Genomic DNA, 123,687 nt, shown 5'->3' on the forward strand with positions numbered 1-123,687 from the left:
TGTCCTTCTCAGGCAACAGTCACAAGCAAAATATCACTGATGTAACATGCTTATGTGTCTGCTGTGTTCCGCTAGTCACCATGAAAAAACATACACACTGCCTAAGACCCAGTTCAGTTGTCATAACTTAAAGCAATCCTCCTGTCTCAAACTTTCAAGTCCTGGGATTAAAGATGTGAGCCACCTTGCCTGCCTGTGACTTTTTTTTTTTTTTTCATTTTATGAGGAACTGAACTCTGAACGATAGTCCTGGAATTGGTAGGAGTTGCCCAGTGAGTCTAACCTCGTTATAGATGGGAAAGTTGAAATAAGTATTTCTTTTAACTTGCTGACATTAATGTCAGGTCTCTTAACTTCCTTCCTGTCCTATCTTTATGATACAATCTGCAGACTAAGCTTAGTCTTAACACAGAAAGAGGGGCTGAAGCAGAGTGCTTGCCTAGCATGTCTGAAGCACTAGGCTTGATCCCCATACCAAAGACCAAACAACCAGAAAGAGGGTACATTTATTTACACATCATAGAAGGCCATAGGCATGTAATCAAGAATGTGGATGGCGTAGGTCCACACAAAGATTAGTACATGAATGTTCATGGAAGTATTACAATGAAAACGGGAAATGCAAATGCCCATCAACAGTTAAAGGGATAGAGTAGGATAGATTCATACAAGAAAATGCAACCCTGTGGCTATTGAAATAATTGTGTTGAGAGAAACCAGACAGGAAAACACTGCTTCTAAAATGCAAGAAAATTCAAATTATTTCAGAGGACAGAAAGTAGATCCATGGTTCCCAGGGGTCAGGGAGGAACCTCCAGTGGACAGGTAGATGAGAGCTGGGAGGGCAATAGATAGATATTCGCCATCAATTGTGCAGGGGGCTTCAAAGCTGCATGCACGCCACAGTGTGAGCCAGAGACGTGCTGTTTGCAGTGAGTCCATTCTACTGAATATACCGGGGGGCTTCAGAGCTGCATGTACACTACAGTGTGACCCAAAGACGTAGTGAGTCCATTCTACTGATTGTACAGGGGGCTTCAGAGCTGTGTGCTCGCCACAGTGTGAGCCAGAGACGTGCTGTTTGCAGCGAGTCCATTCTACTTCAATAAAGTTGTTCAGCTCTTAGGTTTCAAAAGCAGAATGCGATGAAAAATGGCAGAATCTGAAGCCCAGGAACAGTCCAATGACTTCTGGAGATAACTGACAAGCCCGGCTCTATTCTAGGATGATAGTTTATCAGAAGAGAACATTACTATGAGAAATGCAAAGTCATAAAAATAAAAAATAGAAATGACATTTTTGTCCCCCGGTAATCATGTCATTTCCTTATGCCCGCACAGTTGCTCTAGAGCGCAATCTTTTTAGTGTTCTATTCAGTCTGGTTGTTTAAAGAGAGCAATAACCTTGCTGTATTTTTCCTGGACTACTAGACTGTTCTTTTATGAACAAGATGGCCAATCGTGGGTGTGTAGAAAGCTACGCTCTATCTATAAATTTTAGCAAATGGTCTAATTTGTTCTGTGAATTTGTCGTCAATACTCAACGGCAGCAGTAGAAACTGGAAATTTCTAGAAACCATACCTTCTTCAAGATGAACAATTTAGTCCCCCCCCCGCCCCATGTGAATTCAGTAGTCAAAATTTCCTATTTAGATTTTCCACTTCTGTGAAAACAAAGAACAGCTTCCACCACTCACATGGGCTACCCCCACAGGGAGAATTTCTCAATTCCTTTGGTAGCTTGTTTTTAAGGAAAGTTTTATTTTCTGAGGTCTTTTATTCCGTAACGACCCGTTCTGCGGACGGGTAAGCTCACACTGATTTTTTTTTTTTCCTTTTTCTTTTTTTTCTCCTGAGGGGCAAGAGGCAACTCTCAACTTTTCAGTTCCATTTTGAGACTCCCTAGCCGGCGAGAGAGGAGAGAGCAAGAGAGAGCAGAGGCGTCTCGGGCAGGCTGGGTGTGGGGCGCGCGTCGGAGCAGGCGCGCCGCGGCGGGGGTGGGGGGGGTGAGGCAGGTGGCAGCGGGGGCGCGCCTCCCTCCGGCCGGCCCCGCGCACGCGACTCGCCACCCCGCGCCGCGGGCCCCCGCGCCTCCCTCTGCGCGCTCGCGCCCTCCCTCCCCGCCCTCGCCCCGCCCGGGCAGAGCCCCCCCCTTGCCGGCCCCGCGGCCGCCGCCGCCGCCGCCGCCGCGACCGGAGGCGCTGGAGCCTCGCGATAGTGTTTGCATTGGCGGCGCGTGACGCCGCCGCCGCCGCCGCCGCCCGTAACTGATGCAGAGGTTACCCCGTCGCCTGAGCCGCCACCCACCGCCCGCCGCTGCCCGGGCGACGCCGGGGCCCGACGCACTGCAGAGGTGCCGGCAGGTTCCGCCTGCGGAAGTGGCCTCGGCCGGCGCGGTCCGCGCTCCGCCCGCGCTCCGGCTCCGGCCCTGCGGCCCCGGCCCCGCGCCTCCCCTCAGCGCTGCCCTCCCCGCCTGCCCTCCGCCCGGCGCGCTCCCCCGGCGGCGCGGCGCTCCCCTCCCAGCCCTCGCGCCCGCGCTCGCCCTCAGCGCGGCCCCCGCCATGACGGAGGCGGGTGCCGGTGCCGCCGCCGTCGCAGGGGGGGAGTCGGGCTCCCAGAAAGTAGCTTGATGAGTGTCCAAAGTAGCAGTGGAAGTTTGGAGGGGCCGCCATCTTGGTCCCGGCTCTCCACGTCTCCAACCCCGGGCTCGGCGGCGGCGGCCAGGTCCCTGCTGAATCACACGCCGCCATCCGGGAGGCCCAGGGAAGGTAAGCGCCGCCGCGCCCTCCCGCGGGCTCCCTCGGCCCGCGCCGACCCCGGCCTGGGGTGGGGGGTGGCGGTTGGCGGGCGGGAGGCCTGACCTCACTCCCGGAGCCTCCCGGCCTCGGGGTTCGGGTGGGCTTGCCCTCGCGGTGCAGCCTTGGCGCGCGAGCCCCCTCCCCTAGCCCGCACTCCTCCCATAGAGGCGGTCCCCCGCGCGGCGAGCCGGGCTGCCCCGGGACCGGGAGGATGCCCCTCGCCCGCCGCCGGAACGCTCTGGGGCTGACTCGGATCCCCAGCACGGCCCCTAGAGCGATCCCCAACGGCAGGGCGACTCGTGGACAAGGCTGCCCGAGCCACCCTTCCAGATGGTGGCAACTTTCCTTCCTTCGCCATCGGCTCCTGCGCGTTTGTGCGTTATGGCTCGCGGGTGCAAAAAGGCTCGCGGTCTTCTCTGCCGGGGGTTGTGGGTTTGTTTGGGGGGGAATTCCTGCGTGAAGGTTTCTGCAGAACACGCACGGAGATCGGTTACAATTGTTTTCTAAGTTTTCTGGCTTCTTGCATGCAAGTGTTCTGCCACCAGATGTAGCAGTCACACAGCTAGTAAGGAACCTAGAGCTTTTGACTAAAATGTGAACTTGGCTGCATTTAACTCTAAATCTACTACATGAAATGGGATTTGGGAGAATACTCATTTACCAGAGAAGAATAAATGTGCATCGGATCTATTTTCACGCGCTTTTGTCTGGAAAATGCGTAGCCGTATGCGTTAGCTATTGGATAAATGGGTTGTTCGCTCCCAGTTGTCTTGCACAAGGAGGTTATCGGCACCTTTAAAAAAGAAAGAAGAAAACGTTTGGAAGTCCAGCAGCCCAGTGAATTTCGTAAAGAAATTCAGAGCCTCGATTTATGGAGGAGTCGACAGGATTCGTGTATTGTGAAAATATATCTATATTTTGTATCTAGTGCCTAGACAATTGCTAATCAAGTGTTTCATGCCCGGATCCAGTGGTTTAGGCATAGCATTCTTTGTCATTTTGTTCCCGTGAGCATGTGTGAAAGTGACAATAGGCTCAAAGATTGACATGAATATGCTCTGGAAAATTCATGGGAAGGTTTGATTTATGGCATCCATTAAACACGCCGACTACATTTACAGACATTTTCCCCTTTCGTCTCACCCCGACACTGATTTTTCATTAATAGAAGATAAAAGCTTATTTATTGAATGACTAAAATTTAATACATGAGTTTTTCTTTCTGCGCTTGAAAATTTGTACGATGTTTATGTACATGTATAAAGTTGAATATTTGTAAGTAGATGGTTTTAAGTGACATTTGGAAACAGGGCACGTAGTGCTTGTACCATACCTCCACTTTGTAGTTTCATTAATATGCCTATGCAGGAGCTTTGAAAGACCGTCTTGGTTTCTAAAGTACTGCTACATCACTGTAATAATTATTCATTTCCCACGTGTTTATTGAGCCATTACTATGAGCCAGGACCTGTATTGGTTAATCTGCTGAGGGCATGGTGTTGGTTTAACAGTTGACATCTGTTATCAGTACTAGGAATTTGGCAGCCACCAAATTCAGATGGCGTTTCAGAGGAAGTCAGATCTAGCCAGACTTCTCATCCATCCACGTGTGCTATTCTGCACCACTCCTGATGTTGAAAAATTCTGAGTGGTTGGACTTACGTAGCTCAAACTTCCAAATAACCAGCGCCCCCACCCCTAGCACAGCAGTTTAATTGAAATCATAGGCTATGGTTTTGTGAAAACACCACATTTTCCTTCCTTCTCTCCTTCCCTTTCTGTGGGACCTTCATAAAGTGGGCGAGTGCGCTGCCACAGGGTTACACCCCAGCCCTCAAAACTAGAAGGTCATTGTGGGACTTTTTTTTTTTTTAAACTAACCAACATATAAATTAAAACTGTGTTAATCCCCCCATCCATTTCGAGACTTGGCACCATATTCTTAGATTTTTACCAACTTCAGCAGGAATTGTCTCTAGGATGCCCCGGGAATCAAGATGGAGACCGTTGTTGTGATGTCCCCGGTTTTGTTATGAAGCATTGGTCCCTTTGCAGGTATATATGTTAACATTCTGCATAAACTGATTAAGTTTGAGAACTTTTGACTCCAAGTGAGGACTAGTAAGAAATGGTGATGGATCTTGATTCAGAATATTGAGCGAATGTATTAAATAGCACAAACTTTGTTTCTTGAAAATCTGAACCAAATTAACCTTCAGTCATGGAAAAGTGTGAAGTTCAAAAGATGTTAGGTACTGTATGTTTGTGAACTTTTTGTCAGTGATTTAATTTTTAAATTTCTATTTCGTGCGTATGACTTATGTCTGAGTTGTGTATAAACTATGCATGCCTAGTGCCAGAGGAGGTCAGCAGAGGGTGTGGGGTCCCCTGGAACTGGATGACCGATGGTTGCACGCTGCCCTGTGGCACTGCTCTACAAGAGCGCAAGTGCCCTTAGCCGCCAAGCTGCATCTTGAGCCCCTGGTGAGCTTCTTTTCAGCAAATTAAACTTTGAAAGTGGTTAAAGATATGTCATACGTGTCTGTAAAAGTTATTTTGAAGTTTTGACAGATTTGACTCCAAAAGGTAATCTGATTATCTTTAATGTTATATATTTGGCTCCCTTTCTACCTTTATTGCTGTAATTCCCATGGTTATATTTATATAGTATTATTTGATTTAAAGGCAATATGGATAAGTTTAGGAATCTGTTAGCTCTTGAGGAGTTTTGTGATAGATGTGGGATAGGCTGTTTTCTTTGCTCTGATTCCCAGAATTTTTTCTTTAGTAATTTGGAAGGCTGCTCATAGGTGCTTAGCAGGGTTCCTGTTGTATCTTTTGAACTTGTGCTCTCCAACCCATACTGTTTTTTATAATACTGATAGTAAGGGGTAGGGAGGTAAGAAATTAAGATTTCACTTGGGCATGGTGGCACACACCATGGCAGCAGAGGCAAGAGATCTTGGAGTCTACACAGTGGGTTCTAGAAGAGCTAACAACAAATGAAAAGGGGAAAAAAGAAGGGGGACTTCATTTCAAGTAAAGGTCAGTGTGTTGAAATCTAGTGTCTTACCAGCTAAATAAGCAGATTTTAATTTTATTCCTTGTCTTTTGCATGTTAACATATGCTAACTTTTTGAATTCATCATTGCTGAAAATCAAAAATTGGTTATTCAGAGTAACTTTTTTTTCCTCATCCATCTCGCTAGTTATGAGTAACTTTACCTTTTTGTGAATAGTGGGAGTATTAGTGACAGGCAGCATCACAGAGAAGCTAGGTTGCTGCTTTCGGACAAGCTTCTGTGTTTAAAGACTGCAGTCTGGGCGATGGTGGCCTTTAATCCCAGCACTTGAGAGGCAGAGGCAGGCGGATCTCTGGGAGTTCGAGACCAGCCTGGTCTACAGAGCTAGTTCCAGGACAGGCTCCAAAGCCACAGAGAAACCCTGTCTGGAAAAACCAAAAAATAAAAAAAAAAAAAAAATAAAGACTGCAGTCCAAAGAAGAATACAGTGTTTCACTTCAGGTGCTTGAATGCCGTAGGGAAATGTTAAAGATAGCGTGTGGACTTGGAACTCCTTGAGATCACTAGCTAGAGGACAGGTTTGTTGATGTTTTAGGGTCCAGCTCAGGAATCAGTATATGTGCCATTTTTACACATTAGCAGAGCAAGAGAAAAGACAACACAGGATAGAGGGCTGGAAAGCTGAGAGATGCTACACTTTTACAGACTTTGGTCTAACCACCTCTTTATTCTGTTAAATATTACTAAGGATCCCAAAGATTCTTTTTATGTTAATTAATGTTTGTTGTATTAAAACCGATAATTTTGAAACTATTCATTAATTTTAAATGTAATTAGCCAGTTACATGTTAAGTGAAATTTTTGTGAAAAAATAGTTATAAAATGAAAAAATTAGTATAGCTAGTGGTATTATTTTATATGTTTTCATAGGATTTTTTTGGCTCCCTGGAAGAACAGCTGGATTCTCTGCTTCTGCTTTGTGTCTGTTGGATATGTTCTGATTGAGGTGTATAAAGTCTTTGTCTTTCCAGAGTGACTGACCATTCTCTGATGCTACACCAAAATCTGCAACAGACAGACTACTGGCACGGTGGACGTGCTCTGTACTCTAAAAGTGTCTGTGAGGATCCACAGAAAGTCAGTGGACCATATATTCAGGCTCGTGAAGACTAGAGTGGGTTACACATGGGAGGCATATATTTCGAAAACGTTAATGGAAAATAGATTCATTCTCCTGGTTTAGAGAGCAGAGCTAATTCAGCAGGTGAATGAGTTTAGTGTAAATTTTGGAGAAGAACCTTAGACCGTGTAGCTGCTCTGCTGCCAAGTTTGTCTAACAGTGGGAAGAAGTATTTAACTCTGAGGAATTTAATGAAGACTGCAGAGACATTTTGTGTGTGCAGGGGAGGGTGGTAAGGGAGATGCGAGATAAATTCAGTAGATTCTTAGATTGGGTGCTCTTGGATGTTACAACTTAGGATTCCATCTAGTTTAAAAATAGGAACATTCTGATGTTCTCTTTTTCTTTAAGAATTCCTAAATATAGTTTAATTGTACTTATATCTATGAATGTTTTGGATGTTCTCAAGTCAGTAATATTAAACTGTTGTTGGTTTTTATTCTTCTACATTTTGCTCTGATTTTCCTCTGAGGGCTTTTCTGGAGTTGATAGGATCAGTCTTGTTGAAATGTTGCTAAGTTCCCTGTAAATATAATGAGTTTTGACGACATTTAGAGAGCTGAGTACTGTTAATGGTACAGCTTGGTTGAGTGTAATCACTGAGCACAGGATTTTAGAGTACTTTGGGGGGCCCGTTTCCAATTTTGAAAGAGAAATTATCAATATAGTCTAGTCTTTTGTTTGTAATTGCTTATATGATTTTAGAAGTAATATGCTTCAGGTTTTTAATGTTTTTGAATGTATAGCCAGAAATGAGGAAAATGTTTAAATTGATCTCTCCTGAATTTAAACAATGCACATTAAATATAACGTGGATATAAAATAAAATCAAGAATTTTAGTTTTATATTCTGAGGGTTGTACTTGTAATAGTATTGCTTACAGCAATTCATTTTTCAACCTTATATGGAACATAATCTCTTCTGTATCTTGAATTTTTAGGTGTCGGTAAGTTAGGCATTAATTCTTGTTTGTAGCTGTCTGTGTAAATGTTTGCTAATTGAAAAGGTGGGGGCAGGCGTACACACACCTATGTGTACAGAGCCAGGGTATCCAGTTTGTCAGTTAGAGCTTTGGCCTTTTCAGGATACCTAGCTTGTTATTTGGATTCTGGGAGCTAAACTTTGGTCCCAAGTCATAGCCAGTGCTGTTGGCCTGTTGCCGTCTCCTCAGGTTTTCTCCTCACCTTGCTGAGGGCAGTGCAGTAAATGGAATGCCTCCTCTAGCTTGAGACTTCCAAATACTTTAGATTTATAACATGAAAATTTAGTAGTGGTGTATATTTTGTTTGTTTGTTTGTGGCTTTTGGTTTGTTTTTTGACAGGGTCTCATGTAGCCCGTACTGGCCCCAAAAGTAGCTGTGTAGCCCAGGATGGGCTTTGAACAGGAATGGCATGCTGCCATTTCTGGCTGAATTGATAGTGTTGTAAGTGAGAGCAGCAGTGTGGTATAGATGAGGTGACTGACATACAGTCTAGTATTTGCTGATAATTAACTGTGGCTTTGGACAAGTTGCTTATCTTGGTGCTTCAGTTTCATTAAATATGGATCACAGTGCTGCAGGGTACTGGGGACACCATCTAGTACATATCTTTCATTTTTCAGTTGTGGGAATGCAGATCGTTTGTCTAGGCTTTCACTGCAAGAGAGTTGAGACCAAAATTCAGATTTCTTACTTTTAGGTTTGTGGTTTCTTTCTTAGATTTTGCAACAGCTTTTTAAGTATAAAATTGGGGTAGTGCAGTCTGTAGTAGTGCAGTACTTGGTTGTGGGGATTAGAGGCACTGATATGTCTCTTCAAAAAATTCAAAAAATACACATGAAGTCTCACTAGTGGGACCCCGTCTTAAGTAAAAGCAAAAACCTCCAAAGACTAAGGTGTGGGCTGAGAGTTCAAGGCCAGGCTGAGCCGCGCAGCAGTGAGTTCCTTAGTGTGGTGTGGTGGGGCACTGTTGTTAATAGATCATTACTATTTAAGACTGCTAGCACTTCAAGTAGTATGCGATGTAATCTTGTTCTTAAAAATGGTCTGTGTTAAAAACACTTCAGAATATGCTAAAAGTTATGTGAGTAAATATGTAAGGAAGACAATGAGTTGGTTTCACTGGAGTATATCTCAGCTGTACCCTGGGTTTGTCTCTAGGTCTAGAGGGTGGCATGAGTAATAATAAAACAATTAAAGTTGAGTCTGCCTCATAACATAGGTCTGTTAAATTACTCTAGTTTTGCAGGTGACAGCATTGAAGCGGAAAAGTAACGGCATGTGCCCAGCCTCACCTGGGTAACAGTGGCAGACTGGGATTTGAAGTGAGGCTTTGGGTTGTAATCGCTAGGCATAGTGGCTGAAAAGTGCAAATTTGGTTTTGAGTAATTCCGTTGGTTCCTCCCCTCCCGTATTTTAATTACAAGGCCATCTTTTTGCAATTCGTTCAGTTTACAGATAAACCTTCATTAATTTTTTGGCATGAGTTTTATACATGCATGATCTTACACGCCATTTTTTAAAAAGGTAAATTTAGAGCCTTCGTGGAAAATGTTAGAAATACATTAATGGAAAATCTCTTTGTGTTTGGTAATCTAATTTGGAGTTCAGTTTATCTTAATTCTTTTTTGCTAGGGCTATAGCAGATAAACATTTGAACAAGCATTTTCCTTGGAAAGAGGAGCAGTCCCCTTGTAAAGGCTGTGTAAGCTGGTGGCTGAGGTTCTGGACAAAGCTGTAAAGCTTCGTGGCAGATCTTTGACTTTTATTAATATTCAGTATGGGCAGAGAAAGGCTTGACATTCAGTCTGTACCATCTATGCATTATTTAAAAACTTCATAGCTTTAATTCTAATATTGCTTGGCAAATTATTTCCAAAATTCTTTGGCAAATCTAATAAGAGGCAGAGAGGTTGAGTGGGTTGATAGAAATTGAAAGCCTGGGGTAGAAGTATCTATTGAACAAATCCAAGTGGTAGGTTAATTTTGAATTCAGTCTTCCCAATGTAGCTTCATCATTAGGTCTGATATTTGGTGACTTTCAAGAAGGCCAATTATTCTTGTACTTAAATAAATGTTACAGTCTTCAGATTCATTACAAAGACAAATAGTTTTCTTAAATGACTTATAACGTTTGTTTCTTATCATCTTACATGGTTTTATACAGATTTCTAAATCTGTACCTTTCCTATAATTAGCTGAAGAAAACACCAAGCTTCCTTTAGCTTTTCATTCTGAAGCCTTGTCTGAGAAGTGCTGGTATTAAGTGCAATTTCATGGTTCCCTACAGTGTGTGTGCTTCCCTTTTGATGATAAATGTAGTGCCACTGGAGAAGGTCAGAGAGGTTTGTGTGAAGCTAATAATAACCATCCTGTCTTAGGAGACCAAAGGCATGTGCGTTTTTTGTTTTCTCATGAACAGTACTTATCCCTTAAAATACTTTTTTTTTCCTTCTGTAAAAAAAGTGTTTTGGTAAACGTAACTGTAATTGGTCAAGTTTGTGTACTTTTAGGATGTTTTAATTTCCTTAAAGATACCAGTGCTTTTCAGGGTTCTGGGTCTTGATAAACCATCACTCATTTACTTGGGACAGTCACAGGAAGCGTACTGTTAACATCCCTGTTTACAGATGAGGAGGTCTTTCAGAGATTGAGCGGTGAAGAGCGGACCTCACTCTGTCCTAGTTACACAGAGAGGCTCAGCAGAGCTGAATCTCAAACTGGACTACGTTGAATGAAGTACATGGTCTTAATGGTCACATGTCTGGCAGAGCTACTTCTTTCAGCAGATATACTAGAATAGACATCTGTTCTTCCCAAGCTAGTGTGTCAGTCATTATTATGCTTTTAGAGTGTTTTGTTTAAGACATGGTCTCATCTTGTAATTGCTGCCTGGCCTGGAAGCTGCTATGTAGATGAGTCTGGCCTTGAACTCAGAGAGGTCTGCCTGCCTCTACTTCCAGAGTCCTGGGATTAAAGATGTGTGCCTCTTAGTTATGTTTTATTTTGGAAGCTGGCTTTGACTTTGAATCCTTTGTGATTTAGAATTTAAGTGCTAAGATTATAAACATATGCCACAATCCTAGCTTCGTTCTTTTTGTTTTTTGTTACTTGTTTTCACAATGTAATAGCTTCATTCGTGGGACTGGGAATTGTGTGGAGGAGTGTAGAATACTTCTAGATTCAAGAGCTCAGATATTATCTGTGGGCTCTCTGTTACCATTTCTGGATTTTTCTAGCTTCTTGCTTCTAGAATCCCAGGCATTTACCTGTAGCTTAGCAACCACAAATGAAAGACAGCTTTTCCTTTGTAATGTCCACATGCCACATTTTTTTTTTTTTGTTTTGTTTTGTTTTTTGTTTTGGTTTTTCGAGACAGGGTTTCTCTGTGGCTTTGGAGCCTGTCCTGGAACTAGCTCTGTAGACCAGGCTGGTCTCGAACTCACAGAGATTCGCCTGCCTCTGCCTCCCGAGTGCTGGGATTAAAGGCGTGCGCCACCATCACCCGGCCACATGCCACATTTTGGTTAAAGCTTATTTGTTTGAATTGCCTATTCCTTAACCCTCTTAGGACCTTGGAGACCAGTAAGATTAAGAAAGCTGTCACAGTCTTTCTCTTGAGAGCACAGAGTACAGTGAGGTACAGTTCCTGAGAAAGAGATAATTATAAAACAACTAATATAGGGGTTTATCTGGTTATATCTTTTTAAAAATCTTAATTGTTATTTGTGGCTATTAAAGGCAGTTATATGACAGGGTAAATTTAAATTTTTTTTTGTTTTTTTTTAGGAGACTTAGTTTAAATCACTAGTGGGATTTTGGAAAATTGCCAATTCTTCATTGTCTTTTAGCTTCTGTGCCAGCACTACACGAGATGGACCTGTGTTTATAAGCTAGGGTAGGGCTTCGTACATCGTAGAATACCAAGTTTACGTATTATTAACATATGCCTTGCACTTAAGATTGTCCAAGTATATAGTTTAGTTTATCGGTGCTCTGCTAGAGTTGCTCCAGGCATTTCTTACTCTGTTTTAGACTCCATTTTATTTATTTATTTGCTTGCTTGTTTATTTATTTATCTATTTATCTATTTATCTTTCTATTTATTTATTTATTTATTTATGGTTTTTCGAGACAGGATTTCTCTGTGGTTTTGGAGCCTGCCCTGGAACTAGCTCTTGTAGACCAGGCTGGTCTCGAACTCCCAGAGATCCGCCTGCCTCTGCCTCCCGAGTGCTGGGATTAAAGGTGTGCGCCGCCACCGCCCGGCTACATTTTATAATTTTAAAGGCTAATAAATGGCAACATACTGCAAACTCCCAGCCCTTCCTGCTCTTCCCAGTATTTCTGCTTGATAGCGTCATAGTCATGCGCCACCTGATCAAGGACAGGCCACAAGTATGTACAACCCCTTTAGATTGTGTTGCCTCGTCCTCTATGTAACAGCTGTGATGTTTGTATGAGACTCAAATGGCACAAGGTGTATATTTCTTAGTATATGCCTGATCTTAAGTGTTAAATGATCATGTATACCTTTTGAACATTGACACTGTGTAAAAAGTATTTTCATGTAGAAAGTTAATGTAATGATTTTAAACATATACTTGTGTTGAATTTGGGTACCCGTTAAGGTTTTAGCACATATCGTTTCTTTTTTCGTTTTTAAATGATTCTTTATGTGCATTGGTGTTTTTCTTGCATGTGTATCTATATGAAGGTGTCAGATCCCCTGGAACTAGAGTCACAGACAGTTGTGAGCTGCCATGTGGGTGCTGGGACTCGAACCCAGGTCCTCTGTAATAGCACCAGTGCTCTTAACAACTGAGCTATCGCCAGTCCCACTGTAATTTCTTAATTTAGTTAATTTATAGATTTCCTCTGCTCTCCTTCCCTTTAGGCAGGGTCTTTTTTTTTTTTTTTTTTTTTTTTTGGTTTTTCGAGACAGGGTTTCTCTGTGGTTTTGGAGCCTGTCCTGGAACTAGCTCTTGTAGACCAGGCTGGTCTCGAACTCACAGAGATCCACCTGCCTCTGCCTCCCGAGTGCTGGGATTAAAGGCGTGCGCCACCACCGCCCGGCTAGGCAGTAGTCTAGTCTGGCCTCCAATTCATGGTCCTCATGCCTCAGCCTCTCAAGTATTAGGATACAGGTATGTGTGTACCAATCTAGCAGTTCCTGTAGTCGTTTGTTTGCTTGGTTTTTCGAGACAGGGTTTTTCTGTGGAGCTTTGGAGCCTATCCTGGAACTTGCTCTGTAGACCAGGCTGTCCTTGAACTCATAGAGTACTGGGAGTGCTTGTTCTCCTGAGTGCTGGGATTAAAGGCGGTGTGCCACCAATGCCCAGCTAGTTTTTGTTTTAATGGACGAGAATTGATTATATTTGAAACATGGTTATGTCATTTATTACCAAACTGTAGAGCAAGAATCCTTAAACACAGTGCTTGCATTCTGTCTCTCTGTCTCTCTAGGTTTTCAAGACAGGATTTGTCTGTGTAGCAGCTCTGGCTGTCCTGGAACTCTCTATGTAGACCAGGCCTTTAACTCACAGAGATCTGCTTGCCTCTGCCTCCCGAGTGTTGGGATTAAAGGTGTGCACCACCACCGCCTAGCGAGAATTGGTACTTTTAAGCAAATTAGAATTTAGACACATGAAGAAATTTGAACCCAGTATCCTAAGCTAGCTGGGCAGCCGGGAACCATCAAGTGGCCTCCCTTCTCCTACAGTATCCGTGTACATATTTTTGTTTCTCTTTTTTATCAGATAGCTCTCATTAATTTCGATTCACTTGGCTTCCCTCCTCTCTCATCTGGCCTCTGTGACCAGGCTGCTCTTTGTGGATCCTGCAGACTTTATACTGCAGAGCCTGCTCTGAGGGACCTCATCGTGACCTTGAATCTCTCTTGCTTTTCTTCTTTGATATTTGGAATGAGTTCTGCCTCTGGACATCAGGAAATCCTGGAGAGGTGTGTTGTAGAAGAGATTTAGAGGGAGACGGAGTGTGTGCATTCTGGAGGACGACTTTTGGGAGTTTTTTCTTGTTTCCCATCTTGTGGAGGGATGGTTCTTCTTGCTTCTATGCAAGTGCTCAGTGAACTCTAGGCTAGTTGACCCCTCAGCTTCTGGGCACTTCTGTCACTGATTCCATTTTGTTCTGAAGTGCTGACATTACATATATGCATCACTGAATCTGACTTCTGTGAGTCCCAGGATTTGAACATAGATTGTTAGGCTTGTAATATGCACCTTTATCTGCAATTGGTTTTCAGACAGGAGCCTAGTTCTGAGACAGAGATGCAGCAGAGTCAGTCCTGTCTTTGTGGAATTTGTGTGCACCTTGTGAGGAAGACTGACTTGCAAGATCCTTAGAAGGTGGGCTGAATAATCTGAGTTAACAATTTTGACTTATGTTGTAAATATGAATTAGTAATTGTGGTGTATATTATAGCAAGCTGTTAAATTTGTCTATCATTTGGTTGTTTGAAGTAAACTGAAGCAAAAGAGATGAGTAGGATGTTGGCCTGGGTATTACTTAGAATAGTTAGTATGCTGGAGACTGCTGGAAGCTGGGGACTGAGGAAGCACAGCCCCTTTACATTAGAGTGAGGCAGGTTAAGTGCTGTAAAGCAGAGTGGGGAGGAAGGTAATTGAACTTCTGTCACAGAGGTCTGCACAAAGTGCCCTCTAGAGAAGGGAAATTTAACTACTAGTGTGGTGGACCACATTTTTAAGCCCTGACTCGGGAGGCCGAGCCAGGCAGATCTTGTGAGTTTGAGGCCACCAGCCTGGTCTACAAAGCAAGTTCCAGGACAGCTAGGGCTGTTAGCAGGGAAACCCTGTCTTGAAAAACTAAAAACAATGACAAAAACAAAAAGGTTATCTTGTTTCAGTAGATCTTGATCACTAGTGAGATTGGATTTAAATGACATTTTTATCAAAATCCCATTGTCAGTTTTTTAAAAATGTTTTTTATCGCAGACATTAGAATAAATGGTAGTGTTGTCACACTTTGATATATCAGGTGGAAACAGTTTCTTCCTTACGTTTTTCCTTTGGGATACTTGCATGTTTTCCATTGTAAGAAGCTTTATACCCTTATTGAATTTTTCTTTGACATTTTTAAGTGCTTAAGCCCTTAAAAGTTACTGGTCTCTAAAGTTCAGATACTTTTACTGTAATTCAGTTCATTTTGTTTCTAAAGTTGCATAGTGTGATACCTTTCAGATAAAGCATAACCTACAGAAATGCTCACAAAGTAAGGCTCAGTGAGTCATTATAAACTCTGACCTGCCTAACTGCTACTCAAGAAGAAGTAAAAGCCCTCCTCCCACAAGGTGCAGCCTTCTCTGCATTGTTATGATATAGTTAAGCCAGGGTTTGGGCGTCACACAAATACACTCACATCGTGTACAATTCAAGTCTAGCTTGTTCCCACCAGCATTTATAAGATTTATCTGTGTAAATTCCTGATACTAATTCGTATTTATTTAGCAAGTATTTTCATGAAAATGTTGGGGTTTGTTTTTTTTTTTTTTTTTTAGTACTCTGTATACTTCTTGTTACTTGTAGTGTTCCTTCTTTTAGAAGAATATGTGTTTGTGGTACTACTGGACAGATATACATGCTAAACAAAGCAGGCTACTGCTGAACTGCATCTGCAGCTCCCTAAGAGTGCTCTCTTAATTTCATTTTTGTGTTTTTGAGACAGGGTCTCACTACCAGGTTGGCCTTGAATTAAAAGATCTGTCTGCCTCTGCCTCCCAGTGCTAGGATTAAAGGTGTACCTTCACAGCCCACCTTCTAATAGTGTCCTTACGAACATGTTTATACTGTCCTATTCATGTACTGTTACTGCAGATTACAGGCTGTGTGTTTGCCTGTAGAAGATCCTGCTAGGTTTCTAAAGTGGCTGCACTGTTTGACCTTGCCAAGAATTCTCTATGAGCTCCCCCACTGTTCAGCATTCTACCAACACCTGGGATTGCCAGTTTGACTCACTGTAACTATTCTGATGGATGTGCGGTGCTATTTCTTTGTGCTTTTAATTTTCTTTTAAAAATATTTTTGTTGCTAATCAGACTTCATTTTTAGAATAGTTTGAGATTCACAAGAAAATTGAGCATAGGTACAAGATTTTCCATACTCTTCCCCCACTACATATACTTCAATTATCCAAACTCACATCAGAGCAATATGTTCTTTTTGCTATTATTGAAACCTACACTGCCTCATAATTACTGCTCAGAGTACATTTAGTTTTCTTTGTGGAAGGGTGCTACTTTTTTATGAACCCTATTGGCTTGACTTCTTAGGTATCAAACTTTTTTGTTTTTTGTTTTGGTTTGGTTTTTCAAGACAAGGTTTCTGTTGTTGGTTGTTTTCGCTCTTTTACTCTTTTGGCCTTTTTTGACTTTTTGAGGGGCCTACCACCCAGCTCCTAAATAAAAAATACATGGAGACTTTATTCTTACTTATTAATACTTGGCCTTATCTTGGCTTGTTTCTTGCCAGCTTTTCTTAAATTAGTCTGATTACCTTTTGCCTCTGGGCTTTTCCCTTTACTTACTCCTATATATCTCTTAACTCTCGCTCTCACTCCGAGGTTGACGGGGTGGCCCCTGTTGTCCTCTCCCCTTGTTCTCTTGTTGCTCCTTTTCTTCCTCGTTTTTTCCCTTTTAAACATTTTGTCCCCAATCTGTGCCTTTGTTTTGTTTTTAGTTAGTTTGTTTGTTGTTTATTCTCTCTGCCTGCCAGCCCTATCCTTGCTCCTGCCTCACTACTGGCCATTCGGTCCTTTATTAGACCTTCAGGAGTTTTAGACAGGCAAAGAATCACAGCTTCACAAATGTTAATCAAATGCAGCATAAACAAAAGTAACACATCTTAAAATAATTTTCCATAACAGGTTTCTCTGTGTAGCCCTGGCTATTATAGAACTCACTCTGTAGATCATACTGGCCTCAACTCAGAGAGATCCACCTGCCTCTGCCTCCTGAGTGTTGGGATTAAAGACTAATTGTCATTTTTTGTTCTGGTTTCTTTTTCCATTTTCATTGTGTGTTGTGTGTATGAATGTGTATGTATTCTTGCATGTATGTGGGAGTACATGGGGAGGCCTAAGTTGATGGGAATCATTCCCTTCCAGCTTACCTATTAGAAATCTTTCAATAAAACCTACATAGCTGATAATAATAGCCAGCTTGCTCTGGGAATCCCCTGTCTCTAGAAGTCTTCCAAAAGTGGAATTATAGGTTAGCCACTGAGGATCTGATTCCAGTCCTCATGCTTGCATGGTGACCACCTCCCACAGTCCTCATGTTGGCATGCTGATCTCCTTCAGCACCTTAACTGTTGGTGGTGTCCCTTTCAGAGGATATTTGTGTGGAACAGAGGATGCAGCTTCCTTGGTAGGTCACTCATCCAGTATTTTGGAGGCCTTGGATTTGATTTTGAGTGTACATATGTAAATATGTGTGTGTGTAAGTGCGTGCGCATATGTGTAGGAATTCTTATATTTTGGAGAATTCTAAAACATTTATTCTTTGACAGTTTCATATTTGACAGTTTTGTATTTGGAGTATATCCTCCCAATCCTCTCTTATTCCTTTTCTCTCCATCTAAAAAGCCATTTAATTTTTTTGCTTTTTAAAATTTATTTTATATATTTAAATATTTATGTGAGTGCATGCTCGAACCAGCATACCTGTGAATGTCAAAGGATAGCTTATAGGAATAGACAGGTTCTCTACTTCTACTCATGTGGGTTCCCATGGTTAAATTCAGGTTATCAGGCTTGGTGGCAGAGCACCTTAACCTGCTGAACCATGAAATATTTTTCTCCCAATTTGTGTCTTTGCTTTGTTTTTGGCTTGTTTGTTTTTTGATATTTCAAGACAGGGTTTCTCTGTGTAACAATCTTAGCTGTCCTGGAACTAGCTCTTGTAGATTAGGCTGGCCTCGAACTCACAGAGATCCACCTGCCTTAAAGGGGTGCTTCCCATGTAGATTAGATCCATGTATATCTCTCTTAGGGTCCTTATTGTTGTATAGGTTCTTTGGGATTGTGAATTGTAGGCTGGTTTTCTTTGCTTTATGTTTAAAAACCACTTATGAGTGAGTACATGTGATAATTGTCTTTCTGGGTCTGAGTTGCCTTACTCAAAATGATGTTTTCTAGCTCCATCCATTTGTCTGCAGATTTCAAGATGTCGTTATTTTTTTTCTGCTGTGTAGTACTCCATTGTGTAAATGTACCACATTTTCCTTTTCCATTTTTCAGTTAAGGGGCATTTAGGTTGTTTCCAGGTTCTAGCTATGACAAACAAAGCTGCTATGAACATAGATGAGCACATGTCTCTGTGGCACGATTGAGCATCCTTTGGATATATACCCAAAAGTGGTATTGCTGGGCTTTAAGGAAGGTTGTTTCCTAATTTTCTGAGAAATTGCCACACTGATATCCAAAGGGGCTGTACCAGCTTGCATTCCTACCAGCAATGCAGAAGTGTTCCTTTTCCCCCCACAACCTCTCCAGCATAAGTTGTCATCAGTGCTTTTGATCTTGGCCATTCTTACAGATATAAGATGAAATCTCAGAGTTGTTTTGATTTGAATTTCTCTGATGACTAAGAATGTTGAGCATTTCCTTAAGTGTCTTTCAGCCATTTTAGATTCCTCTGTTGAGAGTTCTCTGTTTAGGTCTGTACTCCATTCTTTTTATTGGATTATTTATTCTTTTGATGACCAATTTCTTGAGTTCTTTGTACATTTTGAAGATCATACCTCTGTCCAATGTGGGGTTGGTGAAGATCTTTTTCCATTCTGTAAGCTGCCATTTTGTCTTGTTGACCCTGTCCTTTGCTTTACAGACGCTTTTCTGCTTCAGGCCTACTGCCTCAGGCCTTCTCTGACCTAGGTTTCCAGCTCAGTCCTGTTTCTGTAATTGTCCCTGGTCTGGATCCACTCCTGCGGAGGTCCCTGGCTTGGGGTTGGTCCTGCAAAGGTCTCTGGCTCCAATCTATTCCCGCAGAGGTCCCAGGCTCGGGTGTGCCCGACCCGCAGAGGTTTCTGGTTCCTACCTACTACCTTGGTGGTCCCAGACTGATACCTGTACCCTTAGAGGTCCTGGCTCGGGCCTACTCTCTCAGAAGTCCCAGACTCATGCCCAGACCCACAGGGGTCCTGGCTCAGGTCTACTCCCTCCAAGATCCCAAATTCACGGCTGGACCCTCCGTGGTCTCTGGCTCTGGCCCACCCACTCAGTGGTTGCTCCCCTGTACCTGCTCCTGTGGAGTTTGTTGTCTCAGGTCTGCTCTGTCCCAGGTCGCTGGCTCTGTCCTGCTTCCACAAATGTCCACCGTCTGGATCCACTTCTGCTCCTGTGGAGTTCATCGTCACAGGCCTGCCCAAGAAGACATTTTTCTAAATTTATAAAAACGTTTCCTATCATTTTAATATAGTCATTTGTAGCTGTAAAATTCTTCAGTGATTTGATTCATGTAACACATTCTGATATGTCTCTTTGTTTTTATTCATCTGTTTTCTCTGATTTCTTTTGCCTCATTGGTTGTTTAAGAGTATGTTAATTTCCAGCGGACTGTGAATTCCCCAAAGTCCTTTTTGTAACTGATTTCTAATTTAATTCTACTGTGGTTGTGGAGCATTTTTTTGTATACTTGCAGCTTGTTGGTGTTTGTTTAGAATATATGGTCTTTTGAGAGTGTTTGTCCTGGTTGTGTTGTCAGCTTGATACAAGCTAGGGTCATTTGAGAAGAGGAAACTTGAGTTGAGAAAATGCCTCCTTAAGATTGCCTGTAGAGGCCGGGCGGTGGTGGAGCACGCCTTTAATCCCAGCACTCGGGAGGCAGAGGCAGGCGGATCTCTGTGAGTTCGAGACCAGCCTAGTCTACAAGAGCTAGTTCCAGGACAGGCTCCAAAACCACAGAGAAACCCTGTCTCGAAAAACAAAACAAAACAAAAAAAAAGATTGCCTATAGACAAGACAAGAGTATTGTCTTGATTGCTGTAGAAGGGCCCAGCTCACTGTGGGCACTGTTGTTCCTCGGCAGGTCGTCCTGGGGTGTATAAGAAAGGTTGTGAGGAGTCCCAGTCACAAACTACCACCTCTGTGTACTCCACCATGCCTTGTCTGTCATGATGGACTGCCCTCAAACCGTTAGTCACAGTACAGCATTGCTAATAAAGCATTGCTGTGCCCCCCACCTCCACGCCCCCGGGTCTCAGTAGCTTTGGCTGTCCCGGAACTCACTGTGTAGACCATGCTGGCCTTGAACTCACAGAGATCCGCCTGCCTCTGCCCCCTAGGCTGGGATTAAAGGCGTGCACCACTATGTCCAGCTTCATTGGTCCCTAAGTAACAGCTTGGTAAGTATTTGACAGTTATGAGGAAAATAACTAGCTCATACCTCTTTGCTGGTTTTCCTGCACATTTGTTTGTTAGTTATTAAAGGTCCAGTATTGAGTCTTGCAGTTGTCGCTGTTGTTTTCATTCCTCCTTTTAATTCTGTGAGTTCTTTTCTGTTGTGGGGCTTCAGTATAAGGTGAATGCACATTGTTACATCTTCCAGATAGAATGACTCCTTAATTGCTATAAGGCATTCCTCGCCTCCTAACATGTAAATACTATGAAGAGCTGTATGAGCTGATAACTATGTTTGTGAGTGTTTGCAAACTCATTGCCTTTTCTGCCCTGTTTGTGTCTCTGAGTTGAAAGTGTCTTCTGTAGAGTCTTTTAGTTGGGTCTTGTTCTTTTTTGTCAGATAGTCTCTGTCTCTTGCTTGTATCTATTGTTTTAGTGCTTTTTAAAGAAATCAAGAAAAGAATACACATATTTATAGTTTATTGTACTGGGTTTATTGCTACTTAACATTTTTACTTACGTTTATTTTATTGAATATATTCAATTTATTATTCCATAGTGTTTCCATACTTCAGTGAAGTTTCCTTATATTACTTTTGTTTGTTTTAGTGTTTCTGAGGAAGTCTTTTGTGATTCAGACTAGTTTGAGCTCATGGTGTAGCTAAGATAACTTTGAACTGATCTTCCTGCCTCTGTATTTCCCAAGTGATAGGATTACAGGCATGTGCCACCGTGCATGGCTTATTAGCTCTTTTATATGTCAAAGACCTAACAAAATTGTGTGTGTGTGTGTGTACATTTGCTATTTAACCCAGATGATTCTGAAGTTATATACATTTCTACGGTGGTCTGTGTAATTAACCTTTCCTGGCACTCATGCTTTTCCATGAGTTACCCTCTGTGTATCCAGAACAGACTCATCCCTCTGCTAGCTCCAGTTGACTGCTCATTGTATCTAGGAAATTTTAAATTCCAGTTATTTTGTGCCTAAACTGTAGATTTCTAGTTTTAAATAATTCTTTTTGTTGCTGTTTTTCATGTGAGTAAGTTATATAAAACCTTCCTTTAAGTCTTTAAACATGGTTTCTTTTCTTTGAATAGCATGGCTGCTTTGAGCTCTTTGTTTAACCTTAACGCAATACTTGTACCATCTTACCACTGAGTAGAGCTTATACTTTCCTTTTTCTTTGAATGCCTCACAGTGGTTTTATTGAAAATTGAGCACTGTGTTTTGGAAACTGTGTATTGATGTCTCAGCCCAGGAACTGTTGCTGTTTACCTGCTCATCTGTTGGGGTGCATGGCTGGAGTGGTTTTCTGTGCAGCACAGCCTGTGAAGTTGCTTCTTAGAGGAAGCTCTTCTGGATATGTGTGCAGTCTTTGTAACTGACATGGTTGCTGTGCTGGCCCTGCTCTGCTTGATCTCCTCTTGATCTCTTCATTTAGTTTTTAGCTAGGTTACTTTTGTTGCTGGCTTGCTCGGCTGTCAGCTTCTACTAATTACTCTGTTTTCATCAACATCTTAGGGCTTAAATTGCTCCACAGTCTGACCCAATTAAAGTCAGGCCTTTTGGCAGAAGCCAAGCACTGCCAGGCTTTTACATTATAGCTGGGTTTACCCCTAGAGGACTCTTTTCCTACCACTCTTTGCAGACCTACTACAGTTCTCTTGTTAAACTGACAGCTGCTCTTGAGTTTTGCATTTTCTGTTACTGTCATTGAACTGCCAGTTTCCTTTTACCTCTCCAAAGATTGTTTTTAATAGTTCGCTTAGGGATGAACTTCCTCAGTTTGTTTGAAATAAAGATGCCCACATGTGGCACTGCAGTGTCTTCTGGTTTTACGCATCACCACCTCAAACCTGTGCCTACTTTTGGTGAAGCCAGGAATGGAAGCAGTGAAAATGCCACCATTCCTTTAGGATCAGGGCACTAATGGGTATGGTAACCCTTGTTTAGAAAAATAAAACAAACCAAAAAAACCTCTGCCCTGCCAGTGAGTGTTTGGAGCCCAGGATTGTTGCTCTGTGCTCTCTTGTCTCTGAAATAGAATTTCTGCCTTCCCAGTAGGGGTTGGTTTGAGAAAGGAGCCCCATTCTTCTGATCCTTGCTTGTCTGGACTTTGCAGTGTGAAGTTGGACAGGAGGAGCAAGGTGGTAAGAAATGCTAGCAGCCTTCCCCTTCTATAGGGAAATTATGTCACTAGACTGGAGATGTGGGATCACCTGGACCATTGCTCTCATGGAGACCTCTCAAGAGGTCTTCTTTGATCAAACCATATTACCCTGGAAGGAATCCACAGCTTCTTATATTCAAAACAAAAGCAGAACTTCTTTTCCAAAGCAACATATCCTTAGACCCAATTTGGAAGTCAAGATCTTTTATGTTGGTTTAGCTTAGCAGCCCTCACAATCAAAATATCTCTTTGCAGTTAGCTCATTAATTGTCAAGAAATTCAAAGAAAGCACAATAGTATACATAAAATTTAGACTCTTTTTATATCTGTGTGGCTTATTATTTTTACTGTCTTTTTGAAGATTTTATTATCATTTTTTAAACTTTTTTTTTTATAACTGCCTATATCTTTTTCCTCTCTCTTCCAAACCTATGTACATTTTTAAAACATGGTGTGACCCATTTAAAGTTTTTTTTTTTTTTTGGTCTGAATCTGTCTTTATTGCATATCTGTAATCAATTTTAATCAGGAGAGTTTTTAAAATGCTAAGTGGGCATGGCTAGGACCAATGCAGCAGCTTTGGCTTTCCACCATGTTCCCTACCAGCTCTGGGAGCCATGTTCACTGCCCCTCCTCCTATGGGAAGCAGCGGGTCCATTCTGCCACCAAGCAGCTTGTAGCACACTGCCCATAAGCCCTTCTTGTCTGTATGAGTAGAAGCTAAATCCGCCATGCAGCACTCTGTGCTGTTTGTAGACACCTCTGTGTACCAAGACAGGAATCCTCTATGCTGTTTTCAAGCCTGAATGCTGCAGTGTCTCTGCACTGTGATCTCTATGAGAGACCAGGAACTCCAGTGTGACTCCGTTTCTTTGTGCTTAGAACCTGATGTGGATCCATGCCAGATGGTGGGCGCCATTTGTAACTGGATGTTTCTCTTTCACTGCCATTTCCCAAATAACCACTCAGAGGCTTAATATTAATTACAGTCTCTTTGGCCAATGGCTCAGGCTTCTTACTGTCGATAATAAAACTAACCTATTCTAATAATCTGTGTATCGCCACATGCCCTGTGACTTACTGGTAATGCTCTGGCATCTTATTCCTCCAGCAGCTTTTGGCATCTCCCTCCCTCCTTCCCTCCCTCTCTCCGCCTTCTTTTCTTTTTCCCTTTATCTTTGCTTGGCTTTCCTGCCTGGCTCTGTTCTGCCTTGCTGTTGGGCAGGTCAACTTTTTTATTAACCAATGGTAATAAAACATATTCAGAGCATATAGAAGGACATCCCATATCACAAAAACAAATAATTATCAACCTATTTGAAATTACAAATTAAACTTATATACCAATTAAAAAATTATTTCAAATCATATATGTATGTATGTATACGCACACAGTATCCCATTTCTGGTAATAATTTATATTTCTCCATAATGTTCACATAAATAATTGTGCTTTTAGGTGTCTTATGCCTTTCAAATGTAATTATAAATTATAACTTCTTAGACATTAATTTTGGTTTATTGCTGATAATTTAGAAACATAGATAATTTTTTATGTTGACTTGATAGCTAGCAGCCTTATAATTCTTTTACTTTTAAGGTTGTGACTTTGTTGAAGTAGGTGTGGCCTTGTTGAAGGAAATTAGTCACTGTGGGGCAGACTTTGAGGTTTCTTTTGCTTAAGTTTTGCTCAGTGTCACAGTCCACTTCTGTTGCCTTCTGATCAACATGCAGCCAGCACCATGTCTGCCTGCTTACTGCTGTGCTTCCCACCATGATGATGATGGATTGAACTTCTGGAACTATAAGTGAGCCACCTCAGTTAAATGTTTTCCTTATAAGAGTTGTGGTCATGGTGTCTATTCTTAGCAGTAGAAACCTAAGACAATCCCCAAACTCACCTCAGTTCTTTCCCACTTTTTGTGTCATCTTTTGTTGGTTGTTCTTAACTCATCAGTTCCAATTTGTGCTGCCCATAATTGTATGGGGCCATCTATCCTCTGTTAGGGTCCACACCCTTTTAAAAAACTGACTCCTTCTCCAAAAGCCAGTGAATGTCCATAGCTACTCAGGCATGTGAACTCCCCTCCCCTCCATGCTAGATGTTGACTGGCTTCTACTTGTGCAGGTTGTGTGCAGGCAAGCACAGCCACTGTGAGTTCATGGGTGCAGTGCTCCTGTCATGTTCAGAAGATACTGTTGTGCTTGGCCTCTCTGAAACCTCCACCTTTTAGAATTTTACTTAGTCTCTCCTCTCTCATGGGGGACAGATGTGTGTGTGTGTGTGCGCGCGCCTGTGTGTGTATGAATGTATGGTATTAATTGTCCCGTCGGTGGCTGAGCCCTTGGCAGAGTTGTGAGTTTCTGCATTTCCCACCATCCACTACACAAGGAGACTTCTCTGATGAGGTCTGAGAGCTGCACTGATCAATGAGTGTAGAGATAAAAGTTTAGAAGCCAACTTGATAAAATGTCCGTTTAGCAGAGTAAGATAGTAGGGTCACTCCTGGGGCCTCTGAGCTCCCCAACCACGGATTCTTAGCCAGATTTACAGTACCGGGGATATGTATCTTCCTCTGGAGTGGGCTTTAAATCAAGTCAGAAATTAGTATTGTTTGGGGGGTCTCCAGGACTCCCCTGAACACTTGAGAAATGGTGTCTCACACTTTACCCTGGGCATTTTATTTAGTAACCCGTGGTTTTCTGGGAGGAGCGTTATCCCCTGCATAGTGTGATTCCAATTGAACTTTATTATATGAAAACACACACACACACACGCACACACACACACAAAAAAAAAAAAACCTTACTTATAAAATGATTCTTCAGTGCCTGATCTGGAAGCTGACTTCCGCTGAGAAGATTGGTCTAGTTTATTAGCCACTAAATGCCGGAAGCTGCTACCTATTTTTATTTTAAATACACAAATTGGTTTTCAAAATTTGAATAACTTTTTCTTACCATTTTCTTTCTTTGTTTAGATTGCCTTTAGTTATGCACAGACTTTGATTAGAGTCAGCTTGTCAGTTGTAGACTGGAGTTGTAGACTGAATTTGAGGCAGAGATACTTTTTCCTTTAATATCTTGAAGACAATTTGTGTTAATTTGTGAACAGTTCTTTCTTCATGAATTAGTTATAATGAAGCTGATTGCAACGAATGTAAGATTGAGGACATATAACACATCATGTTACCTTGTACTAGTCATAGATTGGGTCATTGCATTAGGGTTCTTGATTGTTTTGGAAATGAATGTGATACAATACAGTCTTCATTCCTCGTCTTGTGAGTCTTTTTCATCATCTAAGAAGATGTGAAAATAATACAAAGTTTTCATAAAAGTGTTTATTAGTTTTTCCTTTGTGTGTTTGTTTACTGGTTTTGAAATGGAACCCATGGCCCCATATTTTTTTTTTATCAGCTCTCAGCTTTGTGTGTGTGTGTGTGTCTGTCTGTGCGCGCACACGTGCATGTATATGCTGTCTTGGAGAATGAACCAAGGGCCTCATGTATTCTTGGTATGCATATACCATTATGCTAAATCTTCACCCTATTGTACATTTTAATAGATCCAGAATTAATTTTTTCCTGTGTGATGGAGAATTATTCAGTCTTTGCCTGTGTAATATGATCAAATAAGGTAGGTAAGTGATAAGTTTACAGTGTTTAGTGCTGCATAGTATTTTACCTCATATGCTTCATAATATTGATTATATATGATGCATCCAGCCAAAGTCATTTCAACTTCTTTCTTTTACTTTTTTAAATCATCATTCATGTTGCAAGTTGCAGCAATGTCTTGTCCTTTTGGTTTGTGTATAGTAGCATTGGTCATTTAAAGGATCCCAAGTGTGGAATACATTTGGTATGTAGACGGCAGTGAAACAGTCTTCCCATCTTATTCCTCGGTTCTGTACGCTGCACTGTGCTGTGTGTGTGCCTTTCCTCCTTGTTATCTCATGCTCTTCCTGATGACAGTTGAATCATTAGATTCAGTTGTCAGCTTCAGAGCAGACTTCTGTCCTTAGAGCAGAGTCTCTGTCCTTACTGCTGGGTAAGCAGGCAAGTCCTGATGGGCAAACTCACCAGTGTCCTTTCTCCTTCACATCTCAACTGAGAGAAATCCTACACTGTGGAGATGGATCAGGTTGAAAAGGGCTGACTCACAAGCATGAGGTCTTTGGTTCTGATTCCCGGATTCCCACACTCACATAGAAGGTGAGGTGCAGCGTGTAAATGTGTAATCCAGGGCTGGGAAGCTGGAGACATGAGGATTATGGGGATTTCTGGCAACCAGCTTCAGATTGAGTGAGACATCTATCTCCCTCACCTCAAGTGGTGAATTACTCACTACCTCTTGTCCTCATACACAATTATCTGCACATCTGTTATGCAGACACACAAAGAAATTCTGAAGAGTTCTCCAAACCCTGTCTACCAACATTCTTTTCAAATTTAGTCTGACAGTTGTTTGTTTTGTCTCCTAGATGTTCTTCTGGTTTGCTGTTGTCATAAGCAGGTGTCTCTAGGGCCACAGCTAGGTATTTGCTGAAGGAACTCAGACTAGGCATGTACATTTCCATAGCTGAGGTTTCCCACATTTTGACATGTTTTTGTGAAGGCCATTTTCAGTTACCTAATGCTCCATCATATGGAACGTACTGTAATAAACTAGCTGGCTGTCAGACCGCTTTTTCAGTTCTAAAGTTTGTGAGTGTCTCACCAGAAAATATAGGGCGTTTTCAGCTTTTTGTTTTGTAAAATTTCATATTTATGTCGGGTATGGTAAATTTGACAATAAATTCTAATAAACCCCATCATACCTATAATAGGTGTGATACCTATTATGATTTTGTTGTTGGGCTGTTTGGTTTGAAACAGAGTCTCTCTATGTAGCCTTGGCTGACCCTAGTATTCATTTCCAAAACAGTGACTAAAATTTGAACACATGGCCTTGTGTCTTCGGCACCAAGAGCAGAGACAGAATTTGTCATATGACTGAGAGCATCCAGATAACAAATGAACATATATTGTGCTGTGGGTTTTGGTGAGAACTACCATTCTTATTTTCTCATCTAAAGCATTGTTGAGGTGAGGTTTTATTTTTCAAAACTGATGAGCTATTTTTTGGTGGTGGGGCATTGGATCTTGCCAACTTGGTGAGCTTCTAAATGTATGATGGCTAGTAACAGAAATCAAACCCAGACAGAATTGGATAGCATTTTAATGCATGTTCTTTCATTTAGCAGTCTGTTAACATTCACAAAATTTATCATATCATGAACTTTTTTTTTTTTGTCACTTTGAGGTTATAAATATCAGGAGCTATTGTAATGCACAGTCTTCATCGTTGGAAAAAAGGGAAAAAGATTCTCTGATAGAAAAATAAGCCAGAATGCTCACTTCAGTGCTAGGACTTAGAGGTGGGATATGTTTAACTTTAATGTGCATTTTTCATTATTGCTAGCAGTTTTGTATTCTTTATTTATTAAGGGCCCAAAGAGAGCGAAGTGAAATTGCTTGTTTTTAAAATAAAAATGCATACTCTTGTTCAGATGGCAAACAAATTGGCATTATGAAATAAATCTTGTCAGAAAATTATGACAGTTGAAAGAAAAATATTTTTAAATGATTGTGTAGGTGCGCCTGGCCCTCAGCAGAGTTTGGGGGCTTCCTGTGTTTCATTGTTTAATAAGGAGCTGTTATTTTGGGAGTGAAAGCAGGAGAGATGGATGGTGATGAGTGCATGGTGTGAAGACCCTGCCTGGCTGGCTTGACTGTCAGCTGTTATTGGTCTCTGTTACTTGTTTTGTTACTAGCTTATGTCCATGAAAATAAGAGAAAATAGACTTTGAATAACTTGTGTGCACACAAAAATCCCTGTGTGCACATATGTGCTGAAGCAAGTGTTGTGTGTATTAACTACGGTCTACCACAGAACTACATCCTTGACCTCTGAATGGAATTTGGATTATTTTGTTGAATTAAATATCAAAAAAGCAAAATATTGTTCTTATTATTCAGTAACAGTACAACTGGGATAGAGTATATGTTGGCACAATCAAGCATTCCCAGCTTTTGGGAGTATAGTTGGAAAATTTGAAATGAAGTATCTCATCATAGCATAATTTATTCCTTAAAGTAGAAATAAAAAAATATTAAGTTACCATCAAAACAAGTTTCTAAAGGACTCATTTGTTAGCTAAGCAGAGTCATTCACTGGTGTTTAGTTTATTAAATTGTTGGATCATAGAAGTCAAAAAATTATGTCCAGAGGCTTGTTTAAAGCTTGTAGCTTTTTAGCAAGAGTAATTGTTTTTAACACTTAAGGACATTTGGGGTGGCTTTGATAGTTAATTAAAAAGCAAGGCACACACAGGGCAGGGAACCCTGATTGCTCTTAGGGCTGATGAGGGAGGGGGACTTGATTGGGGGAGGAAAATGGGAGGTGGTGGTGGGGAGGAGGCAGAAATCTTTAATAAAAAAAAAAAAAAAAAAAAGCAAGGCACAGGGTATATAGTGGTTCTCCTGGCGCTTGAGCAGTTGACAGATGTTATTGATGCTACTCTATTGTTATTTACTAGAAAACTCACTGACAAGTTTAGAGTGGCAGAAAAATTAACCTTTGAGTATTCTTTGTGGAGTACTTACAGACAGGTATTTTCAAAATTGAGGAAACATGTAAACACAAACAAGTGGAATTCACTAAGATGTGCTACAATGAATAGTGATAAGTATGTGTGAAACAGATAAAAATTATGCAGATTCACAAAGCTAGTAAAAAAAGTAAGATGTTCAAAGCCTGTGGTTATTAATATATATTGTTATTCATCAGCAGATAATTTGCAGAAAATATGTGAATGACAAATGCCATTCATTCTCATGGCATTAAAGTGGCATAGTCTCCACGGATACTCGTTAACAACAAAAACTGAGTGTCCTGACTGGCTTGGTAGTGTTTTGTTTTGTTTTGACAGTTGGTTAAAGGTTGAGATTGAAATTTTTATGATCAAAGAGGATGAATCGTTACCAATTACTATTATCAAATACTATTATACTTTAAAAAAATTGTTTTTCTTCAGATTTACAGTTTTTTAAATGAATAGGACATTAAATTAGAAGATAAAATAGGATGTAGCTAGACGTATTCTCTGTCTTGCTGGTACCCCTGGGCTGGTTTCTCTCCTCCTGCCTGTTCCCGAAGCTGCTTATGAAATAACCACTCTGAGAGTTCTTACCAGGTACAGTTGTTTGGACAAAGTCTTAGGCTTCTTACTGGCTAGCTCTAATTATAAATTAACCTATTTCTATTAATCTGTGTATTGCCACAAAACTGTGGCTTACCAGTGTGGCATGTTACTCCTTTGGTGGCTACATGGCATCTCTTGATTCTGCCTACACTCTCTGTATCTCTGTTTGGATTTTCTGTCTGACTTTACTCTGCTAAGCCATTGGCCAAAACAGCTTTATTCATGAACCAATTAAAGCAGAAGGACATCCCACATCATATACATGCTGGGCATGGTGATGAATGCCTTTAATCCCAGTACTCGGGAGGTAGAGGCAGGTAGGTCTCTGTGATGTTAAGGCCAGCCTGGTCTGCAGAGTAAGTTCCACAACAGCCAAGGTTGTTACGTGCAGAAACCCTGTTTCAAAAAATGAAAAACCAAAACAAGAAACTAAACAAGGTGCACATAGTGAAATGTTGCACCCTCGTGTACACAAATGCCATCAGAGAAGGCAGAACACAGGTGTGCATGGGAGTAGTTTCAGCCCAATCTGTAGCCTTGGGCATTTTCAGATGGTGTAGCAAGCACAAAGGAAACTCCCACGTTTCAGAATCTCCTTCTTAACTGTACAGAAGCAGCTTCTGCTGACCTTAAATTGGTTCTATGCTATAGTGACACTGCAGGGCAAATGCCAGAAGAGCCTCCCAGTACAGTTCTACACTGGTCTTCCAAGTAATGAATGTCTTCAACAAAAATCACATGCTGGGTTTGGGATCAATATTCCCTGGCTGTTCCCATTCCAATGAAAGTAACACCAGGATCAGGAGCACTGGCTGCTCTTGTCTAGGACCTGGGTTCAGTTCCCCGCACCCACATGACAACTCACATCCATCTGTAACTCCAGTTTCTGGAGATCAAGACCCTTTTCTGGCCTCTACGTACCTGTATCCATGTGGTACACACACATACGCTTAGGTACATGCACATATAAAAATAAGTAAGATCTAAGAATGGAATTGATAGTGAAAATGTAAAACCCTGAGTGAAACTTCTGGGCTTCAGAACAGCCATTCCAACTATAGAAGTTCATTGCTCGTATAGTTAGGGACTGAATGAGTGTTTGGCTATATGAATTTAGCTGGATCATACTTTTATTTTTGAGTTAGTTACAACAAAGTGATTTTTATATTAAAAGACTAAAAGCGTTTTTTGAAGATAAATACAGAGACTCATTTCAGATTAGCATTTATGGGTGAGTATTTGCAAGAAATTTTGGGAATAGGAAACCCTAGTAATGAGGTATTCTCTTTTCCCCCAAATCTGTTCTTGCTAGCAGGCTTGTATTGTGGGATACTGTTCACAATGGCTATGACTTGAGTTTTATTCATGAAGTTTGTGGAAGCCTTTTCTCTTGTTAGGTAAATGTGTACATGATTTTGCCTGTTGGTCTACAGAGATCAAAATACTTAGAGTCTCTTTAAATAAAAAGTTGACAAATCTTTGTTTGACAGCAGAGCTTCTCAAATACAGAGTGCTCACAGCACTGGGCTACAAAAGGCCCCAAGAATCTGTATTGATTGAAAGCATCTTAGCTGATATGGTTACGTGTTAGCTAATAACTCTCCAGTGTTCTAGGTAGATTTTCAGGCCCTGCCAGTGCATTCTCTAAACACCCCTTCGGTGCCAGGACCTGTGCTAGGGCACTCTTCTTTTAAAAGCCTTTGAAAGTGTTAGAAACTGTTGAAGTGACAGATTTGGGTAAACATTTTTGTCTTAAATGCCTCCTCTCCAGGTGCATACTTCAAGGAACACCTATGGAAGGGTTCAGTCCTAGAAGAAACTGTACATTTGCAAGAACAATGGGAAATAAATTACCTTGTTATTGTTGGCTGGTCCTGGACAAAGTAGCGCCTGTTGTCTTTATCTTTTTTTTATTATTATTTTTTTAATTTTTGATTTTTTTGAGACAGGGTTTCTCTGTAGCTTTGCAACCTGTCCTGGTCTCGCTGTGTAGACCAGGCTGACCTCATAAATTCAGAGATGCCCTGCCTCTGCCTCCCAAGAGCTGGAATTAAAGGTGTGCACCACCACTGCCCAGGCTGTCTCTTTGTCTTTCTAAGTGCTGGTGCAGTACCAACCAGTTGTCAGGCCAAAGGAGAGGTGTGGATCACTCAGCTGCTTTGGAAACATGACTCCTAGTGTCGCTTCTCCTTTCATCTGAAATGAAAATGTCTTGCATTAACAAACCTTTAAAATTTTGATGAAGTTCAATTCATTAGTTCTTACAAAGTTGAATGTTTTAATTGTAAAATATATCTAATGTAAATTTCCGCCTTATTTCAAGGTGCTGAGATTTGAACTTCAGGCTCTGAGTATCCAGAGGAATTTTCCTTTTGACTTATGACATTTACGACTCACAACTAATGTTGTATTCTTCTCACCACTTAATGTATTAGAACCGAATTGACAATGTATAGGACTCTTTTTTCATGTTTTTGAGATATAATCCATGCCGCCTAGAGCTCTCTGTGTAGCCTAGGCTGACCTTCAACTCATGATCTTTCTGCCTCACCTTCCTTAGCCTTAGGATTGTAGGTATATGCCACAACACCTACCTTGTTTACATCCTTATAGTAGGCCAAGTGTTTTTGTGAAATCTTTATGTTTGTGTGCATGCTTGCATGCATGAGTGCATGCATGCTGAATTGGGTGTACTGTGGGCTATAGTCAAAAGTATATATCGGCTGTAAGAGCTTTGTTAAATGGGGTGTACCTTTAAATCAGAGTAGTTTTGAAGTTTTTTTTCTGTTTATAGCATTCATTTGTAAATTTTATTGCACTTTCACTATATGTAATGTATGCATACACACATGTGCATGTGTTGTTTTTTAATAGGTGCAATGGATGAGCTTCACAGTCTGGATCCAAGAAGGCAAGAGTTATTGGAAGCGAGATTTACTGGAGTTGCGACTGGGAGCACTGGGAGCACTGGGAGTTGCAGTGTTGGAGCGAAAGTGAGTAAAATTTTAATCTCATTTACTGTCCTTTCTTTGTATTAAGTGGTCTAGAACCTACTTGGTAGGGCTGTTGAGGCAGCTTGATGACCAGAGTTTAAACCCCAGGACTCTCATGTTGGAAGAGAGAACCAAGACTTACAAATTGTCCGTTGGCCACCATAGTGTGTGTATATACCACACACAGAGACTCACACACACACACACAAATATGAAACACTGAAACTACAAAGAATATTTTGTGCAGAAGCCTTAAATATATAAGTCAGACTGTTACTTTTTATGATTTTTATAATGTGTAGAAGAAAAGAAGTTAATATTTAGAAATCTGATTTTATTTGATGTGCAGAATATTTCTATATTAATGTAATGGTGTTTGGCAATTCTTTCTATTAATTTCTTGAACAAAAGGTCTTGTCTCTATCTGTCTATATGGAAGTGTTGTCCTGCTTTTCCCATAGTAGTTTCTAAGTGTGAGGTTTAAATGAATTTTTCATTCTGTTTTGCATCAATTTTTGCACAGAGTGAGAGAAAGGAATCCAATTTCCTCCTGCATGTGGATATATAGTTTTCCACACCAAATCTGAATAGATTGTCTTTCTCTCCAACATACATTTTTATCCCCTTTGTTGAAAATTACATGGCTGTCCCCATGTGGGTTTCTCTGTGTCCTCTCTTTGGTTCATCTCTGTGGGTTAGTCTCATTAGCATGCTGTGTCTGTTTCAGGTTTGTAATATAATTTGAAATCGGGTAATGTGATACCTCTAGCCTTGTTCTTTTTGCTTAGGGTATCTTTAGCTACTTGGTGTCATTAATATTTCTATGTGAGTTGTAGGATTTTCTTTTCTTTTTCTGTTTTTGTGAATGTGTTTAGTTTTTGATGGAGGCTAGTGTTTAATCTGTAGATTGTGTTTGGTACTGTAGCATTGTCACAATATTAGGCTAGTTCTAGAGATTTATCTTGTAGTTTCTCCAATTTGTCTTTAAGGCTTTCATTGTAGATTTCTTTCACCTTCTTTGTTAGAGATCTGTATCTGTATGTCTACTATCTGCACACACACAGAAACAGAAGTTTTAAATTTTGTACCATGCTGTATAGTACATCATGAATGGCACTGTGTTCTTGATTTCCTTCTCAGTATTTGTTTTTGATATATAGAAAAGCAACTGGTTTTGTATGTTGAACACATATCCTAATATTTTGTTCAAAGTCTATCAAATCAGAGTTTTCTGAATCTTTAGAACTTCTTGAGTAGGGAGCATGTTATCTGTATAAGGGGTAATGTGAGTGAGTTTGTACCCTATTCATGTCTCCTTTATTTCTTGTGTTTGTTTTTTTTTTTTTTTTTGTTTGTTTTTTGGATTTTTCAAGACAGGGTTTCGAATTTCATTTTTTTCTTTATCTTTTAGTGGAATGTTCCTCTTCACTTTTTATTTTCAGTTGTTCATTGCTGTCAAATAAAAAGTACATTTGAATTTTGTGTGTGAATATTGTGTCCTGAAACCTGATTGAACTTACTTATTAGCTCTGCTAGTTTTGCCAAAAGTAGTTACTCAGTGTTTCTATGTACAGGATAGGCAGAAGAGCAACTCGCGTCACTTGTCAGAAGAGACCCTGGGATTGACATCCTTCACCATAGACTTGACCAAAAGAGAAAGTGCTGAATACCATATCATCCCAGATGCTATATTATTTTACTGTTGAATTGTCCCCAAAGGGAAAGAGAGTTTGGATTGTGTATGCACTTAAAATGTCATTTTCCTAGTTTGGTGAATTTTTCTGGAAGGCACAACTGCCTTTCTTAGAAATTTTTAAATGGTTTCACATAGTTTTCGAGTTTATTTAGTATATTAATCTCTGTTTGATTCCTGCCTTTTAGCCCAATTCTATTCTTCTCCTCTCCATTTTTTTTTTCACATTTGTACTTTTATGTAGTCTAACAAGCAGTTTTTTCCTATCTTTTCTTTTGACTGTAGCTGACCTTGTTTCTCATGTCCTTGACCCCTTCTGCCATCAGACTCACCACTATTTGAGATGAAGCAGAATCTTGAGACTGTTTCTTGGAACTTAGGTGGGCCTTCTGTTTCCTTCCTGAAGCCTAGAGGTCCCCGAAAATACTTGATTGGATCACATCTGATTATTTATTTTCTACTAGACTGCTAATATGTCAAGGACCAAAACACTTGCATATCTAATTTTTTTTTTTTTCTTTTTCGAGACAGGGTTTCTTTGTGGTTTTGGAGCCTGTCCTGGAACTAGCTCTTGTAGACCAGGCTGGTCTTGAACTCACAGAGATCCGCCTGCTTCTGCCTCCCAAGTGCTGGGATTAAAGGCGTGCGCCACCACTACCCGGCTTTGCATATCTAAATTTGTGGGATGAAATAATTTAAAGAGTTCGAAGCAGGGCCAGAGATGGCTCAGTGGTTAAGTAGTGCCTGCTCTCCAGGGGACCTGGGTTTGATTCCCAGTACCCATGTTGCAGCTCATAACAGTCTATAACTCTGATCCTAGGGACTCTAAAGCCCTCTTCTGTCTTCTATGGGCAGGCATGCAAGTGATGCACAGACATACATGCAGACAGAACATAACTGCATAGAAAACAATAGAAGTAATTTTTTTAACTTAAAAAAAATAGAAATTAAAATGGTATGCCTGATTCTAATGTGGGTTGTGGGTGGTCCGAGACAGGGTTTCTCTGTAACTTTGGAACCTGTGCTGGAACTAGCTCTTGTAGACCAGGCTGGCCTCGAACTCACAGAGATCCTCCTGCCTCTGCCTCCTGAGTGCTGATTGATTAAAGGCGTGCACCACCACCGCCTGGCAGTTTTGTTTTGTTTTTTTTTATTTACTTTTACTTGTACTAAATATTAAAGCTAGAGCCTTATACATGCTAGACAAGTACTGTGCCACTGAGCTGTATGCCCAACTGAAGATTTGTTTAGAGACTTGCATTTATTCTAAAAAGTATTAGGGAAGCCTTCTAAACTTGCTTTTGTATTACTGTTAGCCAGAGCTAGCAAGGTTTCTGGAAACAAAAATACAGCCACTGTTTGATTTACTAATAATATTCTTTACCTCTAAGCTGATGATATCAGGTGAGAATAAAAACAAAAGCCATCTGTTTCATATGTGTTCGCGTGTGAGGAAGCCAGGGTCTTGTACGTGGTAGGCAAGTTCTCTACATTTAAGCTGTCTGCCTAGCATCTCAGCATATATTTTAAAGTTTTCATTATGTGTCAGTTTTTTTTAATGTTCTTGGTTTTCAGGCAGAATTATATATACCTGTCTCAGATATCTTTTGTATTTTGTTTTTGTTGTTTTTTTGAGACAGGGTTTCTCTGTAGCTTTGAGCCTGTCCTGGAACCTAGCTCTGTAGACCGGACTGATCTCAGACTCACAGAGATCTGCCTGTTTCTGCCTCCCTAGTGCTGGAATTTTAAGGTGTGCACCACCACTGCCCATCTTTGTCTCAGCTGTCTTTTAATAGCCATTTAATAATAACCAGAGCAGAATAGGTGTAGCTATTAACATGTATGTAGGTATTGGTTTACACAGTTATCATTGAACCTAGTTTATAGGAGTTAATAGGCTTGTTAGAATGTTTTGTAAATTAAACCTATATTTCAAAACATTCTTTTAAAATATGAGACGTTTTAACTGAATCTAGTAGCCTAATGGATATCTTTTCTTCTTCTTCTTTTTTTTTTGTGTGTGTGTGTGGGGGCATTGAGGGCAACTTTTTCTGTGTAGCTCTGTCTGTCTTGGAACTAGCCTTGTATAGCAGGCTGGCCTTGAACTCACAGAGATCGGCCTGCCTCTGCCTCCTGAGTGCTGGGACTAAAGATGTGCATTACCACTGCCCAGCAATTGATGGATATTTTGAAGTAGTCTGTCAATGAAATGAATGTCTAAGGAAATGGGAACATATACTGGGTTTTTTTTCTTATATTCATAGGTTCAGACTGAAATCTAAGTGCCTGAATTTATTGTTTAGAATTAATGGAAAACCAACAGAGCTAAGAGCACAATAATAGTTGGATATTTGGCAGCTAGCAGAGCTAAGAACAGAATAATGACAATGCTGATTGAAATTGGATTGGAACCAAAGCCTAGTCCACTTGACAGTCTTGTTTAGAGCTAGTGCTAGTCAAAATTCCTGGTTAAATGCTAAGTTGGACAAGTCATCTTGTCTGAATTGATGATTTCATTTTCTTTTGTCCAGTCCAGATTTTTTGCTAAACCATTTTGAAGTGGTTTACATTTTATACCAATATTGATTTTTATTTACAGAAAAAGAATCCAGATTTTTAGCTATCTCAAGGATGGGAAGAAACTAACAGGCTGATTCAGGGGCTGAGGAGATAGCAGAAGGCCATCTTAACCGCAGGAACTGTTTCCCTTCTGATTGTGGTGTTTGTCAGGGACCCCAGCCCATGAGTAACACCTTTTACCTCTTCCCTGTGCTTATGCCACTCTGAGATCCCAACCTCTAGAGCAGTCCTTCTCAACTGTGGGTTGCTCCTGTCTCAAATATTTACGATTTACAACAGTAGCAATGAATATTATTTTATGGTTGGGGGTCATCACAACATGAGGAACTGTTTTAAAGGTTTGCAGCATTAGGAAGAATGAGAACCGCTGCTCTAGGGGAAAGAGTTGCTGAGTTTCATGTTGCTTTTGTGTTTTCTCTCATTTTTAAGCATAGGCATGGGTCAGGAACTTAGAATGTCTGTAGTATGTAGGCAGGTTAATTTATAGTCCCACCAGAAATATAAGACAGCATGAAACAAAGGAACCTTTAATGCTTGACTAACCTAAAATCAGAATGGAGGTTGAGTACCTGAGGCGGGAAGTGTTAATTGTGTAAGACTTAGTTTTGAATTCAAAATTGAAACAGTGCTTTTTAGGGAAGCAAGGACTTTTTATATTAGATAAGCATGGTTAGATGGGGGCATCTATTGGTGAAGTACAGCATTGCATTCAATTCTTTCACCACCCCCCAACACACAAACCTTGAATTTTCATACGGCCTGTGTAGAAGCATTTTGATAACTTTCTGTACAGGGTTAAGTCGTTAATGTATGTAGTCATATGAGTTCTGCCACAAATGCTTTTTCTAGCTCTGTCATTATGGCGCTCAAGGAGCCATAGACCCAAATGCCACCCAGTGTTTGTGACTGATTATATTCCAGTGAAACTTTGTTCAAATAGTTTGATGATCCGGCTAGGGTGATGATCCTTAATATTTCTATGGCCTAATTTATGCTTACTATATACATAGGGACTTAATAAATAAATATCTACTTTTTAAATCTTAAGTGTGAATGTGTGCTGTGCATGTGTGTGGCGAGGCCAGAGGACAATTTTGGGAGTTGATCTCTCTTTACACTGATTACATGAAGACTTTTTAAAATGTGAAGTCATTTAAATTAGGAAGTTAATTTTTAAAATTTAGTAGTCTCAGTTTTAAAAAAATGTATCTGCTAGTTTAAGTATTATTCTTTAAAGTCTTGATAAGATTACCAGTGAAAGCTTTAGCTGCCATGGAAATGCGAATCAGAACTGTGATGGGGTTTCTTCATCTCACCCTCACCAGAAAGAAATTCTGAGTCACTGCCTGTGGGAATGCAAATTAGGATGGCCATTGTGGAGAACCAACGGAGATAGAAGATACCTTAAAAAACAAACAAAAAAAAAACAGCCGGGCGGTGGTGGTGCACGCCTTTAATCCCAGCACTCGGGAGGCAGGTAGAGGCAGGCGGATCTCTGTGAGTTCGAGGCCAGCCTGGTCTACAAAGGGAGTTCCAGGACAGGCTCCAAAGCTACAGAGAAACCCTGTCTCGAAAAACCAAAAAAAAACAAAAACTAAACAAAAACCTAAGTGTACAGGGTGGACTAGCTGTCTTGCTTCTAGAATATACTCAAAGGAAAGGAAATTAGTGTATCAAAGAGATATCTGAATGCTGATGCTTATTATAACACCAATCAGTGCTGTAGGAATTAAGATATGCATTGATAAAGAAAATCTCTCTCACACACACACAGAGGGAGAGAGGAGGGATATTTTTTAGTTATTAAAAATGAAATTTCAGGACAAGAGAGATGGCTCAGTGTTTAAGAACCTTAGCTTCTCTTCTAGAGGACCCAGGTTCAATTCCAAGCATCTGCATGGCAGTTCATAACCATGTGTAACTCTAGTTCTAGAAGATCTGACACCATCTTCTGGCCTCCATGGGAACAACACGCACAGTACACAGACATACGTTCAGAAACAATTCATCCACATAAAATGAGAATAAATAAAATCTCAAAAAAAAATTAAGTTTTATCAGAACTGTGAATGGCTCAGTGGTTAAGAATATTGGCTACTTTTCCAGAGGTCGGGTTCCCAGCACTCACATGGTGCCTGTATTTCTAGTTACAGAGAATCTGATGCTTTTTTCTGGATACTTTTGTACACTTACGACAAGCTGGCACAAACATATACACAAAAGTAAAAATAGACTTGTTTGTTTTTCGAGACAAGGTTTCTCTGTTGCTTTGGAGCCTGTCCTGGAACTAGCTCTTGTAGACCAGGCTGGTCTCAAAAGCACAAAGATCCGCCTGCCTCTGCTTCCCGAGTGCTAGGATTAAAGGCGTGCGCCACCACTGCCCTGCTCAATAAATAGACATTTTAAAAGATAAACATTTGCCATTTGTGCCAAAACTGGAAAGACTCTAGAGGACATTGGCAGGTGAAATAAGCCAGCTACAGAAGAACAAGTATTGCATGTCTTCTGTGCTGTGTGGAATCAAGAATTGATCTCAAAATAGAATTACCAAGAGTAAGGAAGAGGAGAGGGAAGAGTAGATAATGGGAAACTGGGAAGAGCGAGTTGGACAGGTTCTGATAGCTTACAGTACCATGAGAGTGACTCTGATTTGTGCCATCTGTTTCTTACTTTGTATGGAGCCGTGAGAAGGGAGCTGCAGCAGGTGATCAGAATTGGAAGTGACAGTTACCCTGATTTGACTGTCATGTATTGAAATACTGTGTTTGCATTAAGTAAAAATTAAGTAAGTAAGTGATTAAATGGTCTCTTACAGAAGTGAGTGACATTGGGATTAGGAAAAATACTTTTTGGTAACAGCTTAACAAAAATATATTTTCTTTTTAAATTTTTTTATTGTTTTTATTGAGCTATATCTTTTTCGTCACTCCCCTCCCTTCCTCTCCCCTCCCCTTCTACCCTCTCCCATGGTCCCCATGCTCCCAGTTTACTCAGGAGATCTTGTTTTTTTCTACTTCCCATGTAAATTAGATCCATGTATGTCTCTCTTAGGGTCCTCATTGTTGTCCAGATTCTGTGGGATTCTAGGCTGGTTTTTCTTTGCTTTATGTCTAAAAGGACTTCTGATTGAGTACATACGATATTTGTCTTTCTGGGTCTGGGTTACCTCACTTCATATGATGTTTTCTAGATCCAACCATTTGCCCACACATTTCAAGATGTCATTTTTTCCCACTGTATAGTACTCCATTGTGTAAATGTATCACATATTCTTTATCCATTCTTTGATTGAGGGACATTTAGGTTGTTTCCACGTTCTGGCTATGACAAACAATGCTTCTATGAACATAGTTGAACAAAATATTTTTATATGATTAATTGTAAAACAATAATTTACTTAAGTTAGCATACTATTTTGTTTATTTTGTACATAGAATTTGCAGATTACTTCTATTTAATGGCAGGTTTTATGGTTATTTGATAAAATATTTTTAAGATCTAGCTTCAGTCTAAGTTTTAAAATCAAAGAACAAAAGTATTAAGTAAATCACTTCATGACACAGGGCACTATGGGAAAGTACATCTTAATTCTGACCCAGCAGGTAAAGTTAAGAAAAAATGCTATTTATTGAGAAATTGCTGGTTTTACTATCCAAGGAATCTGTATTAAGACTGTTAACATTCAAATAATTGACCTTAAATAGGAATACCTAGAACAAGATGATGTGACTTATATATGTAATCCAAGCCTAAGAGGTCAAGGCAAGATTGTAACTATAATTATACCATCATAATCCATACAGTAGTGCTGGGGCCTTTAAAATAAATAGCAGAGCTCAATAGTAGCGCTCCCCGTCTGTAGGGAATGTTTCATTATATTTGCTTGCACAGCTTACTATGTTACCACCTCTGATATGGGAATAAAGATTATTCTTAGATTATGAGGATACACTTGGTCAAGTTACTGGATACAATCATTCCAAAATTAGTAATATTTTTACATGCCAAAAATGGAAAGTAAGTTTTTGAAAACATATTCTGTACAAGAACATAAAAATGATAATATACTTCAAAACACATATGACATAGATGCTTGACAGTTTCTCTGAGGGCTGTAAAGTGCTGAGAAGTAAAAAATATATCTGAATGAATGGGAACTGCAGTACTTAAGAGGGGAAAGACAGACTTAGTGTTATAATGCTGTCAGCTCTTGATACGTTATGGTTTGTAGATTAGTGCACTATCAATTAAAAATTGCAATGTTTGGGAAGGTTAAAAATTAATAAATTTTCAAAATTTGTATCAAAATATAAAGGTCAAGGTGCCAACGTATGAGAACATACTTGTGAATTTAAGGCTAGGTGGGGCTAAGGAACTTTTTGAGATAATATTTAAGGACAGCTGGGGGAGTTGTACTATTAGATGCCCAGAAATGTGATAAATTAAGACAGGGTGATGCCAACACAAAAGTAGAAAGTAACAAAGCAAGTAGAACTCAACAACAGATCCCTTATGTAATGTCTTTGTATTGTAGAAGGCAAGGAGCTAACTGTTAAATCATCCAATCTTTTGCCTTAACAGAAGTATATGGCTATGCCTTATTTAATTTTGATACTAAATTAGTTCTTTAATTTATGGCTAAATTAGTATTTCAGTGCTTACATTTTTTGCTGTAAATTTATTCATAGCTGAACTTAATGACTCCATTATTACATTTCCTTTGTAAACCTTTTTGTTTTCTCCACAGTCAGCAGTTATTTATTGAATTAGTGTAATCATCCATGTACTTCTATAGAGAGGTGCAGACATCATTTTAAAACTAGTTATTCCCCTCTTTTCCCTTGTTCTTTAAACCTCTCCTTGAAGTATTTCGTTCATGTTTTCTGACCGAGGCGGTGTGCTCTGTTCTTCTGGGATATGTATTATCCTAGAATCACTCCTCTAACCCTGAGGATTTATTTCCGTCTGAGTGTATTTTCCCTGTATCCCATCTCTTCTGTCTCTTGGGTTATTTCTTTGTTTTGGTGGGGCACATTCTCGAGTCACTTCCTTTGGAAAGGAATGTGGTGAATGTTTTGAGACCTTTCACATTTTCTTCCCATAATTTTTTGTTTATCTATCTAGGAATAGGATTCTAGATTGGAAATCATTTTCTCAAATTTAAAGCATTGTTCCATTGCCTTTTAGTTTTCTGTGTTCATCATTCTTTTTTTTTTAAATATTTATTTATTTATTCATTATGGATACAATATTCTCTGTGTGTATGTCTGCAGGCCTAAAGAGGGCACCAGATCCTATTACAGATGGTTGTGAGCCACCATGTGGTTGCTGGGAATTGAACTCAGGACCTTTGGTAGAGCAGGCAATGCTCTTAACCTCTGAGCCATCTCTCCAGCCCTGTGTTCATCATTCTTAAACCATTCTGATTTCTGATCCTTGTGAATGAATTGCTTCTCTTCTGAAGCATTTTAGGATCTTGTTTTTATCTCTAGCATTTCATCTTCATTACAGATACCTTGAGCTTGCTTGGTTCAGCAAAAGCATCCTTCCAATTTAAAGGTGTCTTTATTTATTTATTATATCTATTTGTGTAGGTATGTTCACATTGATATAGGTACTTAAAAAGGCCAAAAGAGGGCACCAGATCTCCCGGAGCTGGTGTTAGAAAAGGTTGTGAGCTTAACGTGTGCTGGGAACTAAACTCAGCTCCTCTAGAAGAGCAGTGGATGCCACTGAGCCATCTCTCTTCAACCCTTCTTTCTAATTTATAAAATTCACGCCTTTCAGTTCTAGGAAAGTTTGGTTCATCATCATTGTCACAGTCATCATCCTTCCCTCCTTCCTTCTCTCCTTCATTTCTCTCCACCACCACCATCCTCCTTCTTTCTTCCCTCCTTCCTTTCTCCTCACCACCACCACCACTCTCCTTCCTTCCCTCCTTTCTTTCTCTTCACCACCACCATCTTTCCTTTCCTTTTCCTACCTTCCCCTACCATTATTTGAACCAGAAATTAGTATAGTCTAGTTTTCCTTGTGATTGTTTGGTTTCTTCTGGAGAAGGTTTCTTTAGCTTCTTAAAAAATATTTATTTTATGTGTATGGATATCTTGCCTGTCTGTAAGCATATCATGTGCATGTGTCGGATTTCCCTGAACTGGAATTAGAGATGGTTGTAATTCACCATGTGGGTGCTGGGACTGGAACTGGGTCCTCTAGAAGAACAATCAGCACTCTGAGCCGCTGCTATCTGTCCAACCCCTTTCAGGTCTGTGTCTTTGTTTTTGTTTTTATGGTGGTGGGGTGGTGGTGGTGATTTCCATTTCCATTTTCATTTTAAGTTTCCAGAGTAGTTTTTCTTTTCCTTTTTCTTTTCTTTCCTTCCCTCCTCCTCCTCCTCTTCCTCCTCCTCCCTTCTTCTATTTTCTTTCTTCATCTTTGTCCTTGCCTGGATGAACTCTTTCTGATTCTGTTTTTGAAAAAATTCTTCTGTTTTGTTTTTCAAGACTGGATTTCTCCGTTAACAGTTCTGACTGTTCTGGAACTTGCTCTGTAGACCAGGCTGACCTTAAACTCACTGAGTTCACCTCCATCTCTCACGTGCTGGGATTAAAGGCCATCATCAGCTGGCTTATTTTTGAAAAATTTTAATTTTGTGTGTGTGTGTGGCGGGGGAGATGCGGGTCAGAGGATCAAGGTCAGGTTGTCAGACTCAGTGACCAGCTCCTTTACCCACTGAGTCACCTCTCTAGCTCTCAGATATTTTACTTTGATGTACCTAGGTGTGATTTTTCTTGTTCTTGTGGGAGAATTTGTGAGCCTGTAAGTTTATGTCTTCACCAAGTTTGTGAGTTTCCATTCTCTCTCTTTTTTTTGCCCTTGCTCCTTTGTCTCTCTTGTGACTAATTGCATGTAAGTTGGATTGCTTTCTGGTGCCCAGAGGACACTATAATGCCTGCCTGTTACCTAGTTTGGATAGCTCTGCCCCTGCACTCTGCTGTTCTGCCTATGCAGTGAGTGAGGGAACTTTCGAGTTCTGGAGTCCAGTCTGTCTCTTCTCTAGTTTTATTCTTCTGATGAAAATTCCGGCTTGTTCATATCTTACAAGCGGGTGTAACGTGTCATTTGAGCATGTCTGTAGCTACTTTGAGGTATTTTACTTATTTTCCATTATCTCTGACAAAATGACTGAGTGGTGTGTTCTGGAGAGTGTTGGCTTTTTTGGAAATCGTTTTTACAGCAGCTACTTATTAGGACAGCACAACTGTGTTGCCACAGGGTACCCAATCACCACATTGCTTCTCAGGGTTTGCAGACTTCTCTGAATTGCTTAGAGTTGATCTTAACACAGATCAGGTCAGCTAGAGACGAGCACAGAATTGTTGTGCAAAAAGTTAGAATTTTTTCTTTATGGTTCTTTATTTTCTACATATTTCTTCATTCTTCATGGCTGCTGTGCTATCCAGAAACCATTTTTCCTAACCAGTGAAACTGAAGATTTTGATTCAATCTGTAGTTGCTCTGGTGTAGTTCTTGTGTCCAATTCAAATTCAGAACTATATTATTTTTATTTGAATCTCTGTCTAGTATACTGAGATTTGTGGCTCTTGAAGGATAATGCAAATGGTATGATTAGAATATCCCCAAATTGTTTATTTGGTCCTTGCCATTAAGCAAACAATACTCTGTTGCTTCCTTTCAGTGCTCAGAGGTTCAGCTCTTCATTGTGGTTGTCTGAGCAGTGGTTCCTGATTGTATTCAGATAGCAGTCGCTGTCTTAAAAATCCCTTTTACTGATTTAAAATGTTATGCTCACAGTTGCTTTCCTTTTTTTTTTTTTTTTTTTTTTTTTTGGTTTTTTTTTGAGACAGGGTTTCTCTGTGGTTTTGGAGCCTGTCCTGGAACTAGCTCTTGTAGACCAGGCTGGTCTCGAACTCACAGAGATCTGCCTGCCTCTGCCTCCCAAGTGCTGGGATTAAAGGCGTGCGCCACCACCGCCCGGCAAAATGATTTTACCATTATGTGGTTGCCAGGAATCAAACTTCTGACCTTTGGAAGGGCAGCCAATGCTCTTAACCACTGAGCTATCTCTCCAGCTCTTCACAGTTGCTTTCCTTAAATGTTTATTTCTGGCATAGACCTTTGGAAAACTTCACTTTATTCTTCTGAGTTGATATTCATAGGCATGTGTTATTTCCCAGTCATAAATTAAAATATTTGCAGGAAATATTCCTTAAATTATAATTTTTATTATTTTATCCTTTTAGCAGTCTTTAATTTCTTCTCTCTGTTAATTCTTTGTAGCTTCCCTAATTGCCTTCTCTCGAATTCTTTGTATTTAGCCCATGAGGTGGTTTAGTGGGTAAAGGTGCTCCTTGCCACACCCAACAGCCTGAGCTCATTTCCTTGAATGCACGTGAAGGGCAGAGAGAATTGACTCTTGCAAGTTGTCCTTGACCTCCACACAGTCAACACACACACACACACACACACACACACACACACACACGTACGCACGCACGCACGCCAAGTAAATCTAATAAATAAAAGTCTTTTATTGTATTCCTTATGATTACAAAATGTCCTTGTAACCTTTAAGCCTTCTCTGTTGTGTTTATTGCTTGTTCCTTACTGACACTATTTCTGAAGCTTCCCCGAGTTCTGCCACCTTTCATGTTTAAAATCTGATTGTAGTGGTCTTTCTTATTATAAACTCTTTGTAATGCCGTGTCTCATTTTGAAATAGTGAGTTATAGTTTTCACCTATTTTGTGGATATTTCTGGCACTTTTGTAAATTTGGGCTCCTTTTACACGTTTGTTTATAAGATTGACCCATTTTGTTTGCTTTCTGAGAATCAGCATGACTTTTCCACAGAGTTCCCTCTGCTGTTGGTTTTGGATTCACTTCAAAACTGAGGCATTTTCCTTTCTTTCTGAAATTTCTAGGCTGTGCCTTCAGAAATTTGTATGTGTTAACACGTGTGTTGGGGTGCATATGTTTTTGGAGGCCAGAGATCAATGCTGGTGACTTCTTCCATCACTACACACTTTATAAAATTTTTATTTTTATTTATTTTTATTTTTTTTGCCCAATGATGGTGGTGTATGCCTTTAATCCCAGCACTCAGGAGGCAGAGGCAGGTGGATCTCCATCGTTTGAGGCCAGTCTGGTCTACAAAAGCTAGTTCCAAGATAGGCTCCAAAACTTCAGAGAAACCCTGTCTCAGGGGGAAAGCATATTTTTGGCTGGAGAGATTGCTCAGGGGTTAAGAGTACTGGCTACTTTTGCAGATGACCTGGGTTTGATTCCCAGCACCCACATGGCAGCTCACAACTGTCTGTAACTCCAGTTCTGGGCATCTGACATCCTCACACAGACATACATGCAGACAAAACACCAATGCACATAAAAATAAATAAATCTTTTTTAGAAACTTATTTTTAATATTATGTGTTTGGGTGTTTTACCTGTAAGTATGTCTGCTCATCACTTGCATGCCTGGTCCCTGCAAAGACCAGAAGAATGAGTCACATCCTCCAGAATTGGAGTTACTGATGGTTGCAAGCTGCTCTATGGGTGCCAGGAATTAAACCTGGTCTTCTGGATGAGCACCCAGTGCTTTATCAGCTGAGTCGTCTCTCCAGTCCCCCACATATTTTTTGAGACCCCCCCCCCCCCCCCCCCCCCCCCCGTCTCTCACTGAACTTGGAGTTTCTTCCTTTGGCTAGATTGGTTGGCTAACAAGCCCCAGGGATGTTCTTTTTCTGCCTCAGCAGGGTTGAGATCACAGGTGAATGCTGCTTCTGCTTCTGGATTGATCTCAGGTCCTCATGCTTGCACAACAAGCACTTTTAACAACTGAGACATCTTTCCCCTACCCTCTTCTGGCCTTTTATCTAGATATTTCTTTCCTCTATTGCTATTGTACCTATTGTGCTCCTTTAAATCCTCACAGAAAAATATACACTCCTTTTACTTTCTTCCCTTTTATGAACAGGTCTTTCCAGGATTCATTTAAGATGACTGTCTCAACCTTTTTTAGTTGTGGATGGACTCCTTGTACTTAAAGACTATTTCAAAAGGGCAAAAGTCTCCAGGCTACAGCTTCTGTCCTTAATTTGTCTGCTGACTTAAAGAATGGGTTTTTGGTGTTTGGTGGTCCCCTGTTTTCATTCTGTAGACAGCCTTTCTCCTTTTGCTGTTTTACATGCAGCCCTTGTAGTTGTTTGTGCTTTGTCCGCACCTGCTGTTTTGGGGAGAATGTGTGGAATTTCCTGTCACTTGGCTTTATTGTTTGTGTCTGCAGATTTTTAATAACTGTTTAGGTTTTGTGTGTGTCTTCATGAGGTTTTACAGATAGTCAAAAATTTTGCCACCTCCTCCATTACTCCAGAGACAGAATTTCTGCTTTGATGAATTTGCTCAATTTAAACTTTGTCCCAGTACTCTTTGAATCTTAACCATTTCAGCTGCCATTCTGTGTTGATAGCCTTACAGTGTTCATAACAAGAAGTGACTCACAGTTGTTACCCCAGAAATTTATCTACAAATAATTAGGCCAGTTGGTAACATAACACAAGATTTATAGCTAATCTTAGAAAGGAGAGGAGAAAAAGAGACATCTGAGGATGTCAGTTGGTTTGCATTTGTGTAGTAACCTGTCATCATCATCTGGTCAGAACATTCCTGTAAGGATAGATCCACAAAGTGCTAAGCATTGCAGAAGCAAAGCAGGCACCAGCCTACTGACAGAATGCTTATGTGTGTCCACCCCTGCTCAAATATACGTTGTTCAGAAAATGAGGAAACTTGAGTAAAGCAGTTAAGATTGTCAAAATTGTTAAGAGTTTCTTAAATCAAAGCAGAACAGAAAGGCAGTCTGTTTCTATGAAGAGAGAAAGTATGAGACATAGAATATGGTCTTTATGAATGAGGCGCGTGGATGAGTCCTTACATTGACAGGTAACTTTAGTGGTCTTGTACCTCAGCCATGGCCCAATTCTTTGCTTTTGAATTGATGTTGTAAAAAAAAAAAAAAAAATAAATCAATATAAGATAGCTCCTGAAACAGCAGAATTTTGGTAGCTTGGCAAATCATTCCAAACATTTGTAGTGTTGAGAATATGGTATTTGTTGTATTTACCTTGCATGACTTCCTTAAAGAAATCATTCTTAATTTTCATATATATAAAGAAAGATTGGTTTTATACCTTGTAATATGTTTCTTTAGTGTAACTCCTAATTTTCACCTTTTAAAATCTTTCACAGGCCTCAACAAATAATGAAAGTTCTAATCACAGCTTTGGAAGCTTAGGATCTTTAAGTGACAAAGAATCAGAGGTAAGTGATTTTATTTTAAATGTGGCACTGAGAAAGTAAAAGCTGGAATCGTTTTTTACATGAGTGCCTCTTCTTCCCCTTAACTGTGGTACTGAAGGTTAATATTTTGAAGGTTTCTTTTACAATTTTCCATGTAGTTCCCCGCCCCCTTGGGGGGTGGTGATGGTAGGGAGTGGGGGTGACCTTGATGAAGCACAGCTGTTTAGATTGAAGATTGTGTTTGGCATTAGAAAGAATACAGTTTTTCAATTCTGTAGCTTAATTTGCTCATAAATAAAACAAAGATGTTGTGAATGGAAAACCAGCCATTCATGGTTTTATATGATGAAGGTGGGTTTTGAAATGTGCTGCAGTTCATAGTTTTTAAATTTTTACTATTTCTCATTTTAGGTTTATCTTTATAAGGGTTTTGTGCTTTCCTAGCTATAAAAATATATTTATATAGAATTCTTGTGGAATCAAGCCGATGGGTTTCATTTTGCATATTTTTAAGAAATGTGACAAATCCCCTTTTTTAGCATCTGTTTACTGACCTCACCAAGAAGGACATGGTATCTATAAGTGAACTTTTAGGTCCATGGTATGGCCTTTTCTGTGCATGATATACTTGATGGCGTCTTCTAAAAATGGTTGACACGAATGTGGTTGGGTTTAGTATTCATGTTTTGATAGAATGACTTTTTGTGGGTGTAGCCTTTCTCTCAGGTTATAGAATTCTGTCTATTTAAACTAATTTATGTGTGTATGTATGCGGCATGTATATATGTTTGTGTTTTTCCTGTCAATGTAAATCATTTATACTTGGTTCTTGCAGCCTTTTTCTGTCAGTAGGTTGTTAACACTCAGGAGTTCTTACTGCATTTGGCTTCCTTATTCAATGGAGAGAGAAACTCAAGGGTGGCATCTTTCTAGCTGTTTGTTATTGAGAGCATCTAGGAACCTGTAGGTAGGCAGTTCTGTGCCAGTTGTACAGGCACCCTGCACTCCACAGGAGTGTGGCATAGGGTTCTCACTCATCAGGCTTTCCCTTCCACAGAGACAACTGGCAGGCAGCTGAAAGGACTGTGCAAGTGACGGGACTTTATCTGCAGTAGGTTCCCTTGAGGTAAGCGTTAGTCGCCCCTGTAGCATCAGTTATCACAGTTTAGATTTTCAGATTAGCACATGTGTACTGAGACCTTTAAAATAGGTTAGTTCTAATCCAAGTGGAGTTAAAAAACAAAAAAAATAACAAATCAAGAATATTTCTTATTTCTTTTGGAATATTCTTTTTTTTTTTTTTTTTTTTTTTGGTTTTTGGTTTTTCGAGACAGGGTTTCTCTGTAGCTTTGGTGCCTGTCCTGGAACTAGCTCTTGTAGACCAGGCTGGTCTCGAACTCACAGAGATCCGCCTGCCTCTGCCTCCTGAGTGCTGGGATTAAAGGCGTGCGCCACCACCGCCCGGCTTGGAATATTCTTGATTTTTTTTCATAGATGAGTATATACAATAATTTCACATTTTCTTTCATAATCTTGTATTATGAAGAGCAATAAAATAACTTTAGGTGTTTTTCCTTTCTTTTAACCATATATATTTGCATATATATGTAGCAAAGCATAGTAAAAGTTAGGTTCCCTATATAAATATCTTCGTAGGGGATAAAGTGTTTAATGGTTCCTTAGTTAACCAATATTCACAATACAAGATATAGATCAAATATTTGGATTCTTATAGAGGAATTAATCTATAATAAAATTTCCCTTTAAAGAATTCAGTGGCTATATTTTAGTTGGATTTTAAATAGCTGTATTACTTGTACATCGATTTGTTTGTATAGACATTTTGACATTTGGGGCAGCAATAGAAAATCTTGAAAAATTATTTGGCTTTTGCTGTCCTGTGTTGTGCATATGGGATTTTTACAAATTGATAGTTAAGCTTAGTACCAGAGTATTTTGACATTTTCTCAGATTGTACATGTTCCCTTATATCAAAAGAATTGACTGTTATTAATTGTTCTATATTTCCATGTCAGAAGTTACTTATCTAAGGAAAATGAATTGCAGGCTTTATCTCTGTAGTAGGAACCTTAATTAATGAGTTTCCTTGATGACATTTCATACATACTAAATATGAATGTTCATAGGTCATGCTTTAAGGCATTGGAAGTAAATGGTCATGAGTTAGAAGTAGTTTTTGTTCTATATACACTGACTAGTATAATTTAGATAGTGTCCCTTGTCTCTTGACATCACTTATTATTTTTTGGTATCTGTTTCCCGATTGTTATTTTTTGGGACAGAACCAGGCCTTGATATATTTTTAAAATAATAGTGTTTGTCTCTGCATGGAAGCAGCACTAAAAGGCTTGTGTGTTTTAGTTAGCTGTCCTTTCCCCTGACCTCACCTCGCCTCAGTTACTTTACCTTTTCCTCCTGAGATTTAATTACAGACTTGAATAGAAATGTGCGAACAACCTGTTTGGTTTACCAGCTGAACATTTATCTGTTTGCTCTTTTAGTACTTAGGACTTTAACTAACTCTTTCCTCTGTTGTCTTCTGCTCACACACCCAGAATCATATTTCTTTGTCTTCTTACTATTAGCATTGAAGAATACCTCACAGCCAGTATTAGGGTAATTGAATCTGCTTAAATGTACACTTTTGTTTCGGTTCATCTGTGTAGTATTTAATCTGTTCATATGACTTATTTTTATCTGTAGGATTACAGAATAAAACCCTTTTGTGCGGTTGGAAAGTAAAGTGCACTGTGCAAAACCAGGGACCTGAGTGTGAATTCTTAACACCCACATACAAAAACTGGGCATGGCAGCATACCTTTGACCTTTGTGCTCAAGGGATCAGACAGATCACTGGTATTTGTTGACCAACCAGTCTAGCCAATCAATGAGCTGCAGGTTCAGTAAGAGACCCTGGCTCAAAAAATAAGGTAGAGAATGAGGGAGACAACAGACCCTGACTCTGGCCCCTCTACATACTTGTACACCTCCATTCACGTGCACCCACACATTTACCACGCAGATACTTTCCTCTTGATAGTGCAACTATTTGTTTGATACAAATGTTCTGGTTTTCTTTTACATCATTCTGAGTCTATTCAGTCTTCAAAAATCTAATGTGAGCATTATTGTGTATCAGTTGTCTGTTTATCTAGCCCAACCATAGAATATGAAAATAAATAGGATAGCATCTCTGCCTTCAAGTGAGGTCAGCATTTGGGAGGAGACAGGCAGACATTTAAACATTGTTTTCTGACAATGTAGTGGAAGGCACCCTGAGAGCCAAGGGTAGGAAACCTTCAGCTCTCTGTGCCTGTAAGGGAAGGAAGGAAGAGATGAGGGAGGTGCCTTAGCATCCTAGAGGATAAGGCAGAGTGTGAGGAGGTGGCAGGCTAAGGGATTCCACACTTTTGTGTGGAAGGAAGCATGGGCCAGTTTAGTTATGGAGATATGGCAGTGGTTCTCAGGCCTACGGCTGTTCAGACCACAAAAGACATTTTACTACACTGCCCAACAAATTCCAGTGGTATGGAATGATGTGAGGTGGGGATCACATTTTAAAGGCCCTTGAATTTCATAGTGAGGAATTTGGTGATTGAAGAAACTTGAAGTGGGAGAAACAAGATGAAAAAGTATCCGAGGCTCCCCTGATAGTTCTCAGGGTAGAGGATAGAATTTGAGGGAGATGAGTCTGTGAGGCAGTACTACCTTCTTTATAAAAGGCCAATCCCTGAGCGAGGCTCTAAGTACATTGTTTTCAATGTTGGCTTTTAGAACTGCCCCCACCCCAATCCTTAGAATTCACTGAGAAGTTGCTGTGACTGTTAACAATTAGGGCCTGTTTTTCAACCATTAGTGTGCAGTAACTCCCTAGGTGCTTAGGGCAGTTGTTCTGCAGAATTTTTTTTAAAGCTCTTGCATCCCACTAGATTTAAAAAGAAGAATGAATAGACTTTGATATTGAGGAAAAGAAGGAAAGGGAAGGAGCCTAGATAGATGATTTAAAGTATTTTGCCTTTGAGACAGACGAGCAAGCAAAGTGAATGGAAATAGTGGGTTGTGTCTTTCTGGGATAGACAAGTGAGGTGGGACTGCAGGTAGCAGAAGACTGGAGGAAAGAACCTAGTAATCTCTGACATGGATCGTAATGAGGGCTTAGGTACAGACAACCACATCTTAAAGTGCAGTCTGATGACTCCTGGCATTCCTGAAACTTCTCCAGGGAGGTTTTGAAACTGTGATATCTCCCTCCCTCCCTCCCTCCCTCCCTCCCTCCCTCCCTCCCTCCCTCCCTCCCTCCCTCCCTCCCTCCCTCCCTTCCAGCATTTATAGAGAATTTTCATACTTTGTAGCACTTGGTGACATCACATTGTTGATTTATGCATTATGTATTTGTATGTCCTAGTGTGGCAAAATCTTGAAAGGTAAATATTTGTATTTGTAATGCACCCAGAAGAAAGCAGTTTGGTTACTCTAGCCTCTCCCTGAAAGGAACAACTTAAGGAAAGAAATTTGCCTTGACCTGAATTTTAGTGTGTTACATGACAGGGGTTGTGAGGAATGAAGAAAATGACAGACATACAGAGTACAGTTGGAATGAAGAGGAAATTCAGCATGTTTATTTTATACATCTGAATGGAAGAGGCAGGTTTCTTGTATATGGCTGAAGGAGGAGATGGGGTTATTGTATACAGCTGAACAAAGAGGCAAGTTTAGCTAATCTTGGTAGGGGTTGTCTTAGTGATGCAGCCTCAAGCAGAGTCATGTTTAAGTGTTCACAGTGTCAACATCTGCACATGGACCAGGGCCGTTGGGGGCCTTGGCACACGCATATGCTCATGTCAGCAACACACAATCACTGAGGGCTCCCTCCACCCCCGTTGAGCTTATTTCCTCATGGTGGAAGGCATGGCAGTGATAGCAGCTTAGCCTGAAGATGCATAGGGCCACTGGTCAGAGAGAGATGAGTGCTGGTGTTTCATTTGCTTCTGCCACTTTAGTCAGAGACCTCAGCCCTTGGTGCCATCTTTATTGACAGAATTTTCTTCTAAGTGGTCCTAAATCCCAGTGTAACAGTCAGGATTAGCCATCGCTGTGTCCTCAACAATATTAAAGAGTTAGAGAGGGATCCTGAGACCCAAAGATTTGAAAGCTGTTTTTGTCAAGGAGTTCACCTTAATAATGTGCTTATTGCTGAGAAATGTTAGCAGGGAAGATGGATATGGTGACAAAGATGAGCTACCTGTTGTGATAGGTGGACAGTGGGGAGAACAGTGAAGGGATTAGGGAGAACTGTAAAAAGCCCTAAGATGGACACGTAGGTTCAGGTTCCATAGATGATAGATGAAGAGGATCGTGTGCTAGTTCAGCTGGAGAAGAACGATGGGACAGTGATGAGAGTGACTGTTTGTGTCAGAGTCTGGATTGTGACAGAAGGGAAACTGTATTTAGAGTCACAGTATTGATGTAAATACAAGAAGAAAGAATCCTAGCAGCATTGGGAGGGAATCAAGAGAAGATAGAAAGCCAGCTACCACACCCCGAAAGAGGGTGTGAATGAATGAAGTCCAGATGGTAGGTGGGCTTTAGTCATAGGCTGGGCTAAGAGCATTCCTTTTCTTGTGTATCCAGGAGGTTGATAGCCCAGGATATCTAATAACCTTTCCCCCTAACTCCCAGTGGAATCAGGTTCTTTCTGCACCACTCCCCCAATATTGGTTAGTAAACTAGAGCCATGTCTAGCTCTCTCCTGTGGAGCCATGTCTCTAGCTCTGCTTTTCTATTTTAAAAGTAAAGTGTGAATGGATTTTGGACTTAAGGGGTGGTTAAAATTTCACAAAAGAAGTCATCATGCTACCTGCAGAGGTTAGAATTAAAGGATGTACTTTACCTACTGTTCAGCTTTGTCAAGGAGACTGTATTTCCTAATTACCAGTAATCCTGTGGTTTTCTTATGTTGTAGAGCCTGCTTCGAGCTACCTGTTTGCAGTTCTGTAGCAGGAGTCTTCCTTGTGTAAATACAATGTTTTTTTCCCTTCTTGAGCTTTTTCTAAATTCTATGCACTTGCTGTCTCCACCTCTCTTAGCTCGGTAAACAAAGATAAACCAAAGAGTTAATGATTATTAATATCAACATTATTCCTACTCTATCTCTAATTTTGGTTGTCTTAGGATGTTTTTCTCTGCCTTGCTTATATCATTGAATTATATTATTTTCAATAATTAATATAGGAGAAACATAGTAGTGTATCTGTGCTTCTTATGTGTGCTGACATAAAGCAGACACACAACCATATTATTCCACTTTGCCTCAAATTTATCTTTAATACTCACCTTTTGTAATACTGCATAAGCTAAATTAGAATTGAACAGCAACATTTATAAATTTGTTTTACTGCTAGAACTAATTTGCTTCTTATCTTCTTGGTATTTGTCCACTGGTCTTGAACTGGTGTTGTAGTTTAAGAGTGTTGTGTTATTTAGCATCGCGAGTATTAAGCTAAAGGTATAGGAGCTGAGGTGCTGGTTGCACCTGGAGCATTCCTTAGTTTCACTTTGTTTAGCACACACTCTCGGCTCTTTCCTCCTCTCTCTGCCGACAGACACAGAGAGCTTCTCTCTTGCTATTCCCCTTTTCTTTAACGCCCTAGTCTGAGTACTCAGTAGAAAAAGAAGCCTAAAAATGACTTTCATTATAAATAGTTGAAATTTTTTTTAATTTTTATTTCTATTCCCCTAATCCATTGCTTTTGATTTAAATATGCTCACTTTAATGTGTGTGGGCAATGGTGACACACATCTTTAACCCCAGTCTTTCCTACAGAGTGAGTTTCAGGACAGCCAGGACTACACTCGTGCTTTGAAAAACTGAAACAAACATAGGTATTTTAAAGAAGTTAAATAAATAATAAATGTGCTCAGTTTAAAATGGACACATGTAGCTTCATGCCCTCAGCAGTTTTCAGAGATGCTCTTTGTACCCTGTAGGCCTCCATTGTCTTCTGAAATGTCAGAGTCAGATAGGTTATGCTGTTCTTGATGGGTTCTTCTGTTTTTATCCTTTTGCTAGTGGTAGCTCCTTATTTTGCTTCCTTCCAAAACCTGAACTCTTACCATGTCAGTTGTTCTAAGACATAAAGTGAAGCAGCTTCGCTCTGTACAGTGAGTATGCGTACAGTGACTGTGGATAGAGGTGACACCATACAAGAGAAGTGTTTGGTGATAGTGATCAGTATGTATCTTCTTATTCAGACCACAGTTAAAACGAATTATTGGCCTTAAAAATTCTTGCAAAATACCTGGATTTTTTTGTAACTTTTATTAAAAAGAACAAAAGTATCCCAGCACATGGGAGACAGAGGCAGACAAACCTCTGAGCTCTAAGCCAGTTTGGCCTACAGAGTGAGTTCCAGGACAGCGAGAGCTACACAGAAAAACCTGTATTGGAAAACTGAGAGGTGGGGGGCGGGGCAGTCAAAGTACCATGCAATAAAGGGTACATTCTTAATAAGGATCTATATTTGACAGAAAATTGTTGCTAGTTTTGTGTTGGCCAAATATATACATTATTAATTTCCTAAAAGGGGAGGGGGAATGAAGGACAAGTCAGATGTGGGGCTGTGGATATCAAACCTCATTTCTATAAAGTAGGAAGGGCATATCCATCAGTCTCCTGAGATGGTCTCCCCCCACCGCTACCCAGTTTCAGCACCCAGTTTACCCACTTGGAAATTTTGATATGCTCTTTTTAGGTAATGTTGATTTCTTCACACTCTAAAAACTTTGAAATGATAGTTTCTAGGCATTTATTTAGCAAGCAAACAAAACATTGTTAAATATTACCCTTTATGAAAATGTGTTTAATATGGTTGGTTTCTCAAGCAGAAAAACCTGCAAGCTTTCTAATATAAAACTTCCTGGAATAGAAAAGTGAGATTTGTTTTAAGTGGAACTCTTCTAAGTTCAGTCTCGTATAGTGCTTGATATATTCTAGTAGATGATCAATAGATGCTTCTTGAAAGAGTAAGTTAACATCACTGTTAGCCGTTCTCCTTCACAGAAGGTCTTCTTCATCCTCCTGTCGGCCCATCCATGCCACCCTTAGGTGCTCGCATTACCTAGCGTTTAAGACGATAATGCCTTGTACTAAGTTCATCTAAAGATGCAGCTTTCAGACTTTTAGGCATCAAGATTGAACTCTACACTCCTCCATGTTAGTGAGAATCCCAAAGACCTTTTTTTTAAATTTATTTTTTTATTTTGTTTATGTGCATTGGTGTTTTACCTGCATATATGTCTGTGTGAGGGTATCAGATCTTGAAGTTACAGACAGTTGTGAGCTGCCATGTGAGTGCTGGAAATTAAACCCAGGTCCTCAGGAAGAGCGGTCAGTGCTCTCAACTGCTGAGCCATCTTTTCACCCCTCCCCCCCCCCAAAAAAAAACTTCTTAAATGTAGTTTACAACTATGAGTATTTACCATTTTAGGAGTAAAAAAATTTTTTTGTAGGACTAAGATATGTAAGTACACTATCCATAATATCCTGTGTTTTCCCAGTCTCTGAAATATTCCCTGTTAAATTTCAGTATGCTAGCTACAAATAATTCTTACACATTTACCAGAGCAGGATTTGCGAGGCTTTGCATTTACTCCAGATAATTACAGGGAAGCAGAGGATACTGTCCTATATAATTGGTGAGGATGTTTAGCAGAATCTCTACAGCCCTTATTTATGCATTTTGGTAGCCAGAAATGCCTTCAGGTATTGCTAGCTTTCTAATAGTGGGAGAAGAAATTTCTTTTGATAAAAGATTACCCTTAACAGAGGGGAGGGAGTAAAGTATGTTAACCATGGAGGTGAGTAGAACTATCTAAAATTTAAATCGCCAGACATGCAAACAAGCTCACAGAGTGTCACTTGCTCATAGTTACACGCATGGCAAGTTAATGGTAGAAATTCTAATTCAAAAGCCTGTCTTACCAAATAATCAACCCTAGTTAGTCTTCGGAAAAGAAATGATCTTTTAGAGTACAGAATCTTTAGGTCTGAGATCGTTTGGAGCAGCTGTCCAATACTGCAGTCCAAGTAGCGTCTGGGATAAGAGCACATCACAAGTGTTCATTTCACACACGTGACTCTTAGAGTGGAGCTTTGAGCTCAAGCTGACATTGCTGAGAATTTTGTTTTTAGTATTTTATTCTTTTTTTTTTTTTTTTTTGGTTTTTCGAGGCAGGGTTTCTCTGTGGTTTTGGAGCCTGTCCTGGAACTAGCTCTTGTAGACCAGGCTGGTCTCGAACTCACAGAGATCCGCCTGCCTCTGCCTCCCGAGTGCTGGGATTAAAGGCGTGCGCCACCACCACCCGGCAGTATTTTATTCTTTAGTAGAGTTTTAAAAATACTAGAAAATACATTTTTATGACAACAAAATACTGTGAATATTTTACTAATGTTCCTTATTTCTCATTTTCTGAAATATTTTTCTGCCCTGTGAATTTGCTATGGTCTAATTACTTTTCTGCTATAATGGCACAATTTTGGCTTTTAATTGCACTAGGAAATTATAAGAAGTAGTACTATTAGTAGTAGTACTATTATTTTTTGTGTGGGGGTGCTTTGCCTGTTTGTATGTCTGTGTAACACGGGCATGCCTGGTAATGGGAGGTCAGAAGAGGGCTTTGGATGCTCTGAAACTGGAGTTCTGGGAAATGATCCTGGATCCTCTAATTCAAAGAGCAGCCAGCACTTTTAGTTGTTGAACCATTCTCTTTAACATAAAAGTAGTAGTACTTTTGTTTGTTTGTTTGTTTTGTTTTTTGACTTTTTCAGAACAGGATTTCTCTGTGCAACAGTCCTGGCTGTCCTGAAACTCACTTTGTAGACCATGTTGGCCTTGAACTCACTGAGATCTGCCTGCCTCTGCCTTCCTAGGGCTGGGAATGCCATGAGCCACCATTGCCTGGTTAGAGTGATATTCTTAATTTTAGAGATGATTACACAGGAAATTCATAATTTGCTACTTTAGATAGCTTTATCTTTGTCCCATGATACATCAAAATCACTTCTAGATCTTTTAAGGTGTCTTTGTAGAAATAGTTGGATTTGAAATAGAGACTCTGTTCAGAAATAAAGGCTTTGTAAATTGAAAATCATTGCCAATGGATGAATGGAAGAACAGTTAAAATCAAGACTAATCACAAAACCCCGAGAAAAATGTTGTTGTCGGGAAAACAATAGTGTATGTTTGTGTCTGTGTCAATGGGAACTGAATTTAGAGCTTCTTGTGTCCCAGGCAGATGGTCTGCTACTGAGTGGTACACTATATTATCCTTCCTATTCCTTGTGTATAGCTCTTGAAATATTGGTAGGTATCCTCATATGTTAATATTGTTAAGTATAGATTGATATCGTCATTGAGATTAAATTTTGAATTGTGCAAGTGCTACATTTGATCTGAGCCACCACGTGGTTGCTGGGAATTGAACTCAGGATCTTGGGGAAGAGCAGCAAGTGCTCTTAACTTCTGAGTCATCTCTCCAGTCCAGCAGTTCATATCCTCAGACACAGCAGTCACACTTAAAAATATCACACAGCAGGTCTGGAGAGGTTACTTGATACTTTTGCAAAGGACCCAGGTTCAGTTTCCAGCATCCATATTATAGCTCACAGCCGTCAGTTCAGTTCCTGGCGATCCAGTACCCTCTTCTGGCCTCTGTGCACAGCACACACATGATAAGTGCAGGAAAGCAGGCAGAAAGTAAAAGTTTTAAAGGAAATTAATCTTTTTAAAGAAATAACACAGCACAGAGGGGGGTGTGTGTAGAACTAGAAACTTGTGTTTAAGGTATGAAAGGCAGTTACCACTTCTTGTCTGTTACAATGGGACAGAAATTGAAACCACCGTTTTAAATTTTGCATATTGTGATTACTCTCATAATGTTAAGACTGCATGGTGAATTATCTCAAGTTATTGCTTCCCAAACCCACTGATCTCATCCTAACAAGTGTTCTCTATGGCTGCTTGATTCTGCTTTTGTAGCTTGAAAGCTGCTGACAAAATAATTTGGATAAGGGAGAAAGTTCAACTTGATTCTATTTTATGGTGCATTCTACTTAGCGAAGTCTTTTTTTTTTTAATATTTATTTATTTATTATGTATACAATATTCTGTTTGTGTGTATGCCTGCAGGCCAGAAGAGGGCACCAGACCCCTTTACAGATGGTTGTGAGCCACCATGTGGTTGCTGGGAATTGAACTCAGGACCTTTGGAAGAGCAGGCAATTCTCTTAACCTCTGAGCCATCTCTCCAGCCCTTAGCGAAGTCTTAAAGGGAAAGCCAGAGAAAAGAAAATGTCAATAAACAGTTATGCTACATAATGAGAAGGTGACACTCTAAATCACCAAATTACTGTCCACCAATATTGAAGACAGTGTGTTCTCCTTAACATACGGGGCTTCTGTTGTAAGTTTCCCGAGTAAAAGCTTAGGTTAGAATGGTAGGATAGTAAGAAACATGGTTGTTAGAACTCAGGTCTTAGATGCTGGACATGTCATGTAAGACAGTGAAATGTGCAGACTTGAAAAGTGTAACTGTTGATATTGGAGTGTGGTTACCCACTTCCTTCTTGCTGATGCTCTCACACTTTAATATTATGGTACCGTCACATAATAGGAGCAATATATCATAGACTAGAGTACACTCGAAATAGCTAATGTTTTTATTTACTTAGAGTAACATGGAAAAACTTTTATTTGATAATGTTTCCAAAGCATTGAATATATAAACTTTTATGGTAGGTTTTAGAGTTAGCAGGATAACAGATTTCCTTTGAGGGGTCAATGTTTCTTGCAAAGATTTCCAGATAATAGTTCATTACTAAGTTTTGTTTCTTTTTCAGAGATGGACTACTCAAATTCCAGGTCATTATAGTTGAAAATATCCTTGAATGTCCGTATTTCATAATAAATTTTAAAAAAATTAAATAAAACATCAAGGAAGCAAGAACAATTTCTCAGCAGAATTTGCTATATTCTGATCTGGTTCTTTAAGTTTAGAGAAAACAGAATTTCTTTTAAAAATTATTATTTAACTTGTATGGGTGTTTTGTGTGCACGTATCCCTGAACACCACATTCAAACTTGTGCTTGCAAAGGTGGAGGATGTGAGGTCCCCTGGAACTGGAGTTACAGGCAGCTGTGAGCCTTCATGTGGGTGCTGGGAGTTGAGTCCTGGTCCTCTGAAAGAGCAGTCAGTGCTCTTAACAACTGAACAATTTTTCCAGCCCCGAAAACAGACTATTTTACACATTTCACATTCTTGGGGAGGGGCTATTAATTTGCATTGACTGTTTTTGTAAGGATTGAGGTTTTGATATGTACTATTAAGTAACAAAGATTTTTCCATCATTACCATTTCTCAGTCTAGTTTAACAAATTCTGCCAAAAAATGTGGTTAACAATTGAGCACTGAGTACAGGATGACTTAGTGGTTAAGAGCCCATGTTGCTCTTGTGGAGGACCCAAGTTCAGTTCCCAGTCTCTGTATGGGGGTTTACAATACAATGATCTTTTATTCCAGTTCCAGGGAGTCTGATTCAGTCTTGTGACCTCCGCAGGTACCAGGCATGTACATGGTGCACATACATGCATACAGGCAAAACACCCATACACATAAACTAAAATTAAAAAATTAAAGATTGAACACTAACTATTCTTAGCAACTCTAGGTAAAAGTTGGGTTACAGTGACCATCCTTGAATTCGGTGTGTGGATATAAATCATTCAGACAATGAAGTGTACTTTTGGAATCAGTCATTGGCTTGATGAATATTTCACTAACGATACTTAGTATAATTTTTCTTTGTGTTTAAAGTGTAATTTCTTAAAGGTTTAGTTGGAAAGAAATTAAATATAGCCCTGTTAGCTATTAGTAATTTTGTTAATATATTATCTGATGTGTGTTGCATGTTTTGTTAAGCTTTGTGAACTCTAAATAGAAAGAGAGCGAAGGGCAGTACCTACCCCCTTTTCCTTGATGTGCTGTAACCCTTTGTGGGGAAAACTTAGTAATCTCACCTGAGACTTGTAGAGATAATCCATAATGATTTATGCCCTTCGTTTTGCCACAGAACTAGGATTCTGTGTTCTTGTCTCAACTTTATTTGCATTGAAGAAAGACAGTTTCACATTTTAGCATAAACCAAGAAACCGCATGATTAACTGTAAAAGTTTTATTTAAATAAACACCTAAGTTTTAAATGAAAGTAGAGCTTTAATTATATCACCTCTAGAGTACTTTAAAATTTACCTTTGTTTTTTGAGCAAATTTTCAACTGCTAGGAAACACTTTGTAAATTTCTGCCATATGAGTTCAAATGTCTTGGAACATTAAATGCCAGAGTAGTGTGTTTCAGACCTGGCGTTCGTAAAGCTAAACTGTTTTATGAGTGCTAGCCTTTCCTTCATTTTTCTCCTGACCACTCTTCTACTGTGTGTTGGAATTCTCGGGCCTTTTATGATCATGCATTATTTTCTCCTCACTCTAAAACAAATCCAACTTTGACTTCTCTGTTCATCCTTACTGAGGTCAGCTAGTAAGTTGGAAAAGGTAGAAAAGGAAGGACAAATGACAGTGTATTAAGCAAGAACAGTAAAAAAATTGAAAAGTTCTATAGGGAGTATTTGATGTATGCAATTTTACACCTCATGAAAATACACAGGTAGTGTCACTGATGGCTTTAGATTGCTTTAAGGGAACCATTGCTTCTTCACAGGAGAATCTTATTAAAATAAGGTGCTGTGTCTGCAGTTGTGGGTAGCAGCAGCACCATAGGTTGTCTCTCTGTAGGTTAATGCCTTAGCTCTCTATGTTTCCTTTAGTAATTTCTGGACTACAACCTGTTCTCTCTACAGACATAAGTTTAACAGTTTGAAAATTGCAGTTAGATTCCAAACTTTGTCAGTGATGTGCCTCTGTAGTGATTAGATACTTGCTGAGTTTCTGCACATTCTCCTCACAAATTCTAAGTCCTCAAACAGGCCTGTGTATGAACGAATTACTTAGAGAATTGATAGTGGTAGTCTTCATTGTATATTTTTGTTTTGTTTAATATCAGTATTGCTTACATTATTTAGATCTAAACCCAAAAACTAGTCCACACAAATTTGTGTTAGGGTTGCTGGGGGCCTAAAACTATGTTCTGTGACACACACATGCATGCACACACACACACAAGTGTGTTCATAAATAGAAAATGTTTTGCACACTCTACAAATTACTTGCAAGCTTATTAGGGCATAAGCTGCTAATCCTTTTACATTATGGCACATAATTAAAGTTTTGAAACAAAATGCATGGACATATAGGATGAATAATTATGTTGACATAAAAAAAATCATTGTGTGCTAAGTTATATAGCAGGTGCTGGGTTCTAAGTGTATTCCTTAACCAGTCCCCACATTCCTGTGATGCTAATGGTATTGTATTTTAGATTGATAAGAAATTGATTTCTGATGTACATAATGGATGAAGGGTTTATTAGTCTATTCAGGACTTATGGTACCTGTACTATTAACATATTATCTGTACAACTCCAAGTATATCCACAAAGTGAAAGATTTGCACACGGGAGAAACTTTAGGGGATCCCAGAAGGAGAGACGGTCTGCACTCAGTAACGATGTTCACTTTACAAGCTAAGCGTGCCATGACCTCACAGTCCCTGTCTCTCACTCACTTTAGAAAGTGCTGAATTTTTCCACTTGTTTCCACTCCTTTGTGCATTATAGTTTAAAGATTTTAGACTTGTCTTTTTTTTCTTCCCTTGTCATTCCTCAAACTCCCATCTCATTTGAGATGTGAACCTTGTGGCTTTTCTTCTTTACTGTAATCGTGACTTCACTATTCCACCTCCTTTAAGTGAAGTTACCGTTTCCTCAAAGGTATATTTCATTTCCTCCTACTGAGAAATTGCGTTCAGAGGGGGGAAAGCCTTTATAAGTACTACTTTATATGCCTTTTGAAAATTATCTTAAATATTCTTATTGAATGTACTGTGTAATGAATTTTTTCCCAAATATGTGTGAGAATTTGTATATAATATACCACCATCCCATCCCAGCTCTCTTGTGATAACTGGAGTGTTAGCATTTTAATGGTTTGCACTGAACAAATCTGTTTGCCTCTTGTGAATACATTACCCTTTCTCCTCAGAAATATAGCGGTCTTAGCCTGTGTAAACCAGTGTTCCTTGGGGTAAACCAGAAAATACTGATTCTAGTATTACTTTCAGAATTAAATTTTAATGGTTTTTTTTGTTTGTTTAGTCAAAATCTAAAGATAGAACTCAGTAGGATCTTGGTGTGCTTTACATCCAGTGTGACGTTAACTTACTCTGAAAAATCTTATTTTCTTAGGTGTTAGATACATTTGTTATAGGCTGGGTGAGGTGATCCACACCTTTAATCTCAGCACTCAAGAGGCAGAGGCAGAGAATCACTGTAAGTTCAAGGCCAGTCTGGTCTATGTAGCAAGTTCCAGACCAAGCAAAGTTACATAGTGGACCCCTCTCTTCACATATATATTTGTTGGCATAGATTTTTAGAAGAAATATTAATAAATTATTATTGAAACACTTGCTTTTATTTTAATACAGGGTTAGGATTCTTCATAAAGATGTTAACAAAAATTTTTGTTTGTTGTAGTACTCTAAAAGTAGATTTACAGGGTTTCCTTAAAAATCTATGGATTGTAAAGTAAAAAACCGAAGAGAAAATGTGTGATAGGTAGGTGTGTAGTTATGTTTTGAAATACCTTGCCATTAATTCATTTAGTTTTTGATTCAGGGCATGTAGCATGTCAAGTAGAGAAAATTTAAAGAGCATTTGGACTTTAGGATTACACAAAACTAAATGTGATTTGAATTCCTGGTATATAGCACTAGTAGTGCAAACCTTGAGTAAGTTATTAAGTAGTCATTCATATATTTGTCTAGTAATAACTACATGCTAGACCCTGTAGTGAGAAGGAGAGGTGGGAGAAGATAAAATATATATCTGTAAAAAAAAAAAAAAATCAAAGTTGCAGCTAGGAGTGGTGGTTCAAGTCTTTAATCTCAGCACTGAAGAGATAGAGGCAAGTGGATATCTGTCTCAAAAAATAGTATAAACCATACTCAGATTATGGATTATACAAAAACACATGATCAGAGTTGATTTATTGGCCATTCTTTGCTCACCATTGGTTCAGAGCATAATCTATGTGCTTGCTGTAATTGCTCTTGAGTAATACCTGCCGAGCACCCAAGTGAATGGCCTCTTAGTTTGGGTTGAGCATGTCAGTTTGTGTTCTGTCCCTATTTCCTCATTGAAATTTACTTTTTATAGACAAAATATTTATTAGTAGTAAAAAAGCAGGAAACAGTTAATTTTCCTCTTCTTCACTTAAGAATATTAAGGGCCAATTCTCATATTTCTCGTTTTCCCTTAAGCCAAATTCTGTAAATGTGAACTTTAGTTATAACTTCTAAATAGATTGCATGTCGGTGATTTCATTTGCATCCTGTGAGCATTGTTGAATGCTTTATTTGGCCTCAAAAGTAAAGATGATTTTTACATTGACAGTAATAATTTTGCATATTAAGAGCATAATTTAAAATTTTGTTAACTTATTTTCCTTAGACACCAGAGAAGAAACAATCTGAGTCATCCAGGGGAAGAAAGAGAAAAGCAGAAAGTCAGAATGAAAGTAGTCAGGGTAAGCAGACGTCATCTTCCTTCAGAGACTGTGCACACTTACAATGCATTACTTTAATTTTTAACTAATCGGGACTGTAACTGTTGCATAAGTGCTTTGTGGTTTGCAAATTTTATATCTATTATATCTGCATTTACAATAGCTAAGGACTGTACTTCACATAGAAATAATAAAAGCATGAACCTGCAGGCCTTTGTACTGTAGGTAGTTAGCTCATGGTTACTGTGTAGGGACTTTAACATTTCCTTGTCATTCATTTGGGCCTAGAATCTGGTAAGCATTTCTTTATTTTCTTTACTTTTCTTTTTTCTTATGAATTACAATATTAATAGCTTCTTGTTTTTAAGTACAAGTTTTATATCTCACTTTAAACAAGCAACCTGTTCTCTTCTTTATTTTGAAAATAATTGCAAGAATAATTACACTACCTGTTTTTTGTTATGCCTATTTCATCCTTTTATATCTGCTTTTTGTGATATAAACTTAGTTATTTTTATTAAGCTAAACATGATCTCTTCTAAAAATTTTCTTTGTGAGTGTAGTGTATGTGCGTGGGTGTTTGCAAGTGAGTGTGTTTGTGCACGTGTACAAAAGAGAGTGTTGAGTGCCAGCGTTCCTCTTTCTCTGCCTAGTTCTTTGAGGTAGGGTCTCTTCCTTGAATCTAGGGCTCATTTTTCTTGCTTGGGCTGGAAGCCAGCAAGCCCCAGTAATCCTCATGTTCCCACCCTGCTTGGAGTGAGGTTACAGGTGTATGTAAGGTGTCTGCCTTGTTACATGGGTGCTGGAATTCATCAGTTCTGGGGCCTGAACATTAATTCACATTATAACAATAAGAACTTTAGCCACTGAGCCAGCATTCCAGTCCAGACGATATGATTTCTTCTAATAGATAGCATACTGATACTACTATTTTGGGCCCTGAAAAGATGTACAGTATAACGTGATTTTATACATAGAGTTGCATGTTTTGGAGCTAGGTTTTAGCCGTAAGATCTAGGCTTATGAGCTGCTTTACCACTTATATGTTGCATTGAAATCAAAGGGTGTATTACAGCAGTTGTCTGGGAAATGGAAGGGCTTCGTCTGTGGCCTTTTTAAGGTATAAAGTGTGTTCAGCCTCACTTTGCAGTTCCTCCCTTTTTTCTTGTAGTAGCCATCCAACCTGTGGTTAGTGGGCATGGAACTTCATTTTAAAGGTACATTAACTTATTTCAGCAACAGACTGACAAGATCTTAAAAGTAAATCCCTAAATAGGATGAGGCTTCTAAACTGGTGTAGTTAACTTGTTAATGGTTTGTGTTTTAGGAGCCATGGTTAAAGGCACTCCACTCCACCAAGCCTGACAGCTTGAGTTCCTCCCTTGGGACTTCCATGTTGCCACATGTGTACTGTGTTTGCCACCTCCCACTCCATGCACTCCCAAACACTAAAAACATTTAATAAAAAAGAGTCGGCCTTTTATCTGTCTGCTCTGCAGTCCACAGAAATGCCTGGTCTTCTGGGTGAAGATCGTTGCCTAATTAGATCTCAGCATCTTTTCCTCACTGAACGTATGTTTTAGAATGACACTGGCTTATTGTGTTTCCTTCCCAACTCTCCTTGAAGTGACCTTCCAGCCCAGAAGTAAACCTTTTGACTGTGTTAAGTCATGCTTCCATTCCATAGCCAGTACTATTAGCAGAAATACTTAGTGCTTTTAAGAAATCGGACCTGTCTCTGAAACTGGTAGTGGGGCGACTTTTCTCCTTAATCATAATGTACTTTGGAGGAGTGGTTCCTAATTAAAATTAGACTTAGATGAGGGAAAGAAAACATGGAGGGGTCTATATAGGAGCAGGTTCCTCTGGAAATTCAATATTTTATATATATATGGGAAAGGGTATAACATAAAAATATGGGTTCATTTAGTGGAAAAGAATTAGGGAAATAGCTTTTGGGTAGGCAACCCAAAACATCCCTTCTTCATTAAGACTCAGAGTCTTCAGGGATGTTACCAGGGACAGAAAGAATATTCCATGGGATGAAGTCTCTGCAATCCAGCTGACTGCTAAAAAGAAAAAAACAAAACAAAACAACATTGTATGAAACTTTTATCAAAATTTCTGGAGAGCAGACTGGAGAAATGGCTCCGCAGTTAGAACACTACTAGCTGCTCTTCCAGAGGTCCTGAGTTCAATTCCCAGCAACCACATGGTGGCTCACAACCATCAGTAGTGAGATCTGGTGCCCTCTTCTGGCCTGCAGGCATACACTCAGGCAGAACACTGTATACATAATAAATAAATTAATCTTTAAAAACAATTTCTGGATAGCAACTGTTTCCCAAGCCCTTATTTAATTTTAAAAAAAATCTCAATTTTGTTTAAGACTGTTGGACCTTAAGTACAGAGTTTGTTCACAATGCCTGGCATCTAAGATGTATTTGTTACACTAGTAAGACATCTCAGTGTGTTGTGGCATTTGCCTCCAAACATGTCTGAGTTTTATTCCTAGCACTCACATGGTAGAAGAACACTGATTCCCACAAGTTGTCCTTTAGCTACCAAGTGGCAACCGTGCAGGTGTGCACACATATTGTGCACAAATACAAATTAAATAAATAACATAAAACCAAGAGTTAAGGAAACTCAATGAGCACATAATAATAAGTCAGAATTGAATTGATGTCTGTTTATATAATGCAAAGGTTGACTGATGTTACTAGATTTTTTGTTTACTCCTCGAAGAAGTCATGTATTCTCCACAATTAAAATTCAAGAATGAACCCCTCCTTCCTAAAACAAAAGAAAATACAACCTTTCTTAATAATAATTTTTTTTTTTTTTTTTTTTTTTTGAGTCAGGGTTTCTCTGTGGTTTTGGAGCCTGTCCTGGAACTAGCTCTTGTAGACCAGGCTGGTCTCGAACTCCCACAGATCCGCCTGCCTCTGCCTCCCGAGTGCTGGGATTAAAGGCGTGTGCCACCACCGCCCGACTAATAATAAAATTTTTAAAACTAATGGAGAATGCATTTTAGGTCAGAACATGTAAGGAACAGTATGACCTGTGATGACTCTACTTATCAATATGGTCATAAGAACAGTTATTTAAATACAGACTTTGAAACATATGTCCTCATAAGCTGCAGCAAATACATTTTGGAAAACATAGTGAGACCCTAAATCAAAAAAGAAAAGCTGAAGTAAAGAAAAATCAAAAAAAAATTTACAAAATAACATTGACAATAAGTATGTTGTTGTTTGCCCAAAATATTAGATTTGGGTTTGTATCAACTGAAGCCGAGTTTTTTATTATTATTATTATTTTATTTTTATCATCATCATCAAAGTGTTTAAGTTTGTCAGATAAAGTTGCTACTATCCTTTTCAGTTTATTGATTATCTTTTCTGAGATTAATAGATACTAAACAATATTAATAATGTTTTAAATACCAAGTTCCCTTTGTTGAGGAGATGGTCATGGGGCTCCGTGGTAGCAAATGCTTAACATATCAGAAGCCCTGGGCCCAGCTAGGGAAAGGAGAAAGGTTGGGTGAGAAGGAAGTAGAAAACCCTTAATGTTATTTATCTATCTTTCAGTAATTGGTACTTTCATAAATTGGCATATATCTTAAAATGTAATTTTATTAAATTTTATAAATTTATAAAGATTATTATTGTTTTTATTACTTATCATTACCTTACTAAAATGCCACATACTTTTAAATTAAATAAATGTTTTAACTTGTCATTTTTCTCTCTTTGATAGGAGATAATCATGACTGGCTTTTAAATCTATACCTTTTGTTTTGTTTTTAGGAAAAAGTATTGGGGGACGTGGCCACAAGATTAGCGACTATTTTGAAGTAAGTTTGTTGGGAATTATTTCCGGTTCCTAATTCAGTATAGTTCTTTTACAAGCTGAAAATCATTTCTTTGAAGCACAAAGTCAGCCTTTGAGAAGAATGTTGGTATTGTATAATTTTTCCCTTTTTAGGAACATTAAAGTTTCAGAGTGCTTCTTTATGTACTTGTAGGTAAAGGTAGCTGCTAGTTTTTTGTTTTCAGACAGGGGAACTGCAGACTGAACTGGGGTAACTGAACTGTCTACTCTGCAGACAGAGTAGACCTGCTGTCTTACTTCTGTCAGCATGGGCTTTCTCCTCTCTTGGCTACAATGAACTCTGTGGATAGAGATTAAATAATTGGTAGGGATGTGGCTCTGAAGATGCGCTGAAAAAGATAGCTATGCTTTTAGTCCTTCTTAATCTAGACTATTTCCTTGCTTCTGCATACTTTTGGTTTCCAGTTTCTATTTGAAAAGATTGATTTTCTTGTTAAAACAACAAATGTTACTTCTTCAGTAGAAAAAGATGTCTTCACTTGAGAGTGAGAGCAGAATTGGCTGATCAGGACAACAGCTAAGCTCAGACAGCATGAAAATAAAAATCCCCCAAAGTGGTTGTTTTGGGGGAGTGGGGGGAGTTACAGAATCCAGTGTAAATGTTTCTAACCCGAAATTATCTACTGCCCTTTAGTTGACTTGAGCCACTCACAGTGAATATCATTAAGAACTTGTGCTTGAGGGTAGGGATAAATAACCAAATAATCATAGTCTCTGGAGTGCCTACTATGTACTGGATGATAAGCTAAGCACTAGATTGTCGGGAGCCGTGTAGCCTAGTCTCGATCAGCATGCTACAGGACAAGGCATCCGTGGAAGCAGACTAGTCCATGGGACAGCATAGGACTTCGCAAAATTCATGCAACTTGCAGGCTCTTCTCTCTCTCATTTTATTGGTGATTCTTTGGGTTGTTTTTAGTTTTACTTTGTCAGTCATACATGCAATAGCTGTAATTTTCCCTGGAAGTTCTGCTCTTTCTCAAATATTTTCCCCAAAGTTTCAGCAAGGGGTTAATGCTTTTCAAATCTCTTATCTGGAATTTCTAACTACAACTCACAGTCCTGGGAACTTTTCTGGCTCAGTGGAGACAATTTTGAGAAAACAGCACTCAGAACATTAACCATGTCTCACCGTCTGGAAGGGGGAGTAGGGCATGCAGACACAGAATAGGGAAAAGCCTCAGGAATGTGCCTGGTGCCAACTGCTGAGAGTAGGTTCCCTGGACAGCAAGCGTATAGTCAATGATAGGATCTAGTATGATCCAATGGGAAAAATATAGTGTAAAATATCGGATGGAAAGATCATCTTTACCATACACGGGCGCTCATATTGTTAGAAGTATGATAACAGTGGGATGGGAGAAGAACACCTTATCAAGTCTGCCTTTTCCAGAGAGACTGAGACGTGGGACCCTCTGGAGGAAAGGGAGCTGCATAAAAGAATTGTTTGAGTTTGAATTTCTTTCTTTCTTTCTTTCTTTCTCTCTTTTTTTTTTTTTTTTTTTGGTTTTTCGAGACAGGGTTTCTCTGTGGCTTTGGAGCCTGTCCTGGAACTAGCTCTTGTAGACCAGGCTGGTCTCGAACTCACAGAGATCCGAGTGCTGGGATTAAAAGCATGCGCCACCATCACCCGGCTGAGTTTGAATTTCTTTCTTTTCTTTTTTTTTTTTTTTTTTTAAGCTTTGTAACCACAAGTAGCTGCCAGCTGACATCAGTGCTGCAGGATGTGTCTGGGTGGATATTTAGTTAAGCCTGCAAAAATGCTGAGCTCTATGTCTAGAATAAGGTTATTCAGGAGCTGGGAAAGTGTATTTGGGGAACCATAAAGGGGAACAATGGGACTTTTTATAATGATTATAATGTAGTTCTTAAACTATGATGTATAAAAGTCAAAAATTAGGCTGTTCATGTAACCCTGGTAAGAAAAATTCTATTTAAATATAAAGACGACTCAAGCTATTTGGGGCCACTTGAGTACAGTCCACCTGGTAGTCAGAATTTTTCCTTATGCCGACACCCCTTCCCTGTCTAAGGACCTGAATCCTGTTGGAGGCTGGATCCCAGCACAAGTTAGTGAAGAAAAGTTGTTGGGTTGTAGGAAGTTGTTTAGTAAACACACTAGCTAGTTCCCATTTCTGCCATTCATAACAAACTTAAGTTAAAACTTATTAAAAGATGGCTGGACAGTGGTGGTTCATACCTTTAATCCCAGCACTCAGGAAGCAGAAGCAGGATGGTCTTTGTGAGTTTAAGGTCAGCCTGGCTACAGAGTCAGTTTCAGGACAAACCAGGATTGCACAGAGAAACTTTGTCTCAAAAAACCAAAATAATAATAGTAATAATAATGATAATAGTAACAATATTAATAAAAGATGAAGTAGACAATAAACTACTAAGAGGAACCAAGCATCAGTGGTCTTGGTACAGAGGCATGAACTAGGAAGAAAGTGCTGTGGAGAAGATTGGTGACTTCTGTGTGCAACAAAGGCGTGAACTCCATAAGAAAGAAAGGGATTTGTAAAGATTTTGTTGTTAGAGGGAAAGGACTTGTCCTATACAATTATATTATGTATTGCAGTGAATATTTGGAGCATATCTTGTGAATAATGACCTAAGGTGGTTGTGTTCACTAAAATCATGTGTAAAATATATTTTTTTTAAATTCTTGGGGTTAGAGACTTACTGGTTTTCTTTTTTTTTAAAGATATATTTATTTATTATGTATACAACTTTCTGCCACCATGTATACCCACACGCCAGAGGAGGGCGCCAGATTTCATTACAAATGGTTTGGAGCCACCAGGCGGTTGCTGGGAATTGAACTCAGGACCTCTGGAAGAACAAACAGTGCTCTTAACCACTGAGCCATCTCTCCAGCCCCTTACTGGTTTTCTTTAAAAGAAAAAATTATAGGAAAACTACTAAGCTTTTGAGGAAAAACAAAGAAATACATTCACTTTGGGGGTGATTTGTCTTTGAGTGGACCACAATAACAAATCAGAGTCAGAAGATAAAGTAGTAGGCATTGTTATATGATGCAGTCTTAGGCTTTGTTAGCTGAACCCATTAAATGACTTTAATTTTATCTGAAGCAAAGTATAGTTAGGTCTGGGGATGCAGACCATCTGTGTAAGACCCTGGGTTCACTCCCCTGTACCACAAATAAAATAAGGTATATATAAATTAATTCCTCAGAAAATTAATTCCTCTAAAAGAGCAATTATGCTTTCCCAATTCTCTTTCTCAGTACCAGGGTGGAAATGGCTCAAGTCCGGTAAGAGGCATCCCTCCTGCAATCCGTTCTCCGCAGAACTCACACTCACATTCCACTCCTTCCTCATCTGTAAGTTTTTACTAGCCAGAGATTTTACTAGGCATTGTCTTTGTCTTAGAAGCTTATATATTGTTAATAATTTATAATGTGTTGTTTTGTTGTTAACTTTTATATAGTCATATTTGTGTTTTAAAAGAGAAATCACTTCAGTTCATGAGTTGAATCATCTTTAGTGGTGTGATTCTTCTGGAACTTTTATTGTTGAAAGTGATTTTTTTTCTTTAGTCAGACATTGTGTTGCATGCCTGTAGTGTCCGCACTTAAAAGAGATGAAAGCAAGTTGGATTAGGAGTTTAAGATGGGGCTTGAGAGGTGGCTCAGTGTTTAAGAGCACTCTGGCTGTTACTCTACAAGACCCAGGTTCGATTCCTAACATTCACATGATGGCATATAAACATCTATAACTCTAGTTCCAGGGAATCTGGTCTCCACAGGTACCAGGCACTAATGTTGTGCACAGACATACATGCAGGCAAAACACCCATGCTCATAAAATAAATAAGTAAATAATTATATTTTAAAAAACAAGAACTAGGCGTCATCAGCTATAGAGGGAATTGGAGGCTGTTGTGGGCTACTTGAGACCCTGCCTCGGGATTTTAAAAAAATGAGTTTCTTAGACTGAAGCTATCCTGAATTGACTAAATGTATCCAGTAGTGTTATTCTATTAAGAAAAAAAGTTCTGTAGAGCTTGTGGGGGCTAAACTAAGTGCTGTAGCATTTCTCTCTGTATTCAGTTGTTAATTTCTGATTTTTAACTTTGTTATTGATTAAATTTCTTAACATAAAAGCAATCATGAATCATTTAGGGGAATTCTTAATAAAAAGTTCATTCAGCATAGGAGAAAGATGTTAAAATTAGCTTGTAACTTTAAAAATTTGTTTCCAACATTTGAAGACAGAAGTTTTATGTGCATTGTTTTGCATCTTAGATTTTATTTTTCATTTACTTGGAAGTTGATTATTTAACCAGAAAAATAAAGTTGACTTTTAGTATTTTGAAAATGAGTTATAAATTCATAAATTATAAAAAGTAGAATTTATTACTCAAGCACCCTTTTATTTTCTATATCCTCTTCTACTCCTTGTCTGTAAACATATTTAGTGTGCTCACACATTTTGTTCACTGGGATGCTGTATGTTGCCATTTTCAAAGGAAGGCTGAAATTCAGCTTTGAAAGCTGAGATAGTATTGTTACAGTATTGCCATCCACTGCTTTCTCTTTTAAACTGATGACTACGTAAACTGTAAAACTCATTAATAGATATGATTTCAGAGGTCTTATGACCACGCATTATTAGTCTAATACTAAGAAGTCTGTTCAGACCTTTTATGCTTGATTTCTTCTTTCTCTCTTTTCTTCTCACCCCCCTCTCTCGCTTGTTTCCCTCCCTCCCTCCCTCCCTCCCTCCCTCCCTCCCTCCCTCCCTCCCTCCCTCCCTCCCTCCCTCCCTCCCTCCCTCCCTTTCTGTTTGTTTGTGTAAGACAGGACCTCACTGTAGCCATTTCTCGCCTGGGTCTCACAGAGAGCTACCCGCTTTTGCTTCCCAAGTACTGGGATTAAAGATATGAGCTACCGTGCTCAGTGATTTCTTTTAGTGAGGATAATCTGTTTAATATTTTTGTCTCAGAATGATTTGGCTATACCTTGTTTATAAAGCATTAATGTTTTATGGATCTTGAATGTAAGCTCCCCTTTGGTTAAGGAATGTATGACTTTTCACATTGGGCCTCATGTAGGAGGAACTCAAGAATGCTCACTGGTTAAATAGATGATAATAAAAAGTTTTTAAAAGGTATTATAAAATAAAAATCTTCTTCAGAAATGTTATTGCTTAGTAGAAACTTATTTTTTTAACCGTATTTTCTAGGTTCGACCTAATAGCCCTTCTCCTACTGCATTAGCTTTTGGGGACCACCCTGTTACACAACCAAAGCAGTTATCCTTTAAGATCGCTCAGGTAAGTAATAACTTTACAGTTTTGCTGTCACTTAGGAGACTTTTGGCCATGTTTATTTTTTAAAATGTTTATAGTTTGTTCTGAATATAATTGTAAAGTAAAATTAAGCATAAGAGCTAACTTACTGATGTTTTCAGGGCAGAGGAACTGAAGTATCATCTTAGAACCCTTTTTTATACACTCGAGCAAATGTCTCGGGCAATAAAGCAGCCAGAACAGTCACCACATGTCAGCTTTGCTCACTGAATGGTTTCCCACTTAATATCCAAGTTATCTTCATGATGCTGTCGTGTGATGCTCATGGTAGAGTCCATTTCAGTGTCTGTATGATTACACCACTTAGAAGAGTCACTTAGATCAAAGCACTTGGATTATATTAGTGTCATTACTACTATTAACATTCAGTTTCATTAATTTTGAACACAGATCACACTTTTTGTAGGGGTTGTTTTTTGTTTTGCTTTGATTTGTGTTGCTGGGGTCCTATGCAAGTGAAAAGCAGATGCTCTACCACTAAACTGAATGCCTAGCCCATACTGTCTTGTTGTTCATTTGTTTATATATTTATTTTTCACATATATCAGTTTCTGGCTAATGCATTTTCAGACTTGGAATTGAAGAGTGGGTCTGTGAGTTGAACAATGTATTTCCATGGAACTTCCTGGGCCGCATACAAATTATTTTGCACATATTGAACCGTTCTTTGAGCTGGGTGTAGTGTTTCAGGCCTTTAATCCCAACACTCCCAAGGCAGAGGGATACTGATCTCTATGAGTTTAAGGCCAACCGGATCAAAACATGTCTACCGTATAAATGTGAGCAGTTTTTGCTTGTTTGTTGTAAACAGTCTAAACTGATTTAGCAGAGTTAAAGATTTTCTAGATCTTTGTATAGTGCAAAGCATTTGTATAAGAACTTTAATCAGATATACACAAGGTTTTCACATTTATACTTTATACTAAGATATCTGTTTACATACCACAGACTGCTTTTCTTTGCTATTTGAAGTTGGTAAAATCTGCCTTCACATTCATGTGTAGTAGTGTATATGATAGAGATAATAAAGTGGCTTTCTTTCATTTAGACTGATCTTACAATGCTGAAATTGGCAGCATTAGAAAGTAATAAAAACCAGGACCTGGAAAAGAAGGAAGGTCGAATAGATGATTTGCTCAGGGTAAGTAATATGTCATGGAGGGGAAATTATGTGACTTATTTTGGCAACAGTGAAACTATTGAGAAAATATTAAATGTGGCAAAATGTTCTGTATTTTAAAACAGTAAGCTTCTTCTAGTACTGTTTGTATTGTTAGCCTCTGTAAGCACCCACACACTTGTATACAGAGACACATTTCTAATTGAAAATGCACACTTTTGATAGGTGGCAGCGCGTGTCTTTAATTTTAGCACTTGGGGGGGCAGAGGCAGATGGATCTCCGTGAGTTCCAGGCCACGCTGGTCTACAGAGCGAGTTCTAGCACAGCTTGGGTTACACAGAGAAACCCTATCGGGTGGGGGGAAAACTAGCTTTATGCATTTTTTATTTGATTATTTACCCACCAATCAGATGCTCGTTTACTATTAAATAGTTTATTGCTCTCTGCTTGCCATCTAATACCAATGAGGATGGAATTACTGCCATAGTCCTGTGAGATTTTCAATGGAAAATTTAATTTCAAAAATAAATTCAGAAACTGGTGGATAAGAGCACTTTTTACTCTTGCAGAGTCCTTGGTTGGGTTCCCAGAACCCACATGGTGGCTCACAGCCCTCTGTAACTTCAGTTCCAGGGCATTTGAAGTGCTTTTTATGGCTTCCTCAGGCACTTCATGCATGTGGTACACAGATATACATGCAGGCAAGACACTCATAAACATAAAATGAAACTACAGGTATGTACATAAATAAATCTAAGCTGTTAGGTAAGTAACTTAGATCCAACAACACGTAAGTTGAATCCCCATCTACATAAAGGTGGAAGGAGAGAACTGACTTCACAAAGTTGTGAATTGTACACAAATACTGTGGCTTGTTCATTCACACCTCAGACACACATACATCTTTCACACATACAATAAAATTTAAAAATACACCTAAAAGTATACTTAGAATGTGAGTAAGGCATAAAGCAGGATTTCTTGTCCCTTGCTACTCATTAGGATCATCAGGCAAAAGTACTAATTTTCAACTCTACCTTGTGGAATTCTGATTAAATTGATGTGACGTAGCTTGGGTGTCACATTCCTTACTGGTAACCACTCTTCTGGCATCAGTGATACCTGTGTTCAACCTTCCTTTGTGTTTCTTTATAATTGTGGTGTCTCCATCCATCTCCTTTGAGACAGGGTCTCTAATTGACCTGAAACTCACAATTAGACTAGAGTAGGTGGCCTTTGAGTCCCTGGAATCCTCCTGTCTCTCCTACCCTGTACTGGAATTACAAGCCTGTACCGTGGGTTCTGGGGATCAAACTCTGTTCCTTGGACTTGCAAGCACTTTGTTGACTGAGTCATCTTTCCAACCACTGTGCATACATTTTTTTTAACACTTGATTGCTTGTTGAAATTGTCCTGTATGGGTTCTTTGCTCCAGCGTTGTTTTCGTTTGCACCCGCGTTGATGAGTAACATAAAAGTAATTCCATCTGTTACTTTGCATTGCTGTGGCAAAATACATGAGCAGATCAACTTACAGGAAGATTTATGTTGATTCACAGTTTTCACTCATTTTAGTCAGGTTTCTTGGCTTTGTTTTCCTGGGCCATCTACAGGAGCATCGTGGCGGGAGGACGCACCTGTAATAGAGCATTGCTGCTTACTCCATAGCTGCCAGGAAGCAGAGAAACAAGTGGGTCACACACAAGACAAAACCTAAATTCAGCCCTCCTCCCAGGGATGTAATTCTTCTACAGGACCCACTATTAAAGTCAGTTTATTGGTTAATCCTCTGATGAAGTAAAAGCTCTCATGATCCAGTCACTTCAAGGCTGTCAGCCATCATTAGCTGTCAGCCATCCCTTTAAAACACAGCCATTGGGGGCTGATTTTATAGACTCAAATCCTAAAGCTTTGCTTTGTTCCTTCCAGTTTCTACACTAAGACTCTAAGGAGTATACCATAATTTGCATGATTCTCCCAATTTTGGCTGGTGTTTTGTTTCTGATTTTTCTAATACAAAGAATTCTGCTAAGAAATTCTCAATACATGTCTCCTAGGCAAATGCAAGATTTTCCTCTGTTTAAGTATAGGAAACAAGACAATCGAGAACACAGAACATACACATCTTGTACATTATAATACCAAAATTTCCCCCCAAGTGATTGTGTTACTGTAGCAGAACTATGGCTCATCTGTGCCATGTCCTGGTGTGGCAAGATTGAAAACACCATTTGTTCTTCCTGACAGCGTTGATGACCAGCTGTAACCTGGTCTTGTGCTTTTGTTACACATTCCTGTTTACTGATGAGTGTTCAGCATCTTTTTAAAATAATCAGTTATTTGTCTAGTTCTGTGAAATAAATAGAGATACAGTGTCTCATCATAGCTTAGCTGAGGCTGACCTTGAATTACTGATCCTTTTGCCTTTATATCTCAAGTGCTAGGATTTCAGATGAATGCCATCACACCCAATTTGGGGTGTGTGTGTGTGCGCGCACGTGTACCTGTGCACGTGTGTGCGGGTGTTAGAGATCAAACCCAGGACCTTTCCTAGTTTGTAGTTTTTTTTTTTTTTGGCTTCTTCCACTTTGTGAAATGTCTTTTTATTGCTTTGTGTTGTTTTTTTGTACATCATTGATGATTGTATATGTTTTTACATTACTAAATATCTTAGGTTTATAGTTTATACTTTGTGTGTATTAAATTATTATCAAAGATACTAAAAGAAGCAATTGTAAGCGTCTAAGGTTGTTCTTCAGTGTACAGAGAGGTCATGAGAGTGAAAGAGAGCCGGGAACGGGGAAGAAGGACAGGGAGGATGTAATTATAATCTCAGAAATTTGTTAAAAGTAAAAAAATTGATCTTTCAGTACAATTTTTTTGATTGAACTGGAATTGGTTTGTATATTGGTACAGTGTGAAAATAGGGTTTCGTTTTAATTTCTTTCTATATTGATAACCAGCTATACAGTTGAATTAAAAATTCATTCTTAGACTACAGGCTCTACCATTAAATCTTATTTCCATATGCAGTGCTCCTCCTCCTGTCCCCGTCCCTTTATTCTGTTTTGTGTATTCCTAAATCAATACTCAGACACTATTTTAGTACATAGTAGTAGTCTTTGTTGGTAACACAATATAAATTACATGAAGGGGCTGGAGAAATGGCTCAGCCGTTAAGAGCACTGCCTGCTTTCCAAAGGTCCTGAGTTCAATTCCCAGCAACCACATGATGGCTCACAACCATCTGTAATGAGGTCTGGTGCCCTCTTCTGGCCAGCAGGCATACATGCAGACAGAATATTGTATACATAATAAATAAATCTTTATATATATAAATTACATGAAATAGAAATGTACTTTTGGAAAGAACAAAAGTAATAGCCTTTTGGTTTTTATGTGAGTGGCCTAGACTTGTGGATCTTAGTACCTAGCAGTAGCAGAGGCAGCATTGCTGGAGAAAGTGAAATTCCCAGGCTCTCCTCTAGACCTTGTGTTTCAGAAAATTTGTGGGGTGGGCTATCTGGGAAGACCACAAGAGTAATTCTCTTCCTGTAATGGCAAACTAGTCAGACTCCCTGGAATTAGAGAGAGGCCTCTCTTCTTTGAGCCTATAGCTGCCTGCAGAGCAAACAGAATTAGTATCCTATTCACAGTAGGCTGGAAGTAGTTAATTGATCAACAAATTACACTCTTGTCCCGGTTTAGTAGAGAAAGTGTTGAGCGATCAGGTCATGTAAGAGAAGAAAGTCACATCCTGTCTTAAATGTGTGACGCACATGATCTACCACATTTGATTTTTAGCTGCTTTATACTACTTCCATTTAGAAATAAGGGAACTGGGTGGGTGTTGGTGGCACACACCTTTAGTCCCAGTACTCTGAGGCAGATGCAGGTAGATCTCTGAGTTTGAGGCCAGCCTGGTCTACAGAGTAGGTTTCAAGATAGTTAGGGCTACAGAGAATCCCTGTCATGAAAAAACGGAGAGGGAGAGGGGGAGAGAGAGAGAGAGAGACTGAACTTAGATTCACATTGTATAACTAAAATTATCTAGAAAGTGTATATAAATTTTCTGTATTTTCTACTATGCAGTTGAATTAATGTTTAATAGTAAATAGACTTTTGGTGTTTATCTTATCTATATAATTTATTCAAAACACTAAAACCATTACTAAGATTTTCATATACACTGTTGCTATATGTGCTCATGTTGTAGGCCAACTGTGATCTCAGGCGGCAAATAGATGATCAACAAAAATTACTTGAAAAATACAAAGAACGATTAAATAAGTGCATATCAATGAGTAAGAAACTTCTTATTGAGAAGGTGAGTTAGCACTAAATTTTCCTTTCCCTCAGTATTTTCCTTTGCCTTGTATGCTTTTAAAATCCAAGTGAATGTAATTGTTTTTTCCCTCATTTTCAGAGTACACAAGAAAAATTGTCAAGCAGAGAAAAGAGTATGCAAGATCGGCTTCGCCTTGGGCACTTTACAACAGTCAGACACGGCGCTTCCTTCACTGAGCAGTGGACAGATGGTTTTGCTTTTCAGAATCTTGTGAAGTTAGTGATGGTTACATTTTTTAATTGTGTGTGTGTGTGTGTGTGTGTGTGTGTGTGTGTGTGTGTGTGTGTGGACAGAGGCCTGTGGAGGACAGAGGCATCAGAGCTGAAGTAACAGACAGCTTTGAACCACCAGATGTGGATGCTGGGATTGAACTCTTGTCCTTTGAAAGAGTAATGTGTGTTCTTAAGCCTTCAGCCACCTCTTTAGCCCCCATTGTTGCATTTTTACAAATTAGTAGTTTGGATTTTCACTACTTTAAAGAATTACAAATTTGGAATTCTGTTCAGCATCTCCTTACTATTTGAATGTATAAAACTTAGCACATATGAAAAGAATAACAGATAACTCAGCTCAGTAAGTAACAGAATTCCTATATAATTAGCTTTCATCTAAAGAGTACAATGTGTTTTCCTTTTAAATAAAATAACTTTTTGAACATTTTGTGTGGGGGCCAGAGGTCTTTCCATCTTGTCTTTTGAGATAGGGTCTCTTACTGAGACTCAGTGTTTATATCCAGCAAGCCCTTCACCACGGAGTCATCTTGTTCGGCCCTCTTTTTCTCTAAACTTGATTTTCCAGAGTAAAAACAACCCCCTAACTCTATTGGTGATGGTGTGTGTGTGTGTGTGTGTGTGTGTGTGTGTGTGTGTTAGTTACTACTACTAAAAGAAAAATGTGCTTAGAAGTTTTATGCTGACTGAAAAATGTGTGGCCCTGTCTTCTGGAATTTACTTTTTAATGGCCCTTGTGTTGCTCAAGTTGCTCTTGAATTCCTAGACTTAACTGACCTTCCTTCCTCAGCCTTCTGAGTTCTGGGACTATAGGTACATACCATTGTGCCCACCTTATTACTTTTGTCTCATTCCCCCATTCCTTAAGTGGTAAAGATCTCCTTGATGTCTGTGCCTTAGGAGAAGAGTTTTTCTCTTGCCTCAGCTACAGGCACCTCACACGTTAGTTGAACCAAACATGACTAGCATTTCAGTGCTAAACTGTAAAACAAAGAAATTGTTGCCACTTTTTTTTTTTAAAGTTCACATGGTGATCGGTAAGGGTGCCTTGGCTATTTGTGTGTCTGGGAGCTAGGACCATGATCCTGTCTTTTGTTTTTTGTTTTGATGTAAAATCCTTGAGTGTAGTGGTGTCATTGTCTCCACCAACTTTTCAAGGACGCAGCCTGTTTCACATCGTGTCAAATTAGTATTGCTGTTTCAAACATATATTCACAAAATAGCCTTGTCCTGCCCCCTGACTCTCAATGGTGTATTGAACTTTTGTTGGAGACAGCTGTTCTAGGTATTAGCTTATCACAATGAAAGAATCTCTACAAACCTAATCTATGTTGGGTCTAATTCTGTGGCTAGTTAAAGGTTGTTAATATGTAGTATATGTGACCAGAATCGAGGTACTGAGTCACTTGATGATAATACAGAAATAATATTGGGAGGAAGATAAAATTTTGACAGTTAAGATGGACAGATATTCTAGATGCACAGGTATTGTTGACACTTGAGCTACCATACTGAATGCAAAACTAGAGAGCAGGAAATGGATTTGAGATGAAAAACCTTAATTTTTTAATATTTTGTGAGCTAGAATCTCTGCTACCGAACTCCGTCCTGACTGTCTTGCAGTAATGCACATAATGACTAAAGATATGGCTCAGTGGAAGAGCACTGGATACTGTTCCAGAGGACCCAGGTTCAATTCCCAGCACTTACATAGCAGTTTACAATCATTTGTAATTCCAGTCCCAGGGCATCCTGTGTTCTCTTTTGGTGTCTGCAGACACCAGGAATGCATGTGATATACATATACATACACACATACATACATGTGGACCAAACACCCGTACTCATAAGAGAAAAGTAAGAAACAAAATATTATTACAGCCAGTAGTTGTTTCTCAGAACAAAATTCTTTGTATATGCTGATTACTTTGCATATTACTGATGAACACTGATTGTGGATTACAGACTATTGCTATAGGATGTTCACATTAATTGTTAATAACCCAAAGTGGTTAGAAAATGAAGAGAGAAATCTCTGAGCCAGACGTGATCCTGAATAACCAGGTATCCACTGTATCTGTCCCATTAATTTTTTTAACTTACCACTAGGCTGTTTATTTATACTTAGAACCTGTTCTAAAATACATTTAAGATTTACTTTTTGATTGTTTTTGTTTGGGATTCTGGGTATCTTACCAAAAGGCCCCCACATAGTGGACAAGGGCCATTCTACATCCCTCCCTGCTCCTCAAGTTTACTTTCCATTAAGTAAGACCACGTTCGATTGCTCCTACATTTGAATGGAAACAGAACTCACATATCATTCTTGCAAAATTTCTATCTTGGTTCTTGATTCTTTTTCTCGTGTCTTAGCTCTCCTCCCCACTAAGGGAAAAGTAATGTGTGCAAACCAACGCTCAGTCACGAAGTCAGAGCTCTGGAGGGTGTGCGGTGGGGCTGGCTCTAAACCTCAGTAGCATGACCATGTAGAGCTGTGACATTTTCTGTCTTGACATGGTGGGAGACCTGAAAGGAACATAGTTACTCTTACTGTCAGAATAAACTTAATGTGTTATAGGATGAGCAAATTGTTCCTCCATTGGCTGTTGAGATGACTCATCAGGTAAAGGCACTTGCACCAAGCCTGATGACCTGAGTTCTGTCCTTGGGACCTACACAGTGGAAATAGAACAGACTCTCAACTTCTACATATGTGCTTCTGAGCCCCACACATGTTCCCCCAACTTTTTGGTGTAAATTTTGCTCTGTGACCTAAATTGCTTTTGGATTTACGACCTCTCACCCCAATAATTTATGCACATGCTGAGATTACAGATCTATGGCCAGCCTATAATTCTATATTAGACATAATATCTGTCAGTTTTTAGAATCTAAACTCTCTGGAAAATTGTTTTAGATTCTTTAGTGGGAAGTGCTAATAAATTTGTATTAATTTTATAAATAAAGTTTTAAATTTTGTAATTTTCCTGCTGTTTTTCTTTATATTTTCAGTTCCCCTCTCCATTAAGGTCAAGTTTTATTTTATTTCAGAATGTCAACTGCATTACTATAATTTCTTTTAAGAAAGTAACACTTCATATTAAAATTTCACTTGCCTTTTTATAAGCTTTTCTAGAAATATTAATACTGAGTGATAAAATTATGTTTAAAATCTACCCCAGACTTTCATTGGATGAGGCTTGGTTTTTGTTTTGTTTTTAGCTCATTCATCTAACTATCTTACTGTATATACTAGTATGGTTTGATCACCATGCTTTATAATAAGGATACAATAGAACAAACTAACCAAACTCATTCCAAGGAAGTATCTGTGGGAATGGTATTTGTTAGTAAGGACAAGATGCTGTGAAATCCTTTGTGGCCACACACTTGTCTAAAGATTTAGGGGACACCACTTCATTTGAAGACTGTGTGAAGTGAGACCCGTAGTTTATTTTGATTCACTGAGTGTGATGAGCAGAGATGGCGCTGCTCTTAAGAGCTCTTGGCTGTTCTTCCAGAGGACCTAGGACCTGGAGTGTGGTTCCTTGCATGCAGGCGATGACTCACAACCTTCTGTAACTCCAGTTCCAGGGGAACTGATCTCCTCATCTGACCTCTACACAAACCAAGCACACTTGCAATGCACGTGCACATATGTATACATACAGAGCACACTCTCCGTTTGGTTGTGTTGGTGCGCGCCTTTAATCCCAACACTTGGGGGTAAGTTCACGGCCATCCAAGTTCCAGGCCAGCCAAGGCTACACGATGAGGTCCTGTCTAAAAATCAAATGAGCAAAACACTCATACACATAAATTAAGTAAATGTTTAACAATTTAAAAAGGAATGGAACCAAAAGAATACAGATTTAAATTATGTGATTGTTTCTTATGATGTATTTTTCCAATTTTTAATTGTGGAAAGTAATGGGAGATTAATATGACTCTGTTTGTTCGTTTTCACAGACAACAAGAATGGGTAAATCAACAAAGGGAAGATATTGAACGGCAAAGGAAACTTCTCGCCAAACGCAAACCTCCCACAGCTAATAATTCTCAGGCACCTGCTACCAATTCTGAACCAAAACAGAGAAAAAACAAGGCAGTCAATGGAGCAGAAAATGATCCCTTTGTTAGGCCAAATTTACCACAACTGTAAGCCTCTGTTTTAAATTTCTCTCTTAACATTGTTAACAGTTAGCAGTTATTCATAAACTGTACAAACAAAAATAATTATAGTCAGAAAAGATGTTAATTGAAAAGTTATCTCTGACCTTTAGCTCCAAGTTTGAATTTTTAAGTGGAGAGTGGGATCTACTCCTTTTGTGTATCTGAATCAGTTGACGGTACCAATCTAGTGTTAAAATTAATGAGCCATTGAAGTGCTTTGCAATTATTTTCCAAACCTGTGAGCTCAGTTCACAGGTAGTTGCAGATAGTTGTGTCTATTCTGTTTGGCTTTTTAAATTTTTTGTGTTGATTACTTTTTGTAATTCAAAGGATAATAGCACTTTAAAAAGTTGCATATTATAGAAAATTTAGAATGTTGTACAAAAATTTGTGTGGGTGAAGATGTTTTGCAGAACTACGTTCTCCTCTGTTGAAAGATAATACCCTGATCCTCACCCCTGCCATGCCGTGACTTCTAAAAGCAGTAAGCAGAACAAAGCCCTCATTACATTACAAGCACATGTGTGTCTTCTGCACTAGTTACCCCATCTTTTTGCATGTTCTTCATTCATTAATCTTTGTCTTCCTTTTTTCTTACCTCTGCTTTTTTTTTTTAATCCTTTGCTTTCATCTTTATCTCCCTTTGTTGCCAGGCTAGTCTTGCATTTTAGGGCTCAAACTGTACTCCTCCCCCTGGTTTCCAAAAATTTGATACTGCATGTACAGACCACCCGTGCTTCTTCAAAATCCATCTTAAAAGCATTTCTTCGAGTCATTTCTAATTTTTAGCTGCAATTAGTCCAGTGACTGTTATTTTTAAAAAACAACTTGGAGTCATATTTAGCAGCAGAGGAGCTATCTTAAAGTTTTGGCTTTTACCTCTGCTGTGTAGACTCCTGGTCCTTTAACTCTGCAGCAGTATTTTATAGTTCTTCATATAAAAGTCTTTAACTAGGATCTCTATGAGTTCAAGTCCAGCCTAGTCTACAAGAGCTAGTTCCAGGACAGGCTCCAAAGCTACAGAGAAACCCTGTCTCGAAAAACCAAAAAAAAAAAAAAAAGTCTTTAACTGATTTAACTTTAATTTGAATACTGTTGAATGCATTGTTGAAATGTTTATCATCTATGGCTGTTTGTTTCTAGTATGTAGAAGCGATGATTTCTATGTGTTTCACACCTTAGAGCATTGCAGAATTTATTTTTTATTTTATATTATTTTTTAATTAGGGGATTTTATTCTTTTGCTTGTCTTTAGTTTTGTTGTTTTTTTTAAACCATGTAGTGTCATCTGTGATGATACCTTTAGTTCTTTCTGTACAGTTAGGATATATTTGTTTCTTATTTACTTCCACTATAGTTCTGACTATTCTTCCAGTATAGTAGTGAAAGTGTGCCTCCTGTCCTGTCCCTGATCGAAGGGAGAACTGTTTCTTTCGTGTTTAATGTTTTCTGTATTCCTACTTGAATTTCTGAGACAGACTACGTCTCATTTCCTCCATCTTCCATGCTGTCATGTTAAAAATGCTAGCTGCTTTTTTTTTTTTTTTTTTTTTTTTTTAAATCAGTGCATGGCTCCTGATGAAATATCCAGTAAACGTTTTCTGGATTATAATGATCAGAGGAGTTGTGCACACACCTCTTAACAGGCTGACTAACCCTGTAGTTTGTGTTGTGTAACTTTGAGGCTTCAGGTTGGTTTTCCTGCTTGAACAATATATCCTTAAAACATGGAATGATAAGTTTCTTTTAAAATGAATAGTTGCTGGTTTCTGTTATTTTTGTTACCTAACTCTAATACTGGTAAGTTATCGTTACATGCTTTTTAATCCCAGCACTTAGGAGGCAGAGGCAAGTGGGCCTCTGAATCTAATGCCAGCCTAGCTTCTCAGAGCTGTATGGTGAGACCCAGGCCAAAACAAAACAAAGATTCTCATTCACTCACTATGGAAAGTTATCATTGCCAGGTTTAAATTGTTTACTTTCAAAGTAAAATGAGCATAAACCTACCGATAGCTTTATTTAAGAGCATTCTAAAGCTCCTAAATAGTAAGCTTGTGTTTATCTATAATAAGTAATAGAAGCTACCTACCTATTATCTATAGTTAATAATTTAATGATGGGTACAATTTGTATGGGAAGAAATGAGCTCTATGTTTCCATTTATGTATGTGTAAAAGATTTGGTAAGTAACATGACAAATTGACTTGCTTAAGAGGATAAATTTTTAAATCACATTAAGGCACATAATAAAAAATATGGTGACTTAAAGCTGTTGATTGTTAACATTGTCTGCTTGCTGTTACTATGAATGAGAGCCTGATTCATCAGACTATTTGATATATCTACATTTATTTCCTTCTCCTTTTAGATACATTGTGTGTGTATGAGAGAGAGAGAGACAGAGACAGAGAGACAGAGAGAGACACAGAGAGAGAGACAGAGAGAGAGAGAGACAGAGAGAGAATATACCCCGTGTATGTAGGTGGTAGTGGTCAGAATATCAGACTACCCTGGTGCTGGAACTACAGGGATTGTTAGCTGCCTACCATGTTGGAAATTGAACTCACGTCCTCTGAAATTGGCATCTGTGAACACCCTAAACTGTGTATATGCAAAATGCCCTGAAGAGAATATTTAAACAACTTTTGTTATTTTTAATAGCTGTGATCATAAATGTTAAGGAAGTTAGAAGCCTGCAAACTTAAGACAGTAATATCCATCCCTTGAAAAGATGGATTGAAAAAACTCTGGCAATCTGTATGTGTTAGAGTTTTGGAATTTTTCATGATAGATCTTGCTTCAAAAACCATGCTTTAACTTTGGTTTCAAAATACCAAGTTTTAGCTATTCAGGTTTTTAAGAAATCAGTGTGTTCCTTTATATAACCAGCTTTTAAATTTTTATATAGTTAACAAAATTCTGAGTCATTTTGTGATAAAGCCATATTTTTTTAAAAGATGCATGTATTTATTATGTATACAGTGTTCTGCCTGCATGTGTACCTGTAGGCCAGAAGAGGATGCCAGACTTCATTATAGATGGTTGTGAGCCACCCTGTGGTCCTGGAAATTGAACTCAGGACCTCTGGAAGAGCAGCCAGTGCTCTTAACTGCTGAGCCATCTCCAGCCAGCCCTAAAGCCATACTTTTTAAGACTAGGAAACCATGTCAGTAGGTAAACTTGTCCCTACGGCATATCGGCACATCCAGAAGCTGTCTGCTATTATTTTCCTCACTCCATCCACATGTGCATCGCAGCAGTTCCTTCTGCTGTTTGGTTTGTGACAGAGTCTAGCTTTTAGCCCAAGGATTTCCGTGTTTTAGGCTTCAAGTTATCAGTATTTTAACATTTGTATTTGGTTGAATATTTTTCACCATGTTTTGTTAGTTTTTAATTTTAAGAAAGTACTAAGCATTAATCTCATTGTAGAATTAAAATCTCACTTTTGGCAGGCTGACTCTGGCAGAATATCATGAACAAGAGGAAATTTTCAAGCTTAGACTAGGACATCTCAAAAAGGTATGTGCAACCCATGCTGGGTCTCTATAGTTTGTTGTCCAGCGTGTGGAGAACTGTTAATTTATTTGGCTTAATTCTTAATTTAGTCAGTATTAATTGTTTAAATGTTTTTTATCAAAATTCATGAGCGGGGCGTTTTTCATAACCTAAATGATCTCGTATGAATTGCTAGAATTGAAAACGGGTTTGCCGTGTGTTGTCCAGTTTTGTTACTGTGTCACTTCGTACTTGTGTATAAGCTTTGAAACTGTAGTCAGTTCAAAATGAAGTTATGAACAGACCCAAAATTTACTTCTTGCCAGTGTTTTATCCTGCTTCCTGCTTTTCAGTTATTTAGTTTTTAAAAAAAATACAGAATTGACGTATAGCTACAGCTGAACTAAGGGAAGACAATGTCTGTGGAGTCATCTCTGAGGAGTAGGGTAGGACCAAGGACCCCACATGGTAGACACAGCTGCTGTTGAACTGTATACTAAGCCCTGTTTGAGATGTTTCCCATATACCACTTGGTTAGAGCTTTAGACAGCTCTAGTGACTGTCACCATGCCACATTTGCTTGTGCCACTGCGCAGAAACCGTCACCCTAAATTACGTGAACATCAAAAAGATTTATTGTGACCCTCTTTTGTTTCCCTGACGTCTTTCTGTTCTGTTATGTTGTTGAGTTTTCCCATGGTCTCCGAGATGCCTGTGCAGCTACAGCCTGCTGTCCATATCAGATGGAACTGCAGATAGAGCTATAGCCGAGTGCACCTCCTCATGAACCGTGAGGCAGGAGGGCGTCTGTAGTGCGGGAGAGTCACAAGTACTTGTGTGTCCACAGTAAGACATTCTGTTGAAAGGAGATTGATCGATGCCCCATATGAAAATTCACCAAGGGCTAGTGAAATGGCTCAGCTGGTAAAGGTGCTTGCCGCCACCTGGCAACCCAGGATCTACATGATAGAAGAAACACAATGGTTCTGGCTGCTGTCCTTTGACCTCTACACTTGTGCTGGGTTATGTGTGGTGTATTTACATATGAACATACAAGTAAAAAATAAAGTTCCTCAAGCATTTTAGTCCTTTAGTTTAAATACAGAAACGTTTGTGTTATCTGGCCAGTCTTTGATAATAAAGGGATACTGTGTGTTTGATTGCTTATGGTGTGGCTGAGGAAATCCTTAATTACGGTGCTACTGAGGCTGCCTGTTACTTACTACACCACTGCTGAGTAAATTCTTAGTCGCTGTGCTAGTGAAGGTGTACTTAGAGCTCACTCTTTCTAACAGTGATATTCTTTGTTGTTAGATAAAACTCAAACTGTATAGCGGTTACAGTCAGCATTCTTTAGTAGTATTTTTTTTAAAATACAACTTTGAAAGCATTCAAAGAAGGGTTTATTCTTTTGTTTTTTCTTTAGATTATTGTTGATGATTGAGTTTAATGTTCTTTGAAAATATTTGGTCTCTGAACAATGCTTTAGGTTTTTCAAGTAACATCTACTTCCATGATAGTATTTGTACACTGTTTCAGACTACCTCAGCATTTGACACCCCCTTTGCCCTCTTTCCCTCTGTTTGAGATACTACATTTTTCATATTTACTTACTCTTTTCTAATAACTGTCCTCTTTATAATCATTTTCTTTGCTTTTTCCCCATTTATATATAAAATTTGTTATGAGTCTATGGTTTCTAACATCTTCTACCTCTGACTCTCATTTATTTATTTATTTGTTAGTTTGTTTATCTATTTATTTATTTTGTTCTCCACCCTGAAATATCCTGGGAAAAGTATCAGTTCACAGTGCTGAGAGTCTTACGTACTTAGAGTTCTCTTCTCAGAGACGGGTTTGGGTGAGAAGAATGAATGTGTTTATAAAGGCAGTTGCTGGCAGTGCATAGAGATAATAAAACTGAGCAAGTAATGTCCCCTTAGAGACTGACTAAATAGGAGCTGCTGCTTAGAACTGGGTATTTATGTTTTAGTTGTTCAGTTAGAAAGTAATAAGCAGTAACTTAATTTGTATTAAAAATGTTTCCAAAGCACAGCTAGAAAGTAGGTCATTCTGTTATGTTGAAAAGAGGGAAGCGGGGAGGGGAAGAGAGAGAGAATGAGAGAGAGAATTAACCACAAAGACCAGGCTTGGTTCATGAGAAAATTCTGTGTTATCAGTAACTAAGCTCCTGGGTTTGCTAGCTGGCAGAGCGCACCTTAGCTGTGAGTGCATAGCATCTCCCATAGACTGGGTCTGTTCTGATCTGTGAGCACTTGATGTTTGTGGAACCTGCTGAGTAAATAACAGGTCAGATAAGGGCATCTCTCTCTGCTCATCCCTTCCCCCCTCTGTTGTAGGAAGGCCACTTGTTCATTTCTGGCTGCCTAGACTCCCAAAATAATCACACAGAAACTGTATTATTTGTAATACTGTTTGGCTAATAGCTTAAGCATATTACTAGCTAGCTCTTACATATAGAATTAACCCATTTTTATTATTTTATTTTTTTATCATGAGGTTTGTGGCCTACCAGCAAGGTTCCACCTGGCATCTTTCCCCTCTGGCGGCTACATGGTGTACATGACTCCGTCTTCCTCTTAACATAAAGTAGGATTATATTATGTTCATTAGCCCTAAATTGCAAGTATATTCCTTGTTAAGAAATCTGACACCATAAGAATTTAGGGTAGAAGATCCATTTGCTGATGAAAATGGATAATTTGTGGTGTGATGTAGTTCATGATCTATTTATACGCATTTTATATTCTGATGTTAATTGGCGAGGTAAACAGTATAGAGAAGCTTATTTACTATTGAATGGATCATAATGTTTATTTGTATCTATGCTACTCTGTAGTCTTAGAAAATAAAGTTTTAAAGTGTGATAAAAGTCAAGTAGGAACCTTCCGGAGTATGTGGCTTAAACTAAATCAAATTTGCCTCCAAAAATGTAGTTTCTGTAAGTATTTGGTTTGTCTTCTGGGCTTAGAGAAGTCACTGTAGTGTTTCTCAGAATATCAAGAATTCTTAAGCCAGGTGTGGTGGCAGACTCCTGTATTCCCAGAACATAGGTAGCTGAAGGGGGGGACTCACGGAACACCCTCTACACAGTGAAACCTATGCCTCCCCACTGTACCCACTCCCCCTACCCACCCCACCCCCCCCAAAAAAAAAACACATCAAAAAATCCCCAAATACAGAAGACTCCGGCTCTTTATGAGGCCTGGATTCCAGCCTCAGCACTCTGCACAGAAAATGCTTTACTCTTTGTAAGGCATAGGAGTTTATGCGGTCATTGCTCACACATTTGTAAGTGTTCATCTCTTTACCCTGTCTGTGAAGGCATGATTCTCAGTTCCATGTCAACAGAACTACACAATATGACCGTTCATGTAGGCAGGATACCTCTTTATTGTCCTGGCTATCCTGAACTCGCTTTGTACACTGGGCTGACCTCGAACTCAGATCTACCCACCTCTGCCTCCCATGTGCTGGGAGTTGCCCGGCTTGTAATAACTCTTTCAAGTGAACATCAGCTTTAGCTTTCTGAATAGCACGTGCTTTACATGGAGTAACACAGTCCATGGGCAACAAGCCTCCTTTTCAGTGGCTAATCCCATAAGTTATAGTGTGAACATATGTGGATATAGTTGCTCTTTGTTCTGTTGCTGGGTGTTTTGAGCAGGATCTCACTATATACCTTGACTGGCCTGGAACTCTTGGAAAATTGCCTGCCTCTGCCTCCCAGGTGCTGGGACTAAAGATGTGTACTGTTCTCTTTTCAGATATATGTTTTAAATATGTGATTATTTGAAGACAATGCTAGGAAGTTTGGTGTCTTGGTATCAGATAGTAAATAGTAAAGGAATGATTGAGGAAAGAGAGAGAGATTGAAATTGACCTGGTTTAAGTGTCAGAAGTTTTATTGGGGAGACATAACCAGCTTGTAACTGAAATAGTGCTAGGCAGGAATTATTAGCAGACGCAGGATATCAGCCTGAAGCAATCAGCTAAGCAATTGACAGTCACCTCAGTCTCTACTGAAACAGAATCACATCCAACATGCCACCTGACACCATTTCTTTCTCTCTTTCCCCTCTGCTCCTTGCGATGTGGCATTCATCTCTCCTTGTGCCTGGTTCTGAAGAGATAACAGTGTAGCAACAACTCTGCCACTGGCATCCTGTTCTCTGAGGACATTGGCATCTACAGAGAGAAACAAGCAGTGACAGGCAGCAGCAGCATCAGTACTAACCTCCATGGTGAACTCTTTACAGGCTGAGAACAAGCTCACAGCTCTTTTCTCACTCCTGACAGTGGAACATGCAGCCAGTTGAAACGGACAAGACTGGATTGCCTGCGAGCCTTTTGCACAGTGGAGAATTCAGGGCGCTGGTTTTAGGTGAATTGTCTCCACACACTCCTAACCAGCTTTGCTGTCTCTCTCGGCCTTTTTAGAATACTTCATGTCATCCAAGTTATCAAAAAAGTTCCATATGTGACATTTCTTGTCATTTTAGTGTTGAGTGAAAATAATGAGCAGTATAATATTGGACAGCTTTATCTTTAGATCTCTGTGTTCACTTCTATATTTGTAGCCATAACCAAAAGAAATCTAAAGATTCTCTCACTTAAGGCCAACCACAGGCACATTATGTGTCTATACGCTGTGATACAGGGTTCTGCTCTTGCAAGAATAGTAGTTTTCAGGGGACCTTTGGTGGAAAATGCACTGTGTTTGAGAAGGTCACAGTGAAGCCCAGAAAGACTGTTAGGAGGCTTCTGGCTGTGTATGGACAAGAAAGGTTCTGAGAAGCACTTTGGGGTTCTTTGTTGACATTTTGTCCTTACTATTTCTTTCTACTTAAAAATGAGTAGATTTTGAAGTATCGGCTGCAAGCATGGAACCAGCTGTAGATGGAAGCTCTCCTTTATTTATAATCCACCTCCTCCACACCAGAAACTTTGAACAGTCTGGTTCTTGTAATCAGACCCTTGACTTGGTAGTAGATGATAGCCACTTACCAAAAGGGAAATTTAGAGGTAAAGTTTTCTTCCTTTGGTGTTTGTATTAATTAGCTAGTTTAAGCAGTAGGATTTAAACATTTTTTTTTTTAAAGGATATACTCACTTGGTAGAGTGTTTGCCTGGCATGCATGAATCCAGGCCTATAACCCTAGCACCTGCAGGTGGCAGAGCAGTACATCCTAACTACTCCAAGGAGAATCAGGAGCTCAAGATCATCCTTGACCACACAGTGATTTTTCAAGCCAGCTTACGCTATGTTACACACACAAACGTGCATGCACACACACTATTTTTTGTTGTTGCTGCTGTTTTAATATTGCAAGTCGAGTTTCCCTCACTTAGAGCAGAATTGTTTAAGCTAGAAATCACTGTTTCACAATGGAAAACACTTTCTTGACCACTAGCCATTTCCAGTCAAAACTATAAATTTGTGCTTTCACATGTGCACACATACTGAGTATGTTAGGGCTGACCCCTTCCTATTGTCGAGTAGAAGGTTAACTCTTTTTATGCTGTTTAAAAGCCAGGGTGTATGGGGGGGTATTCACCAGTATCCTGAAAAGGGCTCATAGGAAATTGAAAACTAGAAGAAAGGACTGCACTGTACTGTACCATGTTCTGTACACTGCCTGCTAGACAATGTCAGCACCCTGGTTAATATTTAAGGGATTCTTTCCTATAATACAACAGTATAGAAGAATAATACTAAATACTATATTTGCCAGTCATTGGGATTCATGTATTTATTTGCAGCTGCTTAGAAAGGGTTTTGCTTTGTTTATATAAAATAGAGAGAGGCTTGCAGAGGAACAAACCTGTGCCCAGTTAAAAGTTTAAGTCTATATATTTGTGCATTTGAAGAGAGAGTAAACCAAACACATACCACATACCCTTCTCTCTTAAGAGGGATGAAGAAATGAAGTCAGGAAGAGAAAGGTATCAGTAGACATTAACAACAGAGGTTGGACGGGAGGTATCTGAGCTAGCTAAATACATTCAGAAAAGACAGACTGTTCCCGTCAGTGATGGCAGATGTCCTGATTGGAAATGAAACTAGAACAATGTTGTGTATAGCCAGAAAAGATTGTAGCTATGAATTCCAGAGCTTTTGTATCTTCTTCCTCCCCTCCCATCTGCACAGTCACACTCAGGTGTGACAGGTGAGATAAAGTCAGACCTGTTCTGTGTTGGCAATACTTGTTTTGCTGTTGGTTCATATTTCTATTGGTTTATATCTCCTATATCTACAAAATAAGGATAAATTTGAAGTAAATTAATAGCTCTCTCTCTCTCGTAATTAAAGAAGAGGTCATGAATTCAAGAGGAAGTAGAAGGAGACACGAGTTGGAGGGCAAGAGAGTAGAATGGGCATGGTGTAACTCATAAACCAGGGAATATTGTGTTGCCGAAAGAGACTAATTATGAATAAGATATACATTTTTGTGCTTAAGGTTTGTTAAGAGACAAATTGTTCTGTTGAAGTGGTCATGGGTTTTATTTTTCATTAAAAAATATTGGAAAGTGCCAGATGGTGGTGACACACACCTTTAATCCCAGCACTCGGGAGGCAGAGACAGGTGGATCTCATAGTTTGAGGATAGCTTGGTCTACAAAGCAAGTTCCAGGACAAACAGGGCTGCACAGAGAAACCCTGTCTCAAGAAACCAATATATATTGGAAAGTAGTATTTTTGCAGGTCATCTAATGAGCCAATATTGAGATCTGTTGTTTCTATGACTTGATTTTTGTGATGTATATCAGAACATAAGCATTGTTTTAAGATGTTGTCAACCGTTACAGTGGTTTTTTTGTTTGTTTGTTTGTTTGTTTGTTTGTTTGTTTTTTGGTTTTTCGAGACAGAGTTTCTCTGTAGTTTTGGTGCCTGTCCTGGAACTAACTCTTGTAGACCAGGCTGGCCTCGAACTCCCAGAGATCCTCCTGCCTCTGCCTCCTGAGTGCTGGGATTAAAGGTGTGCGCACCCGGCTACAGTGTGTATTATTAAATTACCAGTTGCTTTTTTTTTTTTTTTTTTTGGTTCGAATAGAAAAGAGCTGTGTTCTTTTATTTTGTATTTGATCACCAAGCCCACTGCTCTTTAATGCAGTCTGTTCTTACTGATGTTCCTTCTATTCTGTAACTGCCTACAGAGAGTCTCTCTGCTTTCAATATCTGGCTAGCTGGTGGTTAAATCCAGAATTAGAACTTTATTTTTGAGATAGGGTCTTACTGTGCAGCATTGGCTAGCCAGGAGCTTGCTCTGTAGTTCAGGCTGGTCTTGAACTCAGAGGTCTGCCTGTTTCTGCTGAGACTAAAGGTGTGTGCCATAATGCCCAGGGAAACATAGTAGTTGACTAGATTCTCTTATTTTATTAGTTTGTTATCAGAATAGATTCTTCAGAGTACAGAATAAATGTGGGCTTTCACTAGGTACAGCGTCTAGCTAGAGGATGAGCCCTACGATCGGTCATGCTCTTCTAAGAACACTCTGGTCTTCTAACTCAGTGGAACTTTAGACACCGGTATTCTCCTTGCTCGCAGTGGAAATGGATACATGGGTAAAATGTCCTTTTATATCACAAGTAAATGGAGGTTGTTACAGTTTCCTCTCTTCATCTTCAGGAAGAAGCTGAAATCCAGGCAGAACTGGAGCGCTTGGAAAGAGTCAGGAATCTTCACATACGAGAGCTCAAGAGAATAAACAACGAGGATAATTCACAGTAAGTGCCGTGTTGTACGTGACAGCAGCCCCCTTTCCTCTCCCTTGGAAAACACAAACGCTTTCTCGGTCAGCCATCTCTGTACACATAGAAACATTCCAAAGGGTTGCTAACTTGGACGCCTGTGTGATCCGCTCCCCAGCTACCTCCTCATGCCATCTCTCTTACTCCCCTTCTGAATATATGGGTGACTTGCTTTTTATTTCCCATCAAGTGCACCCTAGACAGAATACCTGTCTCAGCTCCACCTCATTTCTTTCATATCCTTGTCTTAATTTTTCGTGGTGATTGTCTGTTTGTTGTTGTTGATTTATTATGTTTCCTCCCCTTAACCTGTAAACTTCTTGAACAAGATTATTGTTTTGATCTCTTTGTATCATCAAACCTAAGAGAGTACCTGGGACATAGTAATCACCTTATAGTTATATCTTGACTGAATGTCAAAATTAATTTTACAGGAATGAAGGAGAAATTATTATAAAAGTTAAGTATCATACAATGTAGGAAGAAATGGGAAAGAGCTGCAAGTTGTAGTCTCTGGTTTAAATCCAGTTATTAGAATGAGTGTCTTTTGTGGCACATTAAAATAACCTGTGTTTACTGGATCTTCATTTATTAATATATAGGTGAAAACTTTGTGTGTTGACACTTGATCTCGAAGTCTAGCGATGTCATTTAAAGCTGCGTGACTTCATATGTATGTATGTGTGTGTGTGTTCCCTTGGGAAGTGAGAATGCTTTGCTTAGAGAGGGGCCTTGTGATCATGTGTGGATGTGCAGTCAATGAACACAGGTCTCCAATTTAGCATAATAGAAAATACCCTGCATTCTATCACATTAAATTCTTTTTTTTTTTTTTTTTTTTGGTTTTTCGAGACAGGGTTTCTTTGTGGTTTTGGAGCCTGTCCTGGAACTAGCTCTTGTAGACCAGGCTGGTCTCGAACTCACAAAGATCCGCCTGCCTCTGCCTCCCAAGTGCTGGGATTAAAGACGTGCGCCACCACCGCCCGGCCTCACATTAAATTCTTAAAACAAATGGGATAAAATAATTTTAAATTAACTGACTTTGAAAATCAAATTCAGTATTTGTGGCTGTGGTTTGGGAATTTAAGATAAAGTAAATTGTTAGTTTTATAATGTGCCTCAGTCTAAGCAGAAATCTCTATTTTCTACAGTTTTCAGGAAAAACTTACTTATATGCAGCTAATTTTTAGTAAATTGTACAAATGCAGTGTCTTTACATTTGGCTTTTTAAAGCTGTTGCTGTCAGAGTGTAAATTTCGGAAACTTTGTTTTCTGCCAAGCACTTTGAGTATTACTGCTAACCTTGTACATTCAGCTTACCCAGTCTGACCTCTCGTCTGTAAATAGACACAGCAGGCTTTGTCTCAGAATTGGTTGAGAAATGAACAAATGAACTTATGTAAGTTGCTTAATAGATAGCAGTATGACAAACGTTAGCTATTAATGATAGTATGTATTACTTAATATATAGCAGTTACAATAAACTAGTAATGGTAGGTAAGTGTTACTTGTGATTTTTTTTTTTTACAAGTTTTAAAAAATTTCTTACTTTTAAAATTGATGAATAGTTCAAAGACACTAAGATAAAACCATGAACAAAAATCAGTTGATAAATTATTTAAATACAAGTCAGTACTATAAAATCTTGGTCACTCATTACTCAATATAAAAGTATATTTTTTCAAGAAAGGGCTTTTCTATAGGGCACAGTTGCTGGTCTTTAAGAGTGTGCTGTTAGTGGCTAGCTGGTACAGTTACACTTTGTAAGTGCTGATGCTATCACAGGTGATACTATGTAGAAAGATGGAGAGAGAATAGCACAGTTGTCCAGTGTGCAAAATTAACAACAGAGTGACTGAAACAGACAGCTGGGAGTAGAGTCAGGAATGGTCATTAATGCACACAGAACATCTTGTATTCTTTTAATGTGCCTAAATAGCTGTTTTTCGTCCCTGCCTTTTTAAGGTTCAAAGATCATCCAACGTTAAATGAAAGATATTTATTGCTTCATCTTCTTGGAAGAGGTGGTTTCAGTGAGGTGTATAAGGTAAGGGTCACTGTTCTTTATGCTAATGGAGGGGTGAGGTTAAAAAATACATGGTTCTTGTATACTGGGTTTAGACTGACTTTTATCCTCAGTCTCATTACAACAAAAGGGCTTATGGTGGGGTTTGTCGTCTTTTCTAAGATCTGTTCTTACCTGTGTAGTCCTCTTTTATCCTCTCAGCCATTTTAACTCTAAATAAGCCTGAGCCTCTGTGGGGTGCTGGTACTCTGTCTCACTGTTCCCAGGGGCCCTGTTCCTCTGCTGTGATCTCATAGGTTTATAATTCTGTCATCAAGTCACTTTACTCTTGTTCTCATTGCCCCTCTCTTACTGTGACAAATACTATGACCAGGACAAGTTGGGGAGGGAACAGTTACTTCATCTTATAGGTTACAGTCGTACACTGAGGGAAGCCAAACATGAACTCAAGACCAGAGCTGGAAGCAAGAGTCACGGAGGAGTGCTGCTCACAGGCTTGGTTACTCCGGCTTGTGCTTGCCCTTTTGTACACAGTCCAGGACCACACACTCTGAAGTGGCACTGCCCACCGGTCAGTTTAATCAAGTCAATCTCCCAGTGCAGAGTCCTTCAGATAACTTTGGGCTGTATGGAATTAACAACTGAAGCTAACTAGGAAATGTTTCCCTCTGCTTAAGCTAGTAAGGTAGGGATTCCTGGAGACCTTTTAACAAACATGGAAGTTACTAAGTGCTTTTTAAAGAGGTATCTTTGCATATAAGTCACAATGAAGCTTAAACTATTAAGCTTTCTTTTAACAGCATTTAGAGTGTGAAACATATAGGGCTGGAGAGAATGCTCTACAGTAAGGGCACACACTGCTCTCCCAAAGGACCCGAGTTCAGTTTCAGGCATCCTTGTTAGAAGGTGCACATCTGCCTGTAACTCCAACTCAGGGTGGTCTAATGCCTCTGGAATTATTAAGAACCTATTAGGGCTGGAGAGATGGCTCAGCGGTTAAGAGCACCGACTGCTCTTCCAGAGGTCCTGAGTTCAATTCCCAATAACCACATGGTGGCTCACAACCACCTATAATGAGATCTGATACCCTCTTCTGGCCTACAGGCAGGATACTGAATGAATGAGTGAATGAATGAATGAATGAATGAATGAATGAATCTTAAAAAAAAAAGAACCTATTAACTGGAGCTGTAGAAATGGATCAGTAGTCAGGAGCACTGAGGGGTCTTCCAGAGGACTTGTCTCAGATTCCAACATCCACATGGGCAGTTCACATCTGTAACTCTTATTTCAGAGAACTCAGTGCCATCTTCTGGCCTCTTCAGGCACTACATGCAGAGCTGCGCAGATAACATAACACCCTTACAAATAAAAATAACTTTAAAGTTGAAAAGAATTTTTTAGTTTAGTTGCTAAGAAAGACAGATAAAAATACTTTCTTCCCTACAACACACAGGAAAGTGTCACAGGTGTTTATGTTGCTGGTTGCTCTCTATAAGCTTTTCCATGTAATGGAGCAGGCCTGCATTTAAAAGAAAACTGGCTTCATTGTTTTATCATGATTCAAAGTATTCACATTGAAAGAACTTGAATGTGAAAACTGACATTATTTTTACTTTTTTGCTTCATCACCATGGCATTTCTGTCTTATTTAAGTATATCACTGAACTGTATATCATCTTAGGTGATTGGTAGTTATTGCAAAAATATTATCAAAACTTAAGTCTGTTTAGTTGTTTGATTGATGTTGGCAGAGGTTTCTTTCCTGCCCGGTCTCCCCCCCCCCCCCCAAAAAAAAAAAACACATAGAGGCTTAAATCATAAACTGGTAGGCCTATTAGCTCAGGCTTCTGACTAACTCTTACATCCTACATTAAGCCATAATTCTTGTCTGTGTCAGTCATGTGGCTTGGTGCCTCTTATAAGCCAGGCATTCTCATCCTGCTTCCTCTGTGTCTGGGTGACAACTGACAACTGAGCCTTTCCTCTTCCTAGAACTCTTCTGTCCTCGTCCTGCCTCCACTTCCTGCCTGGCTACTGGCCAATCTACTTTTTATTAAAGCAATACAACTGACAAATCTTTACAGCAGATTGATGTGCAGTGTGGTTGTGTTCTACCTTGAATTGTAGGCTTTTGACTTGTATGAGCAAAGATACGCTGCTGTGAAGATCCACCAGCTTAATAAAAGCTGGAGAGACGAAAAAAAAGAAAACTACCACAAACATGCCTGCAGAGAGTATCGAATACACAAGGAACTGGATCACCCCAGAATAGTTAAACTCTATGATTACTTCTCCTTGGATACAGATACGTAAGTAAACGAAGATTCAACTTGTAAGAATACTGGTTTTGTTTCCAACCCTGAAGTGCAGATATTCTCATCTCTCTGTTAGGGTTCTCAGTTACTGGATAATGATTCTTCACTTTCCCAGTGTGGATTTTGTATGGGGCTAGATTTCTACTGATTGTTCCCTTTCTGGTGTAGGTTTTGTACTGTGCTGGAGTACTGTGAAGGCAATGACTTGGACTTCTACCTGAAGCAGCACAAATTGATGTCTGAGAAAGAAGCTCGGTCTATTGTGATGCAGATAGTGAATGCCCTACGATATCTCAATGAGATCAAGCCTCCTATTATACATTATGACCTTAAGCCAGGTATTTCAGGAAACCTGTCTTACGGGGTTAGGTTTTTGTTTTTGTTTTTCCAGGCGTGGAGTTGGGGGTTATGTCTGCTTTTTTGCTTGCATTTTGTAACAGGGTTTCCCTAGGTAGCCTGAGCTGGACTAACTCATAGAGATCTACCTTCTGATGCTTCCTAAGTGCTGGGATTGAAGGTGTGCACCAACATAATGAGACCCCAGATACATGTTTATTTACCAAACATTGCTCTTAATTGTAAAAATTATCCTTTCGTTCATATGGATGGGTGTGTATGTGCTACTAAAAATATTCTATTTTGGTTTTAGGAAATATCCTTCTGGTAGATGGAACGGCATGTGGAGAAATCAAAATCACTGATTTTGGTCTGTCCAAGATCATGGACGATGATAGCTATGGTGTGGACGGAATGGACCTGACTTCCCAGGGGGCAGGCACTTACTGGTAAATGGTTTAGTGAATACATCAAGACTACTTCATTAGTCCAGTGCTTTATGAAAATTTAGTTTTATTTTCAAATATTCTTTGAGGTTACTGTGCTAAAGGCATTGATTCTGAGCCTCTGAATTGAGGAGAGTCCTATGCTAGTGTTTTCTTCTCTGCATTCTAAACTGCAGAGGCCGAAAGGTGCAAAAAGAATGGTTCAGCATACACATACAACTTTAGTAGACAGCAGCCGGAGACTTCTAGGGTGAGTCAGAATTTGTGAGTTTTTTCTATGATGTTGAGTGATATTATGTTCTGAATAAGTATTTTTATGGATGTAGTGTCCCAGCTTGCATTGGTCAGAGCTGTGAACCTTAGGCCTTCTCTATAGAAGTTTTGTGGGTTTTTTTTTTTTTTTTAGTAGATAACAGGGTTTATTAATTGTAGACTGTAGATAAACTCATACTTTAGTCATTAGATTTGACTCTCAAAATCTCTTTCTGTGGATACAAATCTAGCTGGAACCAATTCCTGACTGTAGAAGTCATCCTGAATGTTATCAGTACATAGCTGACTTAGGTACCGTTACTGTTTCCTCTGTGAAACACCGGGACCAAAAGCAAGTTGGGAGGAAAGGGTTTATTTGGCTCACACTTCCTCGTCTTTGTCCATCATTGAAGACAGGACAGGGACTCCCTCTCTGATGACTCGAGTTTTTACCGAGTTACATGCCACTAGCCAGGACTCTTGCGTGCTTCTCACATTTACTGCCAAGGTCACCAAAGTAGAAAATACAGAGTATCCTAATTCTCAGAATAAATGAGAGTAGCAAGAAGTTAGTTGGATTTTACTGGGAAGAGAGCTGCATAAAAGCTGCCCAGTGGCTGTTGAGGACCTTCACAGTTTGCTGGACCGGTACTGCCCATTTCCCTGCGTTACTCAGATACGTGCTGAGTTTACTTTCCTCAAGGGGAATTAGTCATGTGTGTGGTCAACTTTACACCACGTGGAAATCATCATCTGTCTGTGGTACTGCCTAAAAATGTGATATTCATAAAAGTGAAGCTACTGCTTTCCTGTTGAAGAAAACTGTCACTCAAACTTATAATCTCCTGAAAGTTAATAGTATTTTTTTTAAATTTATTAGATTTTTTTTAAATATACCAATCTAAGTTCCCACTCCCTCCCCTCCTCCCATTCCCTCCACATACCCTCCCACCCCACCCCCATCCATTCCTCAGAGAGGGTAAGGCACACTGCTTTGTGGAAGGTCCAAGGCCCTCCGTACTACGTCCAAAGAGAATAGGATCCTAAAAAGCCAGTACATGCAATAGATATAAATCCTGGTGCCACTGCCAGTGGCCCCTCAGTCTGCCTCAGCAACTTAGCTGTCAACCACATTCAGAGGGACTAATTTGGTCCTATGCTTCCCATTAGCTCAGGTAGACTGTTTTACTGGGTGTACTCATCATGATGTTGACCTCTTTGCTCATAATCTCATTTCTTCCACTCTTCCTCTGGACTTCGGGAGCTCAGTCCAGTATTCAGATGCATGTCTCTGCCTCTGTTTCCATCAGTTGCTGGATGAAAGTTCTATGGTGGTATTTAAGATATTCATCAGTCTGAGTACAGGGCAAGTCAAGATTGGGCCCCCTCTCCTCTATTGCTTAGGATCTTAGCTGGGATAATCATTGTGGATTCCTGAGAATTTCTCTAGAGCCAGGTTTCTGCTAACCCTATAATGGTTCCCTCAATCAAGATTGTCTCTTTTTTTTGCTCTCATCTCTGTCCTTCCTTCTTCTCGACTATCCCATTTCCTCAAGTTCTCCTCACCCCTCCCCTTCTCCCTTCTTCCCCTTCTACCGTCCCTTCTCTTTCCACCTCCATGCTTCCAATTTTATCAGGCAGTCTTGCTTGTTTTCAATTTCCAGATGGATCTATATATATTTTTCTTTGGGTTCACCTTATTATTTAGCTTCTCTAGGATCATGAAGTATAGGCTCAATGTCCTTTGTTTATAACTAGTATCCACTTATGAGTGAGTACATACCATATTTATCTTTTGGGTCTGGATTACCTCGCTCAGCATAGTGTTTTCTAATTCCATCCATTTGCATGCAAAATTCAAGATGTCATTTATTTTTTTTACCGCTGAGTAGTACCACATTTTCTTTATCCATTCTTTGGTTGAGGGGCATCTAGGTTGTTTCCAATTTCTGGCTATTACAAATAATGCTGCTATGAACATAGTTGAACAAATGCTTTTGTAGTATGATTGAGCATCTTTTGGGTATATGCCCAAGAGTGGTATTGCTGGGTCCTGAGGTAGGTTGATTCCCAATTTTCTGAGAAACTGCCATACTGGTTTCCAAAGTGGTTGTACAAGTTTGCATTCCCACCAGCAATGAATGAGTGTTCCCCTTACTCCACATCCTCTCCAGCATAAGCTATATCATTGGTGTTTTTGATCTTAGCCATTCTGACAGGTGTAAGATGGTATCTCAGAGTTGTTTTGATTTGCATTTCCTTGATGGCTAAGAATATTGAGCATTTCTTAAGTATCTTTTGGCCATTTGAAATTCTTCTGTTGAGAATTCTCTGTTTAGTTCAGTACTCCATTTTTTAATTGGGTTATTTAGAATTTTAATGTCTAGTTTCTTGAGTTCTTTATGTATTTTGGAGATCAGTCCTTTTTCTGATGTGGAGTTAGCAAAGATCTTTTCCCATTCAGTAGGCTGCCTTTTTGTCTTAATGACAGTGTCCTTTGCTTTACAGATAGATGCTTCTCAGTTTCAGGAATCCCATTTATTTATTGTTGCTCTCAGTGTCTGTGCTACTACAGTTATATTTAGGAAGTGGTCTCCTGTTCACATGCATTGAAGACTTATTTCCCACTTTCTCTTCTCTCAGGTTCAGTGTGGTTTATGTTGAAGTCTTTAATCCATTTGGACTTGAGTTTTGTACATGGCGATAGATATGAATCTATTTTCATTCTTCTATATGTGAAATCCAGTTATGCCAGCACCATTTGTTGAAGATACTTTCTTTTTTCCATTGTATAATTTTAGCTTCCTTGTAAAAAATAAGGTGTTCATATGTGTGTGGGTTAATTGGTCAGTCTCTGTTTTTATGCCAATACCAAGCTGTTTTTATTACTATAGATCTGTAATAGAGCTTGATGTCAGTTAACTAGAAAACATCTAACTAAGAGACCTTTAGCTAGATACCCCGAAACCAAACGATGGTGATTCCTTCAGAAGTTCCTTTTCTTGTACAGGATTGTTTTGGCTATCCTGAGTGTTTTGTTTTTCTATATGAAGTTATTGTTCTTTCAAGATCTGTAAAGAATTGTGTTGGGATTTTGATGGGGATTGCATTGAATCTATAGATTGCTTTTGGTAGGATTGCCATTTTTACTATGTTGATCCTACCTTTCCAAGAACATGGGAGATCTTTCCATTTTCTAGTATCTTCTTCAATTTCTTTCTTCAAAGACTTAAAGTTCTTGTCAAATAGGTCTTTCATTTCTTTGGTTAGTGTTACACCAAGATATTTTATGTTATTTGTGGCTATTGTGGAAGGTGATGTTTCTCTGATTTCCCTATCAGCTTCTTTATCACTTTTGTATAGGAGGGCTACTGATTTTTTTTTTTTGAGTTGATATTGTATCCTGCCATATCACTAAAGGTATTTATCAGCTGTAGGAGTTCTCTGGTAGAGTTTTTGGGGTCACTTATATATACTTATATATCATCTGCAAATAATGAAATGACTAAAGTTAATAGTCTTAACTAGAAGTCTTTTAGCCATTTTTGAACAGGCTGTTTTACAACAGAACCCTAGAGACCTGTAGTAAAAAAAACATTTCTTCTCTGTATAACTCTCAACATTGATTTCTCTGTCACCTTAACTTCACTAATGTTGAACAGTGGGAGGAAATTGCCCTCTTAGAGGTGGATCTCAGTCAGGAAATCTTGGGTTAGGGACTTGTAGGACAATAGTCATGATGTTCTTATATAGAGACATAGGACTTGTTTCCAGGCCTGGTGTGTTAGTGTCCACTGATAATCCCAGCACTCGGGAGACAGAGCCAGAAGGATCTCTGTAAGTTGACAGCCTGCATGGTCTACAGAGTGAGGTCTAGGCCAACCAAGGCTACATAGTGAGATCCTGTTTCAGAATCGACAACAAAAAGAATATATTTCCCATAGAAATGGTAGTCCAAACAAATGATTGGTTTTCAATGTTGAGTTATTTAGATGTGTATTTGCGGACTGTGGTGACCCTTTTATAAAACTTTTCATCTACAGAAATTTAAAATTGTTGTCAATATCACTAAGGAAAAGTCAGTTTTGTTTCTTACCCGTACTGTTGTCCAGAACAGTCAAATTTGTCACCTACAAAATTGTTGTTATTATTGCTCTTTTGCTTACATAGCCTGTGTGTGGCGAGACGCGTGCATGTTCAAGAGCTGTGCTCCTCTCAGCCATACACTTAAACACCTTCAGTCTAGCATCAAATTATTTTTAGGTGGACCATGGTTTAACTACATTACTCGTCTTTACTTTTTTTTTAATTTATCAGAGTTTTGAGTTGTGTGATGCTTGCATCTCTGATGGATTGTTTTACTTTGGGGGGCTGTTTTGAGACAGGGTTTCTCTGTGTAACCTTAGCTCTCCTGGAACTTACTGGCCTCAAACTCAAAGAGATCCACCTGCCTCCACCTCCCAAGTGTTGGGGCTAAAGTCGTGCACCACCATGCCTGGTGGATTCTTTTACTTATAACAAGATAATGAATTTATTTCTACCTTTCATATATCAAAATATGAATTTATGAATAGCAGTTTTAAATTTTAAAAGTTAGTGTTTGAATACATGGTATATTTCACACACTGGTAGTGCTTGAAGCTGCATGCAAAATCAAAGCTCCTTGCACTTCTTGAAGTCTAGTGCAAGGAGAGCTGAATGCTTTTGTAGATGTACCACGTCGTTCTTTCCTAACATGGGCAAGGAAGCCATGTTACATGCCCGTGGAGGGCAACAGAGGAAGCTCATGTCCAGAGGTGAGTGAATTGGCCTTGACTTTCCAGTTTGGAGGAAGAAAGGGGATAATATGATTGCAGATTTTGAAATTTATGTTGTCGATTAGGATAGGTCTTATGTTACAATAAGGAATATGAGATCCTGTCTCGTTGGAATAAATGAAGACTTTGGGTGGCTTAAAGTAGATAGTCTGTGGTCTGTTGTGTATTGTAGGAAGAACTGGCTGCAGCTTCAACTGTTCGAGTAGGGTAGGAGAGTGTTTCTTCTGTTAGAAATTTTCTCAGATTACATTATCACAGTAATGACAATGCTTTCTTTGGACATAAATATACTTTCTCACAAAGTTGTATTTTGGTTCTGAAGTCAAATGAATTAAAACTTTGGTTTTCATTGCTGAAAACTGTGATTATGTGTAAATAAAGTAAGCATTCTAAGATTTAAAAATTTTGAGCTAAACATTACATCCCTTTCCCCCTCCCATTACTTAAAGGTATTTACCTCCTGAGTGCTTTGTAGTTGGAAAGGAGCCACCAAAGATTTCCAACAAGGTTGATGTGTGGTCGGTTGGAGTCATCTTCTTTCAGTGTCTCTATGGTAGAAAAGTAAGTTGTGCACATCAGTTCATCCCTGTAGAAATAAATTCATGTTTGTTTTGTCTTTTATGTGCAAAATTTCAGTAACTTAGAATCAGTTTAGATCCTTCCAAGGAATGGCACACTTCTTGATTGTGTCTTTGTATCAGAATTATTTTAACAGTTGATTTGGTTGGTCTCTCCTTCTTCCTTGCCCAAACATATTCTATTGGGAACTCTGGAGTTAAGCACTTTGCAATGTCCTTTGTTCCTTACACTTTCTCTTAACTCCCACTGCCCCTGCAGACATTTGGTCTGGATTCCAATTCCTCCAGTAATTCCTCAGAGAAATGCCATCAAACTTAGTTTTCCCCAAACCTTTGTTAATAGTAAAATCAGAAATGTAAGTTGCCATGGATAATGTCTAGTTTGCGTCCTGTCCAGTCTCCACCACTACAAGAAGAGATGGAGGAACCTATCTAAAAGTGTGCAGTATATGAAGCCCTTAATATTAACATCATGACCAAAAGCAACTATGCAGGGAAGAAAATTGCAGGTTGGGTTATAGGTTAGGGAAGCAAAGGCAGTAACTTGAGGCAGGAACGAAGCAAGACCTCACAGATGAGCACTTCTTGCTGGCTTGGTTCAGCCTGCTCAGCTTGCTTTCTGTTTGTTCACCCAAGGACCACCTTTCCAGGGATGGCCCTCCCACATCAGTTTAGTTACCAAGCAGTAAAATACCCCATAGACATGCCCTTAGGCCAGTGTAATGAGGCAGCACTCAGTTGAAGTTCCCAGTCAACTCTAGCTAATGTTAAATTATTAAAAACTGACTAGCATAGAGACCAAACCTGGGTTTCCTGGCTCCCAGTCTAGGGCTGTTTCCTCCTAATTACTTGAATGACAGCCTGATTTGCTTCTCCATCACATGGGGTTTATCTGCTGGGGACTGATTGAATGGACGTTTCCAGACTGTTCTTAGCTATAATCTTGTTTCAGTGAGACTACATCCCAAGTTTCAGGTAACTAAGGACAGGATGTTAAGATACAAATCATTTTTGTGGTGATTCTTTGTTTTAATGTTTTGTTTCAATATTTTATTCTTTTTTTTTTTTTTAAAGCCATTTGGTCACAATCAATCTCAACAAGACATTCTCCAGGAAAACACAATACTAAAAGCCACAGACGTCCAGTTCCCTGTAAAACCAGTTGTAAGCAGTGAAGCCAAGGTATTGACCTCATATACATTTATCAAGTGTCTGAGTTGTGGCTTTGGTGTGGTTAGTGCCTCAGTAGCCACAGTGGCCAGAATAGCTGCTGCTGCAAAGGGTGCTGACTTGCTCTGGAAGCAGAGACCGCTTGGGCCTTAGGATATGCTGTCTTCATCGTTAAGCATTAGATATGCTTCCTCATTCTATGTGCACAGCAACTTGCTTTTCTTTGAAATTTGAAGAGAAACCACAAGATCTGGACCCTTCATTACTTTTTGGTCTTATTCTGTCTGCCCATTCTAATGCTGAGATACTTAAGTGTATAAAAAGAGGGGCTGAAGAGGTGGCTCAGTAGTTAAGGGCACTGGCTGCTTGCTTTTCCAGAGGACCCAGAATCATTTTCCAGCATCTACACACTTGACCACCACCTGTAACTCCAGTCCCAGGGAATCTGACATCCTCACACAGACATAAATGCAGGCTAAACATCAATGCACATGAAATAAAAGTAATGTAAAAATCACTTTGTAAGCAGAAATGGAGCTTTCCAACAACGCATCCTAAGAAAGCAATAATCAAGGCTCCATGTAGCACCCAGGGTATGTGTCAAAGGAAGCAATAATCGAGGCACTAATGTAGCACCCAGGGCACAGTGAAAGGTTCAGATTAGAGTGAAAATGTCATTGGACTCCCAAAAGTTCTTTAGGTTTTGAACTACCTATAAAGTGTGTTCTGTTTATAGTTTTTAATGTGTCCACCCTTACAGAGGATCTGGTGGGTTGGGATCTGAAAGGTAGAACGTCATTTGTATTGCCATCTTTCTTTTTGAAGGCCTTTATAAGACGCTGTTTGGCTTACCGAAAAGAAGATCGATTTGATGTGCACCAGCTGGCAAATGATCCCTACCTTCTCCCACACATGAGAAGATCCAATTCTTCAGGAAACCTGCACATGTCTGGGCTGACAGCAACTCCTGCACCTCCTTCTTCAAGTGTAATCACGTACTGACCCTCCTTCAAGATTGGCATGATCTCTGATTGGCTTCCAGATGCATACTTGAATTTGAGTGTTGTGGTTTTTTTACACAGGACATGGGTAAGAGTTTCTGTGAGCTAAAGCTCTCCCTGGAGTCCATGTGAGGGTGGATCATGGACAGTGACTCAGTCACACTCCTCCCTCTGCCCTGGAGCAGCATGAAACAGGAATACCATGTTACCGCAGAAGAAGAGGGGACACTGTAAATAACGTTTATAATACCTAAATATATTTGATTGTTACCAGAGAGTTCTAATATGAAGGGTAGTTTTTCATTATTTAAGAACACATGGAAAATTATGAGACATTTCTAACACGGGAGCTACAGTGCCTGGTACAGCGTCAGCACTCGGCAGCTGATCTGCAGAAACCAAAGCAAGAACTGAGCGACAGCGGCCGTGGTGTTTTATAGTAGAATGTGAGAGTTAGGGTCTTTGGACAGTCGTAGACTTTGTCGTTTGCCTATTCTGACTTTTACCAAGTTGTACCTCAAATCACATGTCCGTTCCCCCACCGCTTGTGTTACAAGGGAGCTGTCGTTTCTGGACACTTCACACCGTTAACACAAAGAGCTGCCTATCTTCAATCAGTTGCAGTCACTAGATGATAGCATTCCTAGGGCTTTCAGTGTTTTAGAACTAACAGGCATTTTTCTTTTGTTTCCAGGCCTCGTTCATTAAAACGGGAGACAGTGTGTAACCAAAAGCAGGCCAGTTCTATGCAGGATAATGATAAATTCCCTTCTGGCTCTATTGTAAATTACTGTACAGATGTCCTATTACAATTACTGAGTTTCAGCAGCTTATTCTTGTACAAATGTTTAAAAATACGGCTTTTCTAATTGGATATTGTATTTTTTTTAAGTCTTCTTGAAGGCGCTTTAATTGCTGCTAAATGATATTGCTTTTTTGCTAAAAAAAATTTGAATGACCTCCTTGAAGGCACAAGTTGACTGTACATCATGGAGAGATATTAAAAGCAGGCATTCATTAACAATCAAGGCATGTAAAATGATCCATGTTGGGCATATTGAGTTCTTTACATCAGTTTTTTAGGTTCTAGGGCTGTGGAGCACATAGATACTAGATTTATAAATCGTTCATGGTTATTCTACATTCTAGAAAGTTCTTAGCATCAAGGTGGGATGATGGTCCCATAGAATGTTTCTTGTGGTTTGTACAGATTTGTTAAAATGTGAACATTTTCTGACTGCCTTGTGTGGTAGAAACCAATATTTTGGGGGATGCTGTATTTCATTCTTGTACGGATTCTTTTTTCTTTATTGTCACAGTCATAATGCTGAGACTTACCGTAAGTTGTCCATGGTGCAGAAAACAGGCTCTCCCTGCCAGACAGCCCTTAACATGTACAGTTAAACTGTGGCTCTTACCTGATGTTGCAAGCCATTTTGTTTGTTTGTTTGTGTTTTTTTTTTTTCATTGTACATAGACACTTTGTCTGTTTAAGATGCTGCTGGACTTACAGAGAATGTAGCCAAACAGTAATAAACAGTGACAGTTAAAATGTAAAGACTGTGAAGATTACATTCAAAGAGCTTTCTAGATGGAGGTTCCTAACAGATCTTTACTTTAAAAGCAGATGGCTAAATTCCTTAAGCATACTCCAGACAAGTGTGAAGTGTTTCAAGCTGTTAACGTTAGGCCTAATAGCCTTCCTCAGGGCTAATCCTGTGAGCTCCTCGGGTCATCGGGAGAGCTTTCAGGGCAGCTCCTATTTAGATTAGGGTAGAAACCCTGAAGGACGTTGATGTGGTCACCACATGCTGGCACTCAGTGATTGCTTACAGTCACTGCCCACACGGAAATTCATGATCTGAGTGAAAATGCCCAGCTTTGTTTAACATTTTGGAGTGGTGAACTTGGCCAAGCTGTGCCAATGAGTCACTGATTGCCCCACATTTGTGAATGAATGAGAACAACTGCGAAGGTCAGCTTCTTAGAGGCTGAGGCAGGGGGATGATGAGTTTGGCCAGCCTGGCTCTGGAAAAGGACAAGGACACATCTCACAAACACAGGCCAGGGAGAAAGGAGGAAAAGAAGCCATAAAATGAAATTGCTTCCTTGAGTTCAGCTGAAGTGGATTATTTCAGAATCAAGAGTGTGTCTATTGGGGTGGGTGGTGGACCACCAAGCCTGAAGATCTGAGTGCTGGGAGGAGAGAATGCAAAACAGCACACTATAGTGTGCTGCTCCCTCACAGGTACACACACACACACTAAGCGAATGTTTATAAAAATTCAAATAAGAGTGTATCAAATGAATCAATTTATTCATGTCTTCTAAAGCTTTTCCAAACGTGGATTTAAATAGCCTACCAGTATTTGGGCCACATGAACCAGTATCACTTTCACAAGAAACTGGTGCTTTTTGCTAAATAATTTCCATGTTGCTCTGGCAGCTTCAGCTTCTGTGTCCTGAGGCATTGATTCCTTGGAAGTAGCTGTACAGGTTGGGGTGTGGTTCACTGGTAGAGTGCTGTACTTAGCTCATGTAGGTTCAGTTCCCAGCCAAAATAATAACAATAATAATAAGTACATTAGCTTTCATAAACATGTGGACATTGAGAGGAAGTACAGAAGCTACCATGCTGACATGTATGTTGGGGGCGAGAGACGTGTGCTTGTTTTTTTTCTGGCTATGCCCCCTTTCCCTACAAAAAAACTTGAGTTTAAATGTGAACAAATGTTTGTGCAAATACCTCATTACAGGAAGCCAAAACGGTGGGATCTCAACAAGACATCACTGTATTGTCCCGCTTTGATGTTTGTCTTGACCTATTAAATACACTGTTGATTACTATTATGCTACCAGATATGCTTTGGTGGAAATGTACATTTATGTTAGTAATGATTTAGTTACATTGCTGTTGTGTGTGTGTGTGTGTGTGGTGCATGCTTGCGCGAACGTGTCTGTACGTATGCGCGTACTCATACTCAGTATAGCTTTATTCTAAAAGTACTGTGTCAGGTCTTTCTAGTTTCACTTTAAGTTTCCATGTTATTTGATCCCCCCTCCATACACTACACTTCAGTGTTCTGAATGTCTAACCTAACTCCAGAACTGCTTTGGCAGCTAGTTTCTAAAACGAATTCTTAGATTTTGTTTCATTCTGGGGTGGTTTTAAACTGCGTGTGCCTTGTCCATTTTGATCTGAATTGGCTTTCCCACCCAAAACATCTTCAATTACTTTACCCCCACCCACATTCATTTATTTATTTAGGGTTTTATAGCCCAGACTGGCCTCAAAATTGATGGTAACCCTCCTCCCTGAGCCTCCAGAAGGCTGGAATTACAGGTGTCTGTTAACTCCACCCTGTTAAAAGAATTTTTTTCAATAGGGAAGATTTGAGTGTAGGTAAACCAAACTCAAAACTTGTTTTAATGGAACCTTACCAAATATTGGTAGAAAGTCTCAAGTGAATAGCAGGGTGTGTGGGTTTGGCCCTCAGGCCGTCAGCTCTGGGGTGTGGACCCCCTGCACAGAAGTCCTCTCGGGGCATTGAAACAGTTTGGAAGCAGGGTGCTGACAGCTATTGTCTGGGCTCTCCATCTGAGAATGAGGATCAGAGTCGCTGTGGTGCTGTGTGGGTCGAGTTCAAGTCACTCAGGACTGTACCCAGAACTTAAATGCCAGCATCAGATGCTTTTTGAAACTCAAAGGTCACCCACCGCCTTTGCCTTACGTGTAAAAAGCAGTCCGCTTTAGTTCTTGTGGCGACTTAAGTTTCTTCAACAAAGAAGTGGGTCCTCCAGCTTCACTCCAGTTCCAAGGAAGAGATGACTGGGTTCCCAGGAAAAGGAAAGTAAACAAATGGAGGGGAAACCCAGTAACTGAGCTCCAGAAGGATCGTGCTTTGGCCAGTTATGTACGCTCTTTTCCTCAAAGCACTTCTGTCTGTGGAACAGTTGTTTGAAGGAGGGTGGGGGAACCTGCTCCCCAAAAGAGGAAGCCAATGGGACCGAGAAGCTGGGCTCAGTGACTGACCCATGCCCGCAGCCTCAGTGTAGGGAGGTATGGAGGCAGGGGATTGAGTTGAAACCTGGGCTACAAAGACTGCCTCTAATTAATTAAAGCCTTTGGAATCCCAGAGTGTCACTTTTCAGTGCTGACAAATCCAAGAACAAATGTGATTTTTATTTATTTTTTTATAGTCATAAAGAGCAAACCTAAGGTATTGGGATCCCATCAGAGCACACTGTCGGTGGCAGTGAAACACTCGAGTCCCTGTCACAGCCCCTTTCGGGTACAATAAGAGCGAGTTACAGACCGGTGCTCTCCTCTTGTCTTCTCCTGCCTCCTGCAGTCAGACGAGGCCACCCGTGCGTAGGGCCTGTGTGCTTCCCCATGGAGGAGCACAAAGTAGCTCTGGGCTTCTTCCTGCCACTGTTCTCTTAGTATTGAGAACGTTGGAAGTGACTGGGTCAGGAACTCCCCCAGAAGGAAGTCTGAAACTTGGGAGAAGCTGTGCCAGTGTGTCCCTCCAAGTCTTACGGCTGATGTGAACGGTGCCTTCCGTGGACCTAACATTACAAGTCCAGCATCCTGTCCCCCGGTGCTGTGTGTGTGTGTGTGTGTTAATTCATCCACTTAGCAGGAGATACCAAGGTCTTCTGTAGGGCAGGTAGTCATCAGACTTAGATACTAAAGTTGCTGAAAATGAGTGTGGTAAGTGTTGACAGTTTTATTTTAGCTTCTTCAAAAATATGGTTGTTTTGTCTACTAATGACCAAATCAGCTTCTTTTTTTTTTTTTTTTTTTTTTTTTTTTTTTTTTTTTGGTTTTACGAGACAGGGTTTCTCTGTGGTTTTGGAGCCTGTCCTGGAACTAGCTCTTGTAGACCAGGCTGGTCTCGAACTCACAGAGATCCGCCTGCCTCTGCCTCCCAAGTGCTGGGATTAAAGGCGTGCGCCACCACCGCCCGGCGTCAGCTTCTTTTTTAAGAAGGTGTTCAAGAGAAGGATAATGCAAGATGGGGTGGGGGTAGGGGTCCATCTCCCACTTGGAAGTCCACTCTGACTTTGCCTTCCATGTTTATTGTGTGACCATAGTCACTCATCTGTAAACTGTCTAGTAATAGCCCCCGCCTGGCAGGAACCTAGCACAGGAAACCATGCCCCAGTACATAAGAGAGGCTATGGGACCTCCATGGAAGCCATTGGGAGGCCCTAAGAAGAGATAGCAGACTTAGCAGCAGCCAGCACCTGGTTTTGATGCTGTCTTTGAGCCCGTTATCCTGGCATGGCTCTTGTGTGAGGCCTGCCTGTGGCCGGGACACAGCAAGCTCTCATAGGGTCCTCGCCTGCTAATGCTGTTCCTTTGTCCTCTGGATCTCAAGACACCATGGCTACTGACGCTGCTGGCTTCTGGAGGTCAGTTTTCCCTCTCCAGTAGGAATGTTTTCTTCAGTTTGTAAAGCTCCTTTTTCGGAAGCATGGGTCATCTACGTAGACGCATAGTTTCAACTTTTTAAGTCTTTACAAGAAGCCTTGAGAGACACCCCCCCCCCCCAAGCATTATCAGATCATACATATCAAGATGCAGAATTCCCAGATAGTGGCCAAGTTAGTGTAAGGAGTTTAAACAGCACAGGCAGGACTATCTTTGTGTGTCTTGACTCAATAGCATGTTTATCTTCAAATATACGTATCCTTGCCTTGGGCCAGCAATGTGTGTGTTTCCATGTGTTGGAGAGGTGAAGTCTGGGGGTGAGGGGAAAAAACTAAGCTAAAGTGTAGCTTACTTGGTATTTTGTTGGTTTTCTTTCTTTTTAATTTTACAAAACAGGTCTTAACCTTTTCGTAGTAAAATAAACTGATTTGTAAGGGTGATTTAGATTATCTGATAGAGTGTGTGAACTGCTCATTTCTGCTAAAATGGCCACAGTCAAGTCTCTTGTTCGATGGAGTTCATTTATCTCCCACATTTCTAGAAGAAGCCATACTCAGAGAGGAGATCTGGAAAACAAAGGCTCACCCTAGGAACGTTCTTGGTTCTTCATTGGTTGAGGGGATGAGTATGCCTGCATTCCTTTAGTGGCCTGGCATGAGGACACAGTGGCAGTGAAGTGTCTTGTTTTCAACATGTAACATGAAACCTTGCAAGGCCTCTTGTCTGTTTCCCAGGCCAGCCATGTTGGCACTAGAACTTTTTCCTTCTGGTTTGGAGGGTTTGGGCGAAACCACGATGGAAACATGGCTCTCCTCTTGCCATTACCGCAGGATTAAACGGTAAAGCTGAGCAGGGTCCGCGTCTCTTAGAAACACTGTTCTTTGTGTGTGCATTTGCCCCTTCTTGGTAACATACAGGGTACACTTCAGTAAAAAACGTCTGGAGCCCTCGGCATGTGACCTCGTGTATCATCAAGTGTTAGGACCCCCAACACACACATCCACACAAGTTTGGAGTTTTTGTGGTGTGGTTTTTTTTTTTTTTTTATTGAGTCAAAATGGTATAATAGGATATGCTAGAGTTACAAATCCTCTTCCACCCCAGAAAGAAAAGCTCAGTTCTCATTCCATGCAAAAATCTGTGCAGGCTTGGTAAGAGCCCTTGGCAACTCTCCAAGCCAGCTGTCCTTGGTATGGAGCCTTGACTGATGGCAGGGCATGCGTGTTTATCACACGTGAGCACACTGGATCATTTGGTGGTTCTGTTCCTACACTTGCAGCCATTGAAGAAGAGAAGCGAGGGAGGACACCTGGGTTCTCATGCCTTGGACCTGGAGTATCATTCGTGACGACAGCTGAGTCAGTCATAAGGCCCCAAATAACTGCAAAGCACTACCAAGTCACCTCCAGTGACTCGACAAATGACCCGTTTCTGCGGGTAGTCTTTGCTTTGGAAAGTCAACTTCAGATACATACGTAGTATATATAGGGTCACCACAAATGCATTACATAGTCTTTATATAGGGTCACCACAAATGCATATATAGTCTCGTGTACATAGGATCGTGACTTCCCAGATTTAGGGAGCACATAACTCAGTGGAAAACTGACCTAGAGGACCCTGATGTCATCATTAACAGTACTTGTACATACTAGCAGGATGCAGTGTGGTAATGACACGTATGTCTCTTACATCTGGGACCTTAGAGCATCTAGATCTTCGTAAATACATAACGGGCTCTTATAAGCTTGGCACCCCTCCCCACAGTGACCATGAAATCGCTCCTGTCTGTTTTAATGTCTACTTGCCATCCTCATGCTAACACATCATTTATCCTCTAGTGATTGCAAAATTGATTGCAAAATTGGGTGTCTGGCATGTTTCATAATATTCCATCTATCAAGGCCCAAACTGATTCCCAACTCTAGATGGAAACTCCTGGAGACCTGTGTCTCATAGTGGGGACAAGCTGAAGCTGCCACCCAGGTCCATGCTACGTTCCTTTTTTATGTTTTTTTGTTTTGTTGATTTTTTTTTAGTTATGAGTGCTCTGTATGAATGCCTGCATACCAGAAGAGGGCATCAGATCTCCCTAGAGATGGTTGTGAGCCACAATGCCATTGCTGGGAACTGAACTCAGGACCTCTGGAAGAGCAGCCAGTGCTCTTAACCACTGAGCCATCTCTCTAGCCCCATGTTCTTTAAGAAAGGATTCACAGGAATAGAAGTTACTTATGTATGAGACGCTGACTTGACCACAGCAAGCCAGAGTTATGCCCATTTTTGAGTCTGAGCAGAAGGGATGTAGGTCTAGTCTGCTCATAGCCTGGCAGCAGGAGCTGAGCTAATCTGGGCATGGGGACCACATAGTTCAACTGCTTTAAATAACGAGCACCAGTCTCTAAGCATCTTTCTTTTCAACACAAAGGTAATTATGTCTGCCATGGTGGTTCATGCCTTTAATCCCAACACTCGGGGGGCAGAGGCATGCAAACCTCTGGGTTAAAGGCCAGCCTGGTCTACAAACTGAGTTCCAGGATAGCCAGGGCTGTTACACAAAGAAACCCTGTCTTGAGGGCAGGGGGAAGTATTCTCAGAAGTTTTCAAATGTGAGTCTTACCGTTTTATCTTGTGTTTGAGATACCTGAAGATGCCCAACACACTGTTGATGTGACAAACGTGCCCCAGACTTCATTCAGAACTCATTATGAAGAGAAAAAAAATCACATCTGATTTTTGCAGAAAAGCGATTTTATTGCAAAGTTTAAAGGATACATTTCTATTTCTTAACCATTTGTGTGTGTGTACCTACCCTCGACCCTACCTTCCATTGGGAAGTGAATGAACTCAGTATTAAAGGCAGAACCTCCCCCCTCCCCATGACCTTCCACGATCATGACCTTCCTTAATTACCTCAACAGTCACTTCCATGAGGACAGATGTGGGCTGAAGCATCCGCCCATCATGCCCCTGATTGGTCTAGACAGGGTCATGGCCAAGATGCTGCAGGAAACCTGAGTGTCCAGCCATCGTGTGTCCCAGCTATCTCTGCTTCCTCACCACTTGGAGTTGCACTCATAGCGGTTCACTAACAGATACCAGCGAAGCCAGATGTGGCCCCAAGGACTGAATGGCGTCTGCGGGAGGGCCAACCAGGGCTTGCCTCACTGCCGCTGGTCATCTGACCAGAGAATGAAGCCCCGGGTATCATGTGAACACAATTCATCAGACTTGTCTGGATTTTCACATATTTCATTTCCCAAGTCAGAAAAGACTTCTACTTACTAACGTGGGTTTTCAAACCTTGATCTCTGCAAAAGGCAAGATCCTCAGAACTGGGTGGTCTGAGCACTTTACCCCTGCGTTCTAGGCCTTGCAGAACAGTATCCCGACCCATGCCCCATTCCATGCCCAGCACTATTCAGCCACCCTCCCTTCATCTAAGAAGGGTGTGTCGCCCCAGAATCGCGTGTGCTACTTCCCTGACCGTCGTGAATAACTCTCTTCTTCCTGAACCCGAGAGAACGTCTATCTGTAAACCTCGGATGGAGTGACTGCTGGCCCAATCTGTCCCGTACCCACCACCTGGGCAGAAACTGCCAAGTGGCTGGGCGCGGGATGCAGCAGCCAAGCGTCCCAGCAACCATACCGGGCACCCGAGAGCAGACGCGGACAGAGGGTGCGGGATACTGCACCAGACTTAGTCCCAGCCACGTTCCTCACAGCCTGGACCCTTTTGGACCGATACTCCAGAGATCCCCGGTATCCTCTACCTAGTCAAGCGTTAGTGCTGGAAAGATGCGGGAGTCCGAGCACGCCTTACATCTTTACTGGCCACGCCCCGGGCCCTGCGCGACCGGCCCGTAGACCCCGCGGTCTCCAACGGGGCGCAGCTTTTCTAAGTTTGCAGCGCCTTCTGGTGGCCTGCAGTGCTCACTGCGGGTCCCCGGAGCCTTTCTGGGACTCCTTGCTGGGGCAGACCTGAAACTTGAGCCAGCACAGATCTACCTGGATTCAAACTCCCACCCACAGCTCCCCTACCGTGTGAACTATCTTCGGTCTAGGAAAGCAGGCCTGGCTCACGTCTCTCTAAACGTGCTCCTTTTTTCTCACTAAAATAGTGAGAAAAATAATTGTTTTTCAATATATATATTTAAAATCTATATTAAATTAGAAAAAATAGTTTCTTCCATGCACCACAGTTGGTAACACATCCGTAGGCCTTAAATTAACCTGATAACCTCAGTTCTCTCTCTCTCCCCCCATCCCTTCCTCCTCCCTCTTCCTCCTCTCTCCCTTCCCTCCACTTTTTTCCCCTTCCTCCCTCCCTCTCTCTTTCCCTCCCTCCCTCCCTTCCTCCCCTTACTTAGTAAAGACCTACATTTAAAAATATGAACTTCCTTATCTCTACACTTTTTAATATCTGCTCACCCCAGAGAGAGAAACAGCCTCGGCAGAGCCCAAGGTGATGAAGAGGTCATTAGACTCCCAGTGACTTTCAGCTCCACTCCTGGTTCACCCCGTATATCCAAGATCTGCCCTACATATGAAAGCACACACAGTAACACCGCTGCTGCAAGTCTGTAATTCCAGCACTGCCAAGGTGGACGCAGGAGGATCAGGAATTCACCATCAGCCTGGGCTACCTGCGACCCTATCTCAACATTAGCAATTATTAGGATTATACAGGAAAGTATAAAAGAAGAAATGAGCTGTTCCTGTAACCTGCCTCCAGTTATCCTGAGTCAAGGGCTTTCTAAAGATGCTTGCCCCGAGCCCCAGGAAGAGTTTGTGTTTGTGTGTGCATGTATTCTCATGTAAGTACACACGAGGGCCTGGAGCCCACAGGTCACCCTGGGCTGTTCCTCAGATGCTGTCTGTCTTGGCTTTTTTTTTTTTGGTTTTTTTTTTTTTTTTTTGGTTTTTCAAGGCAGGGTTTCTCTGTAGCTTTGGAGCCTGTCCCGGAACTAGCTCTTGTAGACCAGGCTGGCCTCGAACTCAGAGATTCGCCTGCCTCTGCCTCCCAAGTGCTGGGATTAAAGGCGTGCGCCACCACCGCCCGGCCTGTCTTGGCTTTTGAGGCAGGGTGCCACAAAGCTCTTGTAATGTCCAAGTAGGCGAGGCTGACTGGCTACCAAGCATCCACCTGTCACCTGCCTTTGCTTCTCTGGTGCTGAGATTACAGACACCTGCTGCCATGTCTGGCCTTGGTCGGGGGCAGGAGTGGGCTGAGGCAGGGTTTGACTACATAGCATTGGCCGGCCTGGAACTTGCTATGTAAACCAAACTGGCTTTGAACTCACAGAGATCCACCTTCCTCTGCCTCTGGAGTTCTGGGATGAAAAGTGTGCTCGACTGTGCCCAGCTATGCCTTGTTTTCTTTATTTTGTCTTAACCTGGGTTCTAGGAGGATCGAACTTGATTCATCATGCCTTTAAGGCAGGTGCTCTACTAACTAAAACCATCAGCCCCTATGAGAGGTGCGTTCTCACCACTTGCTTGCCCCTGGCACCCGGGAAAATGTCCCCTCTGCCCTTCCTCCGGCCTGTCACTCCAGAGTCGAAATAATTTGTTGCGATGCTGCTTCCCTGCTTTTCTATTTAGCAGCTTGTTTTGATATTCAAAAAGCCTGTAAAGGAACCCTCAGTGAGCATGCTAGAGTATCAGCAGTGCCAATTGCTAGCCAAACGGGCCAACACTGCCCCTCCCGTGACCTTTGTCACCTCCCTGTGCACAGAATCATCTGACTCGCTCAGCACCCAAGGGGAAGGAATGTTAGTGGTCAGTCAGTCTAACTCTTTTTGTTGTTGTTTTGTTTTGTTTTCAATACAGGGTTTCTCTGTTTACACATGGCTGTCTTGCTGGAACTTGTTCTGTGGACCACGTTGGCCTTGAACTCAGAGATCCGCCTGGCTCTGCCTCCCAAGTGCTGGGATTAAGGGCTTGTGCCAATGTCTAGCTGTCAGTCTAACTCTTATCTCCTTCCCTGCAGATGTGAAAAAGGTTTCAATAGCTCATGTATGCTTCCGGCAGTTGGCCTGCAGACAGGTGAAAGCCTGCTGGTGCTCAGAAAGCAGCAGACTGCAGAGAAGAGGGGGGAATGTTCCAGGATATTCAATCACACTGTGAATTCCAAGTTTGTGTTTGTGTTAATTAAATAAATCAACCTTGGGTTGGTGCGAGAGAATTGTCTGTATTCTGTCAATCATGTTTTAAATAAACGCTGATTGGCCAGGCAGGAAGTATAGGCGGGTCAATCAGACAGGAAGTAGAGGTGGGGCAATGAGAACAGGCGAATGCTAGGAAGGTCCTCCGCAGTCCTGTGCAGACCACCAAGGAAGCAGCATGTGATCTGCATCACCAAAAAAGGTACTGAGCTATGTGGCTAACATAGATAAGAATAATGGGTTAATATAAGTTATAAGAGCTAATAATATGAAACCTGAGCTGATGGGCCAATCATTTTTTCATTAATATAGACTTCTGTGTAATTTCTTTGGGGCTTACCAGCTGTGGGAACTGGGCAGGACAGAAACCCCAACAAGCAGGCCCTCATGTTACATTGGGTCAGAAGGTGGAGCCAGCAACTAGTTGAGAGAAAATAATCATAGAGAGTCAGAGGGAGTCTGGAAGATGGATAGAGAGGCACACAGGAAGTAGTGGGAAGGGACTTTGAGGGCGGCAGAGTGAAAGAACAGTTTCTAAGATGCTGACAAAGAAGGAAGGTCAGCTAGTTGCTCATCAACCTTTCTGAGCTAGTAAGTTTTCACCCCAGCCTCTGATTCCTGGGTCTTATTGCTAAAGAGAACGATAGAGATGTAGCTAGAACGACATCTGGCGGCAGTAGCAGGAGGCAGCTCTGACAGGACGGAGAAGTCATGCTGGGTTGCTGCCAGAGACAGAACTAGTAACTGTGGAGCTGCCATTACTGGTTCAAACAGCAGTAAATTCAGGTGTAGCCACTGTGCCGACAGAAAAACAGTAGGGGAAAAAAACAACAAGAACAGGGAACAAAACAATACCCTTCCTTCAAAGGTAACATAGAAGATAGGACCACACTCTGGAAGAAAAAAAGACTTTGGTGAACTGTTAAAATATAGTGCATGTGTGGTGTAAATGCATTTGCTGCTGATGGAACACAAGGCTGGAGCGCAGTGGGGCTGACCGCCTTGGGGCCTTGGCCCTGGATTCTGGGCTGCTCCCCTATAAGATTTCTTCAATGCCCGAGTCTGAGTTCTGTCATAGTTGTGCGCAGTTCCCCTCTGCTCCTGGGTCTTTATTTCTCTCGGTTCACACACGTTTCTGTGAAGTTGCCTCTGAGGTGGGATGGAGTCTCCTCAAGCCCAGTTCCAGCAGTGCCAATAACCAGGCAGGACAGCCTGGGGCATCTTGGTGTCTGAAAGTTGAGCTGGGCCGGGTGGTGGTGGCGCACGCCTTTAATCCCAGCACTTGGGAGGCAGAGGCAGGCGGATCTCTGTGAGTTCGAGACCAGCCTGGTCTACAGAGCTAGTTCCAGGACAGGCTCCAAAACCACAGAGAAACCCTGTCTCGAAAAACCAAAAAAAAAAAAAAAAGAAAGTTGAGCTGGGCACTCCACGGTTTCTGATTTCACGGGTCATCACCTATGCTGGGGTAGGTGATGCGGCTTAGCTACCTGTGCGTTCCCCATCCCTAGAAGTAGCCCCTGCCCCATACTCCTGTGACCCCCAGAAACACACATGCTCACTAAGACACCGAGATGAAATTTCCTTCGATCTGTCGTTGGTGCCCTATCTGACACAAACAGGCGTTTGTTTACAGTTTCCTTGGAAAAGTTCCACAGGGTGCTCCCACCGGCACCAAGAGAACCCAAACAGAGTTTGGGAGGGGTGGGTGCTGAAACACTGAGGCCCATCTGTGAGGGTACAGTGTCTACAGGGACGATCATTTTGATAGGTCGTATGGGACGGTGTGCTTTGTTGATGAGGGGTGCTTGCCTGCTCCCTGCAATGGGTGATGGGATGGCTAACCAAGCGTGAGCCATCCGAAACTGGATCTTCCTCGAGAAATTGCCAATGGCCGTGGTCCTCTACATCAGCGGTTCTCGATCTTCCCAACACTGCAACCCCTTAATAGTGTTCCTCGGGTTGTGGTGACCTCCACAACCAATAAAGTTTTTTTCTTTAAACGTTTTCTTTTTCTTTTTTCTTTTTAAATTTATTTATTATGTATACAGTATTCTGTCTGTGTGTATGCCTGCAGGCCAGAAGAGGGCACCAGACCCCATTACAGATGGTTGTGAGCCACCATGTGGTTGCTGGGAATCGAACTCAGGACCTTTGGAAGAGCAGGCAATGCTCTTAACCTCTGAGCCATCTCTCCAGCCCCCCCCCCCAATAAAGTTATTTCGTTGTTCCTTCATAACTGTAATTTTGTTATGAATCCTAATGTAAACAGCTGTAAGTGCAGGAGAAGCAGAGAGACTAAGTAATAAAACTCATCCCTCCTCGAGACAAGAGCTGCATAGCCCGAGGAGACTCGATCCCTGCTGGACTGGTTCACCCAGCAATTGGTACTTACTACTCAGGGCTAAGGTCCCTGTGACTACCAGGCATTGGAGGGCAACCGAGGGCAGACAGCTGAGGGAATTAAGCCTGAGGGAGGCCTTTGATTCCCAATTCCTTAGGCCTGACTGATTCAGCAGGGACCTTGAACTTGGTAAGGGGCTTTAGAAGTCTTAATGAAGCCCCAAGGGGTGTGTGTGGGGGGGTGTGAGCTGCAGAAAAACTAAGAGGTTCTGGAAAATCTGTACGATTTAGACAGACATGAAAATTAGACTTGTAACATGTTAAATCAAAGGAAGTTGAAGGGACGAAGCAAACGGGTGTGTCTGAGTTCTCAACGGCAGGTATGTCTGTCTGAGTTCTCAATGGCAGGTGTGGCATGGCTGATAGGGAACCCGAATAATGTGCTTGGAACCTTCTGGAAGGCTTGAGCAATGGTAGAAATAAATGGCAAAGCAGTACAGGTGGACGGTAAGCTTGACTCAGTGGTCGGCAGTTATCTCCAGAGTAAGCAGAGCGTTATTTCTCCCGTGTGTAGTAGGGACAGAGATTGTTCAGCCTGAGGTCCTTTTAGCCGCTAGATGTGGTTGATGGCAATGTGGCAAGGGCCATGCTGCTGGCTGTGAGCCTGTAAAAACTCAGGAACTGGCTCTAGAGAGAAATATAGCAAACAAGAGTACTGCCCCGAGCTAGGCTGAGTAGCACTCCCTGGACAGCTAGGACCATGGGGGATGGGGAGATGCTCAGTGACCCCAGGGCGGCGCAGCTCCCTAGGAGAGGGAGGCCAAGTGGCTTATGGAAGAAGACTGTGGATGATGGGACAAGGGGTGGGGCTAACGGGGTAGAGTCTTATCCAAGGCTTTCATACCCAACATTGCTCTTTTGACCAAACAGCTGATACAAGTGATGCCCTCTTTCCAGCTGCTCGTTAAAGACCCTTCACTGCAGGCTCTACTGCTTAGTCATTTAAAAGCCTGAAATCTGCTCACTTGCTTTGACTCCCTTTTAACAACTGCTGTATCTTTTCTTTAATGAGGGAGTGTGTGTGGACGTGCATGTATAGACCAGAGGTCTACGTCAGATGAACCACTTTCCACCTTACTTTTTGAGACAGGGTCTCTCACTGAACCGGGAGCTTGCCAATTTGGTTCACGAGCCGCCAGGGAACTTCAGGGAAGCCCAGTGCTGGGACTAGTGGAGCGCTCTTCATCATTCCACTTGAAGCATGTATGAGGCTCTGTAAGGGCATCCTGGGAGAGGGGCTGGGTTTCTGA

The 123,687-nt window shown here is 40.2% G+C and overlaps 1 protein-coding gene across 1 annotated transcript; it reads left to right on the plus strand.

Annotated features, from left to right (window-relative positions):
• The first annotated feature begins 2,367 nt into the window (after window positions 1-2,367).
• Window positions 2,368-111,293, plus strand: Tlk1 (tousled like kinase 1). The gene is made up of 20 exons (XM_057754848.1): window positions 2,368-2,767; window positions 32,654-32,772; window positions 48,313-48,384; window positions 65,060-65,135; window positions 68,933-68,979; window positions 72,265-72,360; window positions 74,225-74,314; window positions 75,399-75,491; window positions 79,687-79,797; window positions 79,897-80,033; window positions 84,018-84,206; window positions 87,674-87,740; window positions 95,368-95,465; window positions 97,455-97,536; window positions 99,646-99,827; window positions 100,002-100,171; window positions 100,483-100,618; window positions 106,134-106,245; window positions 107,337-107,444; window positions 108,258-111,293. The coding sequence occupies exons 1-20, from the start codon at window positions 2,629-2,631 to the stop codon at window positions 108,432-108,434; spliced, it is 2,301 nt and encodes a 766-aa protein (XP_057610831.1). The 5' UTR covers window positions 2,368-2,628; the 3' UTR covers window positions 108,435-111,293.
• Window positions 111,294-123,687: the final 12,394 nt, after the last annotated feature.

The sequence above is a fragment of the Chionomys nivalis genome, chromosome 22 (assembly GCF_950005125.1).
Source record: "Chionomys nivalis chromosome 22, mChiNiv1.1, whole genome shotgun sequence".
Taxonomy (NCBI): Eukaryota; Metazoa; Chordata; class Mammalia; order Rodentia; family Cricetidae; genus Chionomys; species Chionomys nivalis.

Excerpts from the sequence above, each read along its gene's own strand:
- Tlk1 (XM_057754848.1), top strand. The coding sequence starts at position 2,629 with ATGAGTGTCCAAAGTAGCAGTGGAAGTTTGGAGGGGCCGCCATCTTGG. Across the intron at positions 72,361-74,224 it reads ATTCCACTCCTTCCTCATCT|GTTCGACCTAATAGCCCTTC; the intron begins GTAAGTTTTTAC and ends CGTATTTTCTAG. Across the intron at positions 75,492-79,686 it reads GAATAGATGATTTGCTCAGG|GCCAACTGTGATCTCAGGCG; the intron begins GTAAGTAATATG and ends CTCATGTTGTAG.